Here is a 144,179-nt window from a genome sequence, read left to right on the forward strand (position 1 = left end):
TTGGGGACCCTCTAGGGTACTAGCAGGGCTCTGATCTAAGGCAGACAAACTCAGTGTTGGAAATATATGCTCTATGCGCTTCCCATGCTACAGCACTTGGGGTTAGCTCCAAACATGAATGGCAGACCTTAGGGTGGCTCAGGATTCCAGGGAGACAGATCTGTAGTGATCTGACAGGCTCCCAGCTCTTCTCTCCGGTTTCTGGAAAACTGCCCATCTCCCCCGAGGCAGAGGACCAGCTGGAGATGGCTTTGCCTTTGTCCTGAGTCACTACAGTCCTTGTGGTAGCCAGAACAAGGGACATGAAGCCAGGACCACAAATAGGGGTACAGCGGCAGGTCCAGGAGTGTCTGTTGGTGGACTTCTCTGCATCCGTCCCTTGCTGCATTAGCAGAGCTTTGCTGCGCACCCAAACTTTTTTTTTTTGTAATCCATGAAAGGTTGGGGAACACATGAAGCAGGTGTTTTCATTCTATGACCCCACTGAAACTTCCTCAGTGTTTAGAAATTGGAACCAACAACAACAAAAATACACAATGGGCTGCCATCTTGAAATCAGTTCCTAAAAGACTAAGGCATGTCCCAAAGCAGAAACCTGGGAAGCATGAAATGAGTTAAAACATTTATTTTTCATGCAACAGGAAAAGAGGGTTTGTGCCAAATTCTAAGAATGGCCCTTTCTGAAAGACAAACAAGGGGAGACTGATTTGTATACAATCTACTCCCACGTAAAAAAAGAGTAAATGTAACTTAATAGTTTTGTAAATGGGAGAGGGGAATCTATAAACTATAAATATGTTATTTTATTTTTTGTACATTTTTAAGAAGAAAAAAAATAAATATTCACAATATGAGTCAAATAGCTGTGTCTGCTGCTTTCTGGGCAGTGGCTGCTGGTGTGGGGAAGAGTCACCAGCCTGGGGTCTTGGCTGTCCCTGCCCCTTCAGTCCTTCATACGGTGGAGACTTGCCTACCAGTGCTCTCCCTCCTCCTTACGCCAGGCTTGCAAAAGAAGAGGGCCAAAGGGCAACAAGAGGCCTCCAGGGTGGCTGCCAGCACAGCTGCCCTTGACTGGCCTCTCAGGTGGGTTCTTTCCACTCCCTTCTCTCTGGCACTTTGTGGTTATTTCTGCTTCATTAGATCTGTGCCAACCGCTACGGAGAGGCTGAAACCGCACGGCTCCTACTTCAGTTCCGTCTCCACACGCTCTGACCCTTGAAATCCCATACTGGGGCTCCTGTGCTAGCCACCTCATTATGCAGCATTCACACTGCTCCAGCTGGTATCGTCAATGATCTCCAGGAGCAGCCATTCCAAGAGGCAGAATGCTAGCATTTTCTACAGCACCCTTCTCTAAGGCACAGTACTAAAATCTTGCCTCAAAAAAGCCTTCCCTGGCCTCACCCCCAATGGGATCCCTGTCCTTTGTGCTCAGATCAGTGCTAGGGAAAAACAGGCCTGGGGTGGATGGAGAGTGTTTATTATGGAAAGTTCTGGAAAGATCATGTAATTAGAAATGGGCCATGGTCTTTTTTTATTGCTACCCATGTCCTTCCTCATCTTTGGGTCTGATTGTTCTTCATACCTGCCTGAATGGGTCGTTTGGGAGGATGTGAGTGTTATCACGTCTTCCTTTCCCTGTGGACATCAGTGAACTGTGCTTATCCCCTCCTCCCCCCTCCCCAAGCTCCCCAAACTGGGGGAGATTTCTGGTGACATATTCCATCTATTCCAAAGGGTTCTTCAGCTCTGTGCTCCTAAGCAACTCTAAATGGGTCCATGGTTAATACTGGGAAGTCAAGAATTTGAGGAAAGACGGTGGGGGCCTCTGATGAGCCAGAGGCAGAGAAGAGAAATGTGAAAAGACACCAAGGGTGAGCACCACCCATGTTCATTGGGCATCAGTATCCATCACGTGGTACTTGGGAAAGAACATTTCCCATTCGCCATGAAGTGTTTGTAGTGGTATTTGATCCTGAGTTAGGTATTCCCCTCCGGCCACCTCCTTTGCTAACAAGGCCTCTCTAGCTCACACATACACTTCCAAGCCTGCCACACTTATGCTGACTGGCAGCCCCATCAAACACTCAGTATGAGTCCAGCCAAATGATGAGATGTTGCTATTGAGGTTCAGCGAGAGGTCTGACTGGCCATTTGCCTGTCTTCCTGGGGGTGGTGTGTACTGGTGAGGATTTTTATTAGCATATACTAATTTAGATATTTACACACATGTCTGATTTGGTCATTTTCATACCTCATTACTCTGGTTTGTTCCCCTTCCACTCTTGTTGATCCCTTCATTTTTCCTAACCAGGCTCCTTTCACATGTATCCCACATTTCCATGTGCACCGTGTGTGTGTGTGTGTGTGTGTGTGTGTGTGTGTGTGTGTGTGTGTAGACTCAATGAGTTTAGAGTTGCTTATGTGAGCATGGGGAGAAAGTTATTTAGAGCATGGGCATGGGCAACTTAGTATCACTGTTACACCAAGTTACACCGCTAAGGAAAATGTCTCCCCTTCCTCCTCAGGGAGGGGTGGAGTCTCTTCCCTGTCCCTACCCCCTACCCCAAACCCCACCCGTGTTAGAATGTCCATGGGCCCAATCTTGGGCATAGGAGGGAATATTTAACTAAGTGGGGTTGGCAAGTCCAGCTGCATTGTACCTTAGAGTGTTTTTACTGTTTGTCACAGAGAAATACTAAAATATCAAATATTCCCTGGAAATTCATAGAGCTAAGCCTTCCCATGGCCTGGGTGTTCCAAGCTACCCCCTAGTTAGCTCCTGATGGTCACTATCTCTGCACCCGAGGAAGGTCTGGAACTATGCACCCGACGTTAACACTCAGTACAGAAAGTCCTAGGCAACAGGCATATTGATGCTACAAAAGTGGGGAAATGGTTGAGTTGTTGGTATACAGGCTCCTCAGGGCTCTGGCCACATTCCCATCATCACCTCATCATCACGTGTTGTGTTTCAGATATTGCTTACACACAGAGACTAACTGTGGAGGAGGAAAAGAGTCTCCTCCACATCTGCACCCCAAAGGTCTAGCTGGCCTGTGAGGAGCCTATTGTACCTCCTAATCTAGGGAGCAAGTTAGTAGCTCTTGTTCATACAGCATTAGCCTTTGGGGCTGTAGTCAAGGCCAGTGATAGGAACAAGACGAGAAAAGCTTGATGTGATGGCTTTGGGGGAACATTTAGTTATCTCTCCCACTAAATCTCCAACAGAGTGGGAAGGGAAAGGATTATATTGCTGTTGTATTTTTAGTTTGGTTGGTTTTTGAGACAGGATTTCTTTGTGTACCCTTGGGTGTTCTAGAACTCACTACATAGACCAGCCTGGCCTTGAACTTACAGATCTGCCTGCTTTGCTTCCTGAGTGCTTCCCTGATCCTACTGAGGAGTTTTTCTGAGTTTTGCTTTGGTGCTTCATGTTTGGAGAAGCACAAAGTGGGAGGGAGTGAAGGCCAAGCTGAGAAGGAAGTAAGGAAGCCACACATGGACCAGAACTGCTTTCAAACTCTTCCACCCTCAAACCTGGAAGACACAAGCTTCCACACTGTCACACACACTGACACACTGACACACACTGTCAGCTGAGGCAGCTTAGTAAGAAAAAAATCTCATGGTCCAGACAATGATATTAAATAATAAACATGCTTTAATGCCAGGCAAGAGCTATACAATCAACTGAGAATGGGACCACTTCACATAATATGACATATATATATAATTAAATCCATTTCCAGAAAGTCCCCCTGGGGAGTACCACACCGCCCCTTCTCCATCCTGAGCGAGGTATGAACAGTCAAGCACTCTGAAATGTCCTCCAGTCCTGTGGACAGCACAGACTTCCTTTACTTGGAACAAAACAGGCTCTACCTCCACCAGAGGCCCCTGAACACAGCACAAACACTGCCTGGCCACAGGAGTGACAGATGTCTTCAGACACTCAGCCCTCCTGATGCTGTGACGTTCGTTGGTCAAACATGCATGCATAAAATGACACCCAATGCCTTCCTGGGAGAGGTGGAGAAGAGGAGGAAACATACAGATAGGTCTGTTATGTCTGTGTGTCTAGCTGGTCTGGAGCTCTCCAGGCCTTCTGGGGACCACAGGGTTCATAACCTGTGCATCTGGCTCTTGAATTCTGAAGAGCTGGAGGCCACCTCTGGTTTCCATCCCAACTTGGGTTAATTTTGCTTTCCAAAAACAGACTTTATCATTTGGCTCACAGGATTTGCAAGCCTTGCTACAAAAGGTAAGGAAATGACACTAGGAAAAATTAAGATTACAAAATCTAGGTCACAAAATTTCAACCTATGGAGACACCATTAAAGTTTGAACTTCTGCCAGTTAAGAGTATCGCCATGGGTGTGGGGGGACCTTCAGCCAGCAAAAATTGCCTGGGCATCATTTCTTATAGCTGTGTTTAACTTTTTGCGGGTTTGTTCTACAGGAAGTGGCTACAGGCAGCAGAGACCTTCCTGACTCCTCTTAGGCAGGCTCTGCCACCAACATCCTTGAGTGTCTGGGCCTTGTTGATGCCACTGTGTGTGAGGCTTTGGTTGCCTGTAGCCAGAAGTTTTTGCTTCCAACCCTTATTTCAAAGTAGTGTATATGAGGTGACCAGCCCAAGCAACAACTCAGCTTTGCTAGATTCAAATAACACGGTGAAAGGGAGTGCTGTTGGGACCCACGGTGGCCTCAGACACTGCAGGCTCCCTAGCCGGCACCTACAGTGGGTGGGTGAACTGCCTGGCTGGCCCACACCTCACTACATGAAAGATACCCGGGGGCAGAAAAAGAAGATTCTAGGCGTGGCTCCCCCACTGAGGATATAGGTTTACACTGTTAGGACCAATCTGCTTTTCCAAGTCTAAGGAACATTCTTCTGCTTAGAAAGACAGCACACCTGCACCTGCCAGTGTGCTGCTGGACCTTGGCCCCTTCTCAGAGCTGCTGGTGGACAAGACGCTTGGAAACTGCCTTCCTCTGGCCACCTTGACTCTGTAAAACCATTCGAAATCAAAGCTGGGCCTGAGAAATGGGACCATCCCAAATTAGAAAGAAAAACAACTGGACCTTGAATAAGGGCCAGCTAAAAAGAAAGAGCAAGTCAGGCAATTTAGGGGAGGACTGTCCTTGAAGCTATGAGTTCCCCGCTACAGCTGCCAACCGCATAACTGCTATCTTTTCTGCTAACTAATCAATGTAAAGGCCTGAAATAAAAACTCTGTGCTTTGTATGCTCGGGGTCGTCTCCTGCTTTGAAGGGACGACCCCCATAGCGATCGGAATAAACTGCCTCTTGCTTTTGCATGGAACCGCGGTCTGTGAGTCACTTTGGGGGAGGGAGCGGTACGGACCCTGCACCGGGAGTGCAGGTTTTGCAGGCCCTTGTCATCATTCTTTTGTAATTTTATGGAGTATATAAAATACACTTGTTGACTGGTACATTTGTGCAAAGACAGGACTTTAAAACAAGACACTGACATTCGTTGTAGTTGGCTTCACAATAAACTGCTAAAACAAGTCTTCTGTAGTAAGATTGCATTAGCGCTCACTAAACATGCATTTATAAGGCAAAACACTTAATTTGGTCTGCAATACCCAATATTTTATATACAGCAGTCTTTTTATGAATCACAAGTAGGTAGCAAGATGGGTCTGGTTTTAGAATGTTACCATCTGTGTTTGATTTTTCAAAGGACCTCATATTAGCTCACCTCTGTAAACCTGTGGGGTGGGAAAACCGCTGAGTCATCTTTCCCCATCTCTGTTAATTTACCTTGTAATGTTCACAGCTTGGAAACTACAGCCTGCTGGGGTGGAGGGGAATGTCCCAGCTGGCTTTAATAGCTTTACCCCAGGGGGTAACCTGCTGTTAGAAAACCTAGCCTCCGGGTGCCTGCCATAGCCCTGAGGGCATGCGTGACAACACACCCAGATTAGGAGTTTTGTCTTTCAAACAAAACCCCTCAAAGCTTGCTGAAGGATCTCAGGGGCAGAATGGAATTCTTTTCTCTGGCCCCACCAGTCTTGGGTTTTAAGACAGATACATTAGAATCAAAGGGGAAAAAGTAATGATGATTAAAAAGTCATCCAACAGGGAACACCACGAAGTCTGTTCATGCTCTCCACAAGCGCTCTGGGCATTCACGTCCACGACGAAAGAAGCAAGGGGCAAGGGTGTCACAGCAGAGCGCGTCTGACTGAAGAGGGGACAGCTTCACCATCAATATTGTTTGGCAAAAAAATACAAATAAAATAAGTTTAAAAGCCAACTGGGAGAGACCCAGGCAGCTGTAGCGTCCTTAGGGTGCGGGGCTCAGAACTGGCCGGCGCTGCTGGGGTCACACTGCAGGAGACGCACTATGGATGGATCTCTTTTGGCCCCTTGGATGAATTCTTCCAGGGAGAGTTTTCCTAGAAGGCAAGAGGACCAGTGAGTGACGGCCTGTGGTCCTTTGCACTGCACACGGGGCACAGCAGAAGCCCACAGCTTCACCCACCAGAAGCCAGGAGACCATGAGGCAGAGACCCCAATTCTCTGTTTACCATGGCATTCCCCCACCTCGCTCAGTGCACAGGGCCATTTAACAAGACCTCCAGGACAGGACCCAGGGCCTGGGGAGGGTACTGGCTTACCCTGACCTGAATCTTTGCCCTAGTGGCTCTTCTGCCTCTACCTATACCGGGGCCTCACCCCACTCCTCGAGCCCCTGTGCTCATGCTCAGCTTCTGAGGACTGAGTAGCCCTAGCTCATTTGCGTGTGCCAGGCTCAGGCCCTTCAGCCCCTGTGTACTGCTGTATTCCGGTTTGCAGAAGACTCCTCCCCCCACCCCGCTCCCAGTGGGCAGAGCAGGAGTGTAGGTTCTTTTTAACAACTTTTGAGGATAGCACCACCGTCATCCAAAGTCGGGAGGATAAAGGAGTGTGTTCTAGACAGAAGGTGATACACTTCTGTCAACCCAGGCGGCTTGAGAAGGAAGCCAAAAACCTGGATCTCTCACCAGATGGCTTTCTTTCTTCTTTTTTGATATGGACTCTACTGTGTAGCCCAAGCTTCCTTTTTTTACCTCAGGCTCCTCAATTTCCTGGATCTTCAGTATCCTTCCTCCTCAACTCTCTGCCAGTAAAGGTCTCTGTCACTATCACTTTGGAGAAATGGGGGTGGGGGTGGCTTTCCTCATTCCTGGCACTTCCATGGTGACCATTTGATTGAAGTGACTCATTGACTGATAGTTGGAAATAGAACTGTTGGGAGCCGTTACCTAACTACCTAACTTTGCCCTCTCACCTTCCCTGCAGACTTAGCCCCATCTGTTTTTCCAAAGACAGATACGAGGCTGCCAGGCTCCTCCAGGCCTGTGCACTTCAGTACCTCCTTAGCTGCTCTTCCATGCTACCTGCTCAGCCCCTGCAGGATGAGAATGAGGGGATGGGATTGGAAGCAGCATCTTCTAAACACTTTAAAGCTGCAGGCACAAGCACAGGCATCGGGCACCACAAGCTGTAGAGCATTTGGTACCCCATATGAACTCTGCCTCTTGCACAGACTCCCAGATTGACTTGCTTGTAGGTGCAGACTTTCCATGGCAGAGGCCAGCAGTGGGATGCAAAGACCCTTATCTAAGGAGACTCTGGTGGCAGCAGGCTTCACACCACGCCGGCTCTGCTCCAAGTGAGGAGGGACAGGAGGCTCATGCCCGAAGCACTGAAGCCAAGCCCTGAGCTGAAGCAGTGTGTTTTTCGGGTGCTCAGCAGTCCCTGCCCTCCTGCCCTCACTGCCTCCATCCCCATAGCTTTCCTTGTTTAAACAAATCTTTCCTTCTCAAAGCCCAGGGCAGTAGTACTCGGCTGTGCATTGGGCAAGGGCCCAGGCAGAGCTCTTTGATCCCATAGAAACAGTCCCAGTGGAGAGGCTCTGCCATTGCCTTGAGCCAGATATCCAGAAGTGTCTTTCCCCCCATCATTTAGTCCTCCTCTAAGGAAGAGGCTGGGTCTTAAAGCCATCATGTTCCCCAGATGACCAAAACCTGTGGTTCAATATCATAAAAACAATCCCATGTTTGTTTAAACTTGTGAAACAAACTATGTGCTGTGAATCAGGGCACATGAGGGAAAACAGCTCTCAGAGGATGTCAGGCAGCTTCATGGAGGCAACTTCTAGCAGTGAACAAGCTGGCTGTGCCACCAAACCAAGATTCTCAGGGAGCTGGCGCCCCACGTATGGGGGGAAAAGGAGGCTTATTCTATGCAGAACATGCTATCATACACACCACGAAGGACCTGGTATATTTGTACACAGCTCACTAGAATTATTAAACATCAGGTGTGAGGGTCTGGGGCTAGTGAGCTGTCTCAGTGAATAGAAGTATGTGATAGGTAAACCTGATGACCTGAATTTGATTCCTGGAAACTATGTAAAGGAAAGTGGGGGGAAACGAACTTCATAAACATGTCTTCTGCATGTGTGCACCATGGCACACTCATACATGTCATGTAATAATACTTGCAAAATTCTACACTGTAATATTAAAATGAGTTTTATGTTTTAAAAATGAGTTGGCTGGAGAGATGGCTCTGCAGTCAAGAGCAGAGGACCAGTTTGATTTCCAGCATTCATGTTGAGTAGATCACAACCACCTGCAGCTCCAGTTCCAGGGAACTGTATATCCTCTTATGCTCTCTGCAGATTTCTGCATGCGTGTGATGCATATAAACTCACACATGTGTGCAGGTACAAACATACATGCATGTAAATAATAAAGAAATACATGTTTGTTTAAAGAGCTGTGAAGCTTTTGGCAGCATTGGGTCATCAATGGTAGGCCTTGACTTAGCACTGTAAACTCAGGAACTATTTCTGAATAGCATTTCAAGATTTGGCAATAAAAATAATGATTCTAAAATAACTTTAAATTTCAGTTGAATAATGATCAATTACTTAGCATACGTATGCCCCAAATATTGCACAGAGAGAGATGCTATAAAGAAGTCATTATTTTTCAATTGCCTGGGGATCCTGTATCTTACTTGGTAGCCCAACATGCAGAAACCATATCTATTTATTTGATTTTGCAGATAGCTTCAGACTTGTGGTCCTCCTGTGTCACCAAGCGCTCTTTGGTTTGTGCACCTGCTGGCTGCATCCAGGCAGCACCCTCACCCAGTGGAACCAGCAGACCACTCCAACCTGCTTCCCACTACCTGAGCTTTCACTTGGACGCAGCATTGTAGAGTCTGCTCATAAGATCACTCAGGCAGGCTGGGATAAAAGCTGTTGGGGTCTTTAAGAAACAGCAGGCACATCCCCATACTCTGGCCTATTGGCCACAAGGATCCAGACTTCTAGAAAAGGCCCATCCTACCTCAGTGGCTTCTTGGGTCCTTTTATTTCTGCTCCACAGGACCCATTCTATTCTGGGGAAGGCTAACTTAGGAGAAAGCTAGAAGGGCCTAGAAAATAAGGCCTTTGCTCTAGACTGGGACCAGCTCCAGGGTCTACCCACTTCTATTCCTCCCCACCCAGCATAGGTGGTTGTCACATATCACTGTGCATAAGGTCCCTGTGGTTGACATTTGGTCCTTTTATAAAGCCACCCTGCCCGGACTCCACCAGAAGCTTGACCCAAGCAAAGTCCTTTAGCCTCTTACCATCTCTATTGGTGTCCATCTGGCAGAAGATCTTCTCTGTCCTTTTTTCTGGGGTTGATTCATCTTCAGGCATTTTCATGACAGAGGAAACCATTTTGTAGATAGCCTAGGGAAAGAAGCAGCCGGGTTGTGATATGGAAACAGTTCAAGCCAACAGTAGCTCTATCAAGAGTCAGATGCTGGAGTAAGGGGAAGGGCCCTTTGCTCTGCTGGAGTGCCGTCTGTCCCTGAGCCTTTTACAGGACAGAATGTGAAGTCTGTGGTAGAAGCCAGGCCCTCAAACTTGCTCTCCACCAACGACACCCTCGGTAGTGCCAACTGGCAGAAAAGCCCATCCTGCTGCCTCTGATGTGTTATACGTGTAAAGGAGCTCTCAGCAGTTGTGTCTCAGAGTCATTATTACAGGAACTGGGGTGAGGGTGGCCATGTGTATGTCATTATCTTTCCCCTGGCAGACCCTATCAGTCCTCTCAACCTGTGCAGCACTGTTTTCTCCACAGTGCGTGGCTATGGGCTCACTCATTCTCTGAAGATCCAAGTAGCTCTGAGAGGGAAGGCAGGTGCTGTTAGAGTTTTGGATTATAATAACTTTGCAATCTCAGGCTGAGATAGACTTCTGTGAAATATGATAGAAGAAAAAGAGATTTGACTGAAGGACTGAGTAAGTGGAAGTGAAGATGCACAGGAAAGGTTCGAGGGCCTCACTCATCAAAGGTACTTTGTATTTAGGAAGAGCAAGATGAAGTCATTGTTTAGATCATGACATTGTTAATCAATTTTACTTTGGGCACTTCAGCATGGTAAAAACGTTTAAAAAAATAGATTTTGTCAGAAAGTTCTGGAACTTTCTGGAGTTCTAGGTACATCAGTGTAACTGGGAAAAACAGGGAAATAAAGACAACTAAAGAGAAGAGGAAATGCCAGGCGAAGGTGATAGTAAGGGTTAAATTTCCCTGCTTTACATTCTTGTTTAGGATCAATCCTATCAGAAATACCTAAAATATTGTAGACATGTTCTAATCCCAGCCAACAAAATAAGAATGAAGGTAGATTCACCCAGTAGAGGTCCCCTTGGGCAGATACCATCCCTCAGAGACCCCTGCGGCAGACTTCCACGTCCCTTGCTGAACTCCAGGGACACCCCATGGTCAGTCACTCTAGGCCAGCACCGTGGCCCAGTTTAGAGTGATGGCCAACACTGGATAAACTCAGCCACATCCAGCTTTCCTGAAAAGTGCTTGCTAAAGAGTTCCTACAGGCAAGAATAGGGCTGTAATTAGTTCTTGTCCCAGACCCTGTCGGCTGTTCTCGGCTGTTCTCGCAAGCCTCCATCTGTGTCTCCACCTGTGCTATGGGTTTAGAACCACAGGCCAACCTGTTGGCCATAGAGGTAGTGCTCTTTTTAAAAGTGGGAAAGCTTTCCTGCTAACTCCAGAACAAGGCAAGATGGGACCAGGCAACACACACACACACACACACACACACTTCGAGCTTCTTTGTGTTCTGTGAGTTCATAATCTCAGGGGTCTCAGAACAGCAACAGCAGTGCAGTGTCTGGACCCCACCGGTTCACCCCAGCACAGCCTCTGTCCAGGGCAAGCACTGCTCCGTCAGCATGCGTAGAGGTGTCAGCTGAGGAATATTTACAGACAACAGAGGCATTTATTTTTTGCCTCAAGACTTCAGCATACTGTGATTGTCTTTCCCCAATCTCTTTTGGACCCAGTTGTTTCTCTCCTGAGTCTTTTTGCCTCTTGGGGGCTCCTTCCTGGTTTGTGTTTGTGACTGTCTTGCAGTCAGGTGCTCTCCTGTTTTCCTAGATGAGTGGCTTCACTCGCACTCATTTCTTATCTGAGTGTTCACCTGCTCACCCCCAAGCCTGGCCCATGTACTAAGGATAAAAGAAAACGGGACCCTACCACAGGAAGCCACCTATGCCTTCCCTTCCTTCCTCTTCAGCGTGCACTCTCCCTTCCTCTGCACAAACAAATGGCTCTATTGCAACGTCTCTGGGAGCATTTCATTCCACTTACCCTCAATTATAGTTGGCCAGGACACCCTCCTTTTGTGACGGGCGATCATGCCTGGCTACTCATCAGGCTACTGGCAGTGGCTACTGCAAGGTCTTGTATAGCACCAGTGTAAAGAATTTGTTCCAGAGTGAGAGCCCCACCTCACTTGTCTTCTTTCATATATACATTTTTAAGATTTATTTATTTGTGTATTTTATGTATATGAGTACACCAGAAGAGGGTTCAGACAGGTGAAAGCTGCCATGTGGGTGCTGAGAACTGAACTCAGAACCTTTGGAAGAGCAGAGAGAATCTTTGCCACTGAGCCATCTCTCCAACCCAGCTCTCATATTCTTCCTCTCTTCTCCTTTACTCTGCTTCTCTATATAAGGTTCCCTCTTTGTCTCACAGTTTTTGTTTCCCACCCTTTGTTTCCCACGTCTCTCTCCCTCTGTAAATGTGTATTTATACATAAAATCTAATTCTTGTAAGCTCCCTACACTCTCGGAGTCTGCCAACAGCTGCAGCTTCCCCCTTTGGCGCAAATGTTTGTGGATACATATCTATCACTGCAGACAACTATGCAGACCTGCGGATTTAGGAGCATATCCACCAACACCCCAACCCTGTAAGCCTCTGCTCCTGACTATCCCCTCCACAGGTCTCAGTTACCATTCATTTTCCCAACCCACTCATTCACCTGTCATTTTCTGTCTTGAGTCTGACACACCAGGATACTGCGCCCAGCCCTGCCTTTGTCCTGAGGGGTTTACCAGGAAGCAGGCAGAAGGATGAGATGCCCACTGTGGGATGGGCAAAGGGACTGTGTGGCATGATGACAAGAGGTGTGGGACTCTGGGTCTGAAAGGAGGCTAGGGCAGGCCGCCCTGAAGGCTGACTATGAAGCAAGACATGAAAAGAGCACAGACCTTCCAAAGAAAAGCAGTTGGCGGGGTTTGTCCTCTCACATCTCATCTGCCCTTTAGAAAGAGCTTGGATGCTACCACACTGAGAAAAGTATCCCACTTTCCAGAGACCACCGTTTAGATGGGCTTAGGCACACCGGCAACGCCTTAGTAGTTGTCATGAAAGCCTTCACTTCCGTTCTTCTCAGTCCCTAGTGCTCCCTTAGAAACCCACTGACCCTTTAAGAACCCTGGCCTGGAAGGCTAGGGCTAAATGGAATCCTCCTTCTGGGACTTTGATGACAACGAGCAGTAGCAGTATGGAGGTCAGTCCTTTAACACTTCTGCTAGAGTGGAGGCGTGAAAGCTGACACAAACACAGGGCGTAAGAGGAGACTACCTCTACAGCCAACAGGTTGGCCTGTGGTTCTAAACCACAGCACAGGTGATGACACAGATGGAGGCTTGTGAGAACAGCTGAGAACAGCCGACAGGGTCCTGAACTGTTACAAAGGAATAGAACTGGCTCAGAGAAATGAGGGCTCTACAAACAGCTCCCTCGCCACATCACCAGCCCACAAAGAACAGAGTCACTGAATCCTCCACAAGACGATGCATTAGTAGCAGTTGCAAACTGGGCACCTGGATGTCTGGATGGTTAGGTTTCCTTTAAGAGGCTGGTCTTTGGCCAAGCATAATGGCTTTGTTATGGCAATTAGATTAGATTTGTTCTTTGTGCATCAATTAGCCAATAGGATGAATGTAGTGATCCCCAAACCAAGTTTGTAATGTGGTTGGCCCCAGGGCAGAGCAGACAGGGGTGGCTTCAGGCCCCAGGGCAGTGCACAGACAGTGGTGTGGGGGGACTTCAGGCCCCAGGACAGAGAAGATAGGGCAGGTGGGGCTTCAGGCCCCAGTGGTGTCAGTCTCACAAGCTTAGCTTGGAGGGATGATGGCTTCCTTCTGTTCCCCAGAGCAGGAACAACCAAAACTGACTACTGTTGAGCTTCAGTCTAGGGCTCTAGAGCCTCAAGAGAAAAGACACAGTCCCAACCAGTGCTCTGAGGCAAACCATGTCTTTTATTATCACCATTTCCCCCAAACTTAATGGGATTAAGCCATAGAGAAACCAAGCTGCTTCCGCATGTTAGTTTTAGCAATGTCAGTGAAGACCTGGCAGAGGTAGCCTATTTTTAAGTCCTGTTAGAAGGACGCTGTCCCTGGGTATATGTGTACCTTTGGGACACTCAGAAGCCCAGTAAGGTTGTTCCCTGTTAGGCTCACTATGGCCTTCCTCTTTGTGGTCTTTCCTCACTCCTCCTTACTTTCCCTCCTTCCTCCCTCCCTCCATTCCTTCCATCCTGAAAGAACAAACTCTTAGAAACAGTCACATCTGGATTGACAGGGCTGTGGATCGACCAAGGCCAGGCACAATTTTAAGAATCAAGGCGTTTTCTCTGAAAGACACCAAAGCGACTCTTTTCACCAGAGAATTTAGACTCTTCCTATAAAGCACCAGACATTCAGTGCTCTCTGATGGCAGCGGAGGTTAGCTGAGCAGTGCTGTCTGTGGATTGCAGATAAGGAAAAGCATCCTACTTAGAAAGATTTCTACACCAGGATAAGAGACCCTGAAAACCTTTTCTGGTAATAATTTTAAACTGCAGTCGGTGTCTACATGCTGGAATGATATGTCATTCAGCTGGAAAGGTAAACTACATCAATGTCCATCACCATGTCCTGCTGAGGTATTTGAGTACCATTTCTGACAAGAGAACAGCATTCCCATCTCCTCTTTTATTTTATTATTTGAAACATTTTTTATTTATGTGCATGAGTGTTTGCCTGGTGACCACGAAGGCCAGAAGAGGGCATCAGATCCATTGGAAGTAGAGTTAGAGAATGCTGTGAGCTGCCATGTGGGCTGGGACTCCATCTCTACCCTCTGAAGAGCAGTGATCTTAACCAGTCAGTCATTTCTTCAGCCCCTCTTGCTCCCTCTCCATAAATGACATCTCATTCTTATACTACATTTCATGAAGGTTTTTACTTAGGAAAAAATAAACTATCAGTTTTTCCTGTTCAAAATAGGGTCTGTCCACTTTGCATATTTTTCCCCATACAAGCCTGAGAACTTTGAAGATCTTAAGTACAGATTTATAAACTGACTCTTCCTTCCTACACAACAGATTACTATTTAAAAGGCCAGCACGATGCCTTTTTATCATTTAAAGGTGATAGACATTAGATAATCTATAGAACCAAGTGTGTGGAAATTAAAGCTATACACACATAAGCGGGACAAACTCTGCGATACAGTGCTTTCACTAAAGTTTTTTGTTTTGTTTTGTTTTGTTTTTTCTTCTCTCCCAAGATTGTATTTCTCTGTGGAGCCCTAGCTGTCCTGGAATCCTCTCTGTAAATCAGGCTGGCCTCAGACTCTGAGTTCTGCTTGCCTCTTCCCTCCAAGCCCTGGGATTAAGGTGTGAGCCAGTGCCAACGTGCCCCTACAGCTCTTTTTAAGAAATGTGTCTTTCAAGATGCCCTAAGACCACCATCACCCAAACAAGGTGAGAAACACTGGTTTATGCTGACTGAAATGTATTAGGACAGAGAGAATTAACTGGAAAATTACTGAGTGCTGGTGGTCCCTAGCACCACCCCAGGGGCTTCTGTGCCAGCACCCTTCGATGCACTGTGTGCTAGTTTTGACTGAGTCCGTAGCTCATATTTATCTTGAAATACTTCAATTCTACCTATCTGTAGCTTTTCAAATATAATAGCAGACAACACTGACTTTTAGTTCATGTAGAAAGTAGAGTACTTAGGGGCTCAAGTGCAGAGATAGGCTACCTTTCCACTTCTGATTACAGAGATTGAACAATGTATATTTCTTATACTTTAAATAAAATCAAGTTTTAATAGAAGAATAATGAGAAAGTCTCTGACTTGACCAGAGTCAATTTTTTTGTAAAATTAATATATTATAAAATGTGAACAAATGAATGAAATAGAAATGAAGAGAGATCTGTGAAAATGAAGCTTACAAGTATTAAAGAAGGGTAAGAATACCACAGCGCAAATGTTAAAAAGGCCCTTAGAATCTCTGCACTGAAGATGCCCACTAAGTTGAATCCAGCACTTCCCAAACTGGTTTGACCAATCCTTTTGTTACAAAGCATTGGTAAAATCAGCACCCCAAGGAGAGTCTCTCTGAGCCAAGACCAAGTCTGATGCTAACACCTTCTCCTGGAATCCTCTGTTCTTTTCCCTCTTCTTCTTGGCAGAACTAATGATCCAAGACCCATGATGCTTCTCCATGAGTTTTCTCTTCCCAGTGGAATCTACATTGCTTCATAGGATGTTTATTCATCTGTGTATGTTTTGTGGCTTAGTATTTGCTTTGGTTGATGAATGCATGCTGGCTTTGTGATAAGCACAGGGACCGTACAATATCTTTCAGATTTAGAAAAGGAAAGCATGGTCCAGGTCAAGAAACTCACAGGGGGCAGAGAGACAGGCATTCAGACTGAATGTGAAAATGGAAACAGAGAAGGTTACTTCCAACCAGGATTCTCAGGGACTGGACTACCCTCCCAGTTAAAGCCATCACCAACAGAAACCAAACATGTTCCATAGATGGCACTGGTTAAAGCCAACGGGTCACAAAGCAAAAAAACCATGAAAATAGGAAAACAACTTACATGGGGGGAGGGTAGGTATGAGGACAGGAAGGAGGTAATAGAGATCGAGGTGTGAGTAATCAGAATGGATCATCTACACACAAGAAATGGTTGAAGAATATTTTGATTTGACAAAGACGAAATACATCGAACCTGATGTATAAGCTTATAAGATCTGTAAATTAGGCAGCCAATGACAGTGATTCCTGAGAAACTAGAACCAGAAGAAGTAAGCCCTGGACATCTCCACTGTGATGCTGTGACAGTGACTGACTCACCCCTATGGAAGGAGCTTTATAGACTCACTGGCGGGTGGACAGACCAAGGTGTTTAGTCATTCAAAGACAGTGTAAAGGAGAAAACCACACAGGCAGGAGTCCAGAGCACTGTTGAGGCTCCCCATGTGTGTCTGGCTGAGTTCCTGTGCAGAAGAATGAGAACTAGCAAAAAACAGGGTTGAAAGAATCAAATGGGAAGATGGATGAGGAGAGCCTGACCGTCAGCTGTGGTCAGGAAGAATGTCACCATCCATGGAAAACCTCCTGATTTGTGGGGTCTGTCTACTGGGAAATAGTTACTCCCAGTGATCCCTGCTCAAATTTTAAAACCAAGATCTGGAAAGTTCGAGCCATTTCCTAGAAACTTAACTACTTCTCCGAACAAAGCATAAGGACATTAAAAAGCTGGACAGAATTTATATTTACAAAATATACCTCTCAACGGGTAAAATTCACAATGTCTTGTGCCCTCCCACCCAAAGCTATCAGTCTCCTAAGGAAGCAGTATCATCCACACAGAAGGAGGAGTAACTCCATCCAGTGGCCCAGAACTGCCACAGATGTTATAATTAGCAGAAAGCCATTTAAACCCATACAAAAATGTGCTCCATCTTTCCCCAAAAGAGATGGGAGAAGACATTACAAAGAACCCAACTTGAATTTTTAGCAATGAATTCTACAATGTTTGAGGTGGAAAATGCACAGAGTGAGATTGATGGCAAATCAGATCTACTAGTAAAACAAGTACTCATGTAGACATGAGGCTAAGTTACCCAAGATCAAAGGGAGAACAGTTAGCATCTGCAATGCTGGTGGATTGTGTGTGGGCTTCAGGCTGTACAGTATGTCCATAATTAAAGACTGAAGGAGGGAAGAAAGAGAGCCAAAAGCATAATTACTAAAAACATTCCAAATCTGATAAAAACCATAAGTCTACAGATCAAAACTTTGATAGACAAAAACATAGCATCCAGAAGGAACTAGATGGTTTGTGCATTCCACTAGTCAAGAAAGTAGACTCATGGTTAAATTTCTTCTTAAGGGACCTGCAAGGAGCACATAATAGATGCAAAAGGAGGATAGGGGAACCTGAAGTTTTAAAAAGAAGGGGACATTGGCCTGCTTTCCTCAAGATGCCTAGCCATCATCTTTACTTTGGGTAAAGGTGGCTGTTGCCTGCACTTGTTTGTTGCTCACGTTGAGTTATGAGGCTGACGCCTGTCCCTGTAACCAATGACAGTCCTGCCGTCACATCGGCCTTGCTCAGTGACTACTTGCAAACAGACGGGAGGCAAGCGTCACTCCATCTCTTACACTGGATGCTGTATTCCCATCCCAGCTTCTGTCTCTGACAGCTCCAGGAAGTTCTAGGCCACAGGAGAACTGGTGATGTCTTTCAGGTATCACTTGGCCCTTTCCATAGACTCAGCCTGTGCCATGGCGGGTGTGTGGGCATTTAGACTGCCCCCAAGCAGGGCAGGGAGCTGGAACTATGAGAGGAAGAAAGGAATTTCCTTCCTCATAAAGTGACAGGCAGCTGTTCCCATGGAGAGCAGAGAATCCAGAGTATGGTGGGGAAAGGTCCCCGTTTCAGCCTGCTTTAAGCTGCAGGAAGTGCTTCTGTACAATACTAAAAACCAGCCTAAATCAGGATCCTAAATTTGTAACTAACAGGAAATCAGACACATAACTGTAAAAAAGAAGTGTTCATTTAAGGTTCTAAACCAAATTCACAGATGTTTTAATTTATTCATCCAGATGATGGTACATCAAAAAATAGTGAAAATAAATAGTTTTCTTTAAAAAGAGCCACAACTGTCCTCCAGCATATGTGGTAGACTGAGTAATGAACCCCCCCCCACCCCCTGTGGATGTCTGTGTCCTGACGCTTGAAGCCTGGAGCTGTCTTACCTTACATAGCAAAGAGACTTCTCAAAACTGGATGAATCAATCACAGATCTGGAGATGGGAGGGTACACCTGGATTCCACACATGGCCCCGGAAAACACAGGAACCAATGATTAACATTCATAACTACACAAATGCATGCATGAACGGAAGAGACGATCAGGGTTGCAGTCCCAGGGAGCCAGCATCTGTGCAGCTGTATTTGAAGGTGAATGAGCAGGCCTGGGAATGTAAACTTCTTCTAAGAACTGGGGCAGATGAGAAATCTTTTCTCCAAATAGCTCCAGAAGGGGACACAACCATAAGCACACTTTAATTTTAGTCCAGTGAAACTGAGGTCAGACTTTCAGAACTATAAGATAATATATTTGTGGGCTTGTAAGCCATGAGCTTTGGGGCTCCTTGCTGTAGCAGCCATAAAGACTAATTCAGCTGGCTTCAGCACAGAATTCATGGTAGTGTGGTAAATTCTAGTCTTTCATACCAATATCCGGAAATGAATTCTAGCCTTTTTGTCACTAATGCTATTCCAAAACTAAGTCGAGGGAAAGATCTAAGTACAACAAATGGATGATTTCTGAACAGCGTACATCCCTCCATCTCTATGCAAAGCCTAATTAAAGACTCACTTTCATCCTGGTCTACGCCCTGACCCTGTCAGCATTTGTAGGTAAATGATCATAAATTTTCCTCCCCTCATTCCCCATTAAATGGCTTGAATTGCTGAGTCTTGAAGGGATGGTGATTCAGCTAGGAAGTTGCTTTCAGAGATTGTTATTAAGCTACAAGTGTTCCTTCAACAATGAGACCCTCAGTCCGCTTATGGTGCTCCCTAGCATAGCTGGCCCCGCCTCCCTGCTTCCAAACAGCTGTTTGCCCAGCTTACCACAGACACTCAGCAGACAGTGACTGCTTTGAAGTAAATCAATGTTTTCCTAAGTGGTGCAGACCAGCTAGGACAAAGACAAGAATATCCCCACAAATAGCTTCCTGTGACAGGGCTTAGAGAGTGTAGGCTTTCAAAAAGGGAAGGAATAAAAGATTAAAAAACAAAAAACAGAAACAAAAACAAAACCAGACCGTGGAGCTCAGTGAGGTACACTGAATTCCAGTTCATCCCAAATAACTGATGATAGGGATCAGCCTAAGAATGTGATGGACTGTGTGGACTGTCAGCTTGCAAAATAGCCCTGGGTATGAAAATGGTTTGAGATTTAATTTAATCTCTTCGATGATCTAAAGTCACTTCAGGTGCTTGTGGTGTTCGCAGCCATGAGTATTAACCATCAAAGGCATGGGGGTGTCCAACGGTTGAAGAATTTGAGTCTTCTATTGACAGGCTTCTTAAGAACCTCAGCCTTACACACACATGTCTGAAGTTCAGGTCTGGACACTTATGAGGGCCTGGGAGTGGCCTAGGGCACTTTACAGTGAGGGGCAGGCCTCCATCAGGTTGAGCACACCTTCATGTTTCTCACCAGGCTTGAACATGGTGGAAGACCCTTCAGGGTCTGGGGTCTGCTGTCGTGTTCTGCATGTCCCAGCGTTCTCCTACCTGCTCTTCCAAGCCACATTCCAAAGCACGGGGCAATGTGACCTTCCTGAACACTGTTCCCCTTGCCAGGGCCTTTGCTGAGCTATGGATAGCAGATGAGTGCATAGCTGCATCTCCATTCTCGTAAGCTCCTTACAGTCTTGCTATCTACAGGTTCATCAACAATGGCTGCAAAAACCTCCAGGAAAATTGGGCAAAACCAAACCAAAACAAAAAACAAAACATTAGAAGATAACACCATGGCTCTTGGGCATTTCTGTTTCAGATTCCAGTTAGGAAGAAGTTTTGTCCAAAATGAGAATAGCCCTTTCCACTCTTCCAAGGGCAGAGCCCAGCGCTCTGAGATAGAAAGGCCTGGAATGCAGCAAAGTCCGTGCTGGGGTGTGTGGGAGTTTGCCTAGTACTCATGAAGCCCCTGGTTCTGTTCCCAGTACCAAATAGTAAAACAACACATAATAGCAAAAAAGCCTAGTTAGGATGAAAGCTACAACTGAATGTCATGTGTTCCCGAAGCTCTGCGCCTGAAGGTCTGGCCCTGCTGAGAAGTGGTAGACTCTCTAAGAGGGGGCCTGCTGGGCTCATCTTCAGGTAGTCCGAGTGAGTCTTCAAAGGAGACTGCAGCACCTCAGTCTTTTTCTCTTTCACTGCTTGCTGGCCGTGAAGTGAATGGTTTTTCTCTGCTTCACACTCCCGACCCTGATGTAATGTTTTGCCACAGGCCCAGACTCACAGAGGGGACGAAATCTACAAAACTGTAAGTCAAAACAAACCTCCTTGTAAGTCGATTGTTTCAGGCATTCATTATAGTTACAGAAATCAAACCTTGGAATTTTAATTTTTGTTTAACTATCAAAAAATAAGGGAAATCTAAGGTGCAAAATGATAAGCAGTTGTCCTACCTCCACTTGTGGGGGCATTAGAAAAACTACTTTGATAAGATGTATCAAGAGATCTTAGAAATATTGACCCAGCTTTTGGGATTCCATCCTAAGAATGGAAAGAAAAACTTTATATAGAAAAACTTTATATAGAAAGATTGACTTTTTTTTTAAGACATGATTTCTCTGTGTAGCCTTGGCTGTCCTGGACTCACTTTGTAGATCAGACTGGCCTGAAATGATCACAGGTATGCACCACTGTACCTGGCAGATTTACTTTATTTTTAAAGGATAAATCATTTATAATGAAAACTGGAGGTAACCTAAATATCCAACAGTAGAAAATTAAGTAATTTTAATATACTGTAGGATTATTATGCATTTTATTAAATATTTTTATAAGACATCATTATAAACACAGAAATACTTGTGTTACTCTGCAAGATGAAAATGGCAAGGTAGAAAATAACATATACCTTACAGAAGTAACTGAATATTTTTAATGCATGGTAAGAGGACCAGGAAATATATAATTTAAAAATCATCATATTAAAAATTATCAAGAAATATATCATTTAAGAAACTGTCCTACCCACAAAAAATTTTTAAAAATAAAAAAAAATTGAGGGTAGGATGGAATAATGAATACTTTTCTCTTAATATTCTGCTTTATTGTACAATATGGGTGCTTTGGGTGCATGTATGTCTTGTGCTTGCAGTACCTGTGGACGCTAGAGGAGGACAGTGTATCTCCTGAGCCTGGGGTGACAGACTGTTGGGAACCACCATGCTGGGAATTGAACCCTGGTCCTCTGGAAGAGCAGTCAGTGGTCTTAGCCACTAAACTATCTCTCAAGCCCACCCCTTTATCTGTCCATCTTTTACATTAGCTGTCCCCCTCTGCAGAGGAGGGGAAATGCTTAAGATCTATATCACTGAGTGATTATTTTGGTATGGCCTGTTACCCTCTGGTGGAAGGAGAGCCACTGGTGGCCATTCAGAAGAGAGAAGTGCTTGGAGAGCGATTCCTGGGTGAGGCAGTGTCACCAGAAACCCTCATCTTGCATCTTCCTAACGTTTGTGCTGTAACTGCCCATGCAGGCTCCACCTGAACATGACTACTGTTCAGTCACAGCTCTATTGTAGTCTTTTCAGCTCTGTCCAGCTTGTCATGGTCCCTTGTCATGGTCCCCAACATTCTCCGCAAGCTAGCCATCCTTTATCCTAACCCCATTCCTACAGCAGCTGACTTCTTTCATCTCCTTGTTCCATCCCTTCCTACCCAACGCTACCATTTTCCCAGGGCAGCAGCTCTATCTCAATAGGACATTTGCCCAGAAGCCCTGCAATGAATGTGACCTCTGAGCTGAGCCCTCCAAGAATCCAAAACCCACGCCCTTGACCCACCTCCACCACGTGGTTCTCTACCGAGTTTCCCTCACCTACCTAGAGGTGAACGGCAGCCAGCTCCCGTGGTCTCTGTCATCATCTAGTTCTTAGTAATGGCGGTAGCAGAAGCTCTCCAAGTCTCTCCTGAGCCCTCAGTGAATCTCCTTAGCTTTGTCCCCAGACCCCACCCACTGCTCAGCAAGCTGCCATTACCACGAGCCTACCAGCACCACCTTCTCCTGTTTGCTTCAGTGAATTTACTCAAACTGAGTGGTTTGGGGAGGCCAAACTCAGCGTTTCTTAGTAAAATGAAGAAGCTCTCTGTATTTGCATCCTGGATAGGATAAAGAGTCCAGACCCTACAAAGCTGTAAATTAAGAACAGTGATCTTGACTATGTGTTTGGTCCTGGGCATTTGTGGTGGTTTGAATAAGAATGGCACCCATAGGTTCATATGTTTGAAATCTTGGTCCACAGTGGAACTGTTTAGAGAGGTTTAAGAGGTGTGGTCTTGTTGGGCTCTGAGGGTACAAAAGCCCACACCAGGTCCAGTCTCTCTCTCCCTGATGCCTATGGATCAGGATGCAAAGCTCTCAGCTACTGCTCTAGCGCCATGCCTGTCTGCTTGCTTCCTACTTTGATGATCACGGACTAACCTTCCAGAACTGTAAGCAAGTCCCCAATTAAATGCTTTCTTTTATGAGAGTTGTCTTGGTCACAGTATCTCTTCACAACAGAACGGTAACTAAGACAGCATTTCACATGGGGAGGTAAATCTAAACTTAAACGAGCCCCATGACAGGCAGTCCCACTTCACAGGTGAAGACACTGCTTGCGTTGACTGCTGATCAAAGCCACAGAGGTGGTCCCTGAAAAACGCAGGTGGGGACCCAAGCCAGGGCTTTGTTACTCACGCAACTTCAGAAGACGTGACCGTAAACTCTATGACTGAGCAGGACGTTATATTGACCAATGGGAAGACTATAACAAGGGTAGCCACCAGGGAGAGCCCTGGCTCTCTGCAGTGTGGGAGTCACCCCAAAGCCCAGGTGACTGCTGACAGGAGAGCATGTGCAGGCAGCAGAGTTGAGCTCCTGGGTTTGCAGGAAATTCTGACCAGTGGAGATTTTTATGCCATTTTTGGGCATGCAAATTCAAACTTTTCAAAAGTTAACTGCCTCAGAAACACACCAGATTACACACTCAGTCCCAATTCTCCCGGTGCCTCTTGAGTCTTTCTTGTGACACATGCTTCTCCCTCTAACATACCAGGGCCCCTCCCTGCACGATCTCCAGCATTTCTGCCTTGCTGATGTAGCCGTTACCGTCCAGGTCGTACATGCTGAAGGCCCACTTCAGCTTCTGTTCCAGCTTGCCCCTCAGGTCACACTCAGGGCTATGATGAACTCTCTAAAGTCTATTGTCCCGTCTCCATTTGCATCAAAGGTACGAAAGACATGCTCTGCAAATTTGGAAGCATCCCCATAAGGGAAAAAGTTCCCATATATTTTCTTAAACTCTTCCATTGATAAGTGTCCACTGGGGCAGTCTCTCAAGAAGCCTTTGTACCACTCCTGGATCTCATGCTCCAGGAAGTCCGTGATCTCCAGTAAGTCCTGCATGACTTCAGGGCACATCTTGCTGTTCTGCTTCCCCATTCTGGCCACGAAAATTCAACTGCAGAGAGAAAAGAAAATACACATCATAGTTTGTAGAGCTGTCCTACGTGATTATCAGGTGTTGTTCCTTGGGAAGAGTAAAAAGAGCATTTTCATGCAGCCTTCCCTGACTGTGTGCGGTGGGGCTGCATGTGTGTGTGTGTGTGTGTGTGTGTGTGTATGGCAGCATGTGTGTGTGAGGCAGCATGTGTGTGTGTGTGTGTGTGTATGTATGGCAGCATGTGTGTGTGAGGCAGCATGTGTGTGTGTGTGTGTGTGTGCGTGGCAGCATGTGTGTGTGTGTGTCTGTGTCTGTGTGTGTGCGGTGTGTGGCAGCCTGTGTGGTGCAAAGTGCGCACATGGCACCTCCGGAGCCAATGCTACAGTGGATTCCCATGACGCAACTCAAGCAAGCTTCACCAGGAACATCTCAGATTCACTATGTGTTTGATTTTGAGTTAATTGAAAACTATTTTTAGATTTACTTGTTTATGTGCTTGAGAGTTTAGTCTGCATAATGTGTTTGATTTCATCCTCCTGTGGTTAGTGCCTGAGGTTAGAAGAGGGATCCCCTAGAAGTGGAATTATGGATAGTTGTGAGCAGACTATCCAGGGAACTGAACTAGGGTCCTCTGGAAGAGCAGCAAGTACTCTTAAGCCCTGAGCCACCTCTCCAGACCTGGAATTAATATTGCCAATTGCTCACATCCTCCATATTCCCTGGTGGGATCTTCTGTGGAGTCCTGACCTACAGCAGAGAGCTTTGCCCTACAGTGGCCCGGGAGGCCGGGATGCTGGGCAGGTGAGATGTATTTGATGCATTTTCCACACAAATCACAGTCTCACAGCATGCATGGGTTTAGCAGGATTTATCTCCACTGTACATTAAGGAGTGTTTGTATTTTTAAATATTTTTTCATAGAAAAAGGTTTATTCACTTATGTGTACGTATATGTTTGAATATACGGAGGCCAAATGAGGGTATCACATGGTCTTTGCTGCTACCCTTCACCTATTTCTTTAAGAAAGGGTGGGGGCAGGTTTTTTTTTAGGCTAGGCTGGAAACCAGCCAGCAAGTTCCAGCTGAACTGGAACCCATCTCCGCCTCTCCCAGAGATGGGGTTACAGATCTGTACTGTATGTCCACTGATTGCGTGGTGCTTGGATCTGAGCTGGGAACCTCATGGGTATACAGCAAGGGCTTAACTGCTGAGCTGCCTCCATAGCACCATGTTTCCATTTGTAAAGTAAAAGTATACACTCCCGTGTTACTCGTTCTTGGCACGGTGTGGGGGAGGAAGTGCCTTCCATGGGGGTGGAGGTGTCGCTCTCAGTACTGGCTTCCACTCACATATCCAGTTAGTGTTCATTCAGCCTTTCTCAGACTTCCAGAGATGTGGATGCCAAGAGTGAGATGTGACCTTTCCCTTAGGACACTCAGCCATTGGTACACAGGGGGTGGTGGTGGCAGTGAGGGGACCCATGGAGGCAGAAGACTGGGTCCGGTGCGGTGGTACATGGAAGAGGGACACTCTGGGGGAGGCTAGAAAGGGGCAGAGGTGCCATCACAGGACATTGCTCAGAGGGGGTAATGCCTGACTTGAGTCACGAGCTTTCGGACTGTTGTGTAGTGTTCTAGTTTCCTTTCTGTGAATGATAAAATTCTCTAACGAAAATCAGCTTAGTGGAAGAAGGGTTTGTTTCAGCTTGCAGGCCACACTCCTCCACTGAGGGAAGCCAGGGAAGGAACATAAGCAGGAACTTGAGGCAGGGACCGTGACAGACTGCTGCTTGCTGGCTTCCTTGAAGGCTCAAACCATCTTAGAGAATGGTGCTGCCCACAGTGGTGTAAGGCCTTCTATATCAATTAGCAATCAAGACAATTCTCCAAAAATATACCCATAAGCCAGTCTGCTCTAGGCAATTCCTCTCCCAATTGCCTCTAGGATGCTTGGGTGACAGGCAGTGCTCAGTAGGACTTGTAGTCTGTATATACCCCTTCACACAGAAGCGGCTCTGCCCTTTCACTTCAGACGACCTGAAGGACAACAACCTGACCTCTGATTTTTCGTTTTGGGATACTTGTCATTTGTATATGTCTCTCCTGCTGCTGTCTACTCTGCAGGCAGATCTTAATGGCTGTTAGGCTTTGCCTCGCCAAGGTCCATCACAAAACACACTGTGAACTAAAGGCACACAAACAAACAAACAAACAAACAAACAAACAAAAAACAAAACTAAAGAACAAGTAGGAAAAGCATCATGGGTAATCAGAAGGATGACTAATTACTAGATGGACACAGATGCTAGACTTGGAAGACTTGTCTCCCGGAAGCAGGCTGGCTTTCTGGTGCTATTCATCGTGCTGGAAAGCACCAGGTGCTTGGAGTTACACCTTGGTCTCAGGGCCTCTGATACCAAACTGTTTCTGAGGCCCTCATTCACGAAATTCCTACCGGGCAGCATTTGTGTGGCTCACAGGGCTCAAATTTCGTTTGTAAAATCCATAGATCAGGAAATAGGGATTGTTATCAATCACCTGACTGGTTAGTTTTGACTTTAGGTACTTGTAACTGATACATAAAATTGAACATATGTGGCTTCCAATGTGAAGTTTTTATAGAGACATGCCTAATGTGATGATTAAATTGGGCATACGCATATTCAGCCTCGCAAACACTCACCATGTCATTGTGATGAGAGCATTCATCTTCCTTCCTAGCTATTTGAAAACACAATACATTAATGATACCCCCTACTTTGCAGAACACCGGAGCCTAAGCCCCCCATCGAGCTGTGGCACACCCTATCTCACTCCTTTCTAGGATCTGAGTTCTGCATTGAGGTGGGAACCTGACTCAGCTCACATACAGGCTACCTCTGAGGGGTAGGTTGAAGAGGGTGTTCCTTCAACCTACAACAGCTGCAAGGAGACCTCATCCAGGTCCCTACATTTATACAGAGACAAATTAACTTACAGATGAAGCCCAGATTGAATAACAATCCAATAATGTTCACTTTCCTCCTCTGGAAGTGAAAATCCTCCCAAATGAAGAGGGAGTGGTTTATGAGAATTTAAAAACCCTCATTTGGTTGTGACATTGGCAATTTGCCTGAGGCCAGAATTCAGAAACAAAAGTTGATACATAATGCATAGGTTTGAAGGGAACCAAAACACTTAATGAAATTTACAAGTGATTTCAAGTTCTTTCAGGATCTCTGTAGACCTCCCCTCTTGGTGGATGCCATGGCTTCCAATCAGATTGCCACTATCCAGTTTTGTTATATGCAAATCATCCGGTACCTGAGTTAGGAGGGGATTGCTATTTTAATATTTCAATCTACCTATTTAAATAAATCATTTCTTTTCCTGTAGAAACAAAGTTCTATTTCTTAAAAACCAACTTAATGTCCTTTTCCAACCTTTACAGAGTACTTCTCACTTATTAGCTGCTTTATACAAGGAACAAATTGCCTCAACATTTTGGCTAAGTCTCTCACAAGACTAATCTGTGTGCAGCTATTTTTCAGTAAACACTAATTAAAGCACATTAACAAACTCATTAACACAGAAAGACCGTAACACAAAGAAAAGAGCATAGCTTGGCTGTTTGGGAAGCAGGTGTTTGCAGCTTAGTCCAGTCTTCATCTCTGTAGTTGTCAACAAATACTTGACTGAGGACTGGTGTCTCAACCTGAGGAAGCCATCTACCCTTGCTTAGTCGGACACACGACAAAAGCCTGAGAGACCCATGACAGGCTTTCGTTCACTGGGTAGAGAGGCCTGAAGGTTGTTTGCTTGTGGGAAACAGGACTGTGTGCCTATTTGAATCCAAAGAAGGGCACAGAGAATACTGTCAGGGAAATACTACATTAAATAACAGTCGGGGAAAAAAACTGCAGAAGCAACAGTTTCACTTGGGTCAAATCCTCTTCATCTCTGCACACAGTCATTAACTGATTTTGAGCATAATGGGACAACTGCTCAGGACATAGAAGTGAAGTGCTTGTGTTCAGGGACTGGAGAGAGTTCATTAGGAAGAAGCACTCCCCTTTCAGAGGACGTGAGTTCCATTCCCACCACCCACAGTCCACATTAGGAAGCTCACAATTGCCTGTACCTCCATTCCTAGGATATCTGCCATGAACAACGGCACACACATGCACATATATAGACATAAACAAAATAAGATTCTTTTAAAAAGAAAACATTTAGGTTCAAAGGCTAGTTCTGTTGTTTAATGGTTGAACAAACCATTTAATTTGGGGGTGCATCTCAGTGAAATGAATTCAATACTGCAATTTCACTGACTTGATATGAGAATTCAACGAGGTGGTCACACATATAAAGTTATAGTATTGAATTAGGAATGGTTTTCATCATAACCATAAAGACTGGTGTGTTGCGAGTTTGGTCCCCAGTGGTACTGAAATGAAAGAGCTGTTAAAAGTGAGGTCCAGTAGAAGGTAGGTAGGTAATGGTATTCCTCCATCACAAATGATGTAATGCTCCTTTGAAGGAGAGAGGGTGAATCCCATGGATTACTTCCTGAGACAATGGGTTATTACAAAAGAGCTGGCCTGGCCTCTTTCCCAGATCCCGGTTTCTCACCTTGCCATGTGACCTCCCTCTCTGTCATATGTGTTTCTACCATGTTGTGATATGATCTGAAGGCTCTAACCAGAGGTCAAACAGACAGAATCTGAGAATCTGCCCAGGTGAAGTCCTCAACTCTAGACTTATAAAAGTCTCTGTGTCAATATTTACCATCTAATCGTAGTCTTCCAACCTCTAAAACTATGAAGTAAATGTCCTTTCTGTGTGAATACAGCCCCAGATATTTGTTTTTGCAAAATAAGAGACTAAGACAATGGTCCCTCACACATTACTCTGTAGCATCTTAGCCACCTGTGATAGGCAGGGCAGGCTTTCTCCATTTTATAGGCAAAGAGATCAAAACTCAGAAAAACTAATTGACATGACCTAGGTCAAACAGCTTGTGGAGAAGCCATGAGCCTAGACTGCTGTCCATTGGCTTTCACTCTGCCCTATATCCTATATGAACATGCAGAAATTACAACAGTTTAATAAAAAGTTAGAAGGAAGCAGATGAAAAGGAGCAGACAGTCTCCTGTTGTAACCCCTTTACACCACAAATAGGTACTGAGTATCTGTCGGGAGAGACACAAGACAGGGGACAGGTAGGCAAAGAGCCTTTTATGGAGTTTATAGTTGGCGGCAAGAGACATACAGAAAGAAAAAAACAGTAAGAGAAGTGTTGGGTGTACATGTGCAGTGGAGAAGGTAAAGAGTAGAGGGGGGAGTACCCGGAGGGTTAGAATTTCAAATGAGAAGTCAGAGAAGACCTCACTGAGAATGTGCCATGGCCAGAGCAGAGCAGTGAGAAGGTCACGTGGGTAGTGAGAGCAGCTAGCTAAATTGTTCTGAACAGGGTCTTAGCATGACCCAGAATGTGGCAGAGTGGAAACATGAGAATTGAGAACAGTGGGGCCATTGGGCCAGTGCTGTGGACATTGTGCTGAGACAGACTAAAAAGAGAAAAACCGAGGGGGGCCAGTGAGGAAGGCCCTGTGTTGGAGTAACCTTCCTTCACATTGTGTGAGGAAACGTCTCTGGACTGTTCTGACAGAGAACTCAGTGCTGGCAGGATACTGCTATTGTCAATTCTGTGTCCCACCACTGGGTGTTCTAGTTTGTGAATGTTTGACTTTCCTCATTTACCTAGAGGCACTCTAAAAGATGTTCAAGTGTTCTCTTACTGCTGTTTGGTTATAATAAAGAGCTAATGACCAATTTCTGGAGCAGGAAGTAGAGGACAGAGCTTCGAGAGAGAGAGAGAGGAAGTCTGGGATAAGAAGGCAAATATGAAGGTTTTGGAACAGACACAGAAGAGAGCAGAAGGGCAGAGCGGAGCAGAGGTCATAGGCAAGAATAGTTGGGTCAAGTCTAGATGGTAGATGAGAATCTGCCCAGGTAAAGTCCTCAACTTTAGACTTATAAAAGTCTCTGTGTCATTATTTACCGCTGGTGGGTTGGAGGAAGTCCTATAGCCCTTCAGTGACCTAGACACAGGCTGTGCTGGCTGGAAGGGTGGTTACAGCAGGAGAAGGGACATGTAGCTGGATTCCAGGCAGCGGCCTTGGGTTGTAAGGTAGAGAACAATAGCAACAAACAGAACTTCAGCTGGATGCTGAGTGTCTGGCCTCAGTAGCTCCAAGGATTGACACAAAGTTGGGGAAAATACAGAAACAGGGCTTTTCAGTGAGTCAGGGCACATGGTAATCCCTAGATGTCTACTAAAAGTGCAGCTGCAGAAGACGAGCTGCTGAGAGCCCAGAAGTCTGGAGTCAGGAGTCCATGGAGCCAGCAGCAGACAGAGCTTACAACACTCAGTCTCGGAAGCCAATTCTCCTGAAGACTGGGTCCTTATCACTGTGACATTCGGACCTTAAACAATGGGATGGAACTGGCAAAGGAGAGTGAGGAGGCAGAGCTAGTGGGAACATACAAAGAGTCTGAGTCCTACCCCTCAGTGGGCATGCTTCACACCCAGTTCTGCCCATCAACCCTAGTTCAAGGCTGCCCTGAAAGCTCCTGGCTTCCTACTGAATCTTGTCAGCTTTCCCAGATTCCCATCTGCTCCATCTCAGTAAAGGCCTCCCCCCTGCCTCCAGTTGCTCACCCCAGGACTCAAGGATCGCCTGTGACTTTCACTTTAATTCCATTGGCATGGGACATTGATTTTCTAATCAAAATTTCAAATCCACCTTGCCTACCATCTTCATCACCACCCCAGTGAAGACGACAGTGGTCCTCATTGGTCCTCTAAGACCTTCCTTGCCTGAGCTCTTTTCATCTAATTTCCTTTCTTCTTATCCCAGTTCTCATCTATTTTCCACTCAGCGCCTACGATGACTTTCTAAAAACACAAGCCATACTATGTCATACCACTGCTACGTTCTCTCTCTTGCTTGCTTTGGATTTCAAGATAGGGTGTAGGAGCAGAAGTTGGCTTCAAATTTGAAATGTTCTCTGTGCCACATGCCTGTCTTCTCAAAATCCTACAGGGCTCCCCATTACCCTCAGATTGTGTGGTCTGTACTCCCTCTGCTTGCCCACAAGCTGTGCAGATCCTGAGTAGACTCCTGCAGTCTTTCCACTGCAGACGCCTGGCTCACTTAATGATCTTTGTTTCAGTTCCGCTTTTCCCCAGGTGGGTCCATGTCCCGCAGGTGCTTCATTAAACACTGACATCCTATTTTCAATAGTTTCCTCCAAGAAGGGTAGTGTGGAATTTCTTAACTTATTTTGGGCTACACCCAATCTTCCAGGGGGAAGAGAAAGAGATGAAGAAAGAAAGAAGGAAGGAAGGAAGGAGGGAGGGAGGGAGGGAGGAAGGAAGGGAGGGAAGGAAGAAGAAGAAAGAAAAAAGTGTAGAGTTTGGTCAGAGATGGAAAAGAAAAACATGTGAAGCCAGTTTTTCCATCAAAGAAGAAAAGAAATCACAACCCCAAACAAAATAAACAAAAACCCCACCCCTCCTCCACTAAAGGCAATGGTGACTAGCCGATGTTCTTTCAAGGGCAAGACCTCCCTTCTTCCCTTCTGCATCTGTGCAGGGAAGGAGGAAGCCTTGCACTTCTGTGATTCCCCAAAAGGTTTTGAAAACTCTGTAGCTTCATTCCTCAGCTCCCAGAATTAGATTTTCCAGGGAAAAGCCCATAACTTACCCTAGACAGCCTGGCTAACTTTGGAGGGGAAGTCTCAATGTAAGCTGCACTGTGGTCTCCTAAAATGGTATTTGTAAGGTGCTAGTGGCTGAAGTCAAGTCTGCTGCATCCAAAACAAAGAATCCCCAGAAAAGAGCAAGGTGATTAAAAATGTCTGTCCCCCGTGGAAGCTTCATCCTGTCCACTAAGCATGGTTTTGACTCTTCTGTTTCAACTACAAAAACACAACTAGAAAAATGTCAGGAAAATTATAAACGCTATGGATGAATGGAGAGGTGTGCTGTTTTTCATGACTTGTTTTAGATGCCATCTGACTGATGGTTAAAATCCTCAAATTCATTTCTAGGCTGTCTGTCTATGGTTCTCAGTGGAGAAAAGCATGACTGGGCAAGAAGCCGAGGGACCTCTGTTCCCTCAGAACTTCCCTTCAATAAACTCAGCGGAGTGTGACAGGAGGCCACCCAAACCAACACAAGGACACAGGCAGATTAGGAAATTAAACAGTGATGCCTCAAGGAAGAGGTGAGGTATGAAAGGAGGACTGGGGAGCTGTGTGATAGCCCTCGACCACATTTTTCTCCTCCAGCCTGTGGTATGGGCACAGGACTCGCAGCTTGCTGAAGAGGTTGGCGAGATGGCACCACAGTTAAATGAGCTTGCTGCTCTTGCAGAGGACCATTTCAGTTTTCACTGAAAAGTGGACCATTCAGTTTCCACACCCAAATGGCAGCTCACAGCTACAGTTTTAGGGGACCTCTTCTGGCCTCTTTGGACCCGTGCACACAGGTGATACACATAAATTCACACAGGCTGGCACACAAAAATGATAAAGAAAAAGAAAACTTATGTGGCTTGCTGAAGTCATTTGAACAAATGTACAAAGCCACTGCTTACAGTGAAGTCTCTTTCCCAGGAGAATGGCCCGTATGTCTTGAGTGATGTCACACGCCTGCGCCCACTTTCCCTGCAAAAGGACATCAGCTGAACTGGCACAGAAAATGCTCTTGCCCTGGAGGCTTGATTGATAGTTTTTTTTATGTCCCCTGAGGCATGAGATGAGGCCCAGGTTTGCTCTGGGTGAGCTCAGGGGTAACAGTTTCTAAGGCATTGGAGACCTTGCATTTTAGGCTAGGCAAGGATTGGCCTTTGGCTCTTTCCAAAGTTTTCTTTTTTACATTAATGTCAATAAAACATGTATTTTGATAAAAAAATCTAAATAAAGCATTGTCTAACAATATTCTAACCTCCTCTTAAAATATAGAAACATTACTTTTAACTAAGCTCATCACCAAAGACTGCATCATTTTGGTAGTTTCTTGCTATCTGCATGGGATACATTCTGAGATCCTGTGTGGATGCCTAAATCCAAAGAGAGTACCAATCCTATTCATAGCTATGCTGGTTTTCATATACATATATATCAATGATAAAGTTTAATTTATAAGTTGGAAACAAGAGATTAATAAAAACTTACAAGAAAATAAGGCAATTGTACTGCAATAAAGACCATTGAATTGTTTGTTGCTAGAGTTTTCCATGAAGCAGTTTTGGATGTAGGTGGACATAGGTAACAGACACTGCCAGCAGGTGAGGTGGAGGAACAATGTGACTGGCTGTAAAACATTTCACAACCTGTGCTTGGTGGCTCACGCCTTAACCAGCACTCAGGAGGTGTGTGTGGGGGGGAGAGGGCTCTGCAAGCTCAGACCAGCTTGGTCTACTAGTGCATTCTCGGCCAGCTGGAGTCATATGGTGAATAACTTTCTTTGAAAAAAAAATCTAAGGAATAAGAGGCTGTAAAAAATGAGAAACCAACTAGCCTGAAAGCACATTAGAGAAAACAGCCAGCTTCTCAGGCATCCCTTCTGCCGTCAGCTGGTCATCCAGCTCATGTCTGGTTCTACCCTTCCTGCATAATCCATGGTCAGCATTTGGAGGCTCATTTACCCCGTCCATGTAAATGAGCCATGAGTTAGTGGACAGGCCCCATGAGATGGTCACTGTCCAGGCCTATTCGTACTATACAGCTGACCCAGCACAGAGACCGTGTGAGTGTCAGAAGTCAAGAGCTTTGGAGAAAGTCCCTATGTCCATGGCCACTTGACTGCTGTGGCAGACTTGACTACAGCCACATTATGGGGTAAGGCTGGGGGTACACTGTGGCCTCAATAGTCTCTCAGGGTTGCCGCAGTCCAACCAGATGGAGTTGCTTAGAATTCTGATCTCAAGCAATGTCTGCTCAGCTTAAGGCACTAAATATTCTTATTTTTAATCACAAACTATGGCTTAACAGTAATCACTGTGACAGCAGACAGGGCACGGAGCTTCCTAGACCAGGGGAGCAAACAGTTCAGTTTCAGCCATCCAGGCCAATTTGCTTACCAGCAGCTGGAGGACCAGAGGCTCATGTCCCCAATTTTAGACTTCCTCTGGGGGCCACAAATGCATTTAGTAAATGGCTCCAGGCCCCATAGAGTCCAAGAATAGTTCATAATTTTTAAAATTTATTTGGCATATGGCTTCCGGGCTTAGAAGGGATAGTTCTATAAAAATACTCCTACATGGGGTAAGGAAGTAGCAAGAGTCTGTGGTTTGGGACATAGTTCATAGAAGTTTTATTAATATTTTTCTTTGAAAGTCTGTGATTTCACTCCAAGGATGAGAGTTATGAAGCAATGAACAGCCGTGACATGCAGCTGTGGTCCCAGGGGAGGGTGACCTATCTGCTCCCACCTCCACCCCTGCTGTTTCCCCTGGCTGGGAGGTTTCTGTTGTTTGAATGGCTGATTATGCTAAAATGTATTCTGGGATTCCTCATCCTGACTAGCATGGCAGGATATACTATCTATCTACAAAACACATACAACAGTTGTGTTTTGGATGTAGAGCACGAGACACCCATTGACCAGATAGGAGAAGTTATGGAGTGCCTTATGTGATGCTCCTGCAGGGTAGGTGACAACTAAATCAGAGTCACTATTGTAGCAGTGTATCATGTGGCCCTGGGGACACGTCTCCTCCTCTTAGTTACTATACAGTAATTAGGCACAATTGACACCTATGTCCTCATGCTGTCCAGAGGACTGAATGAGAGAAAGAGAACCTCCTGCTGCTGAGCAATGGAAAAAAAAATCAACATCATGCCTGGCTCCAGCAGATGTTCAATAAACACCATTAACCTAAGTAAGATAAGGGTACTGTCCCATTGGCATACTTATAGAAACAAGTGCTCCAAGGGTGTGAAGGAATTCTCCCTCTTGCCCAGTGTCCAGGAAGGTGATGCACAAAGAAAAAGAGCAGGAGCCATTTCTCTCTAGCCTGACTCCCATTTGGGTCATTACCTAGCTATGAAAAATCTTTGTGGGTCTGTAGTCCAGGAGGCTAGCCCCTAGGTCAATGTTTTCCATGTGGTGGTCATTATGACAACCAGAAATGAAGCGCACAGGTCCCCTGGGAGTTGTAGCTGATGAGAAGGGCTCTGGATTTCATCCTGCCTTCCTCTCTGGTTCTGGGGAGGCTATGGCTCTGTAGCAAGATACCATGGATGCTTGATGAGCGCCACAAAACAATGACTTTAGCCATGTGACTCTGGAGTTACAGAGCAAAAGTGGTGCTGAATACCTTCTGCAGGCAGAGCCTTTAGCTCCCTGACACCAGTGGTGCCCCCCACTGGCTTTCCTGGATGCTCCTGTTCCATCAGATCTCCTTTATATATGGTAGCCATGTTCTGTACCCCAAAAGGCTGCTCTTTCTACCTAGTCGCCTCCATTTTCTAAATGCCCACTGACCCAACTCACACATACTCAACCCAAATAGAACAGCTCTTTCTCCAGAGACCTCTGGTCATCCAGAGGGCTTCCTTTACACACTGCAGTCACATCTTGCATTTAGCTACATCTGGAATTAGTTATTTACATTTTGTTCCAGATCAGCTTCTCCAGCCAGATGTTAAACCAATTGCAGGAGAGTCTGTCTTGTTTTGTGTTTTCTTTCTCATACTGTGAGAGGAAGTAGTGAGGCAGGCATGATGAGCAGGAGGGAAGGGGTGTCATGTAGATAGGTCCTTTTTGTTGTTCAGTACATCCTGACTAGGCGGGCAGAGAATAACACACAAGGTAATCAGGGAAACTACTGTCTCCTGGTAGGTAAAATACTGCTTTGTGGCTTGACATCTTGAGGTGAAGTAGTTTTGTGCCACCATCTTAGAAATGGAAAGGATAGGGCACTTTCTTGTGGCCCACATAGGCCCACCAGAGAAGATCCCAACAACCAAGGGAGGAAAAGCCACAGTGAGCAACATCTTAGCTCCAGAGCATGCTGAGTGCAATGGGGTGAAATGAAGGTGGTACCCAAGAGGAAGAACTAAGCACTGATGTCAAAGGAGGTAGGGGCCTATAAGAAACTTCTTAAATGTCCACACTGGAGAACTCACTTGTGTAATTTGCTTTGCTTAAACCATGTGTCTCTCAGCTGAAGTCTTTCTTTGAAGAGACAAGAAGATGATGCCTGCTTAGGAGGTATCTGCTGTCACTGACAAGCTGATGACTGTTGTCATGGACAGGCATTTCTTCTGCTGTGGCTCCCTTATTCCACTCAAGGTTGGGCTCTTTGCCCACCTGGACAAAGGCATACAGTACTCTGTTCTTACATAGCTACGGAAAAAGAGATGCATTCCTTGAAGAACCCAGTCCACACTAACAAGGAACCAACACTGTACAGGCAGGACCACACCACAGCTCTTCTACTCACATGACAAGAAAAATACATAGTGTTTCTAATCTTATCCTTTATGGTCTTCTCCGAGAAGACTCAATATTGGCTACATGTCCCATCGTGAGTTTGCTCTCAGTTCAAAGCAGCTAGAAGAGAACCCATCTTCACTACCCATGCCTCGCCTCTTTCACGATAACCCCAATATCACCTTTCCAGCGGTGTTTCTCCTCAGATCCCTAGTTAAAATCGTAACGACAGGTCTTCCTTGAGTACTTTACTGTCTGCCTTAGTACTTTCAACCTCCAGCACACTAACAGCTTTATTATGTTTATTGCTTAGCTTTCTCTACTAAAATGGAGGCTTCATGAAGTCACAGATTTGGTTTTGTTTTGTTCACAGTCCCCACAATCCCAATACTGAGGGACAAGATTCAGAACAAACTAGTTACTCAATAAAAACCTATTGATTGACTTATAACTCAGTTTGCTCAGTTTTCATTTGATTTGTCTTTCTTGCTTCTCAGCCTTCTGTTCAGCTTATAAAAATTCTTAGTAAAACAGAGAATACTACTTTTACAATCAAACCAGCTGATGGTTTTTTTTTTTTTTTTTTTTTCAATGCAGTTTATTCAGGAACATTGAACAATCCTCGGACCCCGGGGAAAGCCAGCCCACAGCTTAAATAGCCTCTGGGTAGCCAACCCAGGCATGCCACGGGGGCAATGCAGATAGGTCCACATACATGGAAGCAAGCCAGATCCTCGGCCTTAGCCAAATGTGGAGTTGTTCCTGACAGAGAGCACTCACCATCGGGAAGGTGGAAGGCGGAAACCAGCTCCATCTTTAAGGCATAGCATTCCACAGCTCTCTACAGTTCCCCCTTTTTGTTTTAGACGCATCAGGCAAGAGTAGAGGTCTGATCTCTGATATTAGAAATAAATTGGGACTTTGTACAGATGTTCATTTAGGTGTCATCCACCCAAAGAGCATCGGACCCGTCCGATACCTTTTTCTCAGAGGCGGGACCTGGGGCATCAACCCACATGCAATCAGACATGCTCTTCTCTGGGTCCAAAGCGGCTGATCCTGAGTGCAGTGCTTAGCCTCGCATCCTGAGCGTATCATTTTAGCTTTTTATGGTATCCAACCATGCTTGGGGAGAATGTCCTGCTTCAATGGCTGTAAAGGCCTGAATGATCATGGCTGCATCACACTGTTGTGAGACTCTAATCTTGCATATATACCACAGGCAAACCAAGGAGACCAACACCAGAAGGCCTGCTAACACTCCCATGCCCGCCCATTCCTTCAGATGATTCATGGCTGCAGCAATCCATGTTGATAATCCTGTGGCTAGTCCTGCGTCCACTCTGGTAGAATTTACTGTGACAATGGCCACTCTCAGCTGCTCCATCGTAGTATCGAATTCTCCAGTCCAATTACCTAAAATATAGCTCGACAATTGTTTAGACAGATTTGCAGTGCAGGAAAAATTCTCATGTTGTATGCTAGTGACACAAAGTCCAGCATACTTTCATTGACAGCCAGGTTGAGCGATTTGCCATAGGGTATCAATTTGCTCCTGCAAGAGGTCAATCCTCTGATTGAACACCATCAAGCTTCCTTTTAGTTGAGCATTAATTCCTTTATGTACAACTAAGGCATGAGCTACATTGGCTAAATGATTATTCAGGGTCTGAGCAGTCTGCCCAGTATGACTCATGGCTAATGCCCTGGTGGTAGCTCCAACAGCCGTCAATGAGATGGTAGTAACAATGGTGGCTGTAGTTCCAAGATCCCTTTTCTGTCTGAAGAGAGTCATAGCGTGAGGGGCATCAATGGGCATAGGCACCCAGTGAGGCATGCGAGTAACCAGGGCATAGCTAACTTTACTAGCATTGGGGTTTAAAAAAAAGCGAGTATCATTACCACAATTACTTGGTTCTATCTGGCTAATAATGAATAAAAATGGGGGATATAGACAAACAGGTGTGGGCTTATAGGAAATATTATGAGAAGCCTTAACCCCTCGTTGGAACATCCTGCGTCAGTTCTAGAACTAGCAGTGGTGGTGTCCGAGGTCTGAGTAGGTTCAGGAGACCATTGCCCCCAGGGGCGAGACGTGCTCCATGCCAATTGACTAACTCCATGTTTTCCTCCAATTTTGAAAGTCATTTAAGGTTCTTAAATTATTTTTTTCCCTTTTTTTCTTAAATTTTTCATCAATTACACTTTATTCATTCTGCATCCCCCTATAAGCCCCTCCCTCCTCCCATCCCAATCCCACCCTCCCTCCTCCCTCTGCTTGCATGCCACTCCCCAAGTCCACTAATAGGGGAGGTTCTCCTCTCCTTTCTGATCTTAGTCTGTCAGTTCACATCAAAAGTGGCTGTATTGTCCTCTACTGTGGCCTGGTAAGGCTGCACCCCCCCCCCCCAGAGGGAGGTGATCAAAGAGCAGGCCAAACAGATTATGTCAGAGGCAGTCCCTCTTCACATTACTATGTAACCCAATTGGACTCTGAACTGCCATGGGCTACGTCTGTGCAGGGGTTCTAGGTTATCTCCATGAATAGTCCTTGGTTGGAGTATGAGTCACTGGGAAGTTCCCTATGTTCAAATTTTCTTGTTCTGTTGCTCTCCTTGTGGAGACCCTGTCCTCTCCAGCTCTTACTATTTCCCAGTTCTTACCTAAAATTCCGTTCACTCTGCCCAACACTTGCCCATCAGGCTTAGCATCTGCTTTGATAGTCTGAAGGGCAGAGGCTTTCATAGGCCCTCTGTGGTAGGTTCCTAGGTTGTTTCCTGTTTTCTTCTTCTTCTGATGTCCATCCTCTTTGCCTTTCTGGATGGGGATTGGACGTTTTAGTTAGGGTCCTCTCTCTTGCTTAGTTTCTTTAGATGCACAGGTTTTAGTGGGTTTGTCCTATGTTGTATGTCTATATGAGTGAGTATATACCATGTGTGTCTTTTTTGCTTCTGAGACAACTCACTCAGAATGATCCTTTCCAGATCGCACCATTTACCTGCAAATTTCATGATTTCCTTATTTTTCATTGCTGAGTAATATTCCATTGTGTAGATGTACCACAATTTCTGCATCCATTCTTCAGTTGAGGGGCATCTGGGTTGTTTCCAGCTTCTGGCTATTACAAATAAAGCTGCTACAAACATGGTTGAGCAAATGTCCTTTTTGTGTACTTGAGCCTCTTTTGGATATATGCCCAGTAGTGGTATGGCTGGATCTTGAGGAAGCGCTATTCCTACTTGTCTGAGAAAGCGCCAGATTGATTTCCAGAGTGGTTGTACAAGTTTACATTCCCACCAGCAGTGGAGAAGGGTTCCCCTTTCTCCACAACCTCTCCAGCATGTGTTGTCACTTGAGTTTTTGATCTTGGCCATTCTCATGGGTGTAAGGTGAAATCTCAGGGTTGTTTTGATTTGCATTTCCCTAATGGCTAATGAGGTTGAGCATTTCTTTAAGTGCTTCTCTGCCATTCGGTATTCCTCTACAGAGAATTCTCTGTTTAGCTCTGTTCCCCATTTTTTAAGTGGATTACTTGGTTTGCTGCTTTTCTGCTTCTTTAGTTCTTTATATATACTGGATATGAGTCCTCTGTCAGATAAAGGGTTGGTGAAGATTCTTTCCCAATCTGTAGGTGGTCGCTTTGTTTTGATGACGGTGTCCTTTGCTTTACAGAAGCTTTTCAGTTTCATGAGGTCCCATTTATTGGTTGTTGCTCTTAGAGTCTGTGCTGTTGGTGTTCTGTTCAGGAAGTTTCCCCCTGTACCAATGAGTTCTAGGGTATTTCCCACTTTTTTTTCAAGCCGATTTAATGTGTCTGGTTTTATGTTGAGGTCTTTGATCCACTTGGACTTCAGTTTTGTGCAGGGTGACAAGTATGGATCTATTTTCATTTTTCTACATGTAGACATCCAGTTAGACCAGCACCATTTGTTGAAGATGCTATCTTTTTTCCATTGTATGGTTTTGGCGTCTTTGTCAAAGATCAGGTGTCCATAAGTGTGTGGATTTATTTCTGGGTCCTCTGTTCGGTTCCATTGATCCACCATTCTGTTTCTATGCCAGTACCATGCAGTTTTTAAAACTGTTGCTCTATAGTACAACTTAAGATCAGGGATGGAGATACCTCCAGAAGATCTTTTATTGTAGAGGATTGTTTTAGCAATTCTGGGTTTCTTGTTATTCCATATGAAGTTGAGAATTTTCCTTTCCATGTCTGTAAAGAATTGTGTTGGTAATTTGATGGGCATTGCATTGAATCTGTAGATTGCTTTTGGTAAGATGGCCATTTTTACTATGTTAATCCTACCAAGCCATGAGCATGGGAGATCTTTCCATCTTCTCATATCTTCTTCTAATTCTTTCTTCAGAGATTTGAAATTTTTTTCATACAAGTCTTTGACTTCCTTGGTTAGGGTTACTCCGAGGTACCTTATGTCATTTGTGGCTATTGTGAAGGGTGTTGTTTCCTTAATTTCTTTCTCAGCCCTTTTGTCTTTTGTATACAGGAGGGCTACTGATTTTTTTGAGTTAATTTTGTATCCTGCCACTTTGCTGAAGGTGTTTATCAGCTGTAGGAGTTCCCTGGTAGAGTTTTTGGGGTCACTCACGTATACTATCATATCATCTGCAAATAGTGATAATTTGACTTCTTCCTTTCCAATTTCTATCCCCTTGATCTCCTTCAACTGTCTTATTGCTCTAGCAAGGACTTCCAACACTATGTTGAAGAGATATGGAGAGAGTGGGCAGCCTTGTCTTGTCCCTGATTTCAGTGGGATTGCTTTAAGTTTCTCTCCATTCAGTTTGATGTTGGCTATAGGCTTGCTGTATATCGCCTTTACTATGTTTAGATATGTGCCTTGTATCCCTGATCTCTCCAATACTTTGAACATGAATGGATGTTGGATTTTGTCAAAGGCTTTTTCAGCATCTAGGGAGATTATCATGTGGTTTTTTTCTTTCAGTTTGTTAATATGGTGGATCACATTGATGGATTTCCGTATATTGAACCACCCCTGCATACCTGGGATGAAGCCTACTTGGTCATAGTGGATAATATCTTTGATGTGTTCTTGGATTCGGTTTGCAAGTATTTTATTAAGTATTTTTGCATCAATGTTCATAAGGGAGATTGGCCGGAAATTCTCTTTCTTTGTTGAGTCTTTGTGAGGTTTAGGTACCAAGGTGACTGTGGCTTCATAGAATGAATTTGGTAATATTCCTTCTGTTTCTATTTTGTGGAATAGTTTGAAGAGAATTGGTGTTAGCTCTTCTTTGAAGGTCTGGTAGAATTCTGCGCTGAAGCCATCTGGTCCTGGGCTTTTTTTGGATGGGAGACTTTTGATGACTGCTTCTATTTCTTTGGGGGATATAGGTCTATTTAGTTGATTTACCTGGTCCTGGTTCAGCTTTGGTAAGTCAAATCGATCAAGAAAATTGTCCATTTCATTTAGATTTTCAAATTTTGTGGCATATAGACTTTTGAAGTAAGTCCTAATGATTGTTTGGATTTCCTCAGTGTCTGTAGTTATATCCCCCTTTTCATTTCTGATTTTGTTGATTTGGGTGGTGTCTCTCTGCCTTTTAGTTAGCCTGGCTAAGGGTTTGTCGATCTTGTTGATTTTCTCAAAGAACCAGCTCTTGGTTTCATTGATTCTTTGAATTGTTTTATTTGTTTCCAATTGATTGATTTCAGCCCTGAGTTTGATTATTTCCAGCCGTCTACTCCTTCTTGGTGTGTCTGCTTCTTCTTTTTCTAGGGTTTTTAATTGAGCCATTAGGGTGCTTGAATGAGCTGTCTCGAATTTCTTTTTGAAGGCACTTAGTGCTATGAACTTTCCTCTTAGTACTGCTTTCATTGTGTCCCATAAGTTCAGGTATGTTGTGTCTTCATTTTCATTGATTTCTAGAAAGACTTTAATTTCTTTCTTTATTTCTTCCCTGACCCAGCTGTCATTTAGTAACAAGTTGTTCAGTTTCCATGTGTGTGTAGGCTTTTTGTTATTTCTGTTATTGTTGAGGTCCAGCTTTATTCCATGGTGATCAGACAAGACACATGGGATTATTTCAATCTTCTTGTATTTGTTGAGGCTTGCTTTGTGACCCACTATGTGGTCTATTTTGGAGAAGGTTCCATGAGGTGCTGAGAAGAAGGTAAATTCTTTTTTGTTTGGGTGTAAAGTTCTGTAAATGTCTGTTAGGTCCATTTGATTCATGACCTCTGTCAGAGACATTGTTTCTTTGTTTAATTTCTGTTTGGTTGACCTGTCCTTTGTTGAGAGTGGGGTGTTGAAGTCTCCCACTATTAATGTGTGTGGATCTATATGTGCTTTAAATTTTATCAATGTTTCTTTCACAAATGTGGGTGCCCTTGTATTTGGGGCATAGATGTTCAGGATTGTGATGTCTTCCTGGTGGAATTTTCCCTTGATGAGTATGAAGTGTCCTTCCCCATCTCTTTTGATTAATTTTGGTTGAAAGTCTATTTTATCAGATATTAGAATGGCTACTCCTGCTTGCTTCTTGGGTCCGTTTGCTTGGAAAGTCGTCTTCCAACCCTTTACCCTCAGGTAATGTCTATCTTTGTGTCTTAGGTGTGTTTCTTGTATGCAACAGATTGCTGGGTTTTGTTTACGTATCCATTCTGTTAATCTGTGTCTTTTTATTGGAGAGTTGAGTCCATTGATGTTGAGAGAGATTAATGACCAGTGGCTGTTAGATCTCTTGATTTTGATGTTGGCTGTGGTCATCAGGTTGTGTGTTTGGTTGCTTTTTGTTTTATTGAAGTGAGGTTATTTATTTCCTGTGTTTTCTTGAATGTAGCTAGCTTTCTTGGGTTGTATTTTCCCTTCCAGTGTCTTCTGTAATGCTGGATTTGTTTGTAGGTATTGTTGAAATTTGTTTTTGTCATTGAATATCTTGTTTTCTCCATCTATGAGGACTGAGAGTTTTGCTGGGTATAGTAGCCTGGGCTGACATCTGTGTTCTCTTAGGGTCTGCATGATATCTGTCCAGGCCCTTCTGGCTTTCATAGTCTCTGTTGAAAAGTCAGGTGTGATTCTAATGGGTTTGCCATTATATGTTACTTGGCCTTTTTCCCTTGCAGCTTTTAGTATTTTTTCTTTGTTCTGTATACTTACTGTTTTGATTATTATGTGGCGGGAGGATTTTCTTTTCTGGTCAAATTTGCTGGGTGTTCTGTAGGCCTCATGTATTCTAATTGGCCTCTCCTTTAGCTTGGGGAAATTTTCTTCAATGATTTTGTTGAAAATATTTTCTGGGCCTTGGAGAAGGGAGTCTTCTTTTTCCTCTATACCTATTATTCTTAGGTTTTGTCTTTTCATATTGTCTTGCATTTCTTGGACGGTCTGTGTCAGGAATTTTTCAGATTTAACATTTTCTTTGACAGATACATCGATTTCTTCCATTGTATCTTCTACACCTGAGATTCTTTCTTCCATCTCTTGTAGTCTGTTGGTTATGCTTACCTCTGTAGTTCCTGTTTTCTTCCCTAGATTCTTCCTTTCCATTATTTCTTCCATTTGTGTTTTCTTTAATTTTTCCAATTCTATCTTCAGGTCTTGAGTTGTTTTGTTTACTTCCTTCACCTGTCTGATTGTACTTTCCTGTTTTTCTTTTAGTTCCTTCAACTCTGTTTCTTTCATTTCATTCAGTGTTTTAAGCATTTCCTTTCTAAAGGCCATAAACTGTTTGGCTGCAGCTTCCTCTATTTCTTTACGGATGGCAATATTCTGTTTGAGTTTATCTTCCTCTATGTCTTTACGAATCTTATTTGTTTCCTCTGTTATCATCTTCATGAGCATACTTGTTAGGTCATCTTCTTGGATTTCAGTTATGGTGGGGTGTCCAGGGCTACTTGCCCCTGGGTAACTGGGTTCTGGAGATGCCATATTGCTCTGTCTTTTGTTGCTTGAGCTTTTACGCTGGCCTCTACCCATTGTGTTATCTTAGGAGTTTGGGGTTATTTTCTGGTGGTTCCTGGGGATCCTGTGGGGGAGAGAATCCCCTTTGCAGAAAGCTGGATTTTCCTGAAGGATGTCTTCTCAGCTTTTTGGGTATAGTCCCTGGATGGCTGGTGTTTTTTCAGGAGTTACTCACCTCAGGGATATAGACCTGAGTGGTAACTGTGGTCTTTGTTAGTCGAGAGGGTTCTCCTCTCACCCAGGGAAGTCCTGAGGGCAGCTGCCCTGTTTCTGGGTTTCTTGTTGCAAATTTAATGATCAGCTGCTGTGACCCAGTTGGACATCAGGCGTGCCTCAACTGTTTGTGCTTGTGTCTGGAGCACAGCTGAGTGCTGGCACCTCGGCCCCACTAGACTGCTAGACTTTTTCTAGGGAAGGATTGGGTGATTTAGATCAGTACAGTTTCCTTCCTTCCCCGTGGATTCTCTGGAGACACGGACTCCTAGTGTCTTTTTTTGCCCTGGCGCACACTGCTCAGTGTCCGCCAGCTGGCTGGCCACAGAAATTTGCCTGTGCCTGGAGCAGAGCTGTGTGATGGTGGCTCAGTCTCTGCCAGCTGTCTGGTGCGCAGAAACTGCCTGTGTCTGCCTTTGTGGCTTTTGGGAGTCTGAGTGGCTCCCTAAGGTGGGTAATTTTCCGGGAACCTTTTCCGGTTGGGGGTGAGCTGAGTGCTCTGAGATCAGACCAGCCGTTTCTATCTCTGGCGGCGAATCAGGCGCGCAGGCAGGCAGGGCTCTGTGCTGGAACCTGGGTCCCCGGCTCTGGCTCCGGGCTGGCTCCTGGGGTGCCCGTGGAACCCGCCCGAGTCTTTTCCAGGGGATGTCTGGGTGACCTAAGGCCGGTCCCAATCGTTTCCTGTACCCTGGGGTTATCTCTCGACTGAAAATTCCAGTCTCTGATAGTGTGGTGCCCAAGGTTCAGTCTGGGACCGGGACCAGAGACACTGGCTTGTGGCTCTGGGCTGGGGCTGGGGCTGGCGGCCGGCAGCCAAGCCTCTGGCGGAACCGGGATCTCTTCCGCGGTTTAGCCGGGTGAGTTAAAAGCTGATTGAATCCCCCACCGTGGGGTATCCTCTCACCTGGGAAACACAATGACTGTGTTTTATGGCCGAGAGTTCTGATTGCTGTTCACTGTGCTGATCCTGCTGTGCTGCTGCTCAGAATGAGAGTCCTCCCGGCGCCGCCATCTTGCCCCTCCAGACCAGCTGATGTTTTAAATACACTCATTCTTACACCAACATTGACTGACTCAGAGCACATGCCTATCAGTGCCCTGCGTAACAAACTCAAGTGAAATATAGTACCTTCTTGTATAAATTTACAGAATGTTCACACTATTTTTTCAGTAGATCACTGAAATATTGTGTGAAAGAGAATCTCCATATTAAAGAATCAGAGTAAAGATTTAAGTATTAGCCTAAGGTTAGGTAGCCGAGGGTCAGTGGCAGAGGCAGAATGCTTTGCACTCTCCTTTGTCAGCACAGGGACTGGAAGAAATCAGAGTAGAGGCTTAGGGAGGATGGTGTGTGTGCGCGTGTGTGTGTGTGTGTGTGTGTGTGTGTGTGAACATTTTTTAAAGGACATTAACTTGAATGGTAGTGGGAACGGAATCTGGGAAGAGTTGGGAGTAAATATGATCAAACCTTAAATAACTGTTTTCAAAGAAAACCAAAGCTTCACATCAGGTAATTCAAAGTTCACTTGGGAATAACCGCAACATAACCAAGAAGTCTCTCTCCCCAGCTAACAGGCAGTTAGACTAGGCAGAACTTTCAGTGGATTTTCCTTCTCCCTGACTTTGTTTTTGGGTGCTGGGACTGAGCCCTGGGCTTAGGCATGCTTAGCCCAAGATCAGCCACATTCTATGGGTTGGCCCCTGCCCACAGGGTCTCGTCCTCAGCCCTGGTGCGTGGTTTAAAGCTTCTGCTGCTGAAGCTTGAGAACATCTTTCCATTCGGAACTTTGGGTAGGCCGGGCATCCTGATTTGATGTTAGTTTATCTGCCATGTGTCTTCACTGTCAAGGTCAAACTCAATCAGGAAACAGCCTATGAGAATGTCCGCTAACTTGTATCCCCACCGTGGGAGCAGGAAACAATCAGACTCACCCGGCATCCACAGCTAGGCCTCCTGCCTTTTTTATAGAGAGGAAAGGGGCTCTGTTTATGCAGTACCCTGCGGTAAGTGGAGGGGGTCGGGAGGGGCTTGAGAAAGCCAGGCCTTCCTGGCTGCCCAGGGAAACGGAGGGACACAGCTCACTCCCAGCTCACTAGGAGTCCTCACCAGCACGATGAGAAGACCTGACTAGAAGCAGCAAAAGAGGAAACAGCTCAGCAGTTGGTAGTGAGCAAACACCGCTCCTCGGAAGGACCCTCCTTTCCGAGCACCCAGATTGGGTGGATCATAACCCCATGTGACTAAGATCCAGGGGGTAATGACACCTGTGAGTCCCAGGGGACACCTGCACTCATGTGCACACACACTGTCACAGGCACATAATAAAAAATAAGAAAAATAAATCTGAAGAGGAGAAAATTTAGTAATTAAAAGAGGAGAAAATACCTCAAATTTATTATTCACGCTCCTCCATCAATTCAGAATAGTTTATGTTTTCTCTTTTGCATAAAGATGCACTTCACTATTTCAACCTGTCACCTTGGCCGTCCATGAGACCACATCTGGAATCAGCTCTGTGAGGGACATTCCTGAGGGATCATTTGAGGTGGGACTGCCGACCTAGGTCACACCTTCTGGTGACAGCCCACGTAAAGGACATGGAAAAAAGAAAGCTTTGCTTGTTTGCATGCTCATCCTACCCTCTGTGACGAGTTCATCTGCCTGTTGCTGAGGCAGGCACTCCTCCACTGTGTGAGAACCTAGCTCATCTGGGTTCCAGCAGAGACTGAAGACCCGCAACTCCTTAGGAATACTTGTAGGACTCCTCTAGGACTCCAGCACCAGACTGGACAAACAGCCTTGGGGACTGAACAACCCCTGTATTCTCAGCCTTCCTGTCAGGAGACAGCCATTATGGAACTAGCTGGGTCTTAGAGTTTAAGACACTCTAAGAAATTATATATATTAAAATGACCATATTCATTAAATATTAAGTTGAAATCATTTGTTAAATACTAAAATGAAAATACACATGTATATTCATTTTATCTCTACACACACATACACACATTTATTTTATTAGTTCTACTCCTTTAGAGAACCCTAATACACATCTCTTGCTTAAAATATACATAAGCCTTGACTGAAAAGGGCCCAGGCAGTTTCTGACGGTGTGGAAATGGGTACTGAAACGCAGCTGAGACTCAAGTGAGGAGAATCAGCCAACACTTTCTTTCCAACACAGTTTATACAAACTCTGCAAAGATTTTTTTAATACAAAATTAGGATTTGGGGAGATGGTCCCATCAGCCTTACAAGCTTGAGGACCAGAGTTCAATCCCCAGAACCTACACTAAAAAAAGCCAGGCACCATCAACTGCCCATCACAGATGTGGGGCGCTCACGAGGCCCCACTGCTCCCTGAATGGTTTTCTGAAGTTAATGGTTGCTGAAGGAGGGACAGTGATGTCTTCAGTGATGCAGACAGTGGTAAGTGCTCATAATCTAGTAAATAACCTTCACACGCCTATAAATAATCCCAAGAAGCTCAAGTGGGTCACAAACAAGAAGAGGACTGGTGTGCTGGGAGTATTGATGTGGAGGAAGGGGCTCCCCTTTTTTGAAGGGAAGGGAGAGGGGAAAGGGAAAGGAGGGAAGGTGGGGCTGGGAGGAGAGGAGGGATGGGCACCCTTGGGATGTAAATATACTGAAACCAAAAAAAAAAGAAGAAGAAAGAAAGAGAGAGAGAGAAAGCAGAAGAAGACGTTTTGGGAGAAAGGGTCCACAGGAGTGGGAGGGGGATGAGGGCAGTGGGGAGTGGTACAGCCTATTCTTTCTTGGCTACCTGCCCTTACCAGCATGACCTGCTGTGCAATGCATCTCTATGACCCCAAGCCTAAGAGTCACTCTCGCTTCGTCACCTTTCAACGTCCTGGCAAATGCTAAATGTTTTCTGTACACTGTGTCATTTAATCTCCATGACAACCCTGCGGGGAAAGAATAGCACACCTCACTACACAGAAAGGGTACCAAGGCTTAGGGAAATGAGATAATTTCTTCAAGACTGGACAGAGTATGAGCTGAGGGCAGAGTTGAATTCCAGTCACAGGGAACTTGAAGTTCCTGCTTTGTTCACTATGGCACACCATGCCACATATAAGTGAAATGAATGGAACTCGAGAATCTTTGTAATCCTGTGCAATTTATCAAGAATCCCCACACCCACCTTTTAGCTAACCTCCCTGAGTCTGTGACCTACTTATCTCATGTTACAGCAAAGACACTGATGCTCAGAGAGGGAACATCATTGAGGAGGATTTTGGTTTCTGGTGAAAACACAGAATTCAGAAATACTAAGAGTCAAGAAGGGTGGTTGGTGGTGAGCAAAAGATATGGGTTTTGAGGTTAAAGGTGTAAGTTTTAATTCTTGTTCTTTATTTTTTTCTAATTAAATGTATTCATTTATTGTGTATATACAAGCCTGTGGAGGTCAGAGACAATTTGTGGGAGCTGTTTCTCTCCCGTCATGTGAATCCTGGGGGTCAAGCTCAGGTCATCAGGTGTAGTGGTCCCTCTTCTGTCATATACTCACTTGATCCCCTGAGCATGTCATTTAGCTGGTTGGGCCACAAATTCACGTATGTAAAACAATACCTTATGCAGTATGGGTCAGATGAGGTGTGTGGTGAGGCTGAAAACTACCCCAAACACGATCAAGCAACAGCACTGACAATGACAGTTATGGTCCAAGGATCTGTGTCTTTATTTCACGTCCACTTCAGACCTCACAGGGTGCAAGCCACAGAGGCAGGCACAGAGCAGCTCATGCTGACTCAGTCTGGTGATGAGATTACAGTTTCAAGTCTCTCAGTGCAAAGCAAACTGCTTTCCCTCACTTTTGCTGGCTGGACTTCTGAGTTATTTTTCCTTCTACTCACCTATGTCACCCACATGGTTACCACATACCTCTTAAACATAGTTTCTGGCATATAATGATATAACTTTTAATTGACTAAATCCTTGAAGAACATGACTTTGTAGCTAGCTAAAGACTCACTTTTCTTGTAAAACTCTACCAGGAAGACTCCATGACAGCTAAATGGTGTGCGATCTAGATGATCCTCTTCATTTCCGGTGCTAGGAGAAAGCTGACTGAAGACAACATGAACAGCTGAGGAACCGACAGGCGTTCTCTCAATAGGTCTAGTACTGACACTACACCCCAGAGATTGAACTGTACCCTGTTCAGTCACAGTGACTCGACCAGGAAACCCAGTCCAAATACCCACTGCCTCTGAAAGTCAACGCAGCACACACCAAATGCACACCCAACAGCGATTTCCCTGTTCACACTGACATCCGCAGAACTCTGACATCATCTTGTTGTCTTCTCTCATGATGCAGAGAAGTTGTAATGGGGATCAGCCAGTGCTGAGGACTGTGTCTCCCTTGCCAGGAACTGGGGTGGGGAAGGTAGGAGCCCCAGTCTGGGCAGTAAATCACAAAAAGAAGACTACAAGAAGCCAAGAGAGATGTTCTCATTGCTAATCAAAACAGGCAACAAAGGATTGTATTTAAGAGCTATGCAGGAGACCTGTGAATTTGCCACAGCCAGTGTGGGATGCAGAGCTCACTTCCAGCATGACATCTTAGTAAGACCCTGACTCCCCCTGGTCCCCAAAAGGTCTGGATGTGTAGCTCGGTGGTAAGGTGGTGACCTAATGCGTGGGAGTCCCTGCATTTAATCCCCGGTAGTAGGGAAAAAAAAGAGACCAAATAAATAAAAATGAGAAATAATGAAAGAGAAACAAAAGAATGAAGGAAATAAAGATACATTCATATTTTTTCAGTCTTTATATTTCTTCTCAAAAATCATCCAAGGATCTTTGTTTCCAACAGAGTCCTTTCATTTAATCTCATTTTTCTCAATAAAATGGTATTCTGACACTTCTTTTTGTCATACTTAAATTTTTAAAAGATAAGAAATACTTGGTGCATCCTAGACCTTTTATTCATAAACTACTAAATTGAATTTTTCAAGTTCCCAGTAATTTTCAGATTTTCATCCAAGAAAAGCAGACAATGCTCACAAACAGAGATGATCTGGTGGCCACAGGTCTGGTTTGCATTGCCACTGAGCACATGACAAGAGAGACAGGAGGGAGCCAGAGAGATGGCTGAGTGGTTAAGGGTGTTTGTTGCTCTTCCAGAGGACCTGGGTTCGATTCCCAGCACTCACATAGCTACTCACAACTGTCAATAACTTTAGTTCCAGAGGATCTGGAGCCCTCATACAGACATACATGCATGCAAAACATCACTGCACATAAAAGTAAATCTTTAAAGAGAGAGAGAGAGACAGGAGAACGGCTGCTGACATTAAGGTGCCCGCAGGTTCCTCCCACAGCTTCAGTGGTGTGAAAGAACTCAATGGTGCAGGCCAGGGGTGCAGTTTTTGAGGCTTGTGCTTGAAAACATTCCAACAAGGGAATCATGGCAACTGCCATGGTTCCCCAGCCATGCAGCCCATCCCTCCCCTCAGCTTACCAGAGTTGCTCTTCTGTGCAGAGCCCTGGAGAATGACAGTTCCATGTGCGGAGAGTGCCTCTCTGAGCCACTTGCCACCACCCACTCACCCCTTCCCGCCATGACTACACAAGCTTTGCTTACTTTAGAAAACATCCCAAAGGCTTGAGCTCAAGGGGAGCCTGGCTACCACATTGTTGGCTTATTTTTAAAAAAGTGAAAAAAAGTCAGATGTATAAAAATTATAAGTATGGGGAGCCAAGATGGCAGCGCCGGGAGAGCACCGCGTTTGAGAAGCAGGACAGCACTCACCATGCAGAGACCAGGAGACTGAACTCTGGGCCCTGAAACTGCATCAATCCTGTTTCCCAGGTGAGGGGAGGCTCCCACGGTGTGGGAATCGGTCGGGTCCACTCACGGCTACCCAGCCAGAACCTGGAAGAAATCCCGGGTAACACAGGCTTTGTGTCTCCGGGCTGGAGCTGCAAGTGTCCCTGCCGCAATCACTTTCTCAGGCTGATCTGTGAGCACAAGGGTGCCTGAGGCTGGGAGTCCCAGCCTCAGGGGGACCCCACTGGGAAGCAATCTTGCCAGACTGATCACGGGTCACCCAGTCTATCCCCGGAAGGTCGCTAGGACGGCGGGTACCCACCGCCAACACAACTGAGCTCCTGCCTCGCAGAGAGCTGCACGCTCAGCTCAGCAGTACAGACAAGCTGCGCGCCCCAGTACAACAGGGACTGGGAACCCCTGTCCAGAGAGGACCCCACAGGGAAGGAAGAAACCGTGCTGCTGGGGTCACCTAGGGAAAGTCTAGCAGCCTGCAGATCGCAGACAGGTGAGTACTCCCAGCCATCACAGATCTGGGCCCAAACAGGGAGCACAGAGTGATCAGAAACTCAGCTTCCACAGACTAGCAGGCAGGCGCACACTCCACCAGCCCAGAGGCCTGCATTGTACCAAATACACCTTACAGGCAGAACTGTGCACCCCAAGACACCAGAGCAGTACTCACCCGCCACAGATTACCTCTTGGGTTCTGGGGCACAGAGCCCCAACCTCAGACCTACAAAAGACTGGGAACCCTGAGATCAACCCCCCAGATACTGCTCCAAGGGGCAACCAGTTATCCCTAACAAAACCGACCAAACCACGGGACACACAGGTTACAGCAGTTGATCACTCAATTTACAGCAAGAAACCCAGAAGGAGGGCAACTGTCTCCAGGACTTCTCCCAGTGAGAGGAGAGCCCGCTCAACTAATCAGGACCACAGTTACTACCCAGGTCTCTAGGCCTGAGGTGAGCTGTAGCAACTCCTGAAAAACACCAGACATCCAGTGACTATACCCAAAAAGTTGGAAAGGCTTCCTTCAGGAAAAACCATCTTCCTGCCAAAGGGATTCTCTCTACTACAAGAGTCCAGGAACAACCAGAAACTAAATTCAAACAACTAAGATAGCCCAATGGGTAGAGGACAGCGTAAAAGTCCAACCAACAAAAGCCAGAGCAATATGGCATCTCCAGAACCCAGTTATCCAGGGGCAAATAGCCCTAGACACCCCAGCATAAATGAAATTCAAGGAGATGACCTAACATCTATGCTCATGAAGAAGATAACAGAGGAAACAAATAAAATACGAAAAGAATTAGAGGAAGATAAAAACAAACAGATCATGGCTATCCGTAAAGAAATGGAGGAAATTAAAGACAAGGAGATTATGGCCATCCGTGAAGAAATACGGGAAGCTGCAGCCAAACAGTCTGTGGCCTTTAGAGAGGAAATGCTTAAATCACTGAATGAAATAAAAGAAACAGTGGATTGTTCAAACAAACAGCCGAAGGAATTGACGGAAAAACATGAAAATGCAGTCAGACAGGGGAAGGAAACCAACTCAAGACCTGAAGATAGAATTGGAAAAATTAAAAAAAACACAAATGGAAGAAATTGTGGAGAGAAAGAACTTAGGGAAGTAAGCAGGAACTACAGAGGTTAGCATAACCAATAGGATACAAGAAATGGAAGAAAGAATCTCAGGTGTGGAAGATATAATGGAAGAAATAGATGTATCTGTCAAAGAAAATGTTAAATCTAAAAAATTCCTGACACAGACCATCCAAGAAATTCAAGACAACATAAAAAGACAAAACCTAAGAAGAATAGGAATAGAAGAAAAAGAAGATTCCCTGCACCAAGGCCCAGAAAAGATTTTCAACAAAATCATTGAAGAAAATTTCCCCAACTTAAAGGAGAGACCAATAAGAATACAAGAGGCCTATAGAACACCCAATAAATTACACCAGAAAAGAAAATCCTCCCGCCACATAATAATCAAAACCGTAAGTATACAGAACAAAGAAAAAATACTAAAAGCTGCAAGAGAAAAAGGCCAAGTAACATATAATGGCAAACCCATTAGAATCACACCTGACTTTTCAACAGAGACTATGAAAGCCAGAAGGGCCTGGACTGATATCATGCAGACCCTAAGAGAACACAGATGTCAGCCCAGGCTACTATACCCTGCAAAACTCTCAGTCCTCATAGACGGAGAAAACAAGATATTCAATGACAAAAACAAATTTCAACAATACCTACAAACAAATCCAGCATTACAGAAGACACTGGAAGGGAAAATACAACCCAAGAAAGCTAGCTACATTCAAGAAAACACAGAAAATAAATAACCCCACTACAGTAAAACAAAAAGCAACCAAGCACACAACCGTATGACCACAGCCAACGTCAAACTCAAAGGATCTAACAGCCACTGGTCATTAATCTCTCTCAATATCAATGGACTTAATTCTCCAATAAAAAGACACAGACTAACAGAATGGATGTGTAAACAAAACCCAGCAATCTGTTGTATACAAGAAACACACCTAAGATAGACATTACCTGAGGGTAAAGGGATGGAAGACGGCTTTTCAAGCAAATGGACACAAGAAGCAAGCAGGAGTAGCCATTCTAATATCTGATAAAATAGTCTTTCAACCAAAATTAATCAAAAGAGATGGGGAAGGACACTTCATACTCATCAAGGAAAAATTCCACCAAGAAGACATCACAATCCTGAACATCTATGCCCCAAATACAAGGGCACCCAGATTTGTGAAAGAAACATTGATCAAATTTAAACCACACATAGATCCCCACACACTAATAGTGGGAGACTTCAACACCCCACTCTCAACAAAGGACACGTCAACTAAACAGAAATTAAACAAAGAAACAATATCTCTAACAGAGGTCATGAATCAAATGGACCTAACAGACATTTACAGAACCTTACACCCAAACACAAAAGAATTTACCTTCTTCTCAGCACCTCATGGAACCTTCTCCAAAATAGACCACATAGTTGGTCACAAAGCAAGCCTCAACAGATACAAGAAGATTGAAATAATCCCTTGTATCCTGTCTGATCACCATGGAATAAAGCTGGACCTCAGTAACAACAAAAATAGCAAAAAGCCTACACATACATGGAAACTGAACAACTTGCTACTAAAAGATAGCTGGGTCAGGGAAGAAATAAGGAAAGAAATTAAAATCTTCCTAGAACTCAATGAAAATGAAGACACAACATACCCAAACTTGTGGGACACAATGAAAGCAGTGCTAAGAGGAAAGTTCATAGCACTAAGTGCCTTCAAGAAGAAATTTGAGGCAGCGCATTCAAGCAACTTAATGGCTCACTTAAAAACCCTAGAAAAAGAAGAAGCAGACACACCAAGAAGGAGCAGACGGCTGGAAATAATCAAACTCAGGGCTGAAATCAATCAATTAGAAAGAAATAAAACAATTCAAAGAATCAATGAAACCAAGAGCTGGTTCTTTGAGAAAATCAACAAGATATACAAACCCTTAGCCAAGCTAACTAAAAGGCAGTGAGACACCATCCAAATCAACAAAATCAGAAATGAAAAGGGGGACATAACTACAGACACTGAGGAAATCCAAGCAATTATTAGGACTTACTTCAAAAGTCTATATGCAACAAAATTTGAAAATTTAAATGAAATGGACAATTTTCTTGATCGATTCCACTTACCAAAGCTAAATCAGGACCAGGTAAATCAATTAAATAGTCCTAAGGAAATAGAAGCAGTCATCGAAAGTCTCCCATCCAAAAAAAGCCCAGGACCTGATGGTTTCAGCCCAGAATTCTACCAAACATTCAAAAAAGAGCTAACTCAGTTCTCTTCAAACTATTCCACAAAATCGAAACAGAAGCAACATTACCAAACTCATTCTATGAAGCCACAGTCACCTTGGTACCTAAACCTCACAAAGACCCAACCAAAAAAGAGAACTTCAGGCCAATCTCCCTTATGAACATTGATGCAAAAATACTCAACAAAATACTCGCAAACCGAATACAAGAACACATCAAAGATATCATCCACCATGACCAAGTAGGCTTCATCCCAGGTATGCAGGGGTGGTTCAATATATGGAAATCCATGAATGTGATCCACCATATTAACAAACTGAAAGAAAAAAACCACATGATAATCTCCCTAGATGCTGAAAAAGCATTTGACAAAATTCAACATCCATTCATGTTTAAAGTATTGGAGAGATCAGGGATACAAGGCACATATCTAAACATAGTAAAGGTGATATACAGCAAACCTATAGCCAACATCAAACTGAATGGAGAGAAACTTAAAGCAATCCCACTGAAATCAGGGACAAGACAAGGTTGCCCACTCTCTCCATATCTCTTCAACATAGTGCTGGAAGTCCTTGCTAGAGCAATAAGACAGTTGAAGGAGATCAAGGGGATACAAATTGAAAAGGAAGAAGTCAAATTATCACTATTTGCAGATGATATGATAGTATAAGTGAGTGACCCCAAAAACTGTACCAGGGAACTCCTACAGGTGATAAACACCTTCAGCAAAGTGGCCGGATACAAAATTAACTCAAAAAAATCAGTAGCCCTCCTATATACAAAAGACAAAAGGGCTGAGAAAGAAATTAAGGAAACAACACCCTTCACAATAGCCACAAATGACATAAGGTACCTCGGAGTAACCCTAACCAAGGAAGTCAAAGACTTGTATGAAAAATATTTCAAGTCTCTGAAGAAAGAATTAGAAGAAGATAAGAGAAGATGGAAAGATCTCCCATGTTCATGGCTTGGTAGGATTAACATAGTAAAAATGGCCATTTTACCAAAAGCAATCTACAGATTCAATGCAATTCCCATCAAATTACCAACACAATTCTTTACAGACCAGGAAAGAAAAATTCTCAACTTCATCTGGAATAACAAGAAACCCAGAATTGCTAAAACAATCCTCTACAATAAAAGATCTTCTGGAGGTATCTCCATCCCTGATCTTAAGTTGTACTATAGAGCAACAGTTTTAAAAACTGCATGGTACTGGCATAATAACAAAATAGTGGATCAATGGAACCGAACAGAGGCCCCAGAAATAAACCCACACACTTATGGACACCTGATCTTTGACAAAGGCGCCAAAACCATACAATGGAAAAAGGATAGCATCTTCAACAAATGGTGCTGGTCCAACTGGATGTCTACATGTAGAAAAATCAAAATAGATCCATACTTATCACCCTGCACAAAACTGAAGTCCAAGTGGATCAAAGACCTCAACATAAAACCTGACACATTAAATCAGCTTGAAAAAAAAAGTGGGGAATACCCTAGAACTCATTGGTACAGGAGAAAACTTCCTGAACAGAACATCAACAGCACAGGCTCTAAGAGCAACAATCAATAAATGGGACCTCATGAAACTGAAAAGCTTCTGCAAAGCAAAGGAGACCATCACCAAAACAAAGTGACTGCCTACAGATTGGGAAAGAATCTTCACCAACCCTTTATCTGACAGAGGACTCATATCCAGTATATATAAAGAACTAAAGAAGCTGAAAAGCAGCAAACCAAGTAATCCACTTAAAAAATGGGGAACAGAGCTAAACAGAGAATTCTCTATAGAGGAATACTGAATGGCAGAGAAGCACTTAAAGAAATGCTCAACCTCACTAGCCATTAGGGAAATGCAAATCAAAACAACCCTGAGATTTCACCTTACACCCATGAGAATGGCCAAGATCAAAAACTCAAGTGACAACACATGCTGGAGAGGTTGTGGAGAAAGGGAAACCCTTCTCCACTGCTGGTGGGAATGTAAACTTGTACAACCACTCTGGAAATCAATCTGGCGCTTTCTCAGACAACTAGGAATAGTGCTTCCCCGTGATCCAGCCATACCACTCCTAGGCATATATCCAAAAGAGGCTCAAGTACACAAAAAGGACATTTGCTCAACCATGTTTGTAGCAGCTTTATTTGTAATAGCCAGAAGCTGGAAACAACCCAGATGCCCCTCAACTGAAGAATGGATGCAGAAATTGTGGTACAACTACACAATGGAATATTACTCAGCAATGAAAAATAAGGAAATCATGAAATTTGCAGGTAAATGGTGGGATCTGGAAAGGATCATCCTGAGTGAGTTGTCCCAGAAGCAAAAAGACACACATGGTATATACTCACTCATATAGACATACAACGTAGGACAAACCCACTATAACCTGTGCATCTAAAGAAACTAAGCAAGAGAGAGGACCCTAACTAAAATGTCCAATCCCCATCCGGAAAGGCAAAGAGGATGGACATCAGAAGAAGAAGAAAACAGGAAACAACCTAGGAACCTACCACAGAGGGCCTCTGAAACCCTCTGCCCTACAGACTATCAAAGCAGATGCTGAGCCTGATGGGCAACTGTTGGGCAGAGTGAATGGAATTTTATGTAAGAACTGGGAAATAGTAAGAGCTAGAGAGGACAGGGTCTCCACAAGGAGAGCAACAGAACCAGAAAATTTGAACACAGGGAACTTCCCAGAGACTCATACTCCAACCAAGGTCTATTCTTGGAGATAACCCAGAACCCCTGCACAGATGTAGCCCAGGGCAGTTCAGAGTCCAATTGGGTTACATAGTAATGTGAAGAGGGACTGCCTCTGACATAATCTGATTGGCCTGCTCTTTGATCACCTCCCCCTGCAGGGGAGCAGCCTTACCAGGCCATAGTAGAGGACAATGCAGCCACTTTTGATGTGAACTGATGGATTAAGATCAGAAAGGAGAGGAGAACCTCCCCTATCAGTGGACTTGGGGAGTGGCATGCATGCAGAGGGAGGCGGGAGGGTGAGTTTGGGAGGGGAGGAGGGAGGGGCTTATGGGGGGATGCAAAAAAAAGAAAAAAAAAGAAACATGTGAAGACTACACTGACAGAAATCACCGAAACAATGTAACTATAACTTTGGAGATGTTACCAGGAGAAGGCTTGTATAGTAATGATACATGTAATGACACATTACATATCCAGAGGCTTATGGGCAAATAAATGCTTTGGCACTGCATGCATGTTGTAAGTTAATAGATTCTGAAAGAAAGACAGAGCGTTCTAAAATTAGACAGGGGTCTGATGAGCCAAATCAAGAGTCTTTTTTTCTCATCTTTTGTAGGCTCTCAGTCACCTAATCGTTGATGGACAGAGAGCAGTAATTATTTTCAAGCAACTGATGTATTAGAATTTTAATTAAGACAGTCAGCCATGTGTCCCTTTGGAAATAAAGAAGGTATTAATGATTATATTGTCTCTGTACTAATATAGGGCCTTTATATACTCAAGGCTGAATATATTTCTTACTGTAGCCCTCTTGGGGGAAACAGTAATGTAATATGGGCAGTCAAACAACAGGAAGAAAAATCAGTCATGACAGTGGCTGTATTTTAAAAACACATCAGGCTTCAGAGGATACTCTCCACACAAAGTAGTATTTGTAGATGTCACCAAAGATGATTCACTGATTTTTTTTTCATATAAGTGCTTCTGTACAACAAATGGAATTACACATGATTGCATTGCCTTAAAATATTACCTTCAACCTCCCAACTTATATTCTGACACACAGTACCAGTGATGGCAGTGCAGCATCTAGAATAAGGGTGGATTTCTTCACCGGGCACCTCCACTCATGATTTAGTAAAATTGATTCAACAGAAATTAAGAACACAGGAATGTCCAGTTTTTTTTATTGTCATATAAGATCACATTCTAATCTTTCAGGACTTTCATCAGTGAGAAATGCAAAGGAATATTCCCTTTTGACACTGCCTGTTTTCCTAGGAAGTAACAAACCACAGGGAGCACAAGAATCCCAGGAATAATTTCATCAGAATGTTTCAGGATTGAAATATCACTTTTCACTAACTAAAGTGCAGGCTCCCTTGATTGTGAACAAATGTCCTTTATGTGTAAGAGTTAATATAAAACTTCTACCTTCTTGTGATGTAAACTCCCAGAGGATTACTGCCAAATCATATGTGTGGAGATGTTAATTTTGTCCCCAGTTTGTGGAAATTAAAATATGCTCATGAATGGGGTAATGGAGTCATGGAGCCCTGAAAAACAGTCTTTCTACCAACTTCTCAGATGTAGAAACTAGTGACTGAAGGAAGATAGTTGGTGAAATCTAAGGCTGAAGGGTGTGACTGATAAATTGCTGTTTTTTGCTATATTGTCTCTTTTGAATAAGTTACTGATGATCATATGGTTTCGTTGGCAGAGATGGTCACACGACAACATTGATGTTCATGCTTGGGTGATAAAATATTAGCTATTCAACACTGAAATTTAGATGAATCACCCTCCTTTATTGCTGGGCAAAAACTAGCAAAAACTTTTGTTCATTATTTTTTCTGATTCTAGTTGGACTTCTAAAATGTGGTGCACAGCAATGTCTCTGGAAATTTTTTTTTTGTTGATTATGCTGGACAACATTATAGCCTTGAGGTTGATTGGCTACTCCATGCTTGCTTTGAAGTTTGAATTCCATACTTTGAAATTAAAAAATAAAAAAAGAGATAACTCTGGGGAATCATGGAGTTGGTCTGATCTAGATGCCTTGAGAAGCATGTGCCATGGGATTTTCAGTTTATAGTCAGGAGCTCCTAAGACACTGTCCATTTCAGTTCCCAAGACCTGAAGCACTCCCTCAGGCTTTGAAGCATTCAGGACACCTGTGTATCTGTGCATCTCCTAGAAGTCAGAAAAGCATATTGAAGCTTGAAAGAACTTTTAGTCTTATATACTAATCCTGTGTGCCCTGTATAGTTTGCAAATGTCAGCAACTATGACTGTATTCTTCAGGGGAGCTGCAATTACATTCTGTTTCTGATAAATATGTAAAAATCTGATTTCATGCAATAAATTTGTCAATCATCAATCTTACTTTGACTGCACTAACCTTTGCTAGATAGACAATGTTCCCTCTGACCTAATTCAGGTAACCCTGGATTGGCACATAAGTACATCAAGCCAAGTACCTTCTACAAAGGTTGGCTGAAATCTGATTCTACATTGAAACCCCAGCCTCTTCACATTCACTGCCCTTGCCTAAATCAGTCATCCATTCCAACATGCATTATGGTAGTCAGGACAAGACAATTTCCAAATATATAATAGATAACATGTCCCAGGAAGACAGAAATGTCTGAGGAGGTAGAGACTAGCATGAAGGCATCTGAATCTATATTTAAATCTGCATCTGTACCAAAAAAAACCCCTACATAAACTCTATGTGAATCCATCCCTGTTCAAAAATACCCCTTTTCCCACTGAAAAATGTCTTATCTCTGTTATTAAAAACAAACAACCACTTCTGCTGAGGGAAGACTAGTCACTTTCTGTAGTCTCACTTACTAAATTGCCTCAGATTCTTGAAGTTAAAACTATCTAACAAACCTCTGAAAACTTACCTCTAAATCATACCACAAAGATAACAAAGCTTCAAACAGAAAACCTGTAAGGGATTTCACATGTCCAAATGCTTCAGCTACTGTTCATTCATATTTTCGGCATCAAGGATGTTACCAACATAAGAGACTCTAACACCCCTGTTTTTAGAGACATGAGTTTTCTTCAGATATTTTGAATATCCAAATGTGGTTTCTATGATCATATTCAAAGAGGTCATTTAAAATGATATTCCCATTTCCATTGCCCATTATCCACAACTTCTACTCCTCTAAGAAAGACGTTTAATTTTTTACAATGAAGAATATACCCTCCATATTATTCTGCTGTAGAGTGTTAATAATTCCATCTTCCATAGTTCCTACTGCTCTGCTTGCCTCTACTCCAATGCCTTGTTCTCATAACACAATATGAACCACCTGATCAGTCAGTCATATCTCTTTTCTGATCTCTGTGTATCTAAACAACTACTAGTTACAAATCAGGCATCCGGTGTAGTTCCCCATAGTAAGAGCTTTTATTTTCCCTAATATGAGAAAATAGGATCTTATACAGTCATGCTAAACTATAAAATTTCTTCTGAATTTCATTGAAAATAACCTGTGAAAAAACAGAATCTTCTGGAGTTCAAAAATGAAATAATTACACAAAATTTAATGGTTTGTTTTTAACGAGAGAAGGATAAAACAAATACATCATGGCTGACACACGGTGACACAACTTCAAAACTAGCACTTTGTAGCCAAAGGAAATCATCTATCCATGAGTTTATGCCACACTGTTCTAATTATGGGGATTCAGCTAAAAGAAAGAAACATAAAGAAATTTTATTAGTGAAAAAGTGTAAAACATAAATCTCAAACATAAGATTAAAATAATGGTTCCATTTCAAGAGATTTTAGTACAATTAATTAAATATTCACATGGTATTATACATAATTAAAGATTTATAATAGTGTAGCACTGGTTTTATTTTTTGTTTATAATTTACTAACAGATTAATTTTCATTTTAACTAAATTTTAAGTTAAAATTCCTTTTTGAATGGGTTTTGTGCCTGATATCAAGATGGGAGTTCTTATCTGGTCTTAACAAAATTATGTAGCACTTGGAGACAAAGATCAAACCAAGGAGTGCTGCACTGGAAGCCAACACAGAAAAGACTTCCATAGCCACCATAATCTTCTCCTTTGTGCTGTGGTAGACAGGGAGGAAGGTGACCCACACACAGAAGAATACCTGCATGCTGAATGACAGGAACTTGGCTTCACTGAATGTGTCAGGCAAATTTCTAGACAAGAAGGCCATGGCATAGCTCCCAAGTGCCAAGGAGAAGAGGTATCCCAGGACACAGTGAAAGGCAACTGCTGATCCTTTGTTGCACACAATGATGATGTGGCCATGTTCAGCATGAGCATCATGATCAATGAATGGTGTAGAGGTAACCAGCCAGATTCCACAGAGAACAAGTTGGATCAGTGTGCAGATGGGAATGATGAAGTTAGGGGTCCTTGATACCATTAACCACCTCACCAATCTAGCTGGAACAGTGACCTTGAATACAATAACAACTGTGATAGCTTTGGCCAGTACTGTGGAGAGAGCCACAGTGAGCAGAATTCCAAATGCTGTCTGCTGCAAGATGCAGGTGGCTGTGTTGTGTGGGCTAATGAAGAACAAGGAACTGAGGAAGTAGATGATGAGTGTCAATAGCAGGATGTAACTGAGAGCCTGAATATTGGCCTTGAAAATGCATGTGTCTCTGTGCTTCACAAAGACTACAAGAACCACAGTTGTGAGTGCAGAGAAGCACAGTGCTGCAGTGGTGAAAGCCATACCCAAGAAGTCTTAGGACAAAAAGGTCACAGATTTCTGGAGGCAGTAACTCTTCTCTGAGTTTGCATAGTGACTTTCTGGACACATCACACACTGGTCGATATCTGTTCAGAAATAAAGGTGACTGTGAATCAATCCTCAGGTGTTCCCTTTTCCCCTAAGTTGTTACTCAGCCTCAGCTCATCAAAATGTTTCCTGATTCACCTCCTTTATTGTTTATTGTTTCAGAAAGAAATACCAGGTTGCCTGTGAATCATCTCAAATCTATGAAGCCATTTTTGTCTATGGTGACAAAAATCAAAGAATCCCAATGATCTTTGCTGTTTTTGTATGTTTGGCTTGAATTTATGGCTTCATGCATCTATTTTTTTTTCAATGCAGTTTATTCAGGAACATTGAACAATCCTCGGACCCCGGGGAAAGCCAGCCCACAGCTTAAATAGCCTCTGGGTAGCCAACCCAGGCGTGCCACGGGGGCAATGCAGATAGGTCCACATACATGGAAGCAAGCCAGCATCTATTTTATAAGTCATAAGATGACAGAATAATATTGTACAATGCTAATTTTATTCATACTTCACTTTATGAAGAAATTGCTAATTTCTAGGTGTATACTTTGTACAGTATGGACAATAGGCTTTGAAATTAATTTCTTATATACTGTTCTAAGATTCAGGACCCATATTAAATTATTTTCCCCAAATCCCCTGGATACACCCAATTTGGTTCATATTATGTATGATTTTGAAATAATAAATACCATTATATCCTTGAAGCTTAAAACCTTCACTAATATATGTTTTTACATTTAACTATAGCCTTATGTTTAACATAAAAGAAGAAAATTTTTGAAGTATTTCTATATATTCAAAAAAGAAGTTTGAAATACTCTGCTTCTAACATTTGTGTCATTTATCTTGAATTAATAACATATACTCCTTGGTTTGCAATGAAATATTTTTATTATATTAAACCTTTCTGTATTTCTAAAAATTATCACTTCATCAAATAATTTTCTATTTTACATTTTGAACTAAACATTATCAAGTTTATTGTCAGAAAAATCAAATCTGTATTTTGATATATGTTTTCTTTAGTGATCTTGAATAGTAATTTTTTCTCAAGATAATTTCACACTCAGAGCTTATTCCTTTGCTTCTGTTATGAGTGGTTTTTGTTGCTTTTCTATTGTACAATGTATGCTTTAAGCTTTTATTTATATGTTTCATTAACTAATATATATATGTGGATAACATCTTTTTTTTAAAAATAAGGTTTTCATATTCTGCAATATTGAATCATTGTTAGTTTGAAATTTTAATTTTGACCATGTATGTGTTCACTCATATTTTACTGTATTTCAAAATATAGTCACAAAGACAGGATATTGCATTCATGACTGACGTGTTCCTACTCTGTGCATATTGAATATATTTATGCACTTACCATATATCTGAAATACAGGGAAGGACATTTATCAAAAAAGTATTACATACCTGGTCCTATAGACCACACACAATTTCAGGAGGTGGGAGACCATATCATAAGAGGAGGAACTTGATGCTGCCAATTAGTTTAATGTACTTATTGTCAAACAAACAAACTTCTAAATGTTCTTGTTTATGCACATGGAAAAGTAATACTCTCATTCTTACTCTAAGAAGCCTCTCTTTGCTGTGATCTATGAAGAAGGCCAAGAAATATGACTGTGAAAGATCCTGAGAATGAGTGATGCATTAATGCCCATCCATAAAGAATGACTTTTAAACCATCTATTCCAACATTCAAGAAATATAATGGAAATAAATGCAAAATGTACACAAGATGATGGTTGCTAATTGTGTCTAGGCATCATATGTATTGCACTAAAGAACTCTCAATAATTACGGATAATGTCGCTGGTTGATTCTTCATAAGGATGAGATGAAGAATGAGAGAATTACTGTTCCCTTCCCTGTTAAAGTATTGCCTGTAAAGATATTTTTAAAAAGGAGAGGTAAATGTGTAACAAGTGATGACTGTATCTGGCTCCAAGGCACATTCTGAATCCAAAGGTCATGAAGATTAAACCAAATATGTCACAGAAAAATGAAAAAAAAATTCGTGCAACTGGTAAAGGGACAGTTAAGGATGAGAAGAGTAATAAGCATTAGTAGGGTGGAGCATACCTGGGATATACTGAATACATTTCAGAAATTTTTCCATCTTATGAACTATTCTAAATCAATTTAGACTTTAAAATTGAAAGTTTCAAATTTAGGCTATAAATAGCCATTGTTCAATGTATATTGAAGTCACAATAGGACTGAGAGACATGCAAATATAACCAGTCTGAGGTTTACCAAATGGAGCTTTGTTGGCTTAGCCCATAGACAAAGAGTGAAGAAATAAGGTAAAACTGGGTGTCAAAATCACTGAACTGGTACTTCCTTTTAGTTTTGGATTGACAAAACAATACTGGATATCATGCAGGGCATTCCCAGACTATATTTTGAAGAGTCGGTAGTTCGTTTGTCTGTGGAAACTATCTGGAATGTTTGACCTATTGGGTTCCTGCAAATAGGCATGAGGACTTTCTGGTTGTATATAGGATTTTCTTGGAAAACTGGGAAGTTAAATGCAGTTTTGGGGGCTATATGCCCCTCTGCACTTCCTGGACTGTTTGTCTACACAAGGCCATTTTATTTTTAAGAAACTGCTTTGACCTGGCTATCAACATACATGTTTTGGAAGGTAACTGAGTTAGACAAGTGCAGTGTGTAAGAAAAGGCTAGAGTTTTAACACCTCACTCCCATCAGAATGGCTAAACTCAAAACCTCAATGGATGACACATGCTGGAGAGGTTGTGGAAGAGAATGAACCCTCCTCCATTGCTGGTGGGAATGTAACCTTGTACAACTGCTTTGGAAATCAATCTGGCATTTCTGAGAAAATAAGAAGAGTGCTACTTCATGATCCACCTATACCATTCCTGGGCATATATTCGAATGATGCTTAACCATAAAACAAGGACATTTGCTCAAAATATATTCATAGCAGCTTTGTTAGTAATAGCCAGAATCTGGAAACAACCCAGATTTCCCACAACAGAGGAACGGGTACAGAAAGTGTGGTACATTTATGCAATGGAATACTACTCAGCAATTATAAACAAGGAAATCATGAAATTTGCAGGCAAATGCTGGGAACTAGATAATATCATCCTGAGTGAGGTAACACAGAACAAAAAGACAAATAAGGTATATGCTCATTTATAAGTGGATATTCTTCACATTATATAGAATAAACATAGTAAAATCTCTAGCCCTAAAATGCTAAACAAGGAAGACCCTAGGGAAGAGATTGACACCTCATTCAGAAGGGCAAACAAGACTGAAGTAAAAGAAGACAGGGAACAGGACAGAAGCCTGCCAGGGAGGCCCTCTTAAAGACTTTACCCATCAGGTTGTCAGAGGAGATGCTGAGACTCATATCCAAACTTTGGGCAGAGTGCACGGAAACTTATGAAGGGGGAGTTACAAAGATGTGGAGACAGGAGCTACACAAGGAGACCAACAGAGCCAAAAACACCTGGGCCCATAGTGGACATGCAGAGACTGAAACTCCAACCATTGGCCTTGAATGGAGATTTCTTAGACACCTTGCTCAGATGAAGTCCATAGGTGCTCAGCTTCAAAGTGATTTCCAAGTACAGGGCTGTCTCTGACTTGAAGTCAGTGGCCATCTCTTTAATCACCTCCTTCTAGGGGATGCAGTCTTGCCAGGCCACAGAGGAAGATGATGCAGCCAGCCCTGGTGATACCTGATAGACTAAGGTCAGATAGAAGGGGAGGAGGTTCTTCCCTGTCAGTGTATTAGGGGAATGGGAGAGGTAAATGGGTAGAAGTGGGAAGACAGGTGTGACTCAGAGGAGACAAGGTAGAAGCTATATCAGGGATACAAAATGAATAAATTGTAATAAATAATAAATAAATAACTTAAAAATTAAAAGAGAGAAGCTTGTGTAGACATTTCAATATCTAAAGAATAGACTACACAGCAAATCTAATCAAAAGAGATGGGTAATATTACATATTAACACAAATAAAATTCCATGATATTTCACAATAGCCTCAAATAATATTAAATTTCCTAGTGTAACTATAAGCAAGGGAAATAATTATGTGGTAAAACTTCAAGTCTTTGAAGAAAAAAACTTTGAAGCAGCTATGAGAAAATGGAAAATTCTTCCATGGTTATGAATAAATAGGATAACAAAGTAAAAATGACCACCATACCAAAATCAATCTACCGATTCAATGCGCTCCCCTTAAAATTTCCAACACAATTATTTACAGATTATGCAAGGATAAATCTTGACTTCATACGTGAAAATTACAAAGCCAAAATACTCAAAACAGTCTTGAACAATACAATAACTATAGGAGATATCATTACCTCTGACTGGAATTTGTACTAAGAGATATAGTATGAATGGTGTTGGCATAAAAACAGAAATATTGACAGACATATTGGTAATTGAATAGATCTCTATCTATCTATCTATCTATCTATCTATCTATCTGAGAGTTCCAAGATGGTGGCAACCAGTGCACACCATTTCTGAAGGGCAGAACACCAAAAACTTGAAAACTTGTGAGTGGATGGTTAGCTGAAGCCAGAGCATTGACTTTGAGGTTTCCAGGGCTAGACCCATGTGCTGGGACACCCTGGATCCATCCTCTTCGTGGATGTCTCCGGGTCTGAAAAGTGGCCAACTATGGAACCCTGCACTCCCAGCTGCACCTTCGCTTGCTCAGCTTGCCCTGGTGGTGCAACAGAGGTGGGGAGTGCATAACCCCAGGTATGGGGCACCTCCTTACTCTAAAAGCCAAACAGGGACCCAAATCTGAAAGTAGAAATCTGTGGGCTCTCTGTGCTTATCACATACACCTGTGAGTGAGTGTGCTCAGGACTTCTGTGCTTCCCACACAAGCCTGAAAGTGAGTTCATGGGCCCTTTATGCTTTGCACACCCACCTGCAAGTGAGTGTGCATGGGCCCTAGTGCTCCCACACATGCCTGTGAGTGAGTTCGCAGGTCCTCAGCACTTTCCACACAGCCTGCCAGTGAGTGCTTCTGCAAGAGAGTGCATACAGAGCCTGGAAAATGGGTCTTTCTGCACTCGCAGCCAGACATCAGATACCTCTGACACACACCCCCATTATGGGCAACATAGGGATGTCTGGGACAACAACCTCAACACTGAAGCCCCTGTTCTCTGGGTTTCCCAGTGGAGTCCAGACAAACATTTCCTAGAACCAAGACAGTGCAGCTTAGGCAGATCTGAGGGATTGAAGCACAATGCTTGGACAGGCCTGTGGGCCACTGAGCCATTCATGGCACCTGGACATGCACACTGAGCCTGCAAAATATGCCAGAACCCTCACCTGTACTTAAGCTTTGTCCTTATACTTCACTTCTCCAGGCAGACACACCTACACCCACACTCCTGCACTTGCACATTTGCACCTGCAACCTTCCTCGATTAGCTGCATTTGAAACACCAACACCCACTCTCAAACCAGTGGACCTCTCTAATCTTCCTGAAGAATTCCCTGGACTCCACAGAAAGACAGACACAGTCTGCAGTATGGGCTCTAAGGAACAAACAGAAAAGGCTACTGATCATCAAATGGCTAGAGGCAGGCTTAAGAACACATCCAACATAAATTAGGACATCACGGATTCACCAGCAACCTCCAAAAAACATAGATATTTTAATTCATTGGAATCACAGGAAAATTATTGTAAAGCTATGCTTATTGAATTATTAGAGGCACGTGAATAAGAAATGAACAAAACTCTTAAACAGCTACACAAAAATAGAGGCACATAAAGAGGAAAGAAACAAAGCTCTCAAAGAAATGCCAACAAAAAATAGCAACCCAAATATAGACACATAAAGGGGAAACAAATTTAAAAATGGATGCCATCATAGAAAGATAGGAATTCACATTCAAACAGATGAAGGAAATGGTGCAAGACATGAATTAGAATCAATTAGAATTAGAATCAATGAAAAAATACAAACAATGAAAACTCAGGAGCTGGAGAACTTAGAGAAAAGACCAGGAGCCAAAAAAGGTAAGCATCACCAACAGAATACAATAGATGGAAGAAAGAATCTCAGGCACTGAAGATACAATTGCAGAAATTGAAACTTCTTTCAAAGAAAAAGTAAAATCAGAAAAGTTCCCAACACAAAACATCCAAGAAATCAAGGACATCATGAAAAGAAAAAAAATCTAAAAATAATATGAATAGACCAAAAAAAAAAAAAATCCCAGGCTCCAAGGTCAAAACACTAAATCTACAGAACAAAGAAAAATATTAAAAGCAGCAAGGGAAAAAAGGACAAGTAAAATGTAAAGGTTGATTTAGCAGAATCACACCAGATTTCTCAACAGAAAGCATGATAGCCAGAAGGGCCTAGGAAGATGTCGTGCAGACTCTAAGAGAACACAGATGCCAAACCAGACTACTATACCCAGCAAAAATTTCAATCACCAAAGATAAAGAAAACAAAATATTCCATGACAAAATTAAACTTAAACAACATCTTCATAGCAACCCAGCCCTACAGAAGATACTAGAATGAAAACTTCAATCTAGCGAAAACAACTACACCCAAGAAAATAAAGAACATAGATAACCTCACAACAACAACAACAAAGTCAAAAGAAAACAAGCACACAAACACACTATCACCACCAACTCCACAATAAAGGAACTAGCATTTATTGGTTTATCTATCAACATCAATGGACTCAACTCGCCCATAAAAAGACACAGACTAACAGAATGGTTGCAGAAACAGGATCCAACATTCTGCTGCATCCGAGAAACACACCACTGCAAGAATGAGAGAAACTACCTCAGAATAAAGGGCTGGAAAAATATTTTTAAAGCAAACAGACCCAGAAAAAAAAGCTGGGGTAGCTATTCTAATATATAATAAAATAAACTTTCAAACAAAATTAATAAAAAAAATGAGGATGGAAACTTCATACTCATCAAAGGGGAAATTCCACCATGAGGACAACACAATCCTGAACATCTATGCCCCAAATACAAGAGCATTGGTATTTGTAAATGAAACAGTACTAAAGCTCAAATTACATAACCATCCCAACACCTTGATAGTGGCAGACTTCAATACTCTACTCTCTCCATGGGACAGATCATCAAGACAGAAGCTAAATAGGGAAATAATGACACTTACAGAGGTCCCAAATAAAATGGGCCTACAGAAATTTTCACCCAAACTCAAAAGAGTCTACCTTCTTCTCAGCACCCCACACAACCTTTTCCAAAGTTGACCATTCTCCATAGTCAAACACAAAGCAAGCCTTAACAGATACAAGAAGATCGAAATAATCCTATCAGAACACCATGGCCTAAAACTAGACCACAACAACAACAACAGAAATAACAAAAAGCCTACACATGCATGGAAACTAAACAACTCTCTACCTAATGACAGTTTAGTCATGGAAGAAATAAAACAAAGAAACTCAATGTAACTCAATGAAAATGAAGGCACAACTTACCCAAATTTATGGGACACAATGAAAGTAGCGATCAAAGAAAAAGTCACAGCACTAAGTGCCTTCAGACAGAAGTTGGAGATATCTCATAGAAGGAACTTAATGGCACTTGAAAGCTCTAGAAAATAATAAGCAGACACACCCAAGAGGAGTAAAGGGTTGGAAATAATCAAATTCAGGGTGAAATCAATACATTAGAAACAAGTAAACAATTCAAAGAATCAAGCAAGAGCTGGTTCTTTGAAAAAAATCAACAAGATAGACAAACCCTTAGCCAAACTAAGTATATGGCAGAGAAAAACTATCCAAGTCAGCAAAATCAGAAATGAAAAGTGGGTTATAATGACAGACACTGAGGAAATTTAGAGAATCATTAGGTCTTACTTCAAACGCCTATGTCACAAATTTTGAAAATATAAATGAAACGGACAATTTTCCTGATAGATTCCATTTAGGAAAGTTAAACCAAGATCAGGTAAATAGATTAAACAGTCCTACATGGCCCAAAGAAATGGAAGAATTCTACCAGACCTTCAAAGAAGACCCAAAGCCAATACTCTTCAAACTATTCCAGAAGATAAGAAGAGAAGTAACATTAACAAACTCATTCTATGAGGACACAGTCACATTGATACCTAAACTACACAAAGATCCAACAAAAAGTAGAATTTCAGACCCATCTCTTCTTATGAACATGACACAATAAAAGAAAAAAAAAGTCTCAATAAAATACTCGCAAACCAAATCCTAAACCACATAGAAGATATCATCAATGATGACCAAGTAGGCTTCATTCCAGGTGTGCAGAGGTGGTTCAATATACTGAAATCCATTAATGTAATCCAGCACATAAGCAAACAGAAGGAGAAAACAAAACAAAACAAAACAAAAACATGATCATCTTCTGAGATGCCAAAAAAGCATTTCACAAAACCCAACATTCATTCATGTTTAGACTTTTAGAAAGATCAGTTATACAGGCACTTACTAAACATAGTAAAGGAAATATACAGCAATCCTAGAACCAACAAAAAACTAAAGAGAGAGAAACTTAAATCAATCCTAATGAAATCAGGACAAGGCAAGGCTGCCCCCTATTCCATATCTCTTCAAAATAGTACTCGAAATCCTAGCTAGAGCATTCAGACAACTAAAGGAGATAAAGGGAATAGACACTGGAAAGGAAGAAGTCACAAAAATTCTATCAGAGAGCTCCTTCAGCCAATAAACACCTTTAGCAAAGTGGCTGTATACAAAATTAACTCAAAAAAATCTGAAGCCCTCCTATATTCAACAATCAAATGGGCTGAGAAAGAAATTAGGGAAACAACACCCTTCACAATAGCCACAAATAACAAAGTGTCTTGGTGTGACTAATCAAGCAAATGAAATACCTATATTAAAAAGTACAAAACTCTGAAGAAAGAAATTGAAGAAGACTATCCAGCAGGGTATTAAAGCAGATGCTGAGGCTCATAGCCAAACTCTGGACAGAGTGCAGGGATTCTAAAGAAGGGGGAGAGCAAAAGATGTAGAGGAGACAGGAGCTCTACAAGGAGAGTAGCAAAGCCAGAAAATCTGGGCACAGGGATCTTCTCTGAGACTGATACTACAACCAAGGACCATGAATGGTGTTAACCTAGAACCTCTGCACAGATGTAGACCATGGCAGCTCGGTCTTCAAGTGGTTTCCCTAGTAATGGGAACTGGGGCTGTCTCTGACATGAACTCAGTGGCTGGTTCTTTGATCACCAACTCCCCCTGAAGGCAGGGACAGTCTAACCAGGCCACAGAGGAAGACAATGCAGACAGTCCTGATGAGACCTGATAGACTAGGGTCAGATGCAAGGGGGGACATGGGAGGAGAAGAGAGAGGGAGGGCAGTATTAGCAATAGATGAGGGAAGGGGCTAACAGCTGGAATTCAAAGTGAATAAGTTGTAATGAATAAAAAATAAAAAAATTAATTGAAGATATCAGAAGATGCAAAGAGCTCCCATTCTCATGGATCTGTAGGATTAACATGAAAATGGCCATCCTACCAAAAGCAGTCTACAGATTCAACTCAATTCCCATCAATACACCAACACAATTATTTACAGAACTTGAAAGAACAAGTCTCATATGGGGAAAAAAATTCAGAATTGCTTAAACAATCCGGTACAAACTGTTTTCAACATGTGCTATAGAGCAATAGTAATAAAAACTGCATGGTACTGACATAGAAACAGACTGGTGAATCAATGAAATAAAATAGAAAAAACCCAGAATAAACCCATACACCTATGGATACTTGATTTTTGACAAAGATGCCAAAACAATACAATGGAAAAAGATAGCATATTTAACAAATGGTACTGTCCTAATTGGAAGGCTACATGTAGAAAATGCAAATAGATCCATTTTTATTACCCTGCACAAAACTAAAGTCCAAGTGGATCAAAGACCTCAACATAAAACCAGACACACTAAACCCATTAGAAGAAAAAGTGGGGAAGAGCCTTGAACTCATTGTTACATGAGACAACTTCATGAAGAGAACACCAACAGCACAGACTCTAAGATCAATAAAAGGGACCTCATGAAACTGAAAAGCTTCTATAAAGCAAAGGACACTGTCATCAGAACCAAATGACTACAGACTGGGAAAAGATCTTCACCAATCCTACAGCTGACAGAAGGCTAATATCCAGAATATATAAAAAACTTAAAAAGTTAAACACCAACAAACCAATTAATCCCATTAAAAATGGGGTACAGAGCTAAACAGAGAATTCTCAATAGAGCAATATCAAATGGCAGAGAAACAGAGAAATGCTCAACATACATAGTCAACAGGAAAATGCAAATAAAAAACCCTGAGATTTCACCTCACACCCATCAGAATGGCTAGGATCAAAAACTCACATGCTGGAAAGGATGTGGAGAAGGGAACATTTCTCCATTGCTGGTGGGAATTTAAACTTGTTCAATCACCTTGGAAATCAATTTAGTGCTTTCTCAGAAAATTGGGAATAGTGCTGCTGCAAGATCCAGCTATACCACTCCTAGGCATATATCCAAAGTAAATTTAAGTATATCACCTACCCCTGCAGGGTTCAGTCATGCTAGACCACAGAGGAAGGCAATTCAATGGTCCTGATGAGACCTGATAGTAGAGTCAAAAGAAAAGGGGAAGAGGACCTCCCTTATCAGCATATTAGATGAGCATATATTCTGAAGTAAACAACAAGGACATTTCTTCAACCATGTTTGTAGCAGCTATATTATTAAAAATAAAAAGCTTGAAACAACCTAGATGTCCTTCAATGGAGAAATGGATACAGAAATTGTGGTACTTTACACAATGGAATACTACTCAACAATTAAAAACAAGGAAATCATGAAAATTGCAGACAAATTGTGGGAACTAGAAAAGACCATCTTGAGTTAGGTAACCTAGAAGCAGAAAAACACACATGGTATATACTCACTTGTAAGTGGATATTAGCCATATAATATAGGATAAACATACTAAAATCTATACTCCTAAAGAAAGTAAACAAGAAGGAGTACCCTAGGGAAGATGCTCAATATTCATTCAGAAGGTTAAATGTGATAGACATTGGAAGCAGGAGAAACCAGGTAACAGGACAGGAGCCTACAATTGTAGGCCTCTGAAAGTCTGTACTGATCTAGGTATCAAAGCAGGGGCAGAAACTCGTAGCCAAACTTTGGGCAAAATGCCTGGATTAAATAGAAAGACCAGGAGGGGAAAGAAGCTCCAAAAGGAGACCAACAGAGCCAAAAAATCTGAGCCCTGGAAGGGGGCCTGCAGAGACTGATAACCTAACCAAGGACGTGTAGAGGACATTTAACCCACTCTCATATGTAGCCCATAGACTCAGCATCCAAGTGGAGTCCCTAATAAGGATTGCAGGGACTTTCTATGAAATGAACTCTGTGGCAGGCTCTCTGATCACCTACCCCTGCAGGGTTCAGTCATGCTAGACCACAGAGGAAGGCAATTCAATGGTCCTGATGAGACCTGATAGTAGAGTCAAAAGAAAAGGGGAAGAGGACCTCCCTTATCAGCATATTAGATGAGGGGCATATGGCAAGAAGAGGGAGGGAAGGTGGAACTGGAGGTAGACAAGGAAGAGAACCACAACTGTGATACAAATTGAACAAATTTTAATAAAAGATAATTAAAAATTTTTAAAGAAATAAATATAAATCCAAACACATATTACTACCTGATATTTTTATAAAAATATCCAAAGTTACCTACAAGGATAAAAAAACAGCATCTTCATCAAATGATAGTACTAAAACTAGATTACTATAAAATATATATAATATATATAATAATATATAATAATATAATAATGCAAATAACAAATTCATCACCTTGCACAAAACCCAACTATCAGTGGATAAAAGATCTCAAGATAAAAGAAGATACACTGAACTGTATAGAAGATAAAGTTTGGAATAGCCATGAATGCATTGGAACAGGCAAAGCTTTTCTGACTAGAACACTGAAAGGAAAGGCACCAAGGTGAACAATTAATAAATGGCATCTCATGGAATTGAAAATTTCTGTAAGGCAAAGGACACAGTTATTTAAGCCAGGCAGCTTCCTACATAAAGAGAAATTATTTACACAAACTTCACATCTGATAGAGTACTAATTGTAAAGATTATATAAAGGACTTAAAAAACCTGATTTCAAAAAAACAAAAATAAAATTGATGTGCAGACCTAAACAATGAGTGTGTAATAGAGGTATACAAATAGCTGGAAAAAAAAAACCTTAAAGAAGTGTTCAATATTTTTAGGCATCAAAATATCTAATGCAAATCAAAAATACTTTGACATTCCTATTTCTACCATAATGGACACCTCATGTTGGCAAGGATGTGGAGTAAGAACATCTCTTAAATGTTGATGTGAATACAAAAATAGCTCTAAGTAAATGAATACAGCAGTTCCTCAGAATGTTGGGAATTGATCTATCACAGTATCTAGACATATAACTTTTGGGCATATAACCAAAGAATGCAACATCCAACCACAATAACACTTGTTCAACCATGTTCATTGTAGCTTTATCCATAATATCTAGAGACTAGAAATATTCTAGATATCCCTCAACAGAAAAATAGATAAAGAAATCTGGTACACTTACACATTAGATTATTACTCAGCTGTTTTTTTAAAAGACATTATGAAATTAGCAAAAAGATGGATATTACGAGAAAAAAAAAAACATCCTGAGTGAGATAATCCAGACCTATAAAGACAAGTTTGTTGAGTACCACTTCAAAGTGGAGAGTAGCCCTTAGATTAATAACAACCAAACAACATTCCATTGACCACACACACAGGGATCTTTTCTGAGACTGATACTGCAACCAATGACCATGCAAGGAGATAAACTAGAACCCCTGCATAGATGTAGCCCATGTCAGCTCAGTCTCCAAGTGGCTTCCCTAGTCAGAGAAGAGGGACTGTCTCTGACATGAACTCAATGACTGCCTCTTTCATCATCTCCTCCTGATGGGGGAGCAGTCCTTCCAGGCAACAGGAAAAAAAAAACAACAAAAACCAATGCATCCAGTCCTGATGAGACCTGATAGGCTAGGGTCAGACTGAAGGGGAGGAGGACCTCCCCTATCAGTGGACTGGGGGAGGGACATAGGGGGAGAAGAGAAGAGGGTGGGATTGGACAGGGACAAGGGAGACAGCTACAGCTGGAATACCAAGTGAAGAAACTGTAATAAATTAAAAATAAATAAATGAAAAATGAAAAAGAAGTCATGGAAGTAGCCAAGAATTATTTGATCTGATTTAAGGACCACTCAAGGAGAAGCAGAGCATGAATGACACTTCTTGGGTAACCAAGAGCAGGAGATTGGATATTCCAGAACCTAGGGTAAAATGAAATATAACTGATCTAAGAAAACCTCAATAAAATGATGCCTAATGATTAGGAATATCCTAATTAGAATATCCTAGTGATATTCTACTACATTCATAGTTGAATGCCTTATCCAATCATCATCATCAGAAGTTTCCTCTGGCAAGAATTCAGAGTGGATTCAGAAATCCACAGCCAGACTGTGTGAAGAGTGTCTAAATTGGAGGTCTCCATCAAAGCCCTCCCTGCAGAGCTCAGGGATTCCACTGAGAGCAGGAGGTGGGAGGATTATAAAAGTTGGGGGGATGGAAGGCACCAGGAAAACAAAGCCCTCTGAATCAACTACAAAAATGGTGCATATGAACTCACAGAGACCAAAACAGCAAGCATAAGGCCTACATGAGTACACCTGGTCTTCTGCATGTATTTTAGCTTAGTATGACAATGAGACTTCTGACTTTGAGGATGAGTGTGTCTCTGACTCTTTTGTTTCCTCTTGGGAAACTTTAAATTTCTAATCAAGGAACAAAAGTCTATATCTTCTCGCTAGTCCTTTTCCTTTGGCTTAGGTATTTCAGACTTCTATGGACAAGTTGGGAAGTTCTCTATCAGCCTGTATTTATCTGTCTCATTGGAAATCTTATTTTCAGCACAAGGAGTACAATCAAAGCAGCAAGCAGCCTTGCCTTCCTGGGCAGACTTCCTTAATCCAGGCATACAGCTCTCACTGCACACAGACTGTGGAATCTAAGAGAAATGAAAACTATTAGCAAATGTTTGGATTTTTGTGAAATTTTTGAGTGAGTGGCATGTTTCTAAGTATTATCAAATATTAATCTGGAAATGCTTACACATAAAATGAAAGGTAATGGGTATTAGTGATACTAATTTTAGAACATTTTGCAATACAAAACCCACATATTTAAACCTTGGTTCAATATATGAAGCTGTTGTCATTAAAGTAGTGTTCTAGAAGGTCACAGTATGACTTCAGATTTAAACTGTCTCAATATTACTGGCTACTAGGGAACTTTAATATCCAATGTAGTTGTGAATGTTGATTGACAACTCTATAGGGCTTGGATTCATCATGGAAACAAGTCTTTGGGCATTTCTGTGAGGAGTTGTAGAGAAACATTTACCTGATGTGGAAAAAGCTACCACAAAATGGGGGTCAATAATTAATTGGCTACTGTGAGTTTAGTGTCATCACATTCTCTGGCTCCTAAAACATTATTTTCCCACTAGGGTAAGACTGATTGCTCACAGAGTCAGCAAAAACAAACCTGCTCTCCCTTCAGTTGTTTTGTTGACTATTTATTTGAGGTAGCAAAGCAAACACACACACAAACACACACACACACACACACTCACTTGTCATCCTAATCTATCTTTTTTAAAGGCTGACAATAAAAATGCCACTTTACCCCTTGGTTTGCCTGTGGTATATATGCAAGATTAGAGTCTCACAACAGTGTGAGGCAGCCATGATCATTCAGGCCTTTACAGCCATTGAAGCAGGACATTCTCCCCAAGCATGGTTGGATACCATAAAAAGCTAAAATGGTACGCTCAGGATGCGAGGCTAAGCACTGCACTCAGGGTCAGCCGCTTTGGACCCAGAGAAGAGCATGTCTGATTGCATGCGGGTTGATGCCCCAGGTCCCGCCTCTGAGAAAAAGGTATCGGACGGGTCTGATGCTCTTTGGGTGGATGACACCTAAATGAACATCTGTACAAAGTCCCAATATATTTCTAATATCAGAGATCAGACCTCTACTCTTGCCTGATGCGTCTAAAACAAAAAGGGGGAACTGTAGAGAGCTGCGGAATGCTATGCCTTAAAGATGGAGCTGGTTTCTGCCTTCCACCTTCCCGATGGTGAGTGCTCTCTGTCACGAACAACTCCACATTTGGCTAAGGCCGAGGATCTGGCTTGCTTCCATGTATGTGGACCTATCTGCATTGCCCCCGTGGCACGCCTGGGTTGGCTACCCAGAGGCTATTTAAGCTGTGGGCTGGCTTTCCCCAGGGTCCGAGGATTGTTCAATGTTCCTGAATAAACTGCATTGAAAAAAAAATGCCACTTTACTTCTCACTAAAATTTCTAAGGCTCTGTCACTAAATAAATCTTCTATCAGTGTTTTCAGGCTATGACAGAAACTTAACTTATTCATAAGAAATATGTTGGCATACTAAGATTTAAAAACAAACTTTTCCATTGATCAGAGTCAGGAAATGAGAAAACAGTTTATGTTGGCTGTTTAACTGCCTAAATGGTTGCTGAATAATAATTGGTACTGAATAAGTGTCAAAAGATCATAACATCCTGAAAACTACTTTTGTTTTTATTAAAGATCAAAATGAGATAAGTCATGACTCACCTTTATAAACTTTGTAGGCCATTGAATCATCTGCTCACATAGACAACTGTTGACCAAGAGGAGCATCTGAAGAAAATGGTGCATATGAAAATGGTGCATACTTTAACCTTTAATCCAAGACCCTTTGGAAAATTCCAAAAATTGAGAATGTCATACTCTGAATCTAGGCATTTTCTCCCATCCAGTATTTTGTGACCTCTCAAGAGATTTTTCAGTAGGTCATTCTTTAGGAAATAAAGGAACTGAAAGAGATGTAGGAATATAGTTTGAAGTACATCTAAGATACTAAAAACATTTTATTTAAAAAGTAGTACAAAGAATCATTATAAAAGGATAATTTTTAAAATTTATTTTTTATTTATTACTATTTATTCAATTTGTATCCAAGCTGTAGGACCCTCCCTCATTCTCTCCCAAACCCCTGCTATGTCCCTCTTTTAGTCCTCTGCGCCTTCCCTAGTCCACTGATAAGGAAGGTCCTCCTTCCCTTTCATCTGACCCTAGCCTATCAGGTTTCATAAGGACTGTCTGCATTGTCTTCCTCTGCGGTCTTGTAAGGAAGTCCTTTCTCAGTGGGATGTGATCAAAGAGCCAGCCACTGACTTCATGTCAGAGACAGCCCCTGTTCCCCTTACTAGGGAACCACTTGAAGACTGAGAAGGGGTACTAGGTTATCTCCTTGAATGGCCCTTCTTTGGAGTATCAGTCTCAGAACAAACCCCTATGGCCAGATATTCTGGTTCTGTTGCTCTTCTTGTAGCTCTCCTGTTCACTCCATATCTTTTTATCTCTCCCTTCTTTCATAAGATTCCCTGTACTCTGCTCCAAGTTTGACTGTGAGTCTCAGCATCTGCTTTGATACCCTGCCGGTTAGAGTCTTTCAGAGGCCCTCTGTGGTAGGCTTCAGTCCTGTTCCCTGTTTTCTCCCTCTTCTAATGTATTTCACCTTTCCCTTTCTGCATAAGGATTGGTCATCTTACCCAGAGTCCTCCTTCTTTCTTAGATTCTTTAGGTATAAAGATTTTCATATAATTTATCTTATATTATTTGTCTAATATCTACTTTTAAATGAGTCTATACCATGTGTGTCTTTCTGCTTCTGGGATACCTCACTCAGGATGACAGGCTACAGACTGGGAAATGATCTTCACCAACCCTATAACTGATAGTGGGCTAATATCCAGAATATATTAAGAACTCAACAAGTTAAACAGCAACAAATAAAGTACTCCAATAAAAATTGGGGTACAGAGCTAAACAGAGAATTCTCAATACAGGAATATCGAATGGCAGAGAAACACTTAAAGAAATGCTCAATGTCCTTGGTCATCAGGGAAATGCAAATCACAAAACCCTGAGATTTCACCTTACATCCATCAGAATGTGTAAGAACAAAAACTCAAGTGACAATATATGTTGGAGAGGATGTGGATAAAGGGGAACCCTCCACCATTGGTGTTTTGAATGTAAACTTTTACAACCACTTTGGAAATCAATCTGATGCTTTCACAGACAATGAGGAATAATGCTACCTCAAGATCCAGCTATCCAGCTATACTTCCTCCTAGGCATATATCCAAAATGTGCTCAAGTATACAACAAGGACATTTGCTTGCCAATGTTCACAACAGTTTTATTCTTAATATCCAGAATCTGGAAACAACTCATATTTCCCTCAACTGAGGAATAGATACAGAAATTGTGGTACATTTACATGGTGGAATACTACTCAGCAATTAAAATAAGGAAATCATGACATTTGCAGGCCATCGGTGGGAACTAGAATAAAAAGCACCTTAAAGGAGGTATCCGTGTGGCTGAGTAAATGAACAATACTTGGACTGAAATGCATTAAAATTTGGAAACCACATTTTCTTCAAGATAAAACCTTGCACTAGGAACAACTAAGTCAGCAATAAACAACGTAATGTGGATTCTGCTGATTCAAGTTCCTTTGGAAAGCTAACCAACTTTCAGAATATATACAAAGCTGCCATCCTTAGACGAGGGCCCTGGGGTGGAAAGTACACATTAAAGTGATCCTTAACTTCATAATCCTGTGGTAGTGCTCAGAAGCATTTTAAACCTTAAGGATCTACTGCTACTACCTCTGCTCTGAGGAATACATCCTTGCTTGTTGACAATGTATTCTAAAAACCCTGTGATACCTAATTTAAATGCCTAAATGCCTAAAAATACCTCACATTGCTGATGTTAAAACAACACAGGAAGGGATATTACCTGCCAGGGGAAGAATTCCTTTCCATCTCCATTAACATGTGGTTATGTCTGTATTTGCTGAAGATTCATCTCATGGAGACTGTAGGCCACAGCATGCATAGCACTGTATATATTGAAGCTCTCTGCATTCATAACTGGGTCAAAATAGTGTCTTGGCAGTAACTCCAAAGTAGCATTGGGTTGGCAGTTTTCTAAAAGTTGACAATCGAACTCAGAAAATGAGCACTTGAAGAACAGAAACCAAAACTTAGGAAGATAAGTGTCTTCTGGATATTTGTAGGGATTAACTGTTTAAATAAAATTTGTAAAGTCAACCATCTCTTCATGGTGGTGTGAAAAAATGAGACTCCCATGAAATGACTCTACCATAATTGTGATCAACATCCCATTGAGAGTTCAAGATCCAGACTTTCCATGTCACTAACTGCTGCTCAATATGTCGCATTAAACCTTGCAAAGAAACAACATCCCCATAAATATCACATTTGCTGATGATTCCGGAATCATTACCAGATCCTTCCATAATGCACTGGAATATGAATTCCAGGAACCACAAATCATTTTCAAAAAGGCTATGCAGATGCCAGTACTCTCCATATCTTCTCTCAAGTCTGAAAGAATCTGATTCTCTCTGGTGGCCATCGGAGAATCAGACCAACCCAGGACCATTTGAAACGATGCATCAAAGAAACTATGGTAAGTGACAGAAATGTGTCCTTGGGGGCCATCTGATAGAATTAAACTGACCTCTGTTATTTAAGCTAGAATCAAAAAGTCCAAAAGTGAGCTGTAGAAAAAGAAAATTGAAAAAAAAAAAAGAAGAAAAACATTGGCATCAAACAGATTATCAGTCCTGAATCAACAAGCATAAACAGTTGGTATGAAGATGGTTTTGTCATATTTTAAAAGGCAAACCCAAACGGAGACTTTTCCAAAAAAATTACTGACTATTCTCAAGTTTCAGTAAGGTAGCTGTTCTCATCAACTTCTCCTTCTTTATATTTCAAGTAATGGAAATGTGGATCTATCATGAAGCACCTTTGTACTTTACTTTGTTAGATGACTTATCCTAGACCTCCTATTTTACATTTTCAATCAACCAATACTATCAAAACTGACATTTGACCCTGAGTTCCAACACCCCAGCCCTCACCTGTGGTATTTTGTAAATTTGAAACAGTTTCCCAAGGTGGGAAGATATTTTCCATGATGTTCCTGTGAGTGCAGCAGATGACATTCTCTTCAGTCCACTGTTGAAATTAGCTAGAGGTACCCTCAACGTGTGAGCCAAATAAAGGGAGCATAAAGGATACTCGTTTCCAAAGGTGCAGCATTATACAGAGCGAAGCCCAGAGTTGTGTTGGGAAGAAGAATACGGTTTCTGTTCATTTCCTCAATGGCAAGTACCAGGGCCAGAACAAACTGGTAGTTCTTAAACTCATACCTGAACAGATTAAAACAAAACAATACAAAAACATATAGGAAAAAGACATAGAATATAAACCCACATATTTAGTGCAATGGATTTTATAACTCAAAAGCCCATGTTTCTATACAACACTTTTTTAAGTATATTCTCATGAATGATTGGAATTAACATGGGCAATTTAAGTAGATAAGACTAGGTAAGATCCTACATTATTAACCTTTATTATTTATGGTCTCAGGAAATATAATTTTTTATTACATTGCTTTATTTATCTTTTATGTGCAGAAAAATAAACTTAAACTGTCCATGAATAAGAAATTGGGTTCTGACAAAACATCACAACTTTTGGTGTCTGGAATTTGGCCCTTCTACTTTAACAATTAAGAAATGTCATTATGTCTTGATACAATCACTCAGGTTTTAGAAAATAACTTACTTAAAGTATAGCACAAAGTTAATTCAAATAATATATTGCTGCAGTTGCCATTTCTATGATATTTTCTCAATAGTGTGGCCTGGAACACAGCATGTAGACAAGGATGCCCTTGATCTCATGGGAATATTTCTTGTCTCTGCATTCAATTACTGGGATTAATTCATGTGAATCCATATTTAAATTTATGTTAACATTTTGTGTATTGATGAACTGTGCAACACTATTGTAGATGTGAGTCTCTCTGTGCATGTACAGGTTTATGAGTGTCAATAACTATTAGTGCAAGGCAGAAAGAATATCCAGGGTCAGTCCTAGCTGTCCACATTATTTCACAGTGGTTCTTTATCATTTGTTAATTATTCACTTACTGACTGACTGACTTATTTGATTGACTGAGACAGAGTCTGACCATGTAGCACTGGCTGACCTGGGACATACTCTGGCCTTGAAATCACTAAGATTCTTTCTGCCTCTCCTTACCCACTGCTGTGCAGAAGGCAGAGTACCACACTAACTGACTTCATTGTTTTCACCACATAAGCCTGCCACTGTGAACAGCAAACTTGTAGAGGGTCTCCTCTCTTGGGTTCTTCCTGCTATGTGATCATTGGATTATAATAGTACATTTATGTTTGGGGGGAGATCTGAACTTAGATCCTCACACTTGCACCTGGAGCAATTTATCTTATTATGTAATAATAATGCTAACAATAATATGGTGAGGAAAGATTTCACATTCTTCATGATGCCAAAAGTCCCACACACCAGGAATAGCATTTCATTTAGTGTCAAAGTGTGCTGTTCACAAAAAAAGTTTTCTTAACTTTCTATTTAGTAAATTGATCTTCTATAGAAATGCTACATATTAATATATTTTCAGAGTTTTCTGGAAAAGTAATATTTTTTTATATTTTGGAAAGATCTATAGGAAAGAAGATTAATTCTACATTAAAGAAGATTAAATTCTACATACTTGAAAAGAAACAAAGAGTGTACCCTTAGATGTAGAATTTTTGCGTAATTATGTTTTTCTAGTCACAGTTTTTTCTGTTGCTGTTTTTCTACATTGTTTGTATTGCTGATTCTTTGTGCTTTCTTTTTTTAATTTTTATTTTTTAATATTAGTTACAGTTTGTTAAATTTGAATCTCTGCTGTATCCCACTCCCTCTTTCCCTCCCAATCCCACCTTCCCACCCTCATCTCCTCCCTGCCCCTTTCCAAGTCCACTGATAAGGGAGAACCTCTTCCCCTTACATCTGATACTGATTTATCAGGTGTCTTCAGGACTGGCTGCAAAGTCCTCCTCTGTGGCCTAGCAAGGCTGCTTCTCCCTGGGAGGCAGGGAGGTCAAAGAGCCCACAATCGAGTTCATGTCAGAAACAGTCCCTGTTCCCCTTATTAGGGTACTCACTTGGATACTGAGCTACCAAGGGCTACATCTGAGCAGGGGCTCTAGGTTGCATCCATACATCGTCCTTGTTTGGAGAATCAGTCTCATAAAAGACCCCTGTGCCCAGATATATTTGGTCCTTGTGGAACTCCTGTTCTTTCCAGGTCGTATTAACTCCCCCCCTTTTTTTGGTTTCCTGCATTCTGCCAGAGGTTTGGTTATGAGTCTTAATATCTGTTTTGATACACTGCTAGGTAGAGTCTTTCAGAGGCCTTCTGTGGTACAACTCCTGTCCTGTTACTTGTTTGCTCCTACATCCAACGTCCATCCCATTTGTCTTCCTAAGTGAGGATTGATCATCACACCCTGGTTCCTCTTTCTTGTTTATCTTCTTTAGGTGGATAGATTTCAGTATATTTATCCTATCTTATAGGTCTATAAAAGTGAGTATATACCATGTGTGTCTTTCTGCTTTTGGGATACCTCACTCAGGATGATCATTTCTAGGTCCCACCATTTGCCTGCAAATTTCATGATTTCCTCATTTTTAATTGCTGAGTAGTATTCCATTGTGTAAAAGTACCACAATTTCTATATCCATTCCTCAACTGAGGGACATGTGGGTTGTTTTCAGGTTCTAGTTATTACGAATAAAGCTGCTACAAACATGGTTGAGCAAATGTCCTTGTTGTGTACTTAAGCCCCTTTTGCATATATGCCTAGGAGTGGTATAGCTGGATCTTGAGGAAGCACTATTCCTAATTGTCTGAGAAAGCGCCAGATTGATTTCCAAAGTGTTTGTACAAGTTTGCATTCCCACCAATGATGGACGAGGGTTCCCCTTTCTCCACAACCTCTCCAGCATGTGTTGTCACTTGAGTTTTTGATCTTAGCCATTCTGGTGGGTGTCAGGTGAAATCTCAGGGTCGTTTTGATTTGCATCTCTCTGATGGCTAAGGACATTGAGCATTTAAGTGTTTCTCTGCCATTCTGTATTCCTCCACTGAGAATTCTCTGTTTAGCTCTGTACCCAATTTTTTAATCGGATTGCTTGATTTGCTGCTTTTTAACTTCTTTAGTTCTTTATATATTCTGGATATCAGCCCTCTGTCAGATGTAGGGCTGGTGAAGATCCTTTCCCAGTCTGTAGGCTGTCATTTTGTTTTGATGACTATATCCTTTGCTTTACAGAAGCTTTTCAGTTTCATAAGGTCCCATTTATCGATTGTTGCTCTAAGAGCCTGTGCTGTTGGTGTTCTGTTTAGGAAGTTGTCTCCTGTGCCAATGAGTTCCAACGTCTTACCCACTTTTTCTTCTAACCGATTTAGTGTAGCTGGATCTTTGATCCACTTGGACTTTAGTTTTATGCAGGGTGATAAATATGGATCTATTTTCATTTTTCTACATGTAGACATCCAGTTGGACCAGCCCATTTGTTGAAGATGCTGTCTTTGTGATTTCTTATTCCTTTTCTAAAAAAATTTTCCTTTGAAAAACTGCATTTCTCTCACATATCTGACATGCACACAGGCTCCAAGTACATTGTATTTTTTTTTCTTTCCAAACCTAAAGCCCTTTTCTATGAATCTGCTCTGATGTACAGATTGTGTTTCTGAGTTATGTTTCTTATAAATCTAATAAATTTGTCTAGGAACTTCACAAAAATATGAAACAAAATGAAAATATTGTGATGTCATAATTTAAAAGTAATAACTACTATCAGAGATAATCAAACTCAGAGGTGAAATTAATGAATTGGAAACAAAGAAAACATCCAATAATAAGTAAGTATATACCATGTGTGTTTTTATGCTTGTTAACTACTTCACTCAGGATGATCTTTTCTCGATTCTAACATTTGCCTGCACATTTCATGAATTCTTTGATTTTAATTGTTGAGTAGTATTCCATTGTGTAAATGTACCACAATTTCTGTATTCATTCCTCAGTTGGGGGACATCTGGGTTGTTTCCAGGTTGTGGCTATTAAGAATAAAGCTGCTATGAACATTTGATCACCTCCCCCTAAGAGGGGAGCCAAGCCAAACAGGAGGACAAGAAGCCAGTCCTGATGAGACTTGATTGTCTAGGGTCAGATGGAAGGGGAGGAGGAACCTATAATTAATATAAAAAGTAAAAATTAAAAAAATCAAAGAATCAATGTGACCAAGAGCTGGTTCTTTGAGAAAATCAATAAGATAGACAAACCCACAGCCAGACTAATGAAAAGGCAGAAAGAAACTATTCAAATCATCAAAATCAGAAATGAAAAGGGGGACATAACAATAGACCCTGAGGAAATCCAAACAATCATTAGGTCTTACTATAAAACCTGTATACCACAAAATGTGAAAATCTAAATGAAATCTCTAATTTTCTTTTCCAAATTAAAAATTAAATCAAGATTGGGTAAATACATTAAATAGTCCTATCCACCCCAAAGAAATAGAAGGAGTCATCAAAAGTCTCTCTTAAACAAACAAACAAACAAACAAAAAGACTAGGGACAAATGGTGTCAGTGCAGAATTCTACCAGACCTTCAAAGAAGAGCTAACTCCAATTCTCTTCAAATTATTCCACAAAATAGAAACAAAAGGAATATTGCCAAACTCAGTCTATGAAGCCCTTAATACCTACACCACACAAAGACCCAACAAAAAAAGAGAACTTCAGACCTATCTCTCTTTGGATATTGATGCAAAAATACTCTAAAATACATGCAAACCATATTCAAGAAAACATAAAGATATCATCCAACATGACAAAGTAGGCTTCATCCCAGGCATGTAGGGGTGGTTCAAAATATGGAAAACCATCAATGTAATCCACCATGTGAACAAACTGAAGGAGAAAAACCACATGATCATCTCCTTAGATGCCTAAAAAACATATGGCAAAATCCAACACCATTCATACTTAAAGTCTTGGAGAGATCAGGGATAAAAATCACATACCTAAATACAGTAAAAACAATATATAGCAAGTCTATAGTCAACATCAAAATACATGGAGAGAAACTTAAATGAATCCCACTGAAATCAGGGACAAGGCAAGGCTGGCCAATCTCTTGTTATCTTTTAAACATAGTTCTTGAATTTCTAGCTAGAGCAATAAGACAACTAAAGGAGAACAAGGGATACAAATTGGAATGGAAGATGACAAAGTATCACTATTTGCAGATGATATGACAATATAATGAATGACCCAAAAAATTCTACTCAGGAACTCTTTCAGCTGATAAACACCTTCATCAAAGTGGCTGGACACAAAATTAAATAAAAAAAAATCAGTAGCCCTTCTGTATACAAATGACAAATGTGCTGAGAAAGAAATTAGGGAAATAACAACTTTCACAAGAGCCACAAATTACATAAAGTACCTTAGTCTGGCTCTAACCAAGCAAGGGAAAGACCTGTTAGAAAAAACTTCAAGTCTCTGAAGAAAGAAATTGAAGATCAGAAGATGAAAAGATCTCCCATGCTCATGGATTAGTATGATTAACACAGTGAAAAACGGACATCCTGCCAAAAGCAATCTACAGATTCAATGCAATTCCCATAAAAATACGAACACAATTCTTTACAGACCTTGAAAGAACAAGTCTCAATTTCATATGGAAAAAAAAAACAGACTTACTAAAACAATCCTGTACAACAGATAGTCTGGAGGTATCTTCATCCGTGATCTCAAACTGTACTACAGAGCAATAGTAATAAAAACTGCATGGTATTGGCATAGACACAGAATGGTGGATCAGTGGAATAGAATAGAAAACTCAGAAATGAACCCACACACCTATGGATACTTGCTTTTTGACAAAAAACCCAAAACCATACAATAGAAAAGGGCAGTATCTTCAACAATTGGTGCTGGTAAAACTGGATGTCTACATGTAGAAAAATGCAAATAGATTCATACTTATCACCCAGGGGATCAAAGACCTCAGTATAAAAGTGGACACATTAAACCTGTTAGAAGAAAAAGTGGGGAAGAGCCTTGAAATCATTGGTACAAGAGACAACTTCTTGAACAGAACACCAACAGCACAGGTTCTAAGATCCTAAACAATCAATAAATGGGACCTCATGAAACTAAAAATCTGTAATGCAAAGGACACTGTTGTCAGAACCAAAGGACAGCCTATAGATTGGAAAAGAATCTTCACCAACCCTCTATCTGATAGATGGATAATATCCAGAATCTACAAATACTCAAGAAGTTAAACAGCAACAAATCAAGTAATCCAATTAAAAAATGGGGTACAGAGCTAAAAAGATAATTCTCTATCAAGGAATATTGAATGACAGATAAACACTTAAAGAAATGCTCGACATTGTTAGTAATCAGGAAATGCAAATCAAAACGACGCAGAGATTTCGCTTTACACTGATCAGAAAGATGAAGATCAAAAACTCAAGTGAAGACACATGCTAGAGAGGATGTGGAGAGAGGGGAACCCTCCTCCATTTCTGTTGGAAATTCTACAACCACTTTGGAAATCAATCTGGTGCTTTCTCAGACAATTTAGAATAGTACTTCCTCTAGACGCAGTTATAAAACTCCTTGGCATATTCCCAAAAGATGCTCCACCATTCAATAAGAGCCTTTGCTCATCCATCTTCATAGTTTTATTTGTAATAGCCAGAATCTGGAAAACCCTACATGTCCCTAACCAGAGTACTAGATACAGAAAATATAGTACAGTTGGGAAAGGATCTTCAACAACCCTATATCTGATAGAGGGCTAATATCCAGAATAAATAAAGAACTTAAGTAGGTAAACACCAACATGACAAGTAATCTAATTAAAAAATGGCATACAGAGCTAAAAAGAGAATTCTCAATAGAGGAATATAAAATGGCACTTAAAGAAATGCTCAACATCTTTAGTCATCAGGGAAATGCAAATAAAAATGACCCAGAGATTTCACCTTACATCCATCAGAATGGCTAAGATCAAAAACTCAAGTGACAACAGATGCTGGAGAGGATGTGGAGGAAGGGGAACCCTACTCCTTTGCTGGTGGGAATGTAAACTTGTACAACCACTTTGGAAATCAGTCTGGCACTTTCTCAGACAATTAGGAATTGTGCTACCTCAAGATTCAGCCATAGCACTCCTAGGCATATATCCAAAATATGCTCTAGTATACAAAAATGACATTTGCTCACCATTTTTGGAGCAGCTTTATTTGTAATAGCCAGAATCTAAAACAACTCAGATGTCCCTCAATTGAGGAATAAATACAGAAATTGTGATACACTTACACAATGGTATAATACTCGGTTTTTAAAAACAAGGGAACCATGAAATTTTCAGGCTAATGGTGGGAAGTAGAAAAGATCATTCTGAGTGAGGTATCCTAGAAGCAGAAAGACACACATGGTGTATATTCACTAATAAATGGATATTAGACATATAAAATAGGATAATCATGTTAAAATCTGTAGACCTAAAGAAGCTAAGCAAGAAGGAGGAGCCTGGGAAAGATGATCAATCCTCACTTAAGAAAAGCAAATTTAATGGACATTGGAAGTGTGAGAATATAGGGAATAGGACAGGAGTCTAGCACAGATGGCCTTTGAAGAACTCTACCCAGCAGAGTATTTAAGCAGATGCTGAGACTCATAGCCAAACTTTGGGCAGGGCATCCTATTAATGAAGTGGGAGATAGAAAGACCTGGAGTGGACAGGAGTTTCACAAGGAGAGCAACAGAACCAAAACATCTGGGCACAGGGGTTTTTTCTGAGACTGATACTCTAAATAAGGACCATGTATGGAGGTAAGAGATATAGTCCAAGGCAGCTCAGTCTCCAAGTGGTCTCCCTAATAATAGTAACAGGGACTGTCTCTGACATGAACTCAGTGGCTGGCTCTTTTCTCACCTCCCCCTAATGGGGGAGTAGCCTTATCAGGCCACAGAGGAAGACAATGCAGCCAGACATGATGAGACTTGATAGGCTAGAGTCAAATGGAAAAGCAAGAGGACCACCCTACCAGTGCACTTTGGGAGGGGACTGGGAGGTGTTGTGGGATTGAGGGTGGGATTAGGATGGGATGAAAGAGGGAGCTACAGCTGGGATACAAAGTGTAATTTATTAAAAATAAATAAAGTAAAATTTCAAAAAAACACCTGATATGAACTCATTGGCCAGACTCTTGATCACCTCCCCTTGTGGGATTTAGCCTTGCCAAACCACAGAAGAGGACAATGAAGCCAGTCCTGATGAGACCTGATAGGCCAGGATCAGAGAGAAGGGGAGAGGGACCTTTCTTATCAGTGGACTAGTGGAGGGACATAGGGGAAAAAGGAGGAGCAAATGGGAGACTGGGAGGAGACAAGGGAGGGGACTACAGCCAGGATACAAATTATATAAATTTTAATTAATAAAAAGGTAATTTAAATATCATTCATCTTTCATATTTATTATCTATAATGTGTGTCAGGAAGATACGATATTGGAAACTTGCAAACTTGATGTCAAGACTCCACTGCTGAGGATACTACATAACTTGAGTTGCTAAACATGGAGAAATCAAGCTATTAATCACCTGGATGTTTTATCTATCTTGGCTATATTTCATAATGCTAGAAGGTTCTACACTTGCTACCAATGAAAATAAAGGTAACACCAACTCCTATTCTTCCATGAACTATGAGGTATGTAGTTATGATGGGCTTTACATCATATGTACTATGGTCCAATAATGGGCAAACATATTATATATGGAATCAACCTTTGTTTGATTTGATTTTAAGGTCTCCTCAATGGAATGGAACACACACTTGGCACCATAAAAATAGCCAGAATCTGTGACTAGATACAGCAAAGACCCAAGGATTGAACTTAATGCTGTTATTCTACAAAATGGACTATATATGAAATCAACTCATTTGTTGTTGCACCGTGGATTAGTGCATCCCTGAGCCTTCATCAGCGTAGCTTTTGTTCTTTTTGCAGTAGATGGAAAATAATGCAGAAATCAGTGACTGTTCAAGGTATAGAAACTGCTCATGGTACATATCATAATAGACTATGAAGTGCTCAGACACAAATGTGGCTTACATATCACACCCATTTCAATAAGGATGAGGGGTCATGGCTGAAGAGACCTGGGTAGATTGTAAGAGCCAGAGGCTTGGATAACCTCAAGAAAACAACATTTTCTGTCCACAGCAGGCTACTTGCACATGTAAATTCACAATAATTATGAAAAGATGTGCCAGATCATGTGTACTTAAACAAAACAAAATACCAGCATGAAGAAGGAGAGGGGAAGAAAATATCACTGCTAGCTGAAATTTGATTGGGATTTGATAGTTACTGGGAAAGAGAGTTACTGAGATTTGCGAGTTACTGGAAAAGTGAAGAGAGTTTCTTCACTGTTATGATCACTAGGTGGCCATCCACACACACAAGAAGGCTCCAGTTAAAATAGTACTTATAGAACACTCACTGCCCTTGACTGGGAGAATAAAGGAAACACAAAGTCAGATAGGTAGGGGGCTTAATGTAGGCGGATATGGAAGTGGTGGTGTTGGTGAATATGACCAAAATGTTTGCACTAAAATATTAAACAATATATATTTAAAGACCAAAATAAAATTAAATGTGTGATGGAAGGGCATTGTTGAAATTGTGAGAAACAAGAAAAATAAATAGTAGTTCTTGCCAAAGGACAGCATAGATCCAAATGTATATCTACATACATATGATATATATCATTTTACACAACTTTATGCATGTAAGTAAAGGATTGCAAACACATTATAGACTGCAATCACTACTTCATAGTTCATGATAAAGTAGCAGAGGGGCTCCAATCCTCCACACACACAGCAGTGATAAAGAAATGGAAGACTTCACCACTTTATTTTAGATTCATGTTTTGAAAACCATAGTATGTCATAAACTTGTACACCACTTGAGTCTATGACCTACCTAGTCACAGATTATGGCGATTTTGAATGCCAAGCATGTGTTCTATATCATGAGGGGACCTTAAAAATCGAATCAGAGAAAGATTAATTACACATAAAATATGTGTGCCTATTACTGAACCAGACTGTATATCATATAAGGCCCATCATAACTGTATCCCTCTTGGTTCACAGATAAAGTGATATTACCTTTATTTCCTTTGGTAGGATATATAGCACCTTCCAGCACTATGAAATATAGCCAGCAAAGATAAAGCATCCAGGTGATTAATAGCTTGATTTCTCCATGTTCATTAACTCAAGTTTTCTGGTATCTTCAGCAATGGAGTCTTGACATTAAGTTCTGTAGTATACAATCTTGTAGCTTCCTGATACATATTATAGATAATAAACATGAAAGATACATGATATTTATATTTGTTAATGTGACTCAGAATGCACATATTAAATGTATACAATTTCTCTGAAATGTACAGAATTCTGGTCTGGTTAATTTTGGTGCCTGGTGTTTTGATTTAAGATTTCTTCATAATAGAATTTTACTTAAAATATTTTTATTGTTAGTCTCTACAGTCCTACTTTAGTCTTTGTAGACTGTCACAGTGCTCCTCAATTTTGTGGTTTTCATGATCTCATCCTGCTAAATACAATTGCATTCTTACTTACCACTTTTAAATTATGATATATACAATATCTCTTGTTCCGATTCATTTTGTGTGAAGTTTCTAGACAAATCTATTAAGTTTAAAAGTAACAAATATTCTGTTTTTATTTTGTGGAATTGTTTGAATTGGTGGCAGCTCTTCTTTGAGCATCTGGTAGAATTATGCACTGAAACCATCAGACTCTGGCATTTTTTTTGACAGGAAGACATTTGATGACGGCTTCTATTTGCTTGGAGGGATATAGGACTGTTTAATTTATTTACCTGATCTTAGTTTAGCTTTCGTAAATGGAATCTATCAAGAAAATTATGTTTCATTTAGATTCTCAAGTTTTGTTGTGTAAAAGCTTTTGAAGTAAGACTTAATTACTCTTTGAATTTCCTTAGTGTCTGTCATTATATCTTCCTTTTTGTTTATGATTTTGCTGATTTGGATATTTTCTTTCTGCCTTTTTGTTAGTTTAGCTAAGGGTTTGTCTATCTTGTTGATTTTCTCAAAGAACCAGCTCTTGGTTTCATTGATTCTTTGAATTGTTTTATTTGTTTCTAATTGATTGATTTCAGCCATGAGTTTGATTATTTCCAGCTGTCTGCTCCTACTGGGTATTCCAGCTTCTTCTTTTTCTAGGGCTTTCAGGTAAGCCTTTAAGTTGCTTATATGAGATGTCTCAAACTTCTTTCTGAAGGTACTTAGTACTATGAACTTTCCTCTTAGCACTGCTTTCATTGTGTCCCATAAGTTGTGTGAATTTTGCCTTCATTTTCATTGAATTTCAAGAAGTGTCTAATTTCTTTTTTTTTCTTCCCTGACCAATCTGTCATTGGGTAGAGAGTTGTTTAGTTGACATGCATGTGTAGGTACATTGCCAAACTCATTCTATGAGGCCACAGTAACCTTGAAACCTAAACCACACAAAGATCCAACAAAAAAAGAACTTCATACCTATCTAGCTTATGAAAATTGATGCTAAAATACTGGCAGGAGCAGTGGGCTTGGATCTGACCCGGAAGCACAGGAAACCATTGGAACCCCTCCCCCTATCAGTGAGTACTTTTCTGGGACAAGCAGCAAGCACACTGGGGTCCAACCCTACAGCCTTAGGCCACCCACCTGCCAAAACACTCCATCTGTGGATAACTTGCCTCCCACTGTCTAAGACCACTTTCTGTGGATATCTTCCTAGAATCAGAGTAAGACAGCTCTGACCTTGGGCACTCACTGCCTGTATTGTGGGTGAGACTCCAAACCTGGATGCTTACCATCACAGTACTGTGGACACCTTCTCGGTAATAAAGGCTCCTGATTCCAAACCCGGGAGACCACACTCAACATTCTTTGGACACCTTCCTAGTCACAGCAGTTAGTGTAACTGACTCTCTCTGCCCATTGGAGGGGATACATTCTGGTGCTGTGGAGAACGTACAGCTCCTTTATGCCTAATCCTCTTCTGTGTGGCTCACCCAGGTCAGAATCAGCCAGCACAGCACAGACAGTGAACACAGCAGAGCTAACCTAGGCTTTGGACTAAGGTTCTATTCCCCACCATCTAAGTGAAGCCTGTGGGACACTGGGGCAGTTCTAGGCAAAGAGATCTACCTGCCATTGCTCCAACACTTTGGCTCACATATGACAAAATCAGCAAGCCCAAATAAGCTAGACCAGAAAAGAAATTCCTCCTGTCACATAATAATCAAAACACTAAATCTACAGAAAAATGAAAAAAAAAATTATTAAAAGTGGCAAGGGAAAAAAGCCAAGTAACATATAAAGTCAAACCTATCAGAATCACACCAGACTTCACAACAGAGTCTATGAAAGCCAGAAGGGCCTAGACAGATATCATGCAGAGATTAGAGATCATAGATGACAACCCAGACTACTATATCCAGCAAAACTTTCAATCAACAAAGATGGAGAAAACAAAATCATCCATGACATAACTAAATTTAAACAATATACATGCAGCAATCCAACCCTACAGAAGATACTAGAAGGAAAATTTCAACCCAATGAGATCAAGTACACCCAATACAGAGAATAAACACACCTCACATCAAAAAACAAAAGAAAGCAAACACACAAACACAAAATCATCAACAACTCAACAATAAAAGGAACTAAAAATCATTGGTCACTAATATCTATTAACATTAATAGTCTCAACTCTCCGATAAAAAGACTCAGACAAACAGACTTGTTGCAGACACAGGATCCAACATTCTGTTGCATTTAAGAAACACCTCTGCAACAAAAGTCGCCACTACCTCAGAGTAATGAGTTGGAAGAAAGTTTTCCAAGCAAATGGACACAAGAAGGAAGCTTGTGTAGCCATCCTAATATCTAATAAAATAGGCTTTCAACCAAAATTAATCAAAAGAGATGAAGAAGGATACTTCATTCTCATCAGAGGAAAAATACATCAGGAGAACATCACAATCCTGAACATCAATGCACCAAAACACAAGGATATGTCAAAAAAACTTTATTAAATCTTAAATCACACATTGATCCCAATACTTTATTAGAGGGAGACTTCAACACCCCACTCTTGCCAAAGGATAGATCATTGTGATAGAAGTTAAATAGAGAAATAATGACACTTGCAGAGGTCTTAAATCAAATGGACCTAATAGATGTCTATAGACACTTTCACACAAACACAAAAGAGTATACATTCTTCTCAGCACCTCGTGGAACCTTCTCCAAAACTGACTATACAGCCAGGCACAAAGCAAGCCTTCACAGATATAGGAAGATTTAAACAATCGTTTGTATCCTATCAGACCACCATGGCCCAAAACTAGACCTCAACAACAACAGAAATAACAACATGCCTACATATGCATGGAAACTAAACAACTCTCTACTCAACAACAGCAAGATCAGATAAGAAATAAAAAAGAAGAAATCAGAGAATTCCTAAAACTCAATGAAAATGAAGGCACCCAAATTTATGGGATACAATGAAAACAGTACTAAGAGGAAAGTTCATAGCACTAAGTGCCTTCATAAGAAAATTCAAGGCATCTCAAACAAGCAACTTAATGGCACACCTTAAAATACTAGAAATAAAGAAGCAGAGCCACCTAAGAAGAGTATACAACTAAAAATGATCAAACTCAGGGATGGAATAAATACATTAGAAACAAAGAGAACGAGTCAAAGAATCACCAAATTCAAGAACTGGTTCTTTGAGAAAATGAACAAGACAGACAAACCCTTAGCCAAATTAACTAAAAGGCAAAGGAACATTGTACAAATCAACACAATCAAAAGTGAAAAGGAGAAGATAACAACAGACACTGAGGAAATTTAAGGAATCATTAGGTCCTTCTTCAAAAGGCTATATGCAACAAAATTTGAAAATGTAACTAAATGGAAAATTTGCTTGACAGATTCCATTTACCAAAGATGAATCAAGATCAGGTAAATAAATTAAACAGTCCTATATCACATAAGGAAATAGAAGGTTTCATCAAAAATCTCCGATCCATAAAAGACCCAGGGCCATATTGTTTCAGTGCAGAATTCTACCAGACCTTCAACTATGTGCTAATACAAATACTCTTCAAACTGTTCCACAAAACAGAAACAGAAGGGATGTTGCCAAACTCATTCTGTGAGGCCACAGTCATGCTGATAGCAAAACCACACAAAGACCCAACAAAGTAAGAGAAATTTAGACCAAATTCACTTAGGAACATTGATGCAAAATTACTCAATAAAATACTTGTAAACTGAATGCAAAGCATATTAAAGATATCGATCACCACAACCAAGTAGGCTTCATCTTAGCCATGCAGGAGTAGTTAAACATAAAAAAAAATCAATGTAATCCACCATAAAAACAAACTGAAAACGTAAACAAACACATGAGCATCTCCTTTGATGCTGAAAGAACATTTTACAAAGTTCAACACCCATTCATGTTTAAAGCTTTGGAGAGATCATGGATACAAGGCACATACCGAAACATAGTAAAAGCAGCGTACAGCAACCCTACAGCCAACATCAAATTAATTGGACAGAAATTTAAATCAATCCCACAGAAATCAGGGACAAGGGAAGGCTGCCCACTCTGTATCTTTTCAACATCGTACTGGAAGCCCTAGATAGAGCAATAAGACAACTAAAGGGTATTAAGGGAATTTCAAAGGAAGAATTAAGATTAAGATTAAGGAATTGCAAATTGCAAAGGAAGAGGTCAAAGTATCACTATTGGCAGATCATCAGTGACCCCAAAAATTCTACCAGAGAACCCCTTCAGCTGATAAATGCCTTCAGCAAAGTGGCTGGATAAAAAATATCTCAAAAAAAAATCTGAAACCCTCCTTATACAAAAGACAAAAGGCTGAGAAAGAAATTAGGGAAACAACTCCCTTCACAATAGCCACAAAGAACTTAAAGAACCTTGGTGTAACTCTAACCAAAAAAATGAAAGAAGCACAGGGGAAAAAAAACTTCAAGTGTCTAAAGAAAGAAATTGAAGAAGATATCAGAAGATGAAAAGATCTCCCATGTTCATGAAGCTGTAGGATTAACATATTGAAAATGTCTATGCTTCCAAAAGCAACCTACAGATTTAATGCAATTCCCATCAAAATACCACAAAATTTTCTACAGACATTGAAAGAACAATTTTCAATTTCACAAAACAAAATAAAAAAAACCTACAGAATTCCTAAAAACAATCCTGTACAATAACAGATTTAAAAATCTCCCATGCTCATGGAACTGTAAGATTAACATAGTGAAAATGTCCATGCTACCAAAAACAATCTACAGATTTAATGCAATTCCCGTAAAAATACCACAGAATTTTCTACAAACATTGAAAGAACAATTCTCAATTTCACAAAACAAAACAAATTAAAAAGACAAAAAACAACCATAGAATTCCTAAAACCAATCCTGTACAATAACAGAAATTCTGGAGGTATCTCCATCCCAGATCTCAAGCTGTACTATGGAGCAACACTAATAAAAATGGCACGGTAATGGCATACAAACAGATTGGTAGATTATTGTACTCAAACAGAAAACCCAGAAATAAATCCACACATCTAAGAAAACTTAAATTTTGACAAAGAACCTAAAACCACACAATGGAAAAGAAACAGCATTTTCAACAAATTATGCTAGTCTAATTGAATGTCTAAGTAGAAAAATGCAAACAGACCCATATTTATCAACCTGCACAAAACTAAAGTCTAAGTGAATCAAAGAACTCAACATGAAACCAGACACACTAAACCTGTAAGAAGAAAAAATTGGGAAGAGCCTTGACTTTATTTACACATAAGACAATGTCCTGAAGAGAACACCAACACTACTAGCTCCAAGATTAATAATTAATAAATGGGATCTTATGAAACTGAAAAGCTTTTGTAAAGCAAAGGACACCATCAATCAGAACAAAACGACATCCTACAGAATGGGAAAAGAGCTTCACTAACCCTGCATCTGACAGAAGGCTAATATACAGAATATATAAAGAACTAAAGAAGTTAAACACCAACAAAACAAGTAATACAATTAAAAAATGAGATACAGAACTAAACAGAGAATTCTCAGCAGAGGAATATAGAATGACAGAGAAACACTTAAAGAAATGCTCAACATCCTTAGCCATCAGGGAGATGCAAATCAAAACGACCCTGAGATTTCACCTTACACCCATCAGAATGGCTAAGATAAAAAACTCCAATGACAACACATGCTGGAGAGGTTGTGGAGAAAGGGGAACCCTCCTCCATTGCTGGTGGGAATGTAAACTGGTACAACCACTTTGGAAGTCAATCTGGTGCTTTCTCAGACAATTAAGAATAGTGCTTTCTCAAGACCAAGCTATACCACTGCTAGGCATATACCCAAAATTTGCTCAAGTACACAACAAGGACATTTGCTCAACCATGTTTGTAGCAGCTTTATTTGTAATAGCCAGAACCTGGAAACAACCCAGATGTCCATCAACATCAACGGAGGAATGGATACAGAAATTGTGGCAATTTTCACACAATGGAATACTACTCAGCAATAAAAAAACAAGGAAATCATGAAATTTGCAGGCAAATGGTGGGATGTAGAAAATATCATTCTAAATGAGGTATCCCAGAAGGAGAAAGACACACACGGTATATACTCACTTATATAGACCTACAAGATGATAAAACATACTGAAATCTATACACTCCTCACTTATAAAGACAAATGGGATGGGCATTAGACATAGGAGAAAACAAGTAACAGGACAGGAGCCTACCACAGAGGGCCTCTGAAAGACTCTACCTAGCAGTGTATCAAAACAGATATTAAGACTCATAACCAAACCTTTGGCAGAGTGCAGGGAATCATATGAAAGAAGGGAGTTTTTATGACGCGGAAAGGATAGGAGCTCCACAAGGACCAAATATATCTGGGCAAAGGGGTCTTTTCTGAGACTGACACTCCACCCAGGACCATGTATGGATATAACATAGAACCTCTGTTCAGATGTAGTCTGTGGTAGCTCATTAACCAATTGGTTTCCCACAGTAAGGGGAACAGGGACTATTTCTGACAGGCACTCAATGGCAGGCTCTTTGACCTCCCCACCCCACAAGGGAGGAGCAGTCCTGATAGGCCACAGAGGTGGACTTTGCAGCCAGTCCTGAAAATACCTGATAAAACAGGGACAAATAAAAGGGGAGGAGGTCCTTCCCAATCAGTGGACTTGGAAAGGGGCAGGGAAGAGATGAGGGAGGGAGGGTAGGGTTGGGAGGGAATGAGGGAGTGGAATACAGCTGGAATACAGAGTTAATAAAATGTAACTAATAATAAAAATAAAATAAATTAATTTTTTTTTCAAAAACTCAAACTGAAACAATGCTAAATAGGAAAACCCAGTCAAGGAAATACAAATCTCAGTGTAAAGTCACACTAACAGAATTGATCTTGTTGAAAAGAGAGAGTTTAGGAAAGAAGACCAAGTAGAGGAACCAGAAGACTCAATAAAAGAAAATGAGAAACTTAAAAGCATATATGAATGGAAATGACAGAGTTTGGGGATACAAAGAAAATATCAAACACCTAAAGTATATTTATAAAAAGAGGAGCATAAAAACATTAGCAAAGTCATATAAAGTATCTTCAGTAAAGGTATTGAAGAAAATTTCCAAAAGCTAATAAAAGGGATGCCTACCAAGTTGTGAGAGAACTACAGAATGCCAATTACATAAGACTAGAAAACAAATTCTCCATGACGTATTGTCAGGAGCCCTTCTGTAAAAGGAGCTCTTTAGGAATGTGAGCCTTCTGGAAGGTTGTCCAGTATTTTGCATCTGTACTGTGATGCAGCCACAGAAATGCTTCCAGCATCTGAAATGATGTCAAGAGCCACTGATTTGGGAAAGTTCAGTAGGTAGGAGAGCTCTCTGGAAGGGAATCCTGTATTTTGCAAGGACTGTACTGTCATGCACCACAGAACTGATTCCAACCTCTAACAACACCATCATTTGTGCACTGCTGCATCTCCCTAAAACCTGGCATGGTTTGAACCATCACTTTCTGGGGATTTACCCACTCTAATTGAACAATCTTATTGAAGATGTACTGCTTTTTAACTGGATTATTTCCTAATTATGGAATTCCTGATTTGATTCAAATAATTTTAAAGTTAAATTGCTTTCAAACTTCTAAAACAACTTTAGAATGTTTATGACTGCAATAAACAGCTTTGTGAACCTCCAGATACATTACTAGGAGACAGATATGAGGCACATTTGTGACCTCTCAGATAGCCTTTATTCCAGATGATGCCACGAACCCTGGTATACACCATAGGTACAGGCAAGTCATTTTAAACTTCCCATGAACCCAAAATATAATAGAGCTACCATAAAATGTCTAAATCAAGTACAAATATTGATGCCATTAAATATAAACTATTTTGTTGTAATTTCTTATACCTTGTCAACTAATGGCATACTATCATTTTAAATAAACGTTGTTTCTTAGAATTTGAAGCAAAAAAGAATTATTATCTTGAACTCAGTATAAACTTAGAGAGAGCTGAAAGGTGTAGCCAGGTTAGTCCTAACTGAAAATACATATATTCTTGGAACTTTGAGACCCTTTTCAGCCTTTGTCATTCTAAACTATGAACACATGTAAAGGATACATAAATAAGAAATGTTTAGTTTTAAAATGTGTAAACTGTTGTATTTTAGAATTCATCTTATTTTGTGATCAATTGTCTTATTGACTATGAGGTAATTCCTTTGCCTCAGAAATATAAAAGTATAAATAGATAATAAATGAGTTTTTTATGGCCAGTGATTTTATATGAGTGTATGTCAATTGTTTGCAGGTCAGGAGCTCCACTTTTATCAACCATGGAATGTGTGTAGTAATATGTACAAATCCATATGTCTGATTGTTTGTCTATATGTATATATGGGTGTGTACTGTGGGACCAGAAGCCTGACGCAGTTTCTACAGAGGAGTTGCTAGCTAAAAGCAACAACATCATCATATGTAAACTCTTGAAAATTTGTTTAAGATGAACTATAAGGTTTTAATTTCATCTACCCTTTCTGTTGAGCATGTGTATAGGAACAGTCTGTGCTTACTTTCCTTTTTTTTCTTCCTTTTCCTATCGATCCACAAATAAGTGAATAGATTCAGAACCTAACTGAGTAGGACTCTTCCAGTTTGGGCCAGAGCAGATTTTGACAAGTTCAATCAGTGAAAACAAAACAGGTGGCCAGGTTAAGTTTTCTGCCTTAGCAACAGTGTATCCAGTCCCTTTTACCTGACCACTCAAGAGATAAATTGAACAGGGATTCTTCATCCTGTCACAAGTCATATCCTGAACATTGGAACCCTGCCAAACAGAGAGAGAAAGAGGGAGATTGGCATAGAGATTTTAACAATGTAGTATAGTTAAAATACTAGAAACACAAAATTTAAAAATGGTATTAAATTTTACACTGAGGAAGATAAAGTAACTTAAAAAGGTAGCCCACTTATTAGAATAATACAAAAGAGTTTCACATAAACTTAACCACAGAAGGAAATCAAAGGATATACTCTAACCCCTGAAACATCGTAACTGTTAGACAAGAAGTTATACTCAACAAAAATATGTATTAAAACTGCAGGAGGAATAAGCTTTTACAGTAAACACTCATTAAAAGAATTCATGTGTACAAAACAGCACTATGAAAAAAATTAGGAGGAATATATCAATGTAAAAAGAAGAATGACCAAGATATCACAAGGTACTAAAAAATATTGCATGTACAATGTTTAATTGTCAAATATATTCAAGAAAAAAGCATGAAATCAAGAAAATAACAAAAATCAATACACAGCTTTCATAATAACTATATTACTGGTCTCAATTTCTCAATAAATACGCATGAACTACCAGACTGGATAAGAAACAGGATACATCTGTTTTCTGCCTCTAAGAACCTTACATCAATGTTAAATACAGACACTTACTTGTGGAAATAGACTTGATAAGATTCCAATGAAATGGAACCAGAAAACCACCATATATATAGGTATTTTATTGTCTGACCAAATGTACTTCAAGACAAAAGTAGTTAGGGGGGCACTTCATACTCATTCAAGAAAAATCCACCAAAAGATATTACAATCAGTTTGGTAGTGGTGGCAGTGTGCACTTGTAATCCCAGCAATCCTGGAGGCAGAGGAGGCTTGGTCACAGTGAGTTCAAATCCTCCCTGGCCTAAAATGCAAGTCCAGGAGAGCCAGAGCTACACAGAGACACCTGTCTGGGGAAAAAAAACAAACAAAAAGATATTACAATCCCAACACACAGACATCAAAAACAAGTGTACTCAGTTTCCTAAAAGAAAAAATTACATATGAAACAACAGATTTGCTCCAAAACAGTGATAATCAATAATTCCTTCTGCTAATAAACTGGTTATCTGGAAACAAACTAATCCAAGGAACTGTGGAATTTAAAGACACCATAAATCAAATGCACCTAACAAACACAAGGCAAATTTTAAGACATTAGATAAGAAACCAGAAGATGGAAAGACTGCACATGCTTAGGGTTTTATAAGAATAATGTTGTGTAAATGCCCACTCTACCAAAAGCTATTCATATATTCAATGCAGTCTCCACCAATTTCCAATATAGTTCCTCAAAGAAACTGAAAATGTTCTTGAAATCCATTTGTAAGAAAAAAAATCCAAAACAACAAAAACTGTCTTTAACATCAAAAATACTTCTGCAGGTATCTCCATTTCATGTGTCAGGTTACATTACAGAGCTATAGTAATAAAAACAGCATGGTACTGTCTTAAAAATGGGCTTACTGACCATTGGAATAGAATTGAGGACCACCACACAAAGCTGCACTCCTACAGCTTTTGAAAATTAGGGAAAAGAGCACCTTCAGTAGTACTTGCTGAACTATTTACCTCCACATAAAAATGAAACTGTCCATATCTCTCACCATGCACAAAACAATTCCAGAGGTATCATAGAAGAACTGCAATCTTTTTCATGATATCCTGAAACTAACAAAAGAAAAATAAGAGATACGTTGGAATTTTCAGGAAAGAATTTTCTGATCAGGACTAAAATGGAACATGCAAAAAACATGAAGACCATCAACTAATAAACGGGAGGGGATCAGAGAGACTGCCACTTGGTTCATGCCAGAAAAGTTCCAAAGAATCCAAAACCATGCAATGGAAAAAAGATAGCATCTTCAACAAATGATGTTGTTCTAACTGGATGTCTACATGCAGAAAAATGCAAATAAACCCGTATTTATCACCCTGCACAAAACTAAAGTCCATGTGGATCAAAGACCTCAACATAAAACCAGACACACTAAATCTATTAGAAAAAAAAGAGGGGAAGAGCCTTGACCTCACTGGCACAGAACATCGAGAACACAGGTTCTAAGATCATCAATCAATAAATGAGACCCCAGGAAAAAAAAAAGCTTCTATAAGGCAAAGGACACTGTCATCAGAACAAAATGACAGCCTACAGATTGGGAAAGGATCTTCACCAACCCTATATCTGACAAAGGGCTAATATCCAGAATATATAAAGAACTCAAGTAGTTAAACTCCAACAAACCAAGTAATCCAATTAAAAAATGGGGTAGTTACACATTTTCTTATTTTTGTTGACTTTATAAGTATATAATTGACTCTGAATTATTTGTTTAGAGTGTTAACTATTAAGTTTAGAGTGAATTAACACTATTAACTGATGCAGATTCCAGCGTAACTAAGAAAAATATTTTTTAGATGTTTATAATTTTCTGGTTTCAGATAATCAAAAGCTGTGCTAATTTAAACAAAAGAGAATGCTGATAACTTTTTGTTTCTTTATTGAAGCAAAAATATTAATATGTATTTTTTAAAGTGCCTTATTAACAACACTTCATCCATGTATTTAAACTTTATGTTTAGTTGAAATGTAGTTGTTGTCATAAAAAAGCAATCTTCTTATATCTGTTGAGTCTTGCTTTGTGACCCACTATATGGTCTACTTTGGAGAAGGTTCCATGAGGTGCTGAGAAAAAGGTAATTTTTTTTTGTTTGGGTGAAAGGTTCTGTAGATGTCCACGAGGTCCATTTGATTCATGACCTGTCAGAGTTATTGTTTCTTTGTTTAATTTCTGTTTTGTTGACCTGTCCTTTGTTGAGAGTGGGGTGTTGAAGTCTCCCACTATTAATGTGTGGGGGTCTATGTGTGGTTTAAGCTTTATTAAAGTTTCTTTTACAAATGTGGGTGCCCTTGCATTTGGGTCATAGATGTTCAGGATTGTGATATCTTCCTGGTGAATTTTTCCCTTGATGATTATGAAGTGTCCTTCTCTATCTCTTTTGATTAATTTTGGTTGAAAATATCTTTTATTAGATATTAGAATGGCTTACTTACTCCTGCTTGCCTCTTGGGTCCATTTGCTTGGTAAACCGTCTTCCAGCCCTTTACTCTCAGGTAATGTCTATCTTTGTGATTTAGGTGTGTTTCTTGTATGCAACAGATTGTTGGGTCTTGTTTACGCATCCATTCTGTTAGTCTGTGTCTTTTTATTGGAGAATTGAGTCCACTGATGTTGAGGGAGATTAATGACCAGTGGCTCTTAGATCCTTTGATATTGATGTTGGCTACGATAGTGTGTTTGGCTACTTGTTTTTGTTTTGCTGTAGTGAAGTTATTTATTTCCTGTTTTGTTTTTGTTTTGTTTTTGTTTTGTTTTTGTTTTTGTTTTTTTTGAAAGTAGTTCGTTTTCTTGGGTTGTATTTTTCCTTCTAGCATCTTCTGTAACACTGGAATTGTGTGTAGGTATTGTTGAAATTTTTGTCATTGAATATCTTGTTTTCTCCATCTATGAGGACTGAGAGTTTTGCTGGGTACAGTAGCCTATGCTGACATCTGTGTTCTCTTAGGGTCTGGATGGATACATCCAGGCTCTTCTGGCTTTCATAGTCTCTGTTGAGAAGTCAGGTGTGATTCTAATGGGTTTGCCATTATATGTCACTTGGCCTTTTTCCCTTGCAGCTTTTAGTATTTTTTCTTTGTTCTGTATACTTACTGTTGTGATTATTATGTGATGGGAAGATTTCCTTGTCTGATTTATTAGGTGTTCTGTAGACCTCTTGTATTCTTATTGGCCTCTCCTTTAAGTTGGGGAAATTTTCTTCAATGATCTTGTTGAAAATATTTACTGGGCCTTGGAGGAGGGAGTCTTCTTTTTCCTCTATTCTTATTCTTCTTAGGTTTTGTCTTTTTATGTTGTCATGAATTTCTTGGATGGTCTGTGTCAGGAATTTTTAATATTTAACATTTTCTTTGAGGGATACATTGATTTCTTCCATTTTATCCTGCACACCTGAGATTCTTTCTTCCATCTCTTGTTGGAAGTCTATTAGTTATGCTTACCTGTGTAGTACCTATTTTCTTCCCCAAGTTCTTTCTCTCCATGATTTCCTCCATTTGTGTTTTCTTTAATTTTTCCAATTCTATCTTCAGATCTTGAGCCATTTTGTTGATTTCCTTCACCTGTCTGACTGTATTTTCCTTCAATTCCTTCAGCTGTTTGTTTGAACAATCCTCTGTTTCTTTTATTTCTTTCAGTGATTTAAATATTTCCTCTTTAAAGGCCACAAACTGGCTGCAACTTCCCATCTTTCTTTACAGATGACCATAATCTGTTTGTATTTATCTTCCTCTATTTCTTTACAAATGGTCATAAGCTGTTATGTCTTTATGTTCTTCTAGGTCTTTACACATTTTGTTTCCTCTATTTTCCTCTTCATGAGCATAGATGTTAGGTCATCTTCTTGAATTTCAGTTATGCTGGGGTGTCCAGGGCTACTTGCCTTTGTATAACTGGGTTCTGGAGATGCCATACTGCTCTGTCTTTTGTTGGTTGAGCTTTTACCTTGGCTCTACCCATTGGGCTATCTTCGGTGTTGGGTGTTAGTTTTTGGTGGTCCCTGGAATCCTGTGGTGGAGAGAATCCCATTGGCAGGAATGTTTCTTTTTTTCTGAAGGAAGCCTCCTCAGCTTTTTGGGTATGGTCACTGAATGGCCGGTGTTTTTCAGGAGTTGTCACAGATCACCTCAGGTGTACAGACCTGAGTGGTAACTGTGGTCCTTGTTAGTGGAGAGGGCTCTCCTCTCACTCGGAGAAGTCACAGCTGCCCTGCTTCTGGGTTTCTTGCTGTAATTTAGTGAGCTGTTGCTGTAACCTGGGTAGCCCGTGGTATGGTTTGTTTAGGGATAACTGGTTGCCCCTTGGAGAAGTATCTGGGGGTTGATCTCGGGGATCCCAGGCTTCTGTAGGTCTGAGGTTGGGGCTCTGTGCCCCAGTACCCAAGTGGTAATCAGTGGCAGGTGAGTACCGCTCTCCTGGGAGCAGCAGGCTAGCTGGTGCACAGCAGGTCCCTGGCTTGGCAGGCACGCTGGTCTGTGGGACCTTTTTCAGGGATATATTGGGTGCCCTCCATCCATCTGCATTTGCTTCCTTCCCTGTAAGTTTTTTTCCCTGACAGGGACTCCAAGTCTCTAGTGCCCTGGGGCACACAGTTCTGTCTCTACTGAACAACTGTGCACAGCAGGTCTCTGGGCTGACAGCACGAGTGCCTGCTAGTCTATGGGACCTTTTCCAGGGATATACTGGATGACCTAATTCAGTCCCCATCTGCTTCCTTCCTGTGGGGTTTTCTCCCAACAGGGACTCCCAGCCTCTGTTGCCCTGCAGTGCACAGTTCTGTCTGTGATGGAGAGTTGGGCATGCAGCAAGTCTCTGTGCTCACAGCTGGAGCCCAGTTCAGTGCTGGTGGTGCACACCCACCATTCTGTGAGATCTTTTCCAGGGAAAGACTGGCTGACCGGAGGCTAGATCCTTTTCCTTCCTTCCCTGTGGGTTTTTCTCGCAACTGGGACTCCCATTCTCTGGTGTTTTTGTACCCACCATTCAGCCTGGGAAGGTGATCAGGATACACAGGCATGTGGCTCTGGTCTGGCAACCTAGTGGCTGCACGACCTGGGATCTCTTCCGGGTTCTGGCTGGGTGAGCTGAGAGTGGACCTGACTGATTCCCACACTGTGGGGGTTTCCTCTCACCTGGGAAACATGATCACTATTGTTTTAGGGCCCAGAGTTCAGTCAATTGGTTGCTGTACAGAAAATGTTGTCCTGGTCCTCAGAAGTAGTGTTCTCCTGGCGCTGCCACCTTGGCCAGTGAGTCTTAAGTGACATGTGCACCTGCCTTGGGATTACAGTGTACTGAAGGGACGGGCTCAGTGATTTCTGGCCTTGGATTCCATTTGGGGGCCACACCTTTTCCAGATCTTCAGAGATTTTTATTTCAGTATCATTTACGCCTGTCGTTTCATAGCCTACCTTTTGTCTTCCAGCACTCAGTAGGCAATTTCCCTCCTCCTCCTGGAATTAAGGTGAATACCGTACAGCCTTAGTCAACATGTGGCAAAGTGAACAATCTGTCCCACAGGTGGAAGGGTGCCAAGAGTATTAAAGATTAAAGAGAGGTTTTAGAAAATGCAATGAGATTATTTTTTTCTGTGACTTCACAGAAAAAAAATGGCTGGGGATAGAACTCAGTTGGCATGGTGCTTGCCTAGCATGCATGAAGCTATGGGTTCATGCCCAACACCACATAAAACTTGACACAGTGGTATTACCTGTAATCAGTGCCCTTAGGAGGTACAGGTGGAACAATCAGAAGTTCAAGGATATCCTTGGCTAGTGAGTTTATGACTATCAATGGCTAAAAGAAGTCCTGTCTGAAAATATAAAGCAAAACAAAACAAGCATTTTTTTTTTTGCAGCATGGAGGATGAAATCTTTGCTCTCATACATGTAGAGCATGCTTTCTTCCATTGAGCTAAATCCTCAGATTCCCCAAATTTACTTATATCAACTTAAAAAAAACTGAGAGGGCTAAAGGAATGGCTCAGTGGATAAGAATACTTCCGGCTATTCCAAAAATAAACCTAAGTTTAATTCACAGTATCCACTTAAGCTGGCTCACGGCACCTGGTCCACCTCTACAGGATCCCATGAATTCTTCTGATCTCCTCAGATGACAAACATAGGAAAGGAACTAAAACAAACAAATAAACAAAAAAATACAGTCTTTAATCCCAGCCCTGGGGAAAAAGAGGCAGACAGATACCTGTGAGTTCAAGTTCAGCCATGGTCTACAGAGTAATTTCAGGACAGCCAGGACTACATAATGAGACCCTGTCTTGAAAAACAAAAACAAACAAATAAAAAAATAAATGAATATGATAATTTAAATTAGTTTTCAAAATAATTACCCTGCATTGGATACCCTAAACCTGGAGTTAGAGGTGGCCATGAGCAATGAGATATGGTTGCTGGGAAGCAAACTAAGGTACTGTGCAAGAGCCACTATCAGTTTAAACTCATGACCCATCTGGTCAGGTGCTCCTCCCCTTTGTAGACATGGTTCCATGTAACCTAGACTGGCCAAAATCTCTCTATGTAGCTGAGGATGACCTTAAATTTCTGTCTTGCTGCCTCCACCTCCCCTGTGCTGGAAACTACAGGTGTTTACTATCATATCTCTCTTACAAAAGTGCAGAGGATCAGACCCAGGGCTTCATGAATGGTAGTTAGTCACTCTACCAACTGAGCTACAGTCTCAGGAGGAGGTCTATTTCATGTTGATGCTGTTCAACAGAAGCCAGCACACAAACTGGCAGTAGAAGAACATCTTTTTAAAAATGGGGTAAAAGAATAGAGGGATGTGGATGCCAGGAGCATTTCATTGGGTTTTTATCAAATGAGATTTTAGTAATGGTTTAGATTTTCTTGACAGCTTCGGAAATTTAATGAGTGCAATGCAGAAAGAGAGAGTATTTGTAAGCTCAGTATTACACACTAGTTTTCCCTGCACTCTGTAAGATGAGGTAGGAAAATTCAGAGTTTGATGCCAGCCTAGGCTACCCTGTTAGCTGGAGGACAGCTTGGGCTGTGTTAAAACCATGTCTCAACAGAACACCAACAGCACAGGCTCTAAGAGCAACAATCAATAAATGGGACCTCATGAAACTGAAAAGTTTCTGTAAAGCAAAGGATACCGTCATCAAAACAAAACGACTGCCTACAGATTGGGAAAGAATCTTCACTAACCCTTTATCTGACAGAGGACTAATATCCAGTATATACAAAGAAATAAGTAGCAGAAAAGCAGCAATCCAAGTAATCCAATTAAAAAATGGGGAACAGAGCTAAACAGAGAATTCTCCACAGAGGAATATCGAATGGCAGAAAAACACTTAAAGAAATGCTCATCCTCATTAGCCATCAGGGAAATGCAAATCAAAACGACCCTGAGATATCACCTTACACCCATCAGAATGGCCAAGATGAAAAACTCAAGCGATAACACATGCTGGAGAGGTTGTGGAGAAAGGGGAACCCTCCTCCACTGCTGGTGGGAATGTAAACTGGTACAACCACTCTGGAAAGCTATCTGGCGCTTTCTAAGACAAATACGAATAGTGCTTCCTCCAGACCCAGCTATACCACTGCTAGGTATATACCCAAAGTTCGTTCAAGTACACAAAAAGAACACTTGCTCAACCATGTTTATAGCAGCTCTATTTGTAATAGCCAGAACCTGGAAACAACCCAGATGTCCATCAACGGTGGAATGGGTACAGAAATTGTGGTATTTTTATACAATGGAATACTACTCAGCAATGAAAAAGGAGGAAATCATGAAATTTGCAGGCAAATGGTGGGATCTAGAAAAGATCATTCTGAGTGAAATATCCCAGAAGGAGAAAGACAAACATGGGATATACTCACTTATATAGACCTATAAGATATGATAAACATAATGAAATCTATACACCTAAAAAAGATAATCAATTGAGCGGACATGGGGTAAGATGATCAATCCTCATTTAGAAAGACAGATGGGATATGCATTGAACGTATGACAGGAGTCTACTGAGCGCATCTGAAAGACTCTAACTAGCAGTGTTTTCAAAGCAAAGACTCATGACCAAACCTTTGGCAGAGTACAGGGAATCATAAGAAAGAAGGGGAATTAGTCTGATGGGGAAAGGATAGGAGCTCCACAAGGACCAAATATATCTGGGCACAGGGTCTTTTCTGAGACTGACATTCAACCAAGGACCATGAATGGATATAACCTAGAACCTCCACTCAGATGTAGCCTGTGGTAGCTCAGTAACCAATTGGTTTCCCAAAGTGAGGGGAACAGGGACTATTTCTAACAGGAACTCAATGACTGGCTCTTTGGTCTCCCCACCCCCGAAGGGAGGAGCACTCCTGTTGGGCCACAGAGGAGGGCTTTGCAGCCAGTCCTGAAGATACCTGATAAAAAAGGATCAGATGAATGGGGAGGAGGTCCCCCCTATCAGGTGGACTTGGAAAGGGGCACGGTGGAGATGAGGGAAGGAGGGAGGGACCGGGAGGGAATGAGGGATCCGGACACGGCTGGGATACAGAGTTAATAAAATGTAACTGATAAAAAAAATAAAAAAAGAAACAAACAAAAAAAAGGAATACAGGAAAACTGAAAAGTGTTATCTCCAACTGTAAGGCACAGTAACAAGTTTCCAACGAAAGAACAGAAAAGCAAAGCACTACTTTGTAAACTAATTCATATACGTGTCACCTGTTCAATTATTATAACAGGAAAACTGAAAAGTGATATAACCCTAACCCTAACCCTAACCCTAACTTGTTCCAAACAGGAACAAGTTTCCAACAAAAGAACATAAACGAAAAAGCACTACTTTGTAACCTCAATCACATATGTGTCGCTCGCTCAATTAGGAAAACAGGAAAAATGAAAAGTGATATATCGCACTGTACAGCACAGGAACAAGTTTCCAACAAAAGAAGAGAAAAGCAAAGCACTACTTTGTAAAGGGAATCACATGTGTGTCGCTCACTCAATTAGGAATACAATAAAACTGAAAAGTGATATCTCCCACTGTATGGCACAGAAACAAGTTTCCATCGAAAGAACAGAAAAGCAAAGCATAACTTTGTAAGCTAATTCACATATGTGTCGCATGTTCAATTATTATAACAGGAAAACGGAAATGTGATATATAGCACTGTACAACAAAGGAAGAAGTTTCTAACGAAAGAACAGAAAAGCAAAGCACTACTTTGTAAACTAATTCACATACGTGTCACCCGTTCAATTATTATAAGAGGAAAACTGAAAAGTGATATATCACACTGTACAGCACAGAAACAAGTTTCCAACAGAAGAACAGAAATGCAAAGCACAACTTTGTAAACTAAATCACATTTGTGTCGCTCGCTCAATTAGGAATACAGGAAAACTGAAAAGTGATATATCGCACTCTACAGCACAGGAACAAATTTGCAATGAAAGAACAGAAAAGCAAAGCACTACACTGTAAAAAGAATCAAATATGTATCACTTGCTCAATTAGGAATACAGGAAAACTGAAAAGTGATATATTGCACTGTACGGCACAGAAACAAGTTTCCATCGAAAGAACAGAAACGCAAAGCATAACGTTGTAAACTAATTCACATATGTGTCGCCTGTTCAATTATTATAACAGTAAAAATGAAATGTGATATATCGCACTGTACAACACAGGAACAAGTTTCAAACGGAAAAACAGAAAAGCTAAGCACTACTTTGTACACTAAATCACATGTGTGTCGCTCGCTCAATTAGGAATACAGGAAAACTGAAAAGTGATATATCGCACTCTACAGCACAGGAACAAGTTTCCAACGTAAGAACGGAAAAGCAAAGCACTACTTTATAAACGGAATCACATGTGTGTCACTAGCTCAATTAGGAATACAGGAAAACTGAAAAGTGATATATATCGAACTGTACGGCAAAGAAAGAAGTTTTCATCGAAAGAACAGATAAGCAGAGCACTACTTGGTAAACATTCACAGAAATAAGTTTCCATTGAAAGAACAGATACGCAAAGCACAACTTTGTAAACTAATTCACATGTGTCGCCTGTTCAATTATTATAACAGGAAAACTGAAAAGTGATATAACCCTAACCCTAACCCTAACCCTAAGTCCCTAACCCTAACCCTAACCCTAACCCTAACCCTAACCCTATCCCTTACCCAGCCCTAACCTAACCCTAACCCTAACACTAACCCTAACCCTACCCCTATCCTTTACCCAGCCCTAACCTAACTCTAACCCTAACCCTATCCGTAACCCTAACCCTAACAGGAACAAGTTTCCAACGAAAGAACGTAAATGAAAAGCACTACTTGGTAAACTGAATCACATGTGTGTCACTCGCTCAATTAGGAATACAGGAAAACCGAAAAGTGTTATCTCGTACTGTATGTCACAGAAACAAGTTTCTATCGGAAGAACAGAAACACAAAGCACAACTTTGTAAACTAAATCACATACGTGTCGCCCGTTCAATTATTATAACAGGAAAACTGAAAAGTGATATATCATACTGTACAGCACAGAAACAAGTTTTCAACAGAACAACAGAAATCCAAAGCACTACTTTGTAAACTAAATCACATGTGTGTCGCTTGCTCCATTAGGAATACAGGAAAACCGAAAACTGTTATCTCGCACTGTAAGGCACTGAAACAAGTTTCCATCCAAAGAACAGAAAAGGAAAGCACAACTTTGTGAACTAAATCACATACGTGTCGCCCGTTTAATTATTACAACAGGAAAACTGAAAAGTGATATATCCCTATCCCTAACCCTAACCTTAAGCCCCTAACCCTAACCCTAACCCTAACCCTTACCCCTAAACCTAACCCTAAACCTAACCCCTAACCTTAACCCTAACCCTAACCCTAACCCTAACCCTAACCCTAACCCTAACCCTAACCCTAACTCTAACTTGTTCCTAACAGGAACAAGTTTCCAACGAAAGAATGTAAATGAAAAGCACTACTTTGTAAACTGAATAACATGTGTGTTACTCGCTCCATTAGGTATACAGGAAAACCGAAAAGTGTTATCTCGCACTGTAAGGCACAGAAACAAGTTTCCATCGAAAGAACAGAAACGCAAAGCACAACTTTGTAAATTAATCACATAGTTGTCGCCCGTTCAATTATTACAACAGGAAAACTAAAAAGTGATATATCAAACTGTACAGCACAGAAACAAGTCTCAAACAGAAGAACAGAAATCCAAAGCACTACTTTTTAAACTAAATCACATGTGTGTCACTCGCTCAATTAGGAATACAGGAAAACCGAAAAGTGTAATCTTGCACTGTATGGCACAGGAACAAGTTTTCAAAGAAAAAACAGAAATGCAAAGCACAACTTTGTAAACTAATTCACATATGTGTCGCCTGTTCAATTATTATAACAGGAAAACTGAAAAGTGATATAACGCCCTGTACAGCACAGTAACAAGTTTCCATCGAAAGAACAGAAACGCAAAGCACAACATTGTAAACTAATTCACATACGTGTCGTCTGTTCAATTATTATAACAGGAAAACTGAAATGTAATATATCACATTGTACAGCACAGGAACAAGTTTCAAATGAAAGAACAAAAAAGAAAATCACTAATTTGTAAACTAAATCACATGTGTCGCTCGCTCCATTAGGAATACAGGAAAACTGAAAAGTGATATATCTCACTGTACAGCACAAGAACAAGTTTCCAACGAAAGAACAGAAAAGCAAAGTACTACATTTAAACAGAATCACCTGTGTGTCGCTCGCTCAATTAGGAATACAAGAGAACTGAACAGTGTTATCTCGCACTGTACCTCACAGAAATAGGTTTCCATTGAAAGAACAGATACGCAAAGCACACCTTTGTAAACTAATTCACATATGTGTCGCCTGTTCAATTATTATAACAGGAAAACTGAAAAGTGATATAACCCTAACCCTAACCCTAACCCTAAGCCACTAACCCTAACCCTAACTCTAAACCTATCCCTTACCAAGCCCTAAACTAACCCTAACCCTAACCCTAACCCTAACCCTAACCCTAACCCTAACCCTAACCCCTAACCCTAACCCTAACCCTAACCCCTAACCCTAACCCTAACCCTAACTCTAAACCTATCCCTTACCAAGCCCTAAACTAACCCTAACCCTAACCCTAACCCTAACCCTAACCCTAACCCTGTCCCTTACCCAGCCCTAAACTAACCCTAACTCTAACGCTAACCGTAACGCTAACCGTAACACCTAACCCTAACCCTAAACCTAACCCTAACCCTAACCCCTAACCCTAACCCTAACCCTAACTCTAAACCTATCCCTTACCAAGCCCTAAACTAACCCTAACCCTAACCCTAACCCTAACCCTAACCCTAACCCTGTCCCTTACCCAGCCCTAAACTAACCCTAACTCTAACGCTAACCCTAACCCTAACCCTAACCCTAACTTGTTCCTAACAGGAACAAGTTTCCAACGAAAGAACATAAATGAAAAACAATACTTTGTAAACTGAATCACCTGTGTGTCGCTGGCTCAAATAGGAATACAGGAAAACCGAAAAGTGTTATCTCGCCCTGTAAGGCACAGAAACAAGTTTCCATCGAAAGAACAGAAAAGCAAAGCACAACTTTGTAAACTAAATAACATACGTGTCGCCCGTTCAATTATTACAACAGGAAAACGGAAAAGTGATATAACGCACTGTACAGCACAGCAACAAGTTTCCAACGAAAGAACAAAAAAGCAAAGCACAATTTGTAAACTAATTCACAGACGTGTCACCTGTTCAATTATTACTACAGGAAAACTGAAAAGTGATATATCACACTGTACAGCACAGGAACAAATTTCAAATGAAAGAACAAAAAAGAATATCACTAATTTGTAAACTAAATCACATATGTCGCTCGCTCCATTAGGAATACAGGAAAACTGAAAAGTGATATATCTCACTGTACAGCTCAAGAACAAGTTTCCAACGAAAGAACAGAAAAGCAAAGCACTACTTTTAAACGGAATCACCTCTGTTTCGCTCGCTCAATTAGGAATACAGGAAAACTGAAAAGTGTTATCTCGCACTTTACGTCACAGAAATAAGTTTCCATTGAAAGAACAGATACGCAAAGCACAACTTTGTAAACTAATTCACATATGTGTTGCCTGTTCAATTATTATAACAGGAAAACTGAAAAGTGATATATCACACTGTACAGCACAGAAACAAGTTTCCAAATGAAGAACAAAAATCCAAAGCACTTTTGTAAACTAAATCACATGTGTGTCGCTCACTCAATCAGGAATACAGGAAAAGTGAAAAGTGTTATCTCACACTGTATGTCACAGAAACAAGTTTCCAAAGAAAGAAGAGAAATGCAAAGCACAACTTTGTGAACTAATTCACATACGTGTTCCCTGTTCAATTATTATAACAGGAAAACTGAAAAGTGCTATCTCGCACTGTACGTCACAGAAATAAGTTTCCATTGAAAGAACAGATACGCAAAGCACAACTTTGTAAAGTAATTCACATATGTGTCACCTGTTCAATTATTATAACAGGAAAACTGAAAAGTGATATAACCCTAACCCTAACCCTAAGCCTAACCCCTAACACTAACCCTAATCCTAACCCTAATCCCCTAACCCTAACCCTAACCCTAACCCTAACCCCTAAACCTAACCCTAACCCTAACCCTATCCTTTACCCAGCCCTAACCTAACCCTAACCCTAACCCTAACCCTAACTGTAACCCTAACCCTAACAGGAACAAGTTTCCAACGAAAGAACGTAAATGAAAAGCACTACTTGGTAAACTGAATAACATGTGTGTCATTCGCTCCATTAGGAATACAGGAAAACCGAAAAGTGTTATCTCGCACTGTACAGCACAGAAACAAGATTCCATCAAAAGAACAGAAACGCAAAGCACAACTTTGTAAATTAATCACATACTTGTCGCCCGTTCAATTATTACCACAGGAAAACTGAAAAGTGATATATCAAACTGTACAGCACAGAAACAAGTTTCAAACAGAAGAACAGAAATTCAAAGCACTACTTTGTAAACTAAATCACATGTGTGTCGCTCGCTCAATTAGGAATACAAGAAAACCGAAAAGTGTAATCTTCCACTGTATGGCACAGGAACAAGTTTCTATCGAAAGAACAGAAACGCAAAGCACAACTTTGTAAACTAAATCACATACGTGTCGCCCGTTCAATTATTACAACAGGAAAACTGAAAAGTGATATATCATACTGTACAGCACAGAAACAAGTTTTCAACCGAAGAACAGAAATCCAAAGCACTACTTTGTAAACTAAATCACATGTGTGTCGCTCGCTCCATTAGGAATACAGGAAAACCGAAAAGTGTTATCTCGCACTGTATGGCACAGAAACAAGTTTCCATCGAAAGAACAGAAAAGCAAAGCACAACTTTGTAAACTAAATCGCATACGTGTTGCCCGTTCAATTATTACAGCAGGAAAACTGAAAAGTGATATATCACACTGTACAGCACAGAAACAAGTTTCCAAGAAGAACAGAAACCCAAAGCACTACTTTGTAAACCAAATCACATGTGTGTCGCTCGCTCAATTACGAATTCAGGGAAACCAAACAGTGTTATCTCACACTGTACGGCACAGAAACAAGTTTCCAAAGAAAAAACAGAAACGCAAAGCACAACTTTGTACAGTAAATGACATACGTGTCGCCAGTTCAATTATTATAACAGGAAAACTGAAAAGTGATATATCACATTGTACAGCACAGGAACAAGTTTCAAATGAAAGAACAAAAAAGAAAATGACTAATTTGTAAACTAAATCACATGTGTGTCGCTCGCTCCATTAGGAATACAGGAAAACTGAAAAGGTGTTATCGCGCACTGTACGGCACAGAAACAATTTTCCATTGAAAGAACAGAAACGCAAAGCACAACTTTGTAAACTAATTCACATATGTGTTGCCTGTTCAATTATTATAACAGGAAAATTGAAAAGTGATATAACCCTAACCCTAATCCTAACCCTAACCCTTACCCTAACCCCTAACCCTAACCCTAACCCTCTCCCTAACCCTAACCCCTAACCCTAACCCTAACCCTAACCCTAACCCTAACCCTATCCCTATCCCTTACCCAGTCCTAACCTAACCCTAACACTAACCCTATCCCTTACCCAACCCTAACCTAACCCTAACCCTAACCCTAACCCTAACCCTAACCCTAACCCTAACCCTAACAGGAACAAGTTTCCAACGAAAGAACGTAAATGAAAAGCACTGCTTGGTTAACTGAATCACATGTGTGTCACTTGCTCAATTAGGAATACAGGAAAACCAAAAAGTGTTATCTCGTACTGTACGTCACAGAAACAAGTTTCTATAAAAAGAACAGAAACGCAAAGCACAACTTTATACACTAAATCACATACGTGTCGCCTGTTCAATTATTAGAACAGGAAAACTGAAAAGTGATATATCATACTGTACAGCACAGGAACAAGTTTCAAATGAAAGAACAAGAAAGAAAAGCACTAATTTTTATACTAAATCACATGTGTGTCGCTCGCTCCAATAAAGAACACAGGAAAACTGAAAACTGATATATCTCACTGTACAGCAAAAGAACAGGTTTCCAACGAAAAAACAGAAAAGAAAGCAATACATTTAAACGGAATCACCTTTGTGTCGCTCGCTCAATTAGGAATACAGGAAAACCAAAAAGTGTTATCTCGCACTGTACGGTACAGAAACAAGTTTCCATCGAAAGAACAGAATAGCAAAGCACAACTTTGTAAACTAAATCACGTACCTGTCGCCCGTTCAATTATTACAACAGGAAAACTGAAAAGTGATATATATCACACTGTACAGCACAGAAACAAGTTTCCAAGAAGAACAGAAACCCAAAGCACTACTTTGTAAACTAAATCACATGTGTGTCCCTCGCTCAATTTGGAATACAGGGAAACCGAAAAGTGTTATCTCACACTGTATGGCACAGAAACAAGTTTCCAAAGAAAGAACAGAAACGCAAAGCAAAACTTTGTAAACTAAATGACATACGTGTCGCCAGTTCAATTATTATAACAGGAAAACTGAAAAGTGATATAACGCACTGTACAGCACAGGAACAAGTTTCCATCGAAAGAACAGAAACGCGAAGCACAACGTGGTAAACTAATTCAAATACGTGTCGCCTGTTCAATTATTATAACAGGAAAACTGAAAAGTGATATAACCCTAACCGTAACCCTAACCCTAAGGCCCTAACCCTAACCCTAAACCTAACCCTAACCCTAACCCTAACCCCTAACCCTAACCCCTAACCCTGACAGTAACCCTAAGCCCCTAACCCTAACCCTAACACTAACCATAACCCCTAACCCTAACCTAACCCTAACCCTAACCCCTAATACTAACCCTAACAATAACCCTAACCCTAACCCTATCCCTTACACATCCCTAACCTAACCCTAACCCTAACCCTAACCCTAACTCTAACCCTAACCCTAACCCTAACTTGTTCCGTTAGGAACAAATTTCCAACGAAAGAACCTAAATGAAAAGCACTACTTTGTAAACTGAATCACATGTGTGTCACTCGCTCAATTAGGAATACAGGAAAACCAAAATGTGTTATCTCGCACTGTACGGCACAGAAACAAGTTTCCATCGAAAGAACAAAAACGCAAAGCACAACTTTGTAAATTAATCACATACGTGTCGCCCGTTCAATTATTACAACAGGAAAACTGAAAATTGATATATCACACTGTACAGCACAGAAACAAGTTTCCAACCAAAGAACAGAAATCCAAAGCACTACTTTGTAAACTAAATCACATGTGTGTCACTCACTCAATTAGGAATACAGGAAAAGCGAAAAGTGTTATCTCGCACTGTATGACACAGAAACAAATTTCCAAAGAAAGAACAGAAATGCAAAGCACAACTTTGTAAACTAATTCACATACGTGTCCCCTGTTCAATTATTATAACAGGAAAACTGAAAAGTGATATAACGCACTGTACAGCACAGGAACAAGTTTCAATCGAAAGAACAGAAACACAAAGCACAACTTTCTAAATTAATCACATACTTGTCGCCTGTTCAATTATTAGAACAGGAAAACTAAAAAGTGATATATCAAACTCTACAGCACATAAAGAAGTTTCAAACAGAAGAACAGAAATCCAAAACACTACTTTGTAAACTAAATCACATATGTGTCGCTCGCTCAATTAGGAATACAAGAAAACCGAAAAGTGCAATCTTGCACTGTATGGCACAGGAACAAGTTTCCAAAGAAAGAACAGAAATGCAAAGCACAACTTTGTAAACTAATTCACATATGTGTCATCAGTTCAATTATTATAACAGGAAAAATGAAAAGTGATATAATGCACTGTACAGCACAGGAACAAGTTTCCATCGAAAGAACAGAAACGCAAAGCACAACTTTGTAAACTAATTCACATACGTGTCGCCTTTTAATTATTATAACAGGAATACTGAAAAGTGATATAATGCACTGTACAGCACAAAAACAAGTTTCCAACGAAAGAACAGAAGAGCAAAGCACTAATATTAAATGGAATCACCTGTGTGTCGCTCTCTCAATTAGGAATACAGGAAAACTGAAAATTGTTATCTCGTACTGTACGGCACAGAAACAAGTTTCCATTGAGAGAACAGAAACGAAAATCACAACTTTGTAAACTAATTCACATATGTGTCGCCTGTTCAATTATTATAACAGGAAAACTGAAAAGTGATATAACCCTAACCCTAACCCTAACCCTAACCCCTAACCCTAACCCTAACCCTAACCCCTAATCCTAACCCTAAACCTAACCCTAACCCTAATCCTATCCCTTACCCATCCCTAACCTAACGCTAACCCTAAGCCACTAACCCTAACCCTAAACCTAACCCTAACACCTAAACCTAACCCTAACCCTAACCCTTACACTAACCCCTAACCCTAACCCCTAACCCTAACCCTATCCCTTACCCAGCCCTAACCTAACCCTAACACTAACCCTAACCCTAACCCTATCCCTTACCCAGCCCTAACCTAACGCTAACCCTAACCCTAACCCTAACCCTAACCCTAACCCTAACTTGTTCCTAACAGGAACAAGTTTCCAACGAAAGAACGTAAATGAAAAGCACTACTTTGTAAACTGAATCACATGTGTGTCACTAGCTCAATTAGGAATACAGGAAAACCGAAAAGTGTTATCTCGCACTGTACGGCACAGAAACAAGTTTCCATCGAAATAACAGAAACGCAAAGCACAACTTTATAAATTAATCACATACGTGTCGCCCGTTCAATTATTACAACAGGAAAACTTAAAATTGATATATCACACTGTACAGCACAGAAACAAGTTTCCAACCGAAGAACAGAAATCCAAAGCACTACTTTGTAAACTAAATCACATAAGTGTCGCCTGTTCAGTTATTATAACAGGAAAACTGAAAAGTGATATATCACATTGTACAGCACAGGAACAAGTTTCAAATGAAAGAACAGAAAAGCAAAGCACTACTTTTAAACGGAATCACCTGTGTGTCGCTCGCTCAATTAGGAATACAGGAAAACTGAAAAGTGTTATCTCGCAGTGTACGTCAGAGAAATAAGTTTCCATTGAAAGAACAGAAACGCAAAGCACATCTTTGTAAACTAATTCACATATGTGTTGCCTGTTCAATTATTATAACAGGAAAACTGAAAAGTGATATACTACAAAAGCCTATATGCCACAAAATTTGAGAATCTGAATGAAATGGATAATTTTCTTGAAAGATTCCATCTACCAAAACTAAGTCAAGATCAGGTAGAAAGACTGAATAGCCCTATATCTTCCAAGGAAATCGAAGCAGTTATTAACAGTCTCCCCTCCAAAAAAAGCCCTGGACCAGATGGCTTCAGCACAGAATTCTACAAGACCTTCAAAGAAGTGCTAACTCCAATTCTTCTCAAGGTATTCCACAAAATAGAAACAGAAGGAACACTACCAAACTCATTCTATGAAGCCACAGTCACCTTAATACCTAAACCACACAAAGACCCAACAAAAAAAGAGAACTTTAGGCCTATCTCTCTTATGATCATTGACGCAAAAATACTTAATAAAATACTTGCAAACCGAATCCAAGAACACATCAAAGATATCATCCACCATGACCAAGTAGGCTTCATCCCAGGCATGCAAGGGTGGTTCAACATACGGAAATCCCTCAATGTAATCCACCACATAAACAAACTGAAGGAGAAAAACCACATGATCATCTCCTTAGACGCCGAAAAAGCATTTGACAAAGTTCAACACCCATTCATGTTTAAAGTCTTGGAGAGATCAGGGATACAAGGCACATACCTAAACATAGTAAAGGCAATATATAGCAAGCCTATAGCTAACATCAAACTCAATGGAGAGAAACTTAAATCAATCCCACTGAAATCAGGGACAAGACAAGGCTGTCCATTGTCCCCATATCTCTTCAACATAGTACTTGAAGTCCTAGCCAGAGCAATAAGACAACTAAAGGAGATCAAGGGGATACAAATCAGAAAGGAAGAGGTCAAAGTGTCACTATTTGCAGATGATATGATAGTATACATGAGCGACCCCAAAAATTCAACCAGAGAACTCCTTCAGCTGATAAACACTTTCAGCAAAGTGGCAGGATACAAAATCAACTCAAAAAAATCAGAAGCCCTCCTATATACCAAAGACAAAAAGGCTGAGAAAGAAATTAGGGAAACAACACCCTTCACAATAGCCACTAATAACATAAAGTACCTTGGTGTGACTCTAACCAAGCAAGTGAAAGACCTGTTTGAGAAAAACTTCAAGTCTCTGAAGAAAGAAATCGAAGAAGATATCAGAAGATGGAAAGATCTCCCGTGCTCATGGATTGGTAGGATTAACATTGTGAAAATGGCCATACTGCCAAAAGCAATCTACAGATTCAATGCAATTCCCATCAAAATACCAACTCAATTCTTTACAGACCTCGAAAAAAAGATTCTCAGCTTCATATGGAGAAACAAAAAACCCAGAATCTCCAAAACGATCCTGTACAACAACAGATCATCTGGAGGTATCTCCATTCCTGATCTCAAGCTGTACTACAGGGCAACAGTAATAAAAACTGCATGGTATTGGCATAGAAACAGAAAGGAGGATCAATGGAACCACATAGAAGACCCAGAACTAAATCCACACACCTATGAATACTCGATATTCGACAGAGAAGCCAATTCCATTCAATGGAAAAAAGACAGCATCTTCAACAAATAGTGCTGGACCAACTGGAAGTCTACATGCAGAAAAATGAAAATTGATCCATATTTATCACCCTGCACAAAACTAAAGTCAAAGTGGATCAAGGACCTCAACATAAAACCAGATACGCTAAATCAATTGGAAAAAAAAGTGGGGAACAGCCTAGAACTCATTGGCACAGGAGACAACTTCCTGAACAGAACACCAACAGCACAGGCTCTAAGAGCAACAATCAATAAATGGGACCTCATGAAACTGAAAAGTTTCTGTAAAGCAAAGGATACCATCATCAAAACAAAACGACTGCCTACAGATTGGGAAAGAATCTTCACTAACCCTTTATCTGACAGAGGACTAATATCCAGGAAAACTGAAAAGTGATATAATGCACTGTACAGCACAGGAACAAGTTTCCATCGAAAGAACAGAAACGCAAAGCACAACTTTGTAAACTAATTCACATACGTGTCGCCTGTTCAATTATTACAACAGGAAAAGTGAAAAGTGATATAACCCTAACCCTAACACTAAGCCCCTAACATTAACTCTAACCCTAACCCTAACACCTAACCCTAACACTAACCCTAACCCTATCCCTTACCCACCCCTAACCTAACCCTAACCCTAACCCTAACCCTAACCCTAACCCTACCCTTACCCACCCCTAACCTAACCCTAACCCTAACCCTAACCCTAACCCTAACCCTAACCCTAAACCTAACTTGTTCCTAACAGGAACAAGTTTCCAATGAAAGAACGTAAATGAAAAGCACTACTTTGTAAACTGAATCACATGTGTGTCACACGCTCAATTAGGAATACAGGAAAGCCGAAAAGTGTTATCTCGCGCTGTACGGCACAGAAACAAGTTTCTATTGAAAGAACAGAAACGCAAAGCACAGCTTTGTAAACTAATTCACATACATGTCGCCTGTTCAATTATTACAACAGGAGAACCGAAAAGTGTTATCTCGCACTGTATGGCACAGAAACAAGTTTCCAAAGAAAGAACAGAAATGCAAAGCACAACATTGTAAACTAATTCAAATACGTGTCCCCTGTTCAATTATTATAACAGGAAAACCGAAAAGTGCTATTTCGCACTGTATGGCACAGAAACAAGTTTCCAAAGAAAGAACAGAAATGCAAAGCACAACTTTGTAAACTAATTCACATATGTGTCGCCTGTTCAATTATTATAACAGGAAATCTGAAAAGTGATATAACCCTAACCCTAACCCTAACACTACCCCTAACCCTAACCCCTACACTAACCCTAACCCTATTTCTTACCCAGCCCTAACCTTACCCTAACCCTAACCCTATACTTTACTGAGCCCTAACATAACCCTAACCCTAACCCTAACCCCTAACCCTAACCCTAACCCTAACCCTAACCCTAACCCTATCCCTTACCCAGCCCTAACCTAACCATAACCCTAAACCTAACCCTAACCCTGACCCTAAACCTAACCTTAACTTGTTCCTAACAGGAACAAGTTTCCAATGAAAGAACGTAAATGAAAAGCACTATTTTGTAAACTGAAGCAAATGTGTGTCACACGCTCAATTAGGAATACAGGAAAACCGAAAAGTGTAATCTCGCACTGTACGGCACAAAAACAAGTTTCCATCGAAAGAACAGAAACGCAAAGCACAACTTTGTAAATTAATCACATACGTGTCGCCCGTTCAATTATTACAACAGAAAAACTGAAAATTGATATAACGCACTGTACAGCACAGGAACAAGTTTCCATCGAAAGAACAGAAACGCAAAGCACAACTTTGTAAACTAATTCACAGACGTGTCGCCTGTTCAATTATTACAACAGGAAAAGTGAAAAGTGATATAACCCTAACCCTAACCCTAAGCCCCTAACCTTAACTCTAACCCTAACGCTAACACCTAACCCTAACCCTAACCCTAAACCTAACCCTAACCCTATCCCTTACCCAGCAATAACCTAAACCTAACAATAACCCTAACCCTAACCCTAAACCTAACCCTAACTTGTTCCTAACAGGAACAAGTTTCCAATGAAAGAACGTAAATGAAAAGCACTACTTTGTAAACTGAATCACATGTGTGTCACAGGCTCAATTAAGAATTCAGGAAAACCGAAAAGTGTTATCTGGCACTGTACGGCACAGAAACAAGTTTCCATCGACAGAACAGAAAAGCAAAGCACAACTTTGTATACTAATTCACATACGTGTCGCCTGTTCAATTATTATAACAGGAAAAGTGAAAAGTGATATATCACATTGTACAGCACAGGAACAACTTTCAAATGAAAGAACAAAAAAATCACTAATTTGTAAACTAAATCACATATGTGTCGCTCACTCCATTAGGAATACAGGAAAACTGAAATGTGATATATCTCACTGTACAGCACAAGAACAAGTTTCCAACAAAAGAACAGAAAAGCAAAGCACTAATTTTAAACGGAATCACCTGTGTGTCGCTCGCTCAATTAGGAATACAGGAAAACTGAAAAGTGTTATCTCGCACTGTACGGCACAGAAACAAGTTTCCATTGAAAGAACAGAAACGCAAAGCACAACTTTGTAAACTAATTCACATGTGTCGCCTGTTCAATTATTATAACAGGAAAACTGAAAAGTGATATAACCCTAACCCTAACCCTAAGCCCCTAACCCTAACCTTAACCCTAACACTAACACCTAACCCTAACCCTAACCCTAACCCTAACCCTAACCCTAACACTAACCCCTAACCCTAACCCTAACCCTAACCCTAACCCTAACCTTATCCCTTACCCAGCCCTAACCTAAACCTAACCCTAACCCTAACCCTAACCAAAACCCTAACCCTAACCCTAACCCTAACTTGTTCCTTGTTCCTAACAGGAACAAGTTTCAAATGAAAGAACGTAAATGAAAAGCACTACTTTGTAAACTGAATCACATGTGTGTCACACGCTCAATTAGGAATACAGGAAAGCCGAAAAGTATTATCTCGCACTGTACGGCACAGAAACAAGTTTCCAAAGAAAGAACAGAAATGCAAAGCACAACTTTGTAAACTAATACACATACGTGTCCCCTGTTCAATTATTACAACAGGAAAACTGAAAAGTGATATATCACACTGTACAGCACAGAAACAGGTTTCCAACCGAAGAACAGAAATCCAAAGCACTACTTTGTAAACTAAATCACATGTGTGTCGCTCGCACAATTAGGAATACAGGAAAACCAAAAAGTGTTATCTCGCACTGTATGGCACAGAAACAAGTTTCCAAAGAAAGAACAGAAATGCAAAGCACAACTTTGTAAACTAATTCACATACGTGTCCCCTGTTCACTTATTACAACAGGAAAACTGAAAAGTGATATATCACATTGTACAGCACAGGAACAAGTTTCAATCGAAAGAACAGAAAAGCAAAGCACAACTTTGTAAACTAATTCACATACGTGTCGCATGTTCAATTATTACAACAGGAAAACTGAAAAGTGATATATCACATTGTACAGCACAGGAACAAGTTTCAAATGAAAGAACAGAAAAGCAAAGCACTACTTTTAAACGGAATCACCTGTGTGTCACTTGCTCAATTAGGAATATAGGAAATCTGAAAAGTGTTATCTCGCACTGTACGGCACAGAAATAAGTTTCCATTGAAAGAACAGAAATGCAAAGCACAACTTTGTAAACTAATTCACATATGTGTCGCCTGTTCAATTATTATAACAGGAAAACTGAAAAGTGATATAACCCTAACGCTAACCCTAACCCTAATTCCCTAACCCTAACCCTAACCCTAACCCTAACCCTTTCCCTTACCAAGCCCTAACCTAACCCTAACCCTAACCCTAACCCTAACCCTATCCATTTCCGAGCCCTAACCTAACCCTAACCCTAACCCTAACCCTAACTTGTTCCTAACAGGAACATGTTTCCAACGAAAGAACGTAAATGAAAAGCACTACTTTGTAAACTGAATCACATGTGTGTCACTCGCTCAATTAAGAATACAGGAAAACCAAAAAGTGTTATCTGGCACTTTACGGCACAGAAACACGTTTCCATCGAAAGAACAGAAAAGCAAAGCACAACTCTGTAAACTAAATCACATACGTGTCGCCCGTTCAATTATTACAACAGGGAAACTGAAAAGTGATATATCACACTGTACAGCACAGGAACAAGTTTCAAATGAAAGAACAGAAAAGCAAAGCACTACTTTTAAAAGGAATCACCTGTGTGTCGCACGCTCAATTAGGAATACAGGAAAACCGAAAAGTCTTATCTCGCACTGTACGGCACAGAAACAAGTTTCCAATGAAAGAACAGAAAAGCAAAGCACAACTTTCTAAACTAAATCACATACGTGTCGCCCGTTCAATTATTACAACAGGAAAACTGAAAAGTGATATAACCCTAACCCTAACCCTAACACTAAGTCCCTAACCCTAACCCTAACCCTAACCTCTAACCCTAACCCTAACCCTAACCCTAACCCTATCCCTTACCCGCCCTAACCTAACCCTAACCCTAACACTAACCCTAACCCTAATCCTAACCCTAACCCGAACTTGTTCCTCACAGGAAAAAGTTTCCACCGAAAGAACGTAAATGAAAAGCACTACTTTGTAAACTGAATCATATGTGTGTCACTCGCTCAATTAAGAATACAGGAAAACCGAAAAGTGTTATCTGGCACTGTATGGCACAGAAACAAGTTTCCACCGAAAGAACAGAAAAGCAAAGCACAACTCTGAAAACTAAATCACATACATATCACCCGTTCAATTATTACAACAGTTAAACTGAAAAGTGATATATCACACTGTACAGCACAGAAACAAGTTTCCAACCGAAGAACAGAAATCCAAAGCACTACTTTGTACACTAAATCACATGTGTGTCGCTCGCACAATTAGGAATACAGGAAAACCGAAAAGTGTTATCTCGCACTGTATGGCACAGAAACAAGTTTCCAAAGAAAGAACAGAAATGCAAAGCACAACTTTGTAAACTAATTCACATATGTGTCCCCTGTTCAATTATTATAACAGGAAAACTGAAAAGTGATATAACGCACTGTACAGCACAGGAACAAGTTTCCATCGAAAGAACAGAAACGCAAAGCACAACTATGGAAACTAATTCACATACGTGTCACCTGTTCAATTATTACAACAGGAAAACTGAAAAGTGATATATCACACTGTACAGCACGGGAACAAGTTTCCATTGAAAGAACAGAAACGCAAAGCACATCTTTGTAAACTAATTCACATATGTGTCGCCTGTTCAATTATTATAACATGGAAAACTGAAAAGTGATATGACCCTAACCCTAACCCTAACCCTAAGTCCCTAACCCTAACCCTAACCCTAACCCTAACCCTAACCCTAACACTAACCCCTAACCCTAACCCTATCCCTTACCCAGCCCTAACCTAACCCTAACCCTAACCCTAACCCTAACTTGTTCCTAACAGGAACAAGTTTCCAACAAAAGAACGTAAATGAAAAGCACTACTTTGTAAACTGAATCACGTGTGTCACTCACTCAATTAAGAATACAGGAAAATCGAAAAGTGTTATCTGGCACTGTATGGCACAGAAACAAGTTTCCATCGAAAGAACAGAAAAGCAAAGCACAACTTTGTAAACTAAATCACATATGTGTTGCCTGTTCAATTATTATAACAGGAAACCTGAAAAGTGATATAACCCTAACCCTAACCCTAACCATAAGTCCCTAACCTTAACACTAACACTAACCCCCAACCCCAACAAGTTTCCACCGAAAGAACAGAAAAGCAAAGCACAACTCTGAAAACGAATTCACATACATATCACCCGTTCAATTATTACAACAGTAAAACTGAAAAGTGATATATCACACTGTACAGCACAGAAACAAGTTTCCAACAAAAGAACGTAAATGAAAAGCACTATTTTGTAAACTGAATCACATGTGTGTCACACGCTCAATTAGGAATACAGGAAAGCCGAAAAGTATTATCTGGCACTGTACGGCACAGAAACAAGTTTCCATCGAAAGAACAGAAAAGCAAAGCACAATTTGTAAATTAATTACATACGTGTCGCCCATTCAATTATTACAACAGGAAAACTGAAAAGTGATATATCACACTGTACAGCACAGAAACAGGTTAACAACCGAAGAATAGAAATCCAAAGCACTACTTTGTAAACTTAATCACATGTGTGTCGCTCGCTCAATTAGGAATAAAGGAAAACCAAAAAGTGTTATCTCGCACTGTATGGCACAGAAACAAGCTTCCAAAGAAAGAACAGAAATGCAAAGCACAACTTTGTAAACTAATTCACATAGGTGTCCCTTGTTCAATTATTATAACAGGAAAACTGAAAAGTGATATGACGCACTGTACAGCACAGGAACAAGTTTCAAATGAAAGAACAAAAAAGAAAATCACTAATTTGTAAACTAAATCACATGTGTGTCGTTCACTCCATTAGGAATACAGGATAACTGAAAAGCGATATATCTCACTGTACAGCACGAGAACAAGTTTCCACCGAAAGAACAGAAAAGCAAAGCACTACTTTTAAACGGAATAACCTGTGTGTCGCTCGCTCAATTAGGAATACAGGAAAACTGAAAAGTGTTATCTCGCACTGTACGTCAGAGAAATAAGTTTCCATTGAAAGAACAGATACGCAAAGCACAACTTTGTAAACTAGTTCACATATGTGTCGCCTGTTCAATTATTATAACAAGAAAACTGAAAAGTGATATAACCCTAACCCTAACCCTAAGTCCCTAACCCTAACATTAACCCTAACCCTAACCCCTAACCCTAATCCTAACACTAACCCTAACCATAACCTATCCCTTACCGAGCCCAAACCTAACCCTAACCCTAACCCTAACCCTAACCCTAACCCTAAACCTAACCCCAATGCTAACCCTAACTTGTTCCTAACAGGAACAAGTTTCCAATGAAAGAATGTAAATGAAAAGCACTGCTTTGTAAAGTGAATCACATGTGTGTCACTCGATCATTTAAGAGTACAGGAAAACCGAAAAGTGTTATCTGGCACTGTAAGGCAAAGAAACAAGTTTCCATCGAAAGAACAGAAAAGGAAAGCACAACTTTGTAAACTAAATCACATACGTGTCGCCCATTCAATTATTACAACAGGAAAACTGAAAACTGATATATCACACTGTACAGCACAGAAACAAGTTTCCAACCGAAGAACAGAAATCCAAAGCACTACTTTGTACACTAAATCACATTTGTGTGGCTCGCACAATTAGGAATACAGTAAAACCGAAAAGTTTTATCTCGCACTGTATGGCACAGAAACAATTTTCCAAAGAAAGAATAGAAATGCAAAGCACAACTTTGAAAACTAATTCACATACGTGTCCCCTGTTCAATTATTATAACAGGAAAACTGAAAAGTGATATATCACACTGTACAGCACAGGAACAAGTTTCAAATGAAAGAACAGAAAAGCAAAGCACTACTTTTCAAGGAAATCACCTGTGTGATGCTTGCTCAATTAGGAATACATGAAAACTGAAAAGTGTTATCTTGCACTGTACGGCACAGAAACAAGTTTCCATTGAAAGAACAGAAACGCAAAGCACAACTTTGTAAACTAATTCACATATGTGTCGCCTGTTCAATAATTATAACAGGAAAACTGAAAAGAGATATAACCCTAACCCTAAGTCCCTAACCCTAACCCTAAACCTAACCCTACCCCTAACCCTAACCCCTAACCCTAACCCTAACCCTAACCCTAACCCTAACCCTAACAATAACCCTATCCCTTACCCAGCCCTACCCTAACCCTAACCCTAATCCTAACCCTAACAGTAACCCTAACCCTAACCCTATCCCTTACCGAGCCCTAACCTAACCCTAACCCTATCCCTAACCCTAACCCTAACCCTAACTTGTTCCTAACAGGAACAAGTTTCCAAGGAAAGAACGTAAATGAAAAGCACTACTTTGTAAACTGAATCACATGTGTGTCACTCACTCATTTAAGAATACAGGAAAACCGAAAAGTGTTATCTGGCAATGTGCAGCACAGAAACAAGTTTCCATCGATAGAACAGAAATCCAAAGCACTACTTTGTACACTAAATCACATGTGTGTCGCACGCACAATTAGGAATACAGGAAAACCGAAAAGTGTTATCTCGCACTGTATGGCACAGAAACAAGTTTCCAAAGAAAGAACAGAAAAGCAAAGCACAACTTTGTAAACTAATTCACATACGTGTCCCCTGTTCAATTATTCTAACAGGAAAACTGAAAAGTGATATATCGCACTGTACAGCACAGGAACAAGTTTCCATCGAAAGAACAGAAATGCAAAGCACAACTTTGTAAACTAAATAACATACGTGTCGCCTGTTCAATTATTACAACAGGAAAACTGAAAACTGATATATCACACTGTACAGCACAGGAACAAGTTTCAAATGAAAGAACAGAAAAGCAAAGAACTACCTTTAAACGGAATCACCTGTGTGTCGCTCGCACAATTAGGAATACAGGAAAACTGAAAAGTGTTATCTCGCACTGTATGTCACAGAAACAAGTTTCCATTGAAAGAACAGAAAGGCAAAGCACAACTTTGTAAACTAATTCACATATGTGTCGCCTGTTCAATTATTATAACAGGAAAACTGAAAAGTGATATAACCCTAACCCTAACCCTTAGTCCCTAACCCTAACCCTAACCCTAACCCTAACACCTAACCCTAATCCTAACCCTAACCCTAACCCTAACCCTATCCCTTACCCAGCCCAAACCTAACCCAAACCCTAACCCTAACCCTAACCCTAACCCTAACCCCAACCCTAACCCTAACATGTTCCAAGTTTCCAACAAAAGAACGTAAATGAAAAGCACTACTTTGTAAACTGAATCACATGTGTGTCACTCGCTCAATTAAGAATACAGGAAAACGGAAAAGTGTTATCTGGCACTGTACAGCACAGAAACAAGTTTCCATCGAAAGAACAGAAAAGCAAAGCACAACTTTGTAAACCAAATCACATACGTGTCGCCCGTTCAATTATTACAACAGGAAAACTGAAAAGTGATATATCACACTGTAAAGCACAGAAACAAGTTTCCAACCGAAGAACAGAAATCCAAAGCACTACTTTGTACACTAAATCCCATGTGTGTCGCTCGCACAATTAGGAGTACAGGAAAACCGAAAAGTGTTATCTAGCACTGTATGGCACAGAAACAAGTTTCCAAAGAAAGAACAGAAAAGCAAAGCACAACTTTGTAAACTAATTCACATACGTGTCCCCTGTTCAATTATTCTAACAGGAAAACTGAAAAGTGATATATCGCACTATACAGCACAGGAACAAGTTTCCATCGAAAGAACAGAAATGCAAAGCACAACTTTGTAAACTAAATAACATACGTGTAGCCTGTTCAATTATTACAACAGGAAAACTGAAAACTGATATATCACACTGTACAGCACAGGAACAAGTTTCAAATGAAAGAACAGAAAAGCAAAGAACTACCTTTAAACGGAATCACCTGTGTGTCGCTCGCTCAATTAGGAATACAGGAAAACTGAAAAGTGTTATCTCGCACTGTATGGCACAGAAACAAGTTTCCATTGAAAGAACAGAAAGGCAAAGCACAACTTTGTAAACTAATTCACATACGTGTCCCCAGTTCAATTATTAAAACAGGAAAACTGAAAAGTGATATAACCCTAACCCTAACCCTAACCCTAAGTCCCTAACCCTAACCCTAACCCTAACCGTAACCCTAACACCTAACCCTAACCCTAACCCTAACCCTAACCCTATCCCTTACCCAGCCCTAACCTAACCCTAACCCTAACCCTAACCCTAACCCTAACCCTAACACTATCCCTTAACGAGCCCTAACCTAACCCTAACCCTAACCCTAACCCTAACCCTAACCCTAACCCTAAGTCCCTAACCCTAACCCTAACTCTAACACCTAAACCTAACCCTAAACCTATCCCTAACCCTATCCCTTTCCCAGCCCTAAACTAACCCTAACCCTAACCCTAACCCTAACCCTATCCCTTACCGAGCCCTAACCTATCCCTAACCCTAACCCTAACCCTAACACTAATCCTATCCCTAACCCTAACTTGTTCCTAACAGGAACAAGTTTCCAACGAAAGAACGTAAATGAAAAGCACTACTTTGTAAACTGAATCACATGTGTGTCTATCGCTGAATTAAGAATACAGGAGAACCGAAAAGTGTTATCTGGCACTGTACGGCACAGAAACAAGTTTCCATCGAAAGAACAGAAAAGCAAAGCACAACTTTGTAAACTAAATCACATACGTGTCGCCCGTTCAATTATTACAACAGGAAAACTGAAAAGTGATATATCACACTGTACAGCACAGAAACAAGTTTCCAACCGAAGAACAGAAATCCAAAGCACTACTTTGTACACTAAATCACATTTGTGTCGCTCGCACAATTAGGAATACAGTAAAACCGAAAAGTTTTATCTCACACTGTATGGCACAGAAACAAGTTTCCAAAGAAAGAAAAGAAATGCAAAGCACAACTTTGAAAACTAATTCACATACGTGTCCCCTGTTCAATTATTATAACAGGAAAACTTAAAAGTGATATAACGCACTGCACAGCACAGGAACAAGTTTCCATCGAAAGAACAGAAACGCAAAGCACAACTTTGTAAACTAATTCACATATGTGTCGCCTGTTCAATTATTATAACAGGAAAACTGAAAAGTGATATATCACACTGTACAGCACAGGAACAAGTTTCAAATGAAAGAACAGAAAAGCAAAGCACTACTTTTCAACGAAATCACCTGTGTGATGCTCGCTCAATTAGGAATACATGAAAACTGAAAAGTGTTATCTCGCACTGTACGGCACAGAAACAAGTTTCCATTGAAAGAACAGAAACGCAAAGCACAACTTTGTAAACTAATTCACATATGTGTCGCCTGTTCAATAATTATAACAGGAAAAGTGAAAAGAGATATAACCCTAACCCTAAGTCCCTAACCCTAACCCTAAACCTAACCCTAACCCTAACCCTAACCCCTAACCCTAACCCTAACCCTAACCCTAACACTAACACTAACCCTATCCCTTACCTAGCCCTAACCTAACCCTATCCCTAAACCTAACACTAACACTAACCCTAACCCTAACCCTAACCCTAACCCTATCCCTTACAGAGCCCTAACCTAACCCTAACCCTAACCCTAACTTGTTCCTAACAGGAACAAGTTTCCAAGGAAAGAACGTAAATGAAAAGCACTACTTTGTAAACTGAATCACATGTGTGTCACTCACTCATTTAAGAATACAGGAAAACCGAAAAGTGTTATCTGGCAATGTACAGCACAGAAACAAGTTTCCATCGATAGAACAGAAATCCAAAGCACTACTTTGTACACTAAATCACATGTGTGTCACTCGCACAATTAGGAATACAGGAAAACCGAAAAGTGTTATCTCGCACTGTATGGCACAGAAACAAGTTTCCAAAGAAAGAACAGAAATGCAAAGCACAACTTTGTAAACTAATTCACATACGTGTCCCCTGTTCAATTATTCTAACAGGAAAACTGAAAAGTGATATATCGCACTGTACAGCACAGGAACAAGTTTCCATCGAAAGAACAGAAATGCAAAGCACAACTTTGTAAACTAAATAACATACGTGTAGCCTGTTCAATTATTACAACAGGAAAACTGAAAACTGATATATCACACTGTACAGCACAGGAACAAGTTTCAAATGAAAGAACAGAAAAGCAAAGCACTACTTTTAAAGAGAATCACCTGTGTGTAGCTCGCTCAATTAGGAATACATGAAAACTGAAAAGTGTTATCTGTACGGCACAGAAATATGTTTCCGTTGAAAGAACAGAAACGCAAAGCACAACTTTGTAAACTAATTCACATATGTGTCGCCTGTTCATTTATTATAACAGGAAAACTGAAAAGTGATATAACCCTAACCCTAACCCTAACCCTAAGTCCCTAACCCTAACCCTAACCCTAACCCTAACCCTAACACCTAACCCTAACCCTAACCCTAACCCTAACCCTATCCCTTACCCAGCCCTAACCTAACCCTAACCCTAACCCTAACACTATCCCTTACCGAGCCCTAACCTAACCCTAACCCTAACCCTAACCCTAACCCTAAGTCCCTAACCCTAACCCTAACACTAACCCTAACACCTAAACCTAACCCTAACCCTAACCCTAAACCTAACCCTAACCCTATCCCTTTCCCAGCCCTAACCTAACCCTAACCCTAACCCTAACCCTAACCCTAACCCTAACCATATCCCTTACCGAGCCCTAACCTAACCCTAACCCTAACCCTAACCCTAACCCTAATCCTAACCCTAACCCTAACTTGTTCCTAACAGGAACAAGTTTCCCACGAAAGAACGTAAATGAAAAGCACTACTTTGTAAACTGAATCACATGTGTGTCTATCGCTGAATTAAGAATACAGAAGAACCGAAAAGTGTTATCTGGCACTGTATGGCACAGAAACAAGTTTCCATCGAAAGAACAGAAAAGCAAAGCACAACTTTGTAAACTAAATCACATACGTGTCGCCTGTTCAATTATTACAACAGGAAAACTGAAAACTGATATATCACACTGTACTGCACAGGAACAAGTTTCAAATGAAAGAACAGAAAAGCAAAGAACTACCTTTAAATGGAATCACCTGTGTGTCGCTCGCTCAATTAGGAATACAGGAAAACTGAAAAGTGTTATCTCGCACTGTATGGCACAGAAACAAGTTTCCATTGAAAGAACAGAAAGGCAAAGCACAACTTTGTAAACTAATTCACATATGTGTCGCCTGTTCAATTATTATAACAGGAAAACTGAAAAGTAATATAACCCTAACCCTAACCCTTAGTCCCTAACCCTAACCCTAACCCTAACCCTAACACCTAACCCTAATCCTAACCCTAACCCTAACCCTAACCCTATCCCTTACCCAGCCCTAACCTAACCCAAACCCTAACCCTAACCCTAACACTAACCCTATCCCTTACCGAGGCCTAACCTAACCCTAACCCTAACCTTAACCCTAACCCTAACCCTAACCCTAACCCCAACCCTAACCCTAACATGTTCCAAGTTTCCAACGAAAGAACGTAAATGAAAAGCACTCCTTTGTAAACTGAATCACATGTGTGTCACTTGCTCAATTAAGAATACTGGAAAACCGAAAAGTGTTATCTGGCACTGTACGGCACAGAAACAAGTTTCCATCGAAAGAACAGAAAAGCAAAGCACAACTTTGTAAACTAAATCACATACGTGTCGCCCATTCAATTATTACAACAGGAAAACTGAAAAGTGATATATCACACTGTAAAGCACAGAAACAAGTTTCCAACTGAAGAACAGAAATCCAAAGCACTACTTTGTACACTAAATCCCATGTGTGTCGCTCGCACAATTAGGAATACAGGAAAACCGAAAAGTGTTATCTCGCACTGTATGGCACAGAAACAAGTTTCCAAAGAAAGAACAGAAATGCAAAGCACAACTTTGTAAACTAATTCACATACGTGTCCCCTGTTCAATTATTCTAACAGGAAAACTGAAAAGTGATATATCGCACTGTACAGCACAGGAACAAGTTTCCATCGAAAGAACAGAAATGCAAAGCACAACTTTGTAAACTAAATAACATACGTGTAGCCTGTTCAATTATTACAACAGGAAAACTGAAAACTGATATATCACACTGTACAGCACAGGAACAAGTTTCAAATGAAAGAACAGAAAAGCAAAGCACTACTTTTAAAGAGAATCACCTGTGTGTAGCTCGCTCAATTAGGAATACATGAAAACTGAAAAGTGTTATCTGTACGGCACAGAAATATGTTTCCGTTGAAAGAACAGAAACGCAAAGCACAACTTTGTAAACTAATTCACATATGTGTCGCCTGTTCATTTATTATAACAGGAAAACTGAAAAGTGATATAACCCTAACCCTAACCCTAACCCTAAGTCCCTAACCCTAACCCTAACCCTAACCCTAACCCTAACACCTAACCCTAACCCTAACCCTAACCCTAACCCTATCCCTTACCCAGCCCTAACCTAACCCTAACCCTAACCCTAACACTATCCCTTACCGAGCCCTAACCTAACCCTAACCCTAACCCTAACCCTAACCCTAAGTCCCTAACCCTAACCCTAACACTAACCCTAACACCTAAACCTAACCCTAACCCTAACCCTAAACCTAACCCTAACCCTATCCCTTTCCCAGCCCTAACCTAACCCTAACCCTAACCCTAACCCTAACCCTAACCCTAACCATATCCCTTACAGAGCCCTAACCTAACCCTAACCCTAACCCTAACCCTAACCCTAACCCTAATCCTAACCCTAACCCTAACTTGTTCCTAACAGGAACAAGTTTCCCACGAAAGAACGTAAATGAAAAGCACTACTTTGTAAACTGAATCACATGTGTGTCTATCGCTGAATGAAGAATACAGGAGAACCGAAAAGTGTTATCTGGCACTGTATGGCACAGAAACAAGTTTCCATCGAAAGAACAGAAAAGCAAAGCACAACTTTGTAAACTAAATCACATACGTGTCGCCTGTTCAATTATTACAACAGGAAAACTGAAAACTGATATATCACACTGTACTGCACAGGAACAAGTTTCAAATGAAAGAACAGAAAAGCAAAGAACTACCTTTAAATGGAATCACCTGTGTGTCGCTCGCTCAATTAGGAATACAGGAAAACTGAAAAGTGTTATCTCGCACTGTATGGCACAGAAACAAGTTTCCATTGAAAGAACAGAAAGGCAAAGGACAACTTTGTAAACTAATTCACATATGTGTCGCCTGTTCAATTATTATAACAGGAAAACTGAAAAGTAATATAACCCTAACCCTAACCCTTAGTCCCTAACCCTAACCCTAACCCTAACCCTAACCCTAACCCTAACACCTAACCCTAATCCTAACCCTAACCCTAACCCTAACCCTATCCCTTACCCAGCCCTAACCTAACCCAAACCCTAACCCTAACCCTAACACTAACCCTATCCCTTACCGAGCCCTAACCTAACCCTAACCCTAACCTTAACCCTAACCCTAACCCTAACCCTAACCCTAACCCCAACCCTAACCCTAACATGTTCCAAGTTTCCAACGAAAGAACGTAAATGAAAAGCACTCCTTTGTAAACTGAATCACATGTGTGTCACTTGCTCAATTAAGAATACTGGAAAACCGAAAAGTGTTATCTGGCACTGTACGGCACAGAAACAAGTTTCCATCGAAAGAACAGAAAAGCAAAGCACAACTTTGTAAACTAAATCACATACGTGTCGCCCATTCAATTATTACAACAGGAAAACTGAAAAGTGATATATCACACTGTAAAGCACAGAAACAAGTTTCCAACCGAAGAACAGAAATCCAAAGCACTACTTTGTACACTAAATCCCATGTGTGTCGCTCGCACAATTAGGAATACAGGAAAACCGAAAAGTGTTATCTCGCACTATATGGCACAGAAACAAGTTTCCAAAGAAAGAACAGAAATGCAAAGCACAACTTTGTAAACTAATTCACATACGTGTCCCCTGTTCAATTATTCTAACAGGAAAACTGAAAAGTGATATATCGCACTGTACAGCACAGGAACAAGTTTCCATCGAAAGAACAGAAAAGCAAAGCACAACTTTGTAAACTAAATAACATACGTGTCGCCTGTTCAATTATTACAACAGGAAAACTGAAAACTGATATATCACACTGTACAGCACAGGAACAAGTTTCAAATGAAAGAACAGAAAAGCAAAGAACTACCTTTAAATGGAATCACCTGTGTGTCGCTCGCTCAATTAGGAATACAGGAAAACTGAAAAGTGTTATCTCGCACTGTATGGCACAGAAACAAGTTTCCATTGAAAGAACAGAAAGGCAAAGCACAACTTTGTAAACTAATTCACATATGTGTCGCCTGTTCAATTATTATAACAGGAAAACTGAAAAGTAATATAACCCTAACCCTAACCCTTAGTCCCTAACCCTAACCCTAACCCTAACCCTAACACCTAACCCTAATCCTAACCCTAACCCTAACCCTAACCCTAACCCTATCCCTTACCCAGCCCTAACCTAACCCAAACCCTAACCCTAACCCTAACACTAACCCTATCCCTTACCGAGCCCTAACCTAACCCTAACCCTAACCCTAACCCTAACCCTAACCCTAACCCCAACCCTAACCCTAACATGTTCCAAGTTTCCAACGAAAGAACGTAAATGAAAAGCACTACTTTGTAAACTGAATCACATGTGTGTCACTCGCTCAATTAAGAATACTGGAAAACCGAAAAGTGTTATCTGGCACTGTACGGCACAGAAACAAGTTTCCATCAAAAGAACAGAAAAGCAAAGCACAACTTTGTAAACTAAATCACATACGTGTCGCCCGTTCAATTATTACAACAGGAAAACTCAAAAGTGATATATCACACTGTAAAGCACAGAAACAAGTTTCCAACCGAAGAACAGAAATCCAAAGCACTACTTTGTACACTAAATCCCATGTGTGTCGCTCGGACAATTAGGAATACAGGAAAACCGAAAAGTGTTATCTCACACTGTATGGCACAGAAACAAGTTTCCAAAGAAAGAACAGAAATGCAAAGCACAACTTTGTAAACTAATTCACATACGTGTGCCCAGTTCAATTATTAAAACAGGAAAACTGAAAAGTAATATAACCCTAACCCTAACCCTAACCCTAAGTCCCTAACCCTAACCCTAACCCTAACCCTAACCCTAACCCTAACACCTAACCCTAACCCTAACCCTAACCCTAACCCTAACCCTAAACCTTACCCAGCCCTAACCTAACCCTAACCCTAACCCTAACACTATCCCTTACCGAGCCCTAACCTAACCCTAACCCTAACCCTAACCCTAACCCTAAGTCCCTAACCCTAACCCTAACACTAACCCTAACACCTAAACCTAACCCTAACCCTAAACCTAAACCTAACCCTAACCCTATCCCTTTCCCAGCCCTAACCTAACCCTAACCCTAACCCTAACCCTAACCCTAACCATATCCCTTACCGAGCCCTAACCTAACCCTAACCCTAACCCTAACCCTAATCCTAACCCTAACCCGAACTTGTTCCTAACAGGAACAAGTTTCCCACGAAAGAACGTAAATGAAAAGCACTACTTTGTAAACTGAATCACATGTGTGTCTATCGCTGAATTAAGAATACAGGAGAACCGAAAAGTGTTATCTGGCACTGTATGGCACAGAAACAAGTTTCCATCGAAAGAACAGAAAAGCAAAGCACAACTTTGTAAACTAAATCACATACGTGTCGCCTGTTCAATTATTACAACAGGAAAACTGAAAACTGATATATCACACTGTACAGCACAGGAACAAGTTTCAAATGAAAGAACAGAAAAGCAAAGAACTACCTTTAAATGGAATCACCTGTGTGTCGCTCGCTCAATTAGGAATACAGGAAAACTGAAAAGTGTTATCTCGCACTGTATGGCACAGAAACAAGTTTCCATTGAAAGAACAGAAAGGCAAAGCACAACTTTGTAAACTAATTCACATATGTGTCGCCTGTTCAATTATTATAACAGGAAAACTGAAAAGTAATATAACCCTAACCCTAACCCTTAGTCCCTAACCCTAACCCTAACCCTAACCCTAACACCTAACCCTAATCCTAACCCTAACCCTAACCCTAACCCTATCCCTTACCCAGCCCTAACCTAACCCAAACCCTATCCCTAACCCTAACACTAACCCTATCCCTTACCGAGCCCTAACCTAACCCTAACCCTAACCCTAACCCTAACCCTAACCCCAACCCTAACCCTAACATGTTCCAAGTTTCCAACGAAAGAACGTAAATGAAAAGCACTACTTTGTAAACTGAATCACATGTGTGTCACTTGCTCAATTAAGAATACTGGAAAACCGAAAAGTGTTATCTGGCACTGTACGGCACAGAAACAAGTTTCCATCGAAAGAACAGAAAAGCAAAGCACAACATTGTAAACTAAATCACATACGTGTCGCCCGTTCAATTATTACAACAGGAAAACTGAAAAGTGATATATCACACTGTAAAGCACAGAAACAAGTTTCCAACCGAAGAACAGAAATCCAAAGCACTACTTTGTACACTAAATCCCATGTGTGTCGCTCGCACAATTAGGAATACAGGAAAACCGAAAAGTGTTATCTCGCACTGTATGGCACAGAAACAAGTTTCCAAAGAAAGAACAGAAATGCAAAGCACAACTTTGTAAACTAATTCACATACGTGTCCCCTGTTCAATTATTCTAACAGGAAAACTGAAAAGTGATATATCGCACTGTACAGCACAGGAACAAGTTTCCATCGAAAGAACAGAAAAGCAAAGCACAACTTTGTAAACTAAATCACATACGTGTCGCCTGTTCAATTATTACAACAGGAAAACTGAAAACTGATATATCACACTGTACAGCACAGGAACAAGTTTCAAATGAAAGAACAGAAAAGCAAAGAACTACCTTTAAATGGAATCACCTGTGTGTCGCTCGCTCAATTAGGAATACAGGAAAACTGAAAAGTGTTATCTCGCACTGTATGGCACAGAAACAAGTTTCCATTGAAAGAACAGAAAGGCAAAGCACAACTTTGTAAACTAATTCACATATGTGTCGCCTGTTCAATTATTATAACAGGAAAACTGAAAAGTAATATAACCCTAACCCTAACCCTTAGTCCCTAACCCTAACCCTAACCCTAACCCTAACACCTAACCCTAATCCTAACCCTAACCCTAACCCTAACCCTAACCCTATCCCTTACCCAGCCCTAACCTAACCCTAACCCTAACCCTAAAACTATCCCTTACCGAGCCCTAACCTAACCCTAACCCTAACCCTAACCCTAACCCTAACCCTAACCCTAAGTCCCTAACCCTAACCCTAACACTAACCCTAACACCTAAACCTAACCCTAACCCTAACCCTAAACCTAACCCTAACCCTATCCCTTTCCCAGCCCTAACCTAACCCTAACCCTAACCCTAACCCTAACCATATCCCTTACCGAGCCCTAACCTAACCCTAACCCTAACCCTAACCCTAACCCTAATCCTAATCCTAACCCGAACTTGTTCCTAACAGGAACAAGTTTCCCACGAAAGAACGTAAATGAAAAGCACTACTTTGTAAACTGAATCACATGTGTGTCTATCGCTGAATTAAGAATACAGGAGAACCGAAAAATGTTATCTGGCACTGTATGGCACAGAAACAAGTTTCCATCGAAAGAACAGAAAAGCAAAGCACAACTTTGTAAACTAAATCACATACGTGTCCCCTGTTCAATTATTCTAACAGGAAAACTGAAAAGTGATATATCGCACTGTACAGCACAGGAACAAGTTTCCATCGAAAGAACAGAAATGCAAAGCACAACTTTGTAAACTAAATAACATACGTGTCGCCTGTTCAATTATTACAACAGGAAAACTGAAAACTGATATATCACACTGTACAGCACAGGAACAAGTTTCAAATGAAAGAACAGAAAAGCAAAGAACTACCTTTAAATGGAATCACCTGTGTGTCGCTCGCTCAATTAGGAATACAGGAAAACTGAAAAGTGTTATCTCGCACTGTATGGCACAGAAACAAGTTTCCATTGAAAGAACAGAAAGGCAAAGCACAACTTTGTAAACTAATTCACATATGTGTCGCCTGTTCAATTATTATAACAGGAAAACTGAAAAGTAATATAACCCTAACCCTAACCCTTAGTCCCTAACCCTAACCCTAACCCTAACCCTAACACCTAACCCTAATCCTAACCCTAACCCTAACCCTAACCCTAACCCTATCCCTTACCCAGCCCTAACCTAACCCAAACCCTAACCCTAACCCTAACACTAACCCTATCCCTTACCGAGCCCTAACCTAACCCTAACCCTAACCCTAACCCTAACCCTAACCCTAACCCCAACCCTAACCCTAACATGTTCCAAGTTTCCAACGAAAGAACGTAAATGAAAAGCACTACTTTGTAAACTGAATCACATGTGTGTCACTCGCTCAATTAAGAATACTGGAAAACCGAAAAGTGTTATCTGGCACTGTACGGCACAGAAACAAGTTTCCATCAAAAGAACAGAAAAGCAAAGCACAACTTTGTAAACTAAATCACATACGTGTCGCCCGTTCAATTATTACAACAGGAAAACTCAAAAGTGATATATCACACTGTAAAGCACAGAAACAAGTTTCCAACCGAAGAACAGAAATCCAAAGCACTACTTTGTACACTAAATCCCATGTGTGTCGCTCGGACAATTAGGAATACAGGAAAACCGAAAAGTGTTATCTCACACTGTATGGCACAGAAACAAGTTTCCAAAGAAAGAACAGAAATGCAAAGCACAACTTTGTAAACTAATTCACATACGTGTGCCCAGTTCAATTATTAAAACAGGAAAACTGAAAAGTAATATAACCCTAACCCTAACCCTAACCCTAAGTCCCTAACCCTAACCCTAACCCTAACCCTAACCCTAACCCTAACACCTAACCCTAACCCTAACCCTAACCCTAACCCTAAACCTTACCCAGCCCTAACCTAACCCTAACCCTAACCCTAACACTATCCCTTACCGAGCCCTAACCTAACCCTAACCCTAACCCTAACCCTAACCCTAAGTCCCTAACCCTAACCCTAACACTAACCCTAACACCTAAACCTAACCCTAACCCTAAACCTAAACCTAACCCTAACCCTATCCCTTTCCCAGCCCTAACCTAACCCTAACCCTAACCCTAACCCTAACCCTAACCATATCCCTTACCGAGCCCTAACCTAACCCTAACCCTAACCCTAACCCTAATCCTAACCCTAACCCGAACTTGTTCCTAACAGGAACAAGTTTCCCACGAAAGAACGTAAATGAAAAGCACTACTTTGTAAACTGAATCACATGTGTGTCTATCGCTGAATTAAGAATACAGGAGAACCGAAAAGTGTTATCTGGCACTGTATGGCACAGAAACAAGTTTCCATCGAAAGAACAGAAAAGCAAAGCACAACTTTGTAAACTAAATCACATACGTGTCGCCTGTTCAATTATTACAACAGGAAAACTGAAAACTGATATATCACACTGTACAGCACAGGAACAAGTTTCAAATGAAAGAACAGAAAAGCAAAGAACTACCTTTAAATGGAATCACCTGTGTGTCGCTCGCTCAATTAGGAATACAGGAAAACTGAAAAGTGTTATCTCGCACTGTATGGCACAGAAACAAGTTTCCATTGAAAGAACAGAAAGGCAAAGCACAACTTTGTAAACTAATTCACATATGTGTCGCCTGTTCAATTATTATAACAGGAAAACTGAAAAGTAATATAACCCTAACCCTAACCCTTAGTCCCTAACCCTAACCCTAACCCTAACCCTAACACCTAACCCTAATCCTAACCCTAACCCTAACCCTAACCCTATCCCTTACCCAGCCCTAACCTAACCCAAACCCTATCCCTAACCCTAACACTAACCCTATCCCTTACCGAGCCCTAACCTAACCCTAACCCTAACCCTAACCCTAA

General features: G+C 40.9%; 1 pseudogene; it reads right to left on the reverse strand.

Annotated features, from left to right (window-relative positions):
- Positions 1–4,968: 4,968 nt before the first annotated feature.
- Positions 4,969–108,453, reverse strand: LOC132650841 (neurocalcin-delta-like; annotated as a pseudogene).
- Positions 108,454–144,179: the final 35,726 nt, after the last annotated feature.

Source organism: Meriones unguiculatus, assembly GCF_030254825.1.
Source record: "Meriones unguiculatus strain TT.TT164.6M chromosome 13 unlocalized genomic scaffold, Bangor_MerUng_6.1 Chr13_unordered_Scaffold_34, whole genome shotgun sequence".
Lineage (NCBI taxonomy): Eukaryota > Metazoa > Chordata > Mammalia > Rodentia > Muridae > Meriones > Meriones unguiculatus.